Here is a 121,229-nt window from a genome sequence, read left to right on the forward strand (position 1 = left end):
GCAGGCTTCTCCTCCGCCCTCCTCCTGCAGCCTGCTTCTCCGCCCAACACCTGCAGGCTTCTCAAGCGCCCTACTCCGACAGCCAGCTCCAACCTGCTCCTCCACCCTCCTCTTGCAGGCTTCTCCTCCACCCTCCTCCTGCAGGCTTCTCGAAGGCCCTCCTCCGACAGTCTGCTACAACCTTCTCCTCCGCCCTACTCACGCAGCTTGCTCCTCTTGCACAACTTTTCCTCCGCTCTTCTCCTGCAGGCTTCTCGAACGCCCTCCTCCGACAGCCTGCTCCAACCTGCTCCTCCGCACTCCACCTGCAGGTTTCACCTCCACCTTCCTCCTGCAGCTTGCTCCTCCTGCAGCCTGCTTCTCCACCCAGCTCCTGCAGGCTTCTCCTCCACCCTCCTCCTGAAGCTTGCTCCTCCTGCAGCCTGCTTCTCCGCCCACCTCCTGCAGGCTTCTCCTGCGCCCTCCTACTGCAGGCTTTTCGAACGCCCTCCTCCGACAGCCAGCTCCAACCTGCTCCTCCGCCCTCCTCCGACAGCCAGCTCCAACCTGCTCCTCCGCCCTCCTCCTGCGGGCTACTCCTGCTGGCTTTTCGAACGCCCTCCTCCAACAGCCAGCTCCAACCTACTCCTCCGCCCTTCTCCTGCAGGCTTCTTGAATGCCCTCCTCCGACAGCCAGCTCCAACCTGCTCCTCCGCCCTCCTCCTGCGGGCTTCTCCTCCGCCCTTCTCCTGCAGGCTTTTCGAACGCCCTCCTCCGACAGCCAGCTCCAACCTGCTCCTCCACCCTCCTCTTGCAGGCTTCTCCTCCACCCTCCTCCTGCAGGCTTCTCGAAGGCCCTCCTCCGACAGTCTGCTACAACCTTCTCCTCAGCCCTACTCACGCAGCTTGCTCCTCTTGCACAACTTCTCCTCCGCTCTTCTCCTGCAGGCTTCTCGAACGCCCTCCTCCTACAACCAGCTCCAACCTGCTCCTCCGCACTCCACCTGCAGGTTTCACCTCCACCTTCCTCCTGCAGCTTGCTCCTCCTGCAGCCTGCTTCTCCACCCAGCTCCTGCAGGCTTCTCCTCCACCCTCCTCCTGAAGCTTGCTCCTCCTGCAGCCTGCTTCTCCGCCCACCTCCTGCAGGCTTCTCCTGCGCCCTCCTACTGCAGGCTTTTCGAACGCCCTCCTCCGACAGCCAGCTCCAACCTGCTCCTCCGCCCTCCTCCTGCGGGCTACTCCTGCTGGCTTTTCGAACACCCTCCTCCAACAGCCAGCTCCAACCTACTCCTCCGCCCTTCTCCTGCAGGCTTCTTGAACGCCCTCCTCCGACAGCCAGCTCCAACCTGCTCCTCCGCCCTCCTCCTGCGGGCTTCTCCTCCGCCCTTCTCCTGCAGGCTTTTCGAACGCCCTCCTCCGACAGCCAGCTCCAACCTGCTCCTCCGCCCTCCTCCTGCGGGCTTCTCCTCCGCCCTTCTCCTGCAGGCTTCTTGAACGCCCTCCTCCGACAGCCAGCTCCAACCTGCTCCTCCGCTCTCCTCCTGCGGGCTTCTCCTCCGCCCTTCTCCTGCAGGCTTCTTGAACGCCCTCCTCCGACAGCCAGCTCCAACCTACTCCTCCACCCTCCTCCTCCTGCAGCCTGCTCCTACGCCCTCTTCCTGCAAGCTTCTCAGCCATCCTCCTCCAACTGCCGTCTACTACGCCCTCCTCCAGCAGGCTTTTCCTCCGCCCCCCTCCTGCAGCCTGCACCACCTGTAGACTTCTCAAACTCCCTTTACCTGTAGCCTGCTCCTCCACCCTTTTCCTGGAGGTTTCTCCTCAGCCCTCCTCATCCTCCAGTTTCCTGAAATTAGAGTGAGATTTCTGCTTAGTTCACATCGAACCTTAACTCAGGTACATGGAAACATTAATAAAAACACCACATTAACTTATTCATTCAGCAAGTTCACAAACACATGATTGAATTTCCAAAATATCCACATGGCAATGTGTCAATTCACACCAGTTTGCTGAGATACAATTCCTTTATTGTCACTATGTAAAAACTAATTCTGAAGGTAAAACTTGTGATGGATCAGTCTGAATGTGAAATGGATCGACATTGTTCTGCCAAAACAATGAAAATGCAAAGGAACAAAAATGCATTTTATCAAGCATCGGTTTAAAAATGCAACGCACCAAAGGGTGATGCAATAATCTAAAACTGAACAGCATGGATGCAAATAGAACAAAATGTGCAATGATATGGTGAGAACCTTTCAAGTACTGTGACGCGATGGTCTAAAAATTCAATTTGATTACCAAAACATGAAATCAGAGGCCAGAAGAGACTGCTACGCATTTGTCTTAAAATGTGACGCATGAAGGAGTCATTGAATGCATCAGTCCGGTGTCCTAATGCAATGGATGGAATTTAAAGTGCAATGATCTAAAAGTTCATAAATGAATGAATCTGCTTACAGCGGCAACAAGGAGCAGGGGGGAGGACAGACAGGGAGGACAAAGAGTCAGACAGCTTCTGCTGACAGCCTCTAACAACTTGTAGTGATCATCCGTGTCTGCGTTTGATGAACATCTGAGCACCACTTGTGAAAGCGTGTGTGTGTGTGTGTGTGTTGTGTGCGTGTGTGGGTGGGGGGGGGGTGCTTGGTGTGAGGAGGGGGAGCCATGCAGCGGGGCCGGGGGGAGGCAGGGCAGGGGGACGGGACGGGCGAGGGGGGTTGAGCTGGTGTCAACATCAGGACTGATGGAGTATTGAAAAAAATAAACAAATCAGAAACAATTAAGTGTGAACTGTGCTGGAATATTCATGTGTGAGCAGCCATCAGACCTCCTCCACACACACACACACACACACACACACACACACACACACACACACACACACACACACACACACACGTACAGTAGCACACGCGCACACACCAGCCTGCCACTTTAATCACATTAGTCATTAGCAAATTGAATCAACAATTAGAGCAAAAGAGCTCCGTGACATTAGCATTAGCGTCAGCTCCGGACCTATCAGAGGCCGGCTGCCCGCGCTGCGTTCAAAGTCAGGGCTCAGGGCGGGAAACGCCCGCGTCTCTTTTCTGCCGGGGTCAGCAAGCATGAAGAGCGCAGCGTGGACGAGGGGCCGCCGGACGCTCCTCACTCCTCTCCGGTTGGGAGGCTGTCACGCACGTCGCTGGCGGAAATGAAAGTATCCTCATTATGCAAATGCCGGTGCCACTGGTGGCGTGCGCCGTTCCACAAATTGCATCTCCTCCTTGTCAGGAGTCAAATTGTGTTTGAGGAACTTCACAGAAATTGTCACTAAGATTTCAATTTGCTTTTCCTGCCGTGCCACCATCAATTTAGTCAGCGTGGACACACAGACATATGTTTACTCCTCCAACTGCAGCCTGATGGAGACCATGATTATATAAGACAAAGCTCAGATCCTCACACACACTTTATCAGCCCTGAAAACAGCAACACACACACACACAGGAACCACCAGAACAAAGAACCACCAGAACAAAGAACCACTTAGTAACTCAATAATTGTAACGCTGAAACTTTCTTTCAGTGTTACTTTAAATATAAAATTTTATATTTTTACTTTCTTCAAAAAGAATTCAGAAACTCGCATTATAACTCCTGGCAGTTTCGCTAACATGGTTTCAAATATTACATTTCATTACATTTCAACTTTATTTTGTTCTCTTCTCTTCCAGTTGAAAACAGAATTGCAAAGCCGACTGATTGACTCAGGGGGGTTTTAGAGGAAATGAACTTCTGTAGTATAACAGTGCTAATGCTGATGGCAACATCCTTGATATGATTTTAAATATTACATTTCAGATTCCTCCAGTTGTTTTTCCTTTGTCAGAAGTGATATCTGGGGGGGGTTCAGAGGAAATGAACTTACCCACCTTGGCTATGGGGCTCTGCTAATGCTGATGCTGCACTTTCAAACTTGGAAACCAAATATTGAGTCAAAGGCCGCCAGCGCGGATCGATAGAAATCAGTTTCACTGGATGTGATTTCAAAATTGTGTAACAAGTTTCCTCTGTAAAAATGTTTCTCCGCTCACAGCATCCGGACCCTAAGGACCCCCACTGCCCCACGCCGTGGCTGCTAACGCCACAGCAGAGTGAGAGTGGAATTACCAGGCCACACTGCTCATATTGACGACCCACAATATAAAAAAAATTAAATAAAATAGAGGAGAAAGTGAGAAAAAGCGTCAGGGTCGATTTTAATATTCATGAATTTTGTAGCAGCTCAGTTCAGCAGTTTCGATTAAGCATTAATTAGGAGCCAGAGGGGAGAGCAAACAAAAATAAGGAGCTGAATGACTAATGAAGGTGGCGACGAGGCGCTGCTCTGCCCATGCCACGGAGCGAAACCCGGCAACCACCCGAGCAACGCAACCACACGTCCAGCAACCCAGCAACACACCACTGCAACACACAATCACACCCCGGCAACACACCTCGGCAACCAACACCAACACACCCCGGCAACGCAACCTCATTTCAACAACGTCCTCCTGCAGCCTGTGCGCATGTGTGCCTTTGAAATTGTAAGTCAAAGTAAATGTGCAGCCTGCATGAAATGAACTTGCGCATATTTATTACATATATTTTAAATATTCCAAACTGTTTATAACTGTCAGATTATAAAGAAACAAACACTTAAAATGTTTCTGCAGCTCAAAAATAAAGGCGATCTTTAGTTTGGGATTTATAGTATCTGTTGATAGCTATAGGGTTTCACTTTGAACGTTTTATTTTAACCTAAAGTTTGAACTGAATGATATAAAGGAAATTGGAATGAAAGTTACTTTATTATATTATTATTATATTTTTTTCCCTTCCATTTTTTTTGTTCTGCAGGAAGACGCAGCAGCGACGCTCGCTCTACACTTTATGTGCAGTTCATTCTTTAACATTATCAGCAAAACCTGGAAATATTTGAAAAAGCTCACAGTGCTCGACTCCATCCATGCAGAAAAAAAATCTTAATTGCATGAACAAAAACAAATGATAACATTTTAATTAGTGTAAGGTTTGAATAAAAACACCTGTCAATATTTAAGAAAATTGTCATAGCAATAGCAATTTTCACCTAGAATTGTCAAAAAGCGGAGAAACAATTAAAAACAACCTTTAAACAATGTTTTTCCTAATGTAACTGAAATTGTTTGTTTGCCGTTTTCAGCTGTGTTCAGTGTTTGTAGCTCATTTTTAAATCTGCTTTATGATTTATGATTAATCAGAAATTATTGCATAATTAAATATAAATTCGATTGGGGTGATTTACAGTGAAATATCAAAGTTTAAGCTCAAATATTCACTAATATTTCTCAAGTTGAAATATTTTAAAAGTGATTGTTTCAGAAGTGAATGTGTGTCTTCATGTTAGTGATCTTTAGCCCTTTAAACAGTGTTGAATAAAACATGTTTCTCCCTGTGGCTGCTTCATAGGTTACATCCCAATAAAACATCAAATCTCAAATTATCATCCGATTATAAGTGTATTTATTATTATTTATACACACAGGGAAACAGCCCATGGCTTGTACTCACTAATGTGATGGTTAATTATCAGTGTACTTCATGCATTTACAAGAATGTATATGTATGACTGTGCAGGAGTGGAATATATTTGTCAAATATGAATAAACAGCATCACATTTTCACTTATTATTGTCTCCAAAATGTCAAGCAGGGCACCATTTACATCCTATAAATATGTGCACCTCCATTATTGCTAATATGTGCTGTAAAATGAGGCGTTAAAGGGAAACAAAGCTGTGTTTTGAGTTTTATTGGAGGAGAATAATAAAAATAAATGCTCAGAGGAACAAAGGCTGTTTGATGTGTTTGAGTTGGAGCTTTGCAGCTTCTCCCTGTACAACCAGGATAAAGGGAACGGGCCAGAAATAAATGATATTGTTACTGAGGTATTATCCTTAAGCCTGCACATGATATTTGATATGTATTGGTGAATTGTAATCAGGTATTTTAGCTTAGTGTCTGGTATTGGACAGGCGGAGGAGGAGGAGCTGTGATCCTCCGTCTTTACTTCCACAATCTCTAAATCTACACATTGTCATGTAGGTCCACAGTCAGAGAGCAGCAAGCAAACAGAGGCGGTGAGACCGCAGATCCCCTGCAATCAGCTTCGAATCAACACTGTACACCTTCCCAGTGTCCAGAAACCCCTTCCAACGCTCCTCTTGCTCGCATTTTAACAGCGCCGGAGCCACAGTTATCAGTTTGACCACAGTTATTTTTAAAATTCACAATTTCTGTTTGTTTTTTTAAAGCCAACCTGTGGACTATTTTGAGACTGTTCACCTACAGGAATTTTGGAAGGTTTTACTGTTGATTTATCCCCAAACACGTCTTTAAAGGGGCTTTATCCACATTGTACAGGGGCTATTTAAGTTTTTCTCAGTAAAAAGTAAAATTCAGTGTATCTGAGCACAGTAAAAGACATTGCGCCACCTGCACATTTCTGCATTTTTTTCGGAGAATTAATTTCCTAATGGGATAAAAATTTGTTTTCTGTACAGGTAGAACATGTAAACTCAATCGAACCGGGTGCAGGGCGGGGGCGCTTTGGAGGGGCGGCGGGGGGAAGAACTCCCCTACTGCACCTCATGTGAACATCTTCTGTGGTCAGCGAGGGTCAAACACAAACAAAAACACTGATTATCGGGGGCAGGGAGGGGCACGGGGGTATTAACAATGAGAGGGGGGAGGTGATGAGGGGGTGTCGGGGTAAGGGGGGGGGAGTCTGAAGTTCTCTCTTCTCTTTCTGCCTCGCCACCTATCACAATTCATTACCACAAATTAGGGTTCAATAAAATTGCTATTCAGAGATAATTAGGAGTCGGGGTGGGGTGGCGGGGTGAGGGGGTGGTGGGGTGAGGGGGGCACTTTTCTTTCCTCATGTCATCATGAGCAAAAACCAACAAAGTGAGGGTCTGCAGCTGGGGCAAGTGAAGTGAGAGTCTGACCACACGCACACGCACACGCACACGCACGCACGCACACACACACACACACACACACACGCACGCACGCACGCACGCACGCACACACGCACACACACACACACACAGTCTCACCTGCTGAGTTGGGACCTGCTCCAAATTAAACAAATTATTTCAGACCTTTTATTCTGTTTCTCCTTCAAAAGAAAAAAAAAAAAAACTGTGTGTGTGTGTATGTGTGTGTGTGTCTGTGTGGGATTAATTAACACGTTGCTGTAGCACACGCTCCCGTTCTCGACGTGGGAGGATGAGGAGTGAAATCTTTGTCAGGTTGAGGAAATGATGCCTGAGAGCAGATCGATTTAATGAAGACGCTCACGTTTCTCCTCCTTTAATTATTCATCACTCCGGTGCCTCTCAAACGGGGATGAGCCGCCGCCACTGCTCTTTTGTCCGCTGCTTTTTAGACACGCAGGCCTCCAGTAGCATCTGTGCTAACTGCTTTAGCATGTTAACGTCTCACACTTTTCAGTTTCTCGAAATTCTAAAAAAGTTTCACAGATTTGCAAAATTGTGAATTTTCACAGAAATGTTTTCTAATTTTGTGCTAATTCCAGCAATTTTTTAAAAATGTTTTTCTTCATTTCTATAATGTTTACATATTTATATATTTTTTTTACTTTACTGGATTCTGGAATTTCCAGATTCAAAGTGTTAAAATATTTTCATAATTTTTGCAGATTTGAAATTATGATCAGTTAAATAATTTCAAAATGTCCCATGATTATAAATTATAATTTTTGAAAAGCCATTTTCACAATAAATATTTCTCCAACTTACTGAATGCACACAATTTATAATTATTGAATTTATATAAATTGTGGAGTTTTCTAATTCTGTTGTTTATATTTTTCACTATGAAAATGCACAGAAATTCACAAATTAAAAAAATAATTGAAGATTTTCTAGAATAATTTTATAGATTCGAAACAATTCATTGAATGTAAAATTCAATAATTCTACAGATTAGAAATTTTAAAGATGAAATATTTTCCATGTTTCATAAATCTTGAATGTTAATACATTTTAAAAATGTCAGTATTTAAATACATTTAAAAAATATTCCATACATAATTTATAGAATTTAATTATTCTTCAAACGGATTTTTTTAGACTGTAATTTTACAGACTTGCATATTCTTGAGCTTTAAACTGTTTAGACTTCCTGCTGGTTGAAAATTGGAGGAAATCTACAGCGTGCTGCTTTCAGGGGAGGTGGGACTTTCCAGCGCCTAATCGGTAGGATCTTTCTGGAGCTCACATGGTGACCTGAAAACTTTCAGCCTGTTGGTTACTGTGATAATAATTATTTCGGCTCTCATATGTCTGGTTTAAGGGGCAGAGCTGATGTTAAACGTCAGAAAACAAAGAAATCCTCGTTTCTGTTTTGTTGAAATGTGACTTTTAGACTAAATTTGTTTTTACGCTCCTGAATCAACCCATGTCAATTTCTGCCATACAAAGTGATTTCCTAACAGATCTCAGGAACGGGAGAGGAATCTGAGCTGCGTTGTGTCGTCGCACACCTGGTTGGTGAGGAACGTGATAACAGTGAGAACTTCGGTCGGCTCTCAGAGTTTCTGGTGACATTGAGGGTCAAACATCCTTGACGGGACTCATTGGAAGCATCAGATATGACAAGTTGAACAAGTTTGCTCTGCTGGCTCTGAACCTGTCAGCTCCCCTCTCTGTTGGCTGTTTGTGCCCTGCGCCTCCTCTTCCTCCTCCTCCTCCTCGCGTCTCCTCCAGCTGTCTGCTGGCTGTGGCCCCGGTGCCACTGCAGGGGCCGTGTGAACCGCCCGGTCCGGTCACCTCGCATCAGTGTCGGGCTGGAATGCAGCCGTGGCCCTGCCCCGGCCGGGGACACCACTCAGGGGGCTGGAGGGGGGGGGTGATGGGGGGGGAGGACGAGGGATGTCAGGCTGAGCAGGTGCTCTGGAGGAGGGCTGAAATAATGTGGATGTCACGTCCTGGACACACTGTGGTTGTGGGGGACGTGGACTCGGCAGCACACTGAGGGCCTGTGGCTCCTCTGCAGAGGTCAGTGGGGGGGGGGGGTCATCTCTGCTCCTGCACAGACCACCGCACACAGACCACCCCACCAACACCAAGGAGCAGCACTCCTTCCCTCTGCTCCGCTCCTCCCGGTTGAAAGAAGTCCTTTACACACCAAACAGTGTCGCCGACTCTCTGATCAGCAATTATGCACTTTAGAGGTATTAAATACTGCTGAGAGGGGAAAAGGGGGCCTCCAGGGACCACCAGCCGCTCCGTAAATACACTTCTCTCTGCCAAATGAAAGGAGCAGACCTGCCATTTGCAGACATTATTCATGCTTTAAAGGTAAAACAATTACGTGGCGTCGATTTCAGCTTTATTTACCGGCCGCGTCTCGCTGCCGTCTATATTTATCACGCTGGCAGGTTAAAGGTCGCACATTTCCAAGTGGTGAACTGGCACCAAAGATGATCAGGCATTAATATGCCATCACGCCGGCCTTCTCTTCCCTCTCTGCTGCCTGCGTTTGTCTTTTAAAGTGAGGCGCTAATGTATGCTAATGTGAGTGAAAACAGTGGGAGCGTCTCTGAGGAATAACTCGTCCGTCCTGCTCCGGGCTGCTCGCAAAACTTCACAACTTTGCGTGGACTCTTCTTCCTGCATGAGGGGCCATTACTCCGACGGGGGGTCCTGACACTGCGCTGCATTAACTCCTGCCCTGTTTTGGAACTCGGCACACTGAAACTCACATTCCTCTTGTTTTTAATCTGTTTCCTCATATTCTAGACGTTTCACCAATTCCCCTTATTGTGTTTTTCTGTGGTCATAATGCCACAAACACTATTAAAATTAATTTTAATGCTGCTTTTTTGAAATGAGCAATAAATAATAAATCAATAAATTGATGTGTGATTTAAGCAACAGCATTACTAAAAAAAAAATAAAAAAAAGTTAAAATAATGTAAATTAAATAAAAAAAGAATATTGATAAATTATACAAAAATGTTTTAGTTTTTTTTGAAAATGCGGCCAGTAAACTGAGATTATTCCATAAAAGTATGGACGTGGTGTTTGCGGACGTTGGTCTTTTTTTAATATTCAGACAGTTTTTTTGCCACCTGTTTGTTTCTCTCAACATTTTGCAGCAAACACTCTTTTAAAGAAGAAAAACAGTCAGGAAATGAGTGAAAATGCAGCTTTAAAATGTGTACCCAGGTGTAACCTGGAGCTTTTTATTATCACACACCTGGTCTCTGTGTTAATATGTTTTTGTGTGACCTCATCTGGCAGATTCTGTGCACTCGTAGGATCTTTTTGGTGTTTACCAGCCAACTTTTGCAGGTGGATTGTTTATATCAAACCAAATGTTTTACATACTGATTTGCAGATTCTCTGTATTAAAACCTATTTTTTGTGTTTAGGAGAAACGTGTGTCTGATTTCGTGCATCACAAACAATTTCTTTGTATTAGACAGCCACACATGCAATCTAGAAACACATTTTTTGTGGGGAGGATTGGCTTGTGACTGGCATATTTTTTGTGCTTTAAAATGGATTACACTTTTTCAGGTTGATCTGGTTAAATTTGTATATCAGAAAACGTTATCTGGTGTATCGAAGCACGTTGGCAGCAGAATTGGGAAAAATTGCATAATTTAAAAGTAACTGTACAGCCTAATCTGTCAAATTTTGTAGATTACAAAGCATTTTTTAATGCTAAAATACAACTTGTGCAACCCAATTGCTCAGATTTGTGGATTTCAGCGTTGAAGAGTTTGGCTTGCCGGCCTCTCCTCAGAGTTTGTCGAGGTCTCGGCCCTCCACCTGCTGCAAAGTGACTTGGTGGAGCAGACGGGTGCTGCAGGGACGAGTCGCTGAGCGACCACACAGCTGCTGCAGCTCCTGAGCCAGAGCGTGTTCGGAGGACGGAGGGAGGAGAGGGGAAGTGACAGCACCGTGTCGGCCCGGCACTGTCACACCTGGCAGCTGTCAATCACCGCCGCTCCCCGACACCTCGCGCCCCGATATCACCGGAGCCGCTGCCAAACACGCCGCGAGTGGTGTCATCCATCCACACATGAGCTCCGACCGAGTGTGCCTGCACTCATCCTGTCAGCGCGAGTCAGGCAGAGCACAGAGGAGGGAAGCATCCGTCTATTTACATATGGAAAGGTCACAAATAGCCTGAAGGCACTGTGCTAATTAGAGAATGTGGTAAAAAAGTCCAAAGATAAATTGAAAGACAAACAGAGAGTTATCAGAGTGATGAAGGAGGGACTGAGGTGAATGAAAGGAGACAGGAAGTGAGTGACGCTCGCCGGCAGCGCCGCTCCGCGTCTCCTCTTAAACTCTTCAGACTGAGATCAGCTTCATACCAAGCCGGACCAAAGAGCCGGTTGGTAGTTAGCGGTTAGCGGGGCCTGCGCCGCCAGACGTTGACCATATGATGGTGTTCAGATGACCTCCCTCCGCCGGATAAGCGAATCAACCTTTATAATTGGTAGTGACAAGCTGACAGAGAAAATGAGTGTAAGATTTTATACTTACATGAATTTTTGTGTCACATCAGCGTCTGTGCACTTGTTTGTGAGCGTGCTCATAGCCGCGGGCGCCGCGGCGGCCCTCGCACTGCTGAATTTGCTGATTAATTTTGGATGCTGCCCTTAATTAACACCCCAAAGGAGAGTGTGGGTTTCCAAACAGGAGCGGAGTGAGCGGAGGGATGACCTGAGGGAGCCATGCAGGCCCGGACCTGGACCCGGACCCGGGCCATGCCTCGGGACCTGCCGGGCCCTTTAATCCCGCTCCCATTAGTCTCATCTCATTTGCTTTAGCGCGGCCTTGCATGATGCCACCCGACGCTGTGCCAGCGCGGGCGTTGCCTCCGGCCCGCCGCCATTAATTGGTGCCACTCTCTTGCTTCCAGTGAAATTGGCAGATGAGGGACGAGCGGCCGATAAAAAACCTGCTGCGGTTCCCTTCGACATCACAGCCACTTCCACTAATTGGGTTGAATGGAGCTCATCTCGTCTTCTGACAGCCAAGCTGAAGCTGCAGGAGCTGCAGGAGCTGCAGGCAGCTTGGAGAGCTCCCACCACACCAACGCCACACACACTTCCTCCAGGAGCCTCAAAAATGCACACTTCTCCCAGAGCTTCAATAAACACACACTTCTCCCTGAGCTTCAATGAGCACACGACTCCAAGAGCATCAATAATCACATACTCCTCCCAGAGCTTCAATAAACACACGACTCCAAGAGCATCCATAAACACACACTTTTCCTAGAGCTTCAACACACAATTCTCACAAATCCTCAACCAATCAGACCAAATCTATTTGGTGGTGTGTCGTGTACCTGAAACGCTACATTTTTGTGTACCACAAGCCCAATTTTGAATTAAATAGCCACTCAGCACCTTTAACTTGCCATATTTTTCAGATTATAATCCTCGTCTCAGTGGGAAAGATCAACTTTTACAATCTAACAAACAGTGAGCGTCACAAAACATCAACTTGTGGAGCTCAGAGAGATTGTGTTAATCTACATCCAAAAATGTGTCCATCTAGACTCAATGTTTGTTCATTGCAAATTAAATTTTGTTTTCCTTAAAAAGCTGCGCAACATCTTGATCTGGCATATTTGTGCATCAAAATGCAGATGCTGTGAATCAGAGATTATTTATGCGTCCTAAACTACCTGATTTTGTGCATCATAGCACATCTGTTGTGTTAGTTGAGCATATCTACGAGCCATAAATGGACTATTTCTCCATCAGAAAGCATTTTTTGGGATTAAAGTTCAACATGTGTTTCCTTAACAAGACAAAGGTAAGTGCAAGAATCCCCATTTCATTATGAAAACTATTAATGGATTGTTGACAAAACAATATTGGTTCAAAAAGCCATTTGCCAACTATATCAGGTTGATTTCATGCATTAAATACCACATTTTTAGATTGAAGATCAACTTGTTCGTCAACATATCATTCTTGTGTGAAGACCAGATCAGAGCTGTGCCCCTTTCCCAGTGAAAAATGAGAGTTTGGGGACTGCCTCCCCTTTGTGCTGCTGTGTTTGTGCTCTGTGAACCGGAGCAAAGATGTCCGAGGAGGCGTGCTCACGGTGTGAAATGTGAGTGAGAGCAGAGCCGAAGCTGCAGAGGGCAGACGGACACTTTACAGACGACCACGCTGTCCAATTAGCAGCATTAACAGCACATCCGATCCGCCCGCTGCAGGCCAACACACATGCACCTTCCAGCAGGTCGTCTCTGCTCCCAAATCACAATCCTGTACTTTGTATGAGCCAAGTAGAGGAGGAGGAGGAGGAGGAGGGGAAGGACGAGGAGGGGGAGGTGGAATTCCTGCTACTGAAGGACAAGAAGTGCAGGTGTAATTGGGATATTTGGGAGCATCTGGTTTCAGAGTCCATCAGAGCTACAGTCAAATGAAGCTCGTCAGAGCAGAGCAGCCCTCCTCCTCCTCCTCCTCCTCTTAACTTTTACTGTACTGACCTCCTCTTGAAGGAGCTGACTCTTCATCCCCGGCTCTGTGGGTGTGCTGCCCCTCTGACCTGGTCCCTGGTGGTCCTGAACTCTGCAATACATTACAACACAGATTTACTATTACAAACATGCACAATAAACATGTCTGACTTCATTTTAAATGCTTGCTAGTTGACAACCCATTAGCTACTAGCATGATAAAATTGACTTTAATATCTTCTAAGCAAAGCTGTCCAAACCTAACCTCTTGTTAGCATTTAATCATAAACCCTAAATCCTGACAATCATAAGTCAGCCGCAGTGACTTAAAGCACTCATTCATTGTTAGTCGGGGCACAATCATGTATTTCTGATTATAGTAAACATGTGGCAAAGAGGCCACCCTTTTGTCTCATATTCCTCAGATACGATATCAGCATACTAAGTATTTGACACCAAATTGTACAAATAGGAATTTTTTTTTGTGTTTCAACAACAATACAGAACCGTATTCTACGATGACCTGGGTGTACGATGGGGGACAATATTGCTCGCGTGCAGAAACAAAAAAGTGGAGAAACATTAGCATGTATCGACCTGATATCTACATGAGGATTGTGCACATTGCGCCCCCTGGTGACCACATACAATATCACCCTGAAACCAACACAAAGGGAAGCAGACCATGAAATGATTTGAAAATACTTTTTAAAATTGTATTTAAAAGCCTTACGTTCACTTGTTAATTCAGATACCTTTTATAATTCATATGAATATATTTTTTTTAAACCTTCTTTCTTTCCTCTCTTTCTTATTCTTCTTCCTTCACCCGTCTGTGTCCAGATAAGACATGACACCAGCAGCTGCCCCCCCACCCTGCCTCCCTGCCAATGATAGCAGCGTGATCGGGCAGGTATAGGTAACAAATGAGATCAATTAACGTGTCCGAGAGGGGCACCGAGCCGGGGGTCCGGTTGCACTAAACGATCTCCTCCTCTTTTGTTTCCTCTGCAGGATTTCCATTTGCAGCCTCATCACTTTCCCGGCACAACAACGAAGCCGATTGTTCCGGCCGGCGCGCTAATGGAGAGGGCCCGAGAACCGGCCCCCGCCGTATCTCCTCAATCGGGACCGGCTCGGGACGGCGGGGCTGAAACCGAAGCTGGTTGCCCTGACCCTCCCTCCGCCCCGCCCTCCTCTCCTCACCGCCTCCATTTGTACCAAATTTGTTTCTCCAGCTCACTTTAATTGAACGACTTTGGCACTAACAAGGAGCTGATTGAGCTCCATAATGGTGCTGTTCAGAACCGATCTACACCCCCCCCCCCCCCCCCCCCCCCCCCCACACACACACACACACACACACACACACACACACCAACCACCACCTTCTTCCCTCCCACCTACCCCCCCCCACGGCACACACACGTCACAGGAAAATGGCAACACATGCAGAAATGCTGCATCTGCAACATTGCCCTAAAGGTTAGTTATCTGTTACAGTAACTAGTTACTTCATGAAGCAACAGAATAATGGAGATAAAGTACCAACATGCAGAGAGTTGTGATGCTGTAATGCTAACAGAAGAGAGACGGCATCTCTGAGGCTCTTTTCACCACTTATAAAAACAAATCTGCCAAAACCAAAGTAAGTGTAACTGAGTGACTAATTTCGTGATGTGGTCCCGTTTCACATGATTCCAGTTAAGAGTAGTGAAGTTACAGTTACTTTGTATGGTATTATTGTCCACAGTGGGCATTAGCGATAGCTGGGCTGTACAGACGCTTCCCATCATCGGAGAACGAACTGATTAAAGATGGCCGCCATTGATGTCTTCAGTGCTCCTGTAAGTTTGGGCCTCCTCCTGCTCCTGCTCCTTTTTAATGCAACCCCCTGGACCTTGTCCAAAATCTCCTCCTGCACCTCCTCTTGCTCCTCATTCTCCCCCTGGCCTCCTCATTCATCACCTCCTCATTCTACAACTCCTGGTCCACTACCTGCACCTCCTCATTCTACAACTCCTGGTCCACTACCTGCATCTCCTCATCCATCACCACTACGTCTGTCAGCACCTCCTCCTGATCTCCTGGACATCCCCCTGCTTCTAATGCGGCAGTGATGTGAGGTAGTTTATGATGCCCTCCTGGTGCAGACAGTCTGTAATTGTCCCGGTATTAAAGGATGCAGTGTGTGTGTGTGTGTGTGTGTGTGTGTGTGTGTGTGTGTGTGTGTGTGTGTGTGTGCCGCCTCTGTGATGGAGCCTCGTTATCTTCCTGCGTAATTTCTTTTGGAGAACTGTGATTTACATTTCAGTGGGATTACACCTTTTAATGCCGCACGCGGGCGAGAAGTGGGCAGCCGCTGTGCACTCCACAGCTCCACCGGCTCGCAGACCGGTTGGGGGGGTTCAAACACGTTTCCACGTCCTCCACTGGAGAGGATTACAATTAGCATTCAGAATCAAAAGGCCCGTGTGTCCGTCACCGAGCTGCCCGTCACCCTGCGATCTGCTGCCAAACCACACCGCTGCTGCGAGGGGGGGGTGGGGGGGGTATTATGCAATAAGTGTTATTGCAGACAGAGGATGTGGCTCGTAAATGGCATGCTAATGTGGCGGCATTGGCAAAGCTTTAAAGGAAATCCATGTATGGCCATTAAACATGGCTGCCAGGCCACGGGGCAAAGTTCAATCATGTTGTTTTGCGATTCAGACACCGAGGAGGACAACAGGTTCAACAGCGGCATACAGACACACAGAAAAATCACACAGGTCACAAAACACACAAAGTGACACAGGAAGTCACAGACGCACACAAACAAACAGGAAGTCACAGACACACACACAGGAAGTGACAGCTGCATGCCACATCTTAAATCGCTCACCAGGAAAATCGGCCAAAAACACGATTTCCCCATCAGAGCCTTGATATTCATATACATTTAAACATGAACATATTTAATGACGTGCATGTCACTTCCTGCTTTTTTCAAATGCCACTTACTTTTAAAATTTCAATGCTCAACCGAATATTTACCATATTTGGAAATATAAAAGTTGTACAGCACACAATCTGAGTTCCACCAGTTTTTGCTCAATGCTGCAAATTTAAATGGCAAATAACATTTTAGAGCATTTTCACATTGAAGTATTTTCACAGAAAAGGAACCATATTTGATGCCAAAAAGGTGATAAAGAAATTGTAAATATGCACCCCTTCCCATATTTAATTCTACGTCAGCACCATTTATATTTGTAGTAAATACATTTCATATTAAAGCCGGTTGAAATTGAACCAAAATGTCATATAGGATAAATCTGTCATTTTGTCCACATTTAGATTAATTATTCTACAAAAAACGTTTGGAATATGTGAGAGTTTCATCAGTTTGAACACATTTTTTTGTAACATAAATAAAAAACAAACAAGTCTGAATATTGTATGACAATTTTTGGAGGCGAAACAAATACAAAAGAAATTATTAAAATTCACATTTCAGACATAAATTGGTGAGATATGAGTTATTCGGGGATAATAATGTTTTTCTTCAAATGATTTTGGAAAAGTGTAATTTCTAGGGGTAAATAAAAACGATCAAACATTGCCAGCATTCTAATGTGTATGCAGCTGGTTTTTTTAGTCAAATGCTGCAGAATCGTGTGCAAATAAAGACTGTGAACAACACTTTAAGTGTGAGTGAACATTTATTTAAATTTAAAGCTGCATTAAAGTGCCGCTCAGACCTGCAGGTAAAAATAGACTTTTTAGCTAAAAATAAAGAGTTTCTAACAGGAGACGTTGTTGCTGCTGGCCTCTCTCTGCACAGCGCCTCCTCCCCCACCTCCTCCTCATGAATCCTAATCATGTGCATTGTTTCAGTGATTCAGATCACAACATTTTACATAATTCTTTGTTTATTCATTTTCACAGACAGTCAGTGAAATTATGTAAAACACACTCTTTGTGTGTGTGTGTTTGTGTGTGTGTGTGTGTGTGTGTGTCCTATTTCAACAAGAATGACACCTAAATGTCAGCGGGCTTCATCTGAATGTGCAACCGGAGCGTTTGTGCGAGTAAATTTGGGGAATACAGGACAGGCTGACTGCTTAATGCTCATTTCAAGTGGAAACACATTATTAGGGTTCTCCTCACCATTAGCCTTCGGAGGACGACGTGTGCAAACTGCATGAAGCGGAGCTCGTCATGTCAAACAATACTCCAGGAGGAAATCCTGCACACACACACACACACACACACACACACATACGTGAGTATTGCTTCCATATGGGACAGTCATATAATAGCAGTAGTGTGCATTAGATCCCTGCATACAGATGTTCCTTCTGTCTCTACTGCTGTCAGTCCATCTGTGTTTACAGTGAGCGTGTGTGCACTCGTGCACACGCGTTTCACAAAGGTTAGCCTGCACGCATCATGTAGGATGGACATCTGCACATACAAAAAAACTTTGCACACATGAGCTCACAAACAACACACTGTTTACTCTGCTGCACGGTCACTCATTCTTTGACACACACGCTGCAGCTTAGGGGTTTTATCACGTCTTACAGTGACATCTAGCGGCCGCTTTGGGCACTGCACCACAAAATCAACATAAAAAGTGAATATTTATTCAGAATTTTAACTCAATAAATTTAGTTATGGTAATCAGCTCCTTCGAGTCAAATTTTTTTTGTTATTCTAATATTTTTACATGCCGTATTTTTGAATATCCTGTGAGGAATATGTGTCATTTTAAACTGTAAATTATGTGTAACTGATCAATTCAACACTGGTAGATATTTTTCTCAGTAAATGAGAAATAATGTGAACATTTTAACTGAACCTTAAGCATTTAAATGACCTCCAATGACATTCACAAGCACATTTTTGCTTGGAAGTCTCAATATAATCTCTTTAAACCCACTGAATCTTGTCTGTGACTTTTTTTTTGTGAATACAACATTATGAAAGAAGAGAAATAATTCACATTTAGATTCTTTTTTTCAAGGTAGAAATGGCAATTTATGGGTCATTTTGGTAAATCAAATGCTTTACAATGTTGGTATCTCATTACAAGCACATAAAAGCAAACATTTATGTAAAGTTGAAAACCTCAAGGTCACATTTCTTTAAATGCCACAATGACAATCATAATGCTGAATGCAAAAGGGTTCCATACTCTATAACACATCTGTTTTTTAAAAAGGAACAAACATAGTTTATTTTTACTATGAAAAAAGTTTAAAATAATGAAAATATTTCCCAGAAAGGATAAAAACAGAAAGACAAGTGTAAGAAATCTGTTATTTCTACCTCAGATTGTGGGAAATATTCATCAGATATATAGTGAAAAAGCTGTAACTTATCTTTATTAGCGAGAGTTGTTGGTGAATGTACAGTAGCAACTTCCTGGAGGTCAGTTGGTTCATTCTGACCCACTTCAACTGATCCAGATTAATTCAGTCAGTTCTACAAGTATGAGCTCAAGTTCTTCCAGTTTTTGTAATTAAAAGCTTAAATGTCTGCAGTTTCCTTGAATGGATTCTTAACAGCGACACAAGGGCCGACACCTCAAAAACATAGTCTACAGTAGATACTGGGGAATGAATTATTCCTTCTCTGGTGTTATTTCACATCAGTTTAAAGTCGACACGCCAGTCACACGTCTGTTCTTTCACCTCACGTTCGTCACACCTCAACTCGCTCCACGAAAACAGAAAATTCTTCCGAAAAGAGCGCCAAAACAACTGAGAACAGCAGCTTCCTGATAACAGCTCCTTCAAATGTGCTACACCAAAAAGATGGGAAGACGGGCAGGGGAGTGAGGGGGGGGGGGGGGGGGGGTCCCTATGAAGATTCCTAATCCAGATGGATCAAAGGCGAGTGACGGTCCAGCAGCAACGCTTGAGCGAAGATCGCCATCTTTGATGTGCTGCTGGTGCTGCACACGGCGCTTTGAAGCCAGAGGTCAGCGGGGACGGTGGGACAGTGGAGGGCTCAGCGGGCACAGTTCAGATTACTGCAGGGATCAAACACTAGGACACACATACAGCTCAGGACAACACAGGTGAGATCCCCCCCGAGGGTCAGAATTCTAAGTGTTCAATGAAAAGGAGGAACATCTGTCGTAAGAGATGTTCTGCTCATGGCTGGAATCACAAGCTTTTTTTGAATCGACATCGAAGTCCGTCTTGCACCGAGAAGTGTTTTCAGACCGAAGCCGTCACAAAACCTCCAATCCCTTAAAGATCAGAACTCCAAGTCATTCTCGGAGATGAAAAGTTTCACTTCTCACATTTCCACCCGCTGAAAGTAGGAATTCTGAGGAGTTTTATATATCAAGATATAAAGTTCCAAGTCAATAACAGACGTTTTCAAAGCTCCACAATCTCAAGGTCAGAATCCTGAGTCAAAAAGCAAAAGTTATAAAAGCTAAGTCTTTGAGGTTGGAAGTCCCATAAGTATACAAAAGAAGTAAAGCTCGCCTCCTTCATGCAGGAATTCCAAGTTGTTAAATAAATCAAGGAGTGACCGTTCTAAAAGCTCCGTCCCCTTGAAGTTGACATAATGGTTGGAATTGGTAAAAGTCAAATAAAGATCTGATTTCTGAGTCATTTCCAAAAGTTCTAAAAGCATTTCTCATTGTTCTTCAGAGTTTAGAAATGAACACTGTAAAGAAGCAGAAGTTGTAAAAACTCCGCTCATTTACATTTGGAGTATTAAAGTTGTACATTAAAATTATTTTTAAAACTCAGAATTCATAAACCCTTTGTGTAAATATTACCACTTTGAGGTGGGAAATGTTCCGCTTTCCTATAAGCGCAGCATAGTTTGATGAAACCCAGTTTCATCACAAAGTAAAAGGTTCCATACAAAGCAATGATAAGCTTCACTTCAGGGTTGTACAGCGTTACCAAGCTAACTTCAGTCTGTCACGTGGGAGGCTGTCTTGAGGCATTCACAGGTGATTCATATCCACCAGAAAAAATTGGTGAAAATAGGAGATAAAGCCAGCTGGAACAAATGTTCATGCTTTTACAATTCCTCCTGCTCAGCCTCCATAAATACATCTTGTGCAAGTCTTTGTGCTTCTGAAGAAGTGACACCTGCTCTTTGCTTGTGTAGCGCGGTGCTAACAGCCCTTAACTCACTCTCTTCAACACAGCCGGCTCCTTTGTTCTCGCACATAAAACCAGAGGAACTTTGAATGGGAAGCGGATCGATGAAGGCCATCCGGCACGGAGATAATGTCGCAAATTTACCGGCCAGGACGTTGAAGTGTCATCAATAGTGGTGGCGGTGAGAAAGGGTTTGAGCAGTAGGTCATCGTCTGCCAACGTTCTGAGCTCCAAACGCTCCTTTGATGGAGGGCGAACATCAGGGAGGGACGAGTGTCCCCACCAGACGACGCACGGTGGGAGAAGCCAACAGTCCAGCCTTGTAAGTTAGCGCTGAGATAAATATCAGAAGGGCTGGACAGAGTTGGGAATAAAAGAAGTTGCATGTACCATTTGTTATGCAAATGTAAAAGTGTGTATAAGCAATGCATCTGTGGCATTTCATCCTCACTGCAGTCAAGAAGAGAAAGGCTGGCACTCAAAGTCTGCTCACATTCACTAAGTCTCTACTTAAGACTGAGACACTGCCAGATTGCTACCAACGTTTTGCCAATTTGAGAGTGTCACTTGTAATGAGACAAATGTCTTTGTGTGAGTGACTTTGTGACGGTTCACAGATTGGACCCGAACACACAGACTCGCTCTGAGAATTTGCTGCCGAGTTTGTGTGAAAGGAGCGGGGTGAAGTTGGTCCACAGAGGAGCTGCTCAGGAAGCCACTCTTTACTGCGCGAGCATCAGAAACACTCAAGTTAGCATCATTAGTATCTCAGGCAAACTGAGTGTGACGCCAGTAAGGAACCACAAAAGCAAAAAGATTTCCATGAAACAAGAAGTGGCGAGTGCAAAGTGTACGGATTAATAAAAAAAGTAAATCATTCACCTTCGACGGCAGCTCTGAATCTGTCCACTTGGGGTGGCACTGTTGCAGTAAGGGTGTATCAGGTGGGTCAGACAATCCGGTTCTTAGATGGTGCAGTAAAAATAAAAAGAGAGACTTTAGTCGTCGAGCAGCTGTTCCTGACTTATCCACACGGGTCGTGTTGTTTCAGCATTAACAAAGACTTCTTGTTGTTTTTCCCATTATAAAGTTATCACCAGTACCCCAGTACCCTCCAAGTCTTTTTCTGTTGGCGGTACGTGTCATGTCTGGCACACTTTTGTTTTCACAAAACAGCTCATTTTACCTGGATTTCATCTGAAAAGTGACAAGCGATAAATAATTAGGCGCGTGGGAGACTTTGAAAAATTGCCATAAGCATCAGCAGCCGGTTGAGCTTCTCCACCAGACGAGCGAGGGTAACACTAACCACCTCAGTAACGCTGTCATGTCCGATGAGGTGTCACTGAAGGGCGGAGGGGAGCGGCGTTATCGCCCTGATGAGAGCTGTTGTTGCTGATCCCCTCTGACTGCAGCCCCGTGTAATCACACACCTCAATTAAGCGACCCGTCTAGCGGCTTCCTGCTAACGTGCACGCCGCCCGTCTCCTCGCCACGCCGCGTAATTAGCATTCATCTGAGAGTGAAAAGAAAGGAGCAGCCACTCTCTCCTCACTTCATAATGGCCTGCAATTTCAATCAGATGGATTTTTTTTTTTTATCGCTGACATGGAGAAAAATTGCCTGTCCTCCCCCTCCTCACCCCCACCTCATTTGATCACTGGTGAGACGCCATTGAGGAGTCTCCATTGTGACTGGGAGGTCTCAGATTGATGTTTACAAAGTGTTTCATTTTGTGTGTGTGTGTGTATACATGGAGGCATCAGGACTCTAACAAGCTGTAGTGAAAATTAATTTCCACACACATGATGGACAGACAGAACCAAAGGAACCCAAATAAGCCTTACTCCATCTCCTCCTCACCTTCTTCATTGTTTTAAGTAACTTTTGTGTCGTTTAGTCTGTTTTATTTGTGTGTTGCCTGTTACTCTTTGTGTTGTTATTGTGTTTTTCCGTTAGGGTTTGTGTCTAATTTTTAATCATTTGTCTTCCTTTTATTGATTTTTTTGTATGGCGTCTTTTTTATGTTGGTGTTTTGGTATTGATTTTATGTGTTTTGTAGTATTGTCTGGAATTAAAACTTAACTAATAACAATGCAAATATTAAAACTAATATTTAATCAGAGAGACAGCTGCTAATGTTAATGGTACCGCTAACAGCTTTTTAATAAAGCAAAGGTTAACAGGGGATTCAGCAACTAGAGAGACGACAGTAATGAAACATCACTAACTCATCCATCAGTTTAACTGGGGTTTTTTTAACACTTTAAAAACAAAGAAGGAAATATTTTTCCAAAGACATCCTTTCTCCTTGAAAGTATGAGTTGCCTGAAATTAATTTGCATGTGTTAGCTGGAATAAAAACTTTTGTCTTTAGCGCTCTTGTTAGCAACCGGTTTCCCTGCAGCATTGCGACGATGTGAAGAGGAAGTTGTCACCAGCGTGAACGCTGCGCTAACGCGTCTCCGTTCCGAACCACTGAACCTTCGTTCCGTCACAAAAGTGATCCTGCCGACACTAACGCCAACGCTCTGACACTAACACCTCGTCGTGTGTCTCAGCCTCAGCCATCAGCACCTGGAACAAACTGGAGACCTTTTGGAGGTACGACACGTTTGTCCCTGCTCCTCCTCCCCCCTTCCATCTCTCCCTCTCAACCTGTTTGTTCTCTTATCTCTGCACCGCCCAAACCAATCGATGCTACGCTCGTTAGCCCAAGGGTGTTCATCGGCGAGTGCTCACTCCAAGAAGAGATTGGCCTATAACAAGAGGGGGGGTAATAAAAGAAGAGGGTGGAGGGGACAAATAGAGCTTCACTGAGCGTTCAGAGAAGCACTTGAATGCACCGAAAGAGGAGGATCTCAAAACTCAGAAGTTTTTCTAATGTACCCAGCCTGAAGAGTTTGAACCTGATTAATATGAACGTAAACAACATTTTCACTCTCTCCTGCAACCAAACCACCAACTGTTACCAGTTACAATCCAAAATGGTTGGGACGCTGTGGAAAACAGTGATAAAAACAGGATGCAGAGGCTAAACCCACATCTACAACCATTGAAACATAATCTGGAACAAGTCGGACACCTGCCAAGAAGTATTTCTCTCACAGTAGTCTAAATTAGCCTAAAATTCTGATCTGATTCATCTCCAAAGTGGACGAAGATTAAACTCAAACTCACCTAAAAGCAATCAAGTATAATCAGAAACCAGTACACAACCTGGCAAGAAACTTGCCAGGTTGTGTACTAGAAATAATTAACATAAAGAAAGTCATTTAATCGCAAACGAGGACCACACCCACTTCAAATTTAGTCTAAAACTAACCATAAACTATCCAAACATAATCAGAAATCAATCCAGAACATGCCAGTTTATCAAAGGTGGCGTCACATCAAGAGCAGATCCAGATCAGAAATGATCTAAAACCATCCAAACTGGTTCTGAAAACAACATAAAACATCTAAAACCTTTCAAGAATCATTAATTTAAAAGTAAAGCAAGTAAAACTCTAAACCAAAATAAGGTCAAATAGTCTAAAATCCAAACCAGCCTAAAACATGCAAGTATTAATTTGTTCTCCATCTACTGACGTTTCACTGAATAGAGACCTCCTGGTCCAAACATGGTCTAAAACCAGCACTTTGTTTCCAGTTCATCTTCAAATGGACCAAATCAAGGTCAAAGCTGTGTCAGAGCAGATTAAATCTGCTACAAAGCAGATAGTGACCTTGTTTTTTTGTTAATTATCCTGAAGCTAATGGTCAGTGGACGTGTTAAAACGTGGACTTGACGGAGGTTTCCTGATTGTTGTTGGCCTCACGGCTGTGTTACTTCTACTGTGTTCTACAGACCACTTCACTCCTGTTCTGAAACAGTGAAGTCCTCAATATAATGCTTTCTATACAACTCAACTGTCATTAAACTCAGTTTTTTTTTTTTACAATCAAACTTCTTCCCTTCACTTCTCGTTTCAGTGGAGACGGCGTGAAGTCCAAACACGAATATGCATCTTAAGTTTTCTTCGTCATTAGTTATCTGAGCTTCATTTCCGATGGATGCTGCCTCCGTTTGTGTGGACGCAGACGTGCACAGAGTCAGACGTCCCGCAACACTCAGCTGCACGCGGCTCGGTGTCATTACTTTGCTTAACTGGAGGAAAAACAAAGTAGGGAGATGCATCTCTGACACGCTCACTCAGCTCCAGTAGATTGTGTTTGGAAAGCTTCCATTTTTCATCAGAGCTTTTGTCCGATCCATCATGGAAAGAGAAAAGAGTTTGCGGGGAGACGAACGCGTTAGTAAGTGTGGGAGTTCTTCTATCGACACATCAGAGGAGGTGGACCCCCGTATGAAGGAAGGCTTCTCCTGATCTACTAATCCCGTCCAAATGTGACAACTCGGGGCCTTCAGAGGCCAGCTGCTGTCCTCCTGCTCTCCTGACACGTCACGCTTCACACGGAGGGAATGGGATTAGGAGGAGATTCAGCATCAGTTCCTCCCACTGAGGATCAGTCGAGACAACAGGCAACACAAACCTACCACCGATTTATCACCTCATATCAGATTATCGGCGCAGTTAAGAGCTTCTGCTTCCACATCTGACAGCAAACCGCTAAAATCACAACCTCCTCCTGTCATGACGTCGGTGCTTTGCATCATTTTCTTTCTTATCTGTCGGAAATTACGGTTACAAGTACAAAGAACTATCACAGGAACTCTCCCATCTACCAAGAAGCATCAAACTATCACAGGAACTTTGTGTTTCGACTGCTCTAAAAGTCGTTATATGTAAAAAAAATTATAAATATAAAAATGTACATGGAACTTGGAATCAGCGGTGCACAGGAGAGATCACTGGCGTACACACGTACACACACACACACATACAGACACAGGGATTATGCCTAATTTCCACTGCCAGGTTGAGCTCCCAGAATGCACTGGGGGGGGATTGTCTGCTGTTCTTTTGAGTTTTATCTCTGTGCTGCTGGAACACAGACGTCCATGTTTCTGCTCTTTGATGATGTTTTACAGAGTCACCCTGAGCTTCTCATGTGCCTGAAAACAGGATTATGGTGTTGAGCTGTGGTACAACAGGTTCACTCTCTTTTATTCTTCTTCTCACCTGAGAAGCACATGCACAATTAGCGTGAAGTTTTATTCCTTCACCTCGCTCATGATCCCAAGTAGAAAAAAAAGATTGGACTTTTCTTGCTGCTGCATAACTTTTCAGCTCACTTAGCTTCAGATAGTAATATATTAACTGAATATATGGTGCGAAACAGTATGTTTAAAATACACATGGGCTAATAATTATCACGCAAATACATTCAAGTAAACAGTTGAGAAAAACTATTTATATTTGTGGATCGAGCATCAAAATAAAATATGTACAACTATGTTATGTATTAACACATATATATATATATATTTAAAACTATGAATAAAATGTAAATATAAAATGTATCCTTGAGATGATATATAAAAGAAGTAGAGTTAAATGAATATGCTACAATTGACGGAGGTGGTCTTGCGCTTCTCTGGCAAATGATCATGCTTGATCAGTTGTAGACGGAGATAATACAGAGATAAACCCAACAAAAACACATGAGCAAGCATAAATGACGGTGGAGGGGAAAAACTCCCTCTAACAAGGTGGCTCTCGTCAGTGGATCAGTCGGGGTTCAGGTTCTGGGACAGTCAGGCTTTCGGTTGCTGGAGGATGAGCCTCTGAAGCACCTCATGACCACGTGGGGCCGGCTCCCAGTTTCAGGTAGAGAGGCAAATACACACTCTACCTTTTAGGTTAGACTTGCAACCTTTCTATTTAATAAAGCGTTAAAGAGTTCTCGCTGCCCCTTCCTGCAGGATCTGACAGTGGAACTGGGAGTTCGTGATCTGAGCCGCCAACGTGTCTGCAGTGAGTTGCGCGCCGTCTTGTTTTGCTGATGTTTCACAGGGAAAACACTGTTGCTCTCATGCGTGAACCTCACTCATCATGTCCGACCGAACAAAATCAACCGTCACATGTCCTTCCAACCCCAAACCATGATGGGAAATTGCATTACTGCTCGAGACGGCGGTGGAATTTTCATCCATCTCCCTTCGGCGAGGCCCCGCGGCCGCTCGGGCTGAGGCGCTAACAGCTAATCCCGGGAATGAAAAATACAATCTGGGCCGTCAGGTTTGCATCTCTCGGCTGTGTTTACTCAGCACATCAACGCAGTCTCTCACCTCTGGATGATTCTCACACCTGCTGATGGATTCCTCCTCAATCACATAAGCCACTAAATAAACACAGGGTGGCTTTTCATGCTCGCTCAGCAACTCTTCAGTAGCATGAAAATGAAAGCCGAGCTCACCTACAGCCGTTAGCTGTGGCTAACCGCTCGGAGCTACATGTACCGGCCAATAAGAGCGACAAACATGCATCATAAAGAAACATGTACACAGTGTTGTTACAATATATTTCCTTCCTGTCCAGTACAGGAAAGATACACGAGTCAAAACGGCTCAAACAACCATCAAACAAGAAGACAAAGTTAGCAACAAGTTAACAAACAACTAACAAATGTCGTGTTCTGCTTGGCAAATTCTTCCCATGAGAGTCAAAAATCTGAAAACATTCAACTTATTTTCATTCATTTCTGATTGTTCAATCTTGCTTGAGGCACAAACAAAACCAAGGTTAGACTTTTGTGAGCACACAAGCTCGGTAAGTAACCAAAATCGCAAACAATATTTGAGTGAGCTTGGGAAAATGAGCAGAAGCGCTCAGTAGCTTTAACTATTCTACAGATAGAAAATAAAAATCAACGGTTGCATCACATTTGTGTTGCTTTACTGCACCAAGTGGCAAGAAAGAGAAATACTTCAACTTAAAGAAGCCAGTTAAAATGATCTGAACTCAATAAATAACCATTGAAACATTCACATAAACTGCTATAGCGTATGTATACAAATTTTACAACATTTTTGATCAAGCAAACACTGAGTGACGCCCCCTCCTCCCCTCTTCTCCCCCCTCTTTGTAAACCGGAGTACGTGTCGGTAAACCGCCGTTATCCCGCCTCTCCGCGGCTGCTGAGCTGTTTGTTTAGGAATGTGGGCCTGAAAATTGTATTCCATCGACCATGCTCGCTATCAACACACAATTATCTGGGTTAATCATGTGGAACTGTGGAGAATTCACCGGGGGCTCAGGAACTAATGACATTCGCGTCTGGCCCTGCTTTAGTGAAATGGCACCGCCACCTGCAGCAGGAACACCGAGATTGCCAAAGAAAATTTGGTCTCATTTCGTCGTCCCCCCCCCCCCCCTGCAGCCCCCTCCAACCCGCAACCCCCTCGTCTCCAATCTCTGTCTAGTTCTCCCCATTTTCATCCCAAGTCGACCTGAAATTTCCTTTTTCCTTTATTCTTTAGCTGTTTTTTATCCCACAACCAGAACAATAACGCAACATTACTGTTGTACCTTCAATTTGAGAGGCCGTCAGCTGAATATCTGACATTATCCATCTTTCATGCAGCAAAATGTTGACGATCTAATCTCTTTCTTGAAGTCTTATGGCTGCTGTACATGTTAATTCCTTCTTTAACTGTGTCTCGTGGCGTTACCTCGGTTTGCACATTCAAACAATTAAATTAGCATCCAGAGATGTCTTCGTATTTCTGTTGGTTATTCATTAAAATTAGCTAACAAGTGCCAGATTAATCCCATGCAGGTTGAACTCAGTATATTTTTTTATTTATATTTTTAAGCTTAAAAGCATTTTTGTATTGTTCACAGTATTGTTGATTTCTGAAACTAACATTTCCACATTCACAACATTACTCTGATATATTAGTGCAGATTCCACCTCCCCAGGTGGAAAAAAAAATGATCTTGTTGATTTGTCTCGGAAAATCAACTTGTTTTGAGGAAAAAATGTCAGACTGAGCTAAATACTCAAAGACACCAACCCCAAAGCATCATGGGAAGAGTTCCTCGAACATGCTAGTTTAGATACAGTTTGGAGATAAACTTTTAGCCAATCACGTGCATCAGTTTTCACGCCTCTTGCTACATTTTCCATACCTGAGTAACACCTGAACTGTAGACGGAGGAGGAGGAGGAACGAGAGAGGGAGGAATGGGAAGAGGAGGAGGAGGAGGTGACACAGAAGATGATAAGTTGAATTTGTGACTGTGCTTCCGGACAGGCGTGTTCACGCTGTATAATTAAGAGAGTGATTGAGTGCAGTCAGCAGGGTGTTGATGCTCTTTCTCCATCACACTCTGCCTCCCTTTGCTCTCTTTGTCTTTGCATCACACACACACAGTCATTTCCACCAACTTAGAGGAAGTGGAGGAACTCAGTGCTGGTAATTATACATCAATACAAACATATGTTTCCAATCACAGATGCCATCCATGTGTGAAATGGGTGTCACACTGTTGGAGGTCTCATTATTTGCGGAGTGTGTGTCAACACTGAGGCGACCGCCCACACCGGTCACAGCCACATCTCGCCGCGTGCTCCCAGATCTGCATCTGGGAGGGTCCGAGGTGTGAAGTGAAGCCCCTCCCCCACGGCGGTCAGCGGAGACACGGACTCGCCGGGATGGTTCGCGCCTCGGTGCGCTTTTCGCTCGAGCGGCGGGGGTGTCATCACAGAGTTTGCTGCAGCCCCGTTAAGAGGACCGACTTCGTCTTTCCGGCTCTCAGAGGTTCATTCTGCTGCTCATGATCAAATTCTGTTTTATTTTTTAATTCTGTGGTGAAAATGTGGACCTTATCTTCCAATAACTGAAGGTTATAGGGAGATACATGGATTCATCTCATCAGGTCTTTTTTATGTTACTTCCAGTATGGGGCCTGTTGCAAATAGTCTACTTTTAGTCGACAGAGAGTGTATCTTTTTCATAAGTTTTCCATCACTTTTAGTCAACAAAAAAGTTTTAATTCAGTTTTAGGCCATGGAAGTTTGACATTTTAATATTTTTCTAAAGTAATTTATATTGACCATGTTAATTTTTCACGCATTTTCTCTTATCTTGTTGATAAAAAATCATGTTGAAGGACTGGTGTCTGCATAAATTCCTCATTTGAATGATAGTAACAATTTAAAGCAATATGTGGAACATGTTCTTATGCATTTGTGTGTTTATTTTTGACGAATCTCACCAGCTTATCCACAGATGTTTGGCTTCCTCTTTGTCTTGGTGGTCCTGGGGTCACTTTGTACATCAGGTCTCTGTGCCTCCATGGAGGGTCTGTTCGTGGCCGGAGGTCCATATCTGGAACAAGAAAAATATCGTCAGGACTGATGCACAAATCAGAAAATCCAACTTTTTAACAATAGACAAAGAATATACCATGGCGTAACATTCTATCTATATACATTTCATGTAGTGTTATTAATTAAGGCTCTTTTTTAGCTTTTGATTTACAGGTATTGATTAAAATACATCACAATTTATGTAAATCAAAGCTAATTTCAGTTTCATGTAACATGAAAAACAAATGAATGGAAAATGTTCAGTCACTATATTTAAATAAATTAGCACATTGGGGTGTAAACACAGACAACAAAGGTTGACAGCATGGTAGGAACAAACCTCTTACAAAGGGTTCACTGCTGTTTAAACTGTAATATATGATGAAAACAGTTACTGTCATGAGAACAGGGCATAATTACATCCCAAAAGCTAAAGTTAATGTTATTACATTTAATAAAGGTAAACATTCTGTTGCACTTTTATGAAACGACCCTAACATTATAGTGCGGACAATTGAAATGTTGCACCATTATAACTTAAATTTCACCTGTAGCCACATTCTAAGACATGTTAACACATGCTAGGCTAACGTAGCAGCAGCATCAACAGCAGACACACAGATGTTGTAATTTTGTATTATGCTAATGAGCTTGAAAAAGAACCACAAAACATTTTGTCCAACGTGAATTTATACACTTCTATATGGGTTTGTTACATTTTTTCCGGCCTTTTCCATTCATTGTACGTCAACTTAAAACAAAAAATACACTCAAAATTGGTATTTCTCTTGCACTCGATGTTTTTCCGTCCGTCTTTGATGATACCGCATTAGCATTAGCCCCAGTTAGCAAGCTTACCGTGTAAAACGTCAATTAAATTCAAACTTCCTGGTCCTCTTCCCTCGTCTCTAGTTTCTGACTGTACGCCTTCGGTAGACTGTCTGAACTTTAGAAGAAAATACTTGTTTTGAGTTATTGAAATTATGTAAAATTATTAATTAAATCTTTTCGCGGGGCGGATACCGGTCGGTCTTCCGCTGTCAAACCAGGTCCGGTGGGGCGGGGCTTAATCAGGGACCGCTTTCTGATAGGCTAATTCACCGTGAAGGTCCGAGATGATGTGTAATATTATATTAATATAATAATTACAGAGATAAGGTCCTACTTAATGTCTGGATTCTTTTTTTTTTATCGCTTTAACTCTGTCGTCACTGGCTTACGAAAATGTATTTTTTTTTTTTTTTTAAACTTGTTCAAACACATTCAACCAATCTTCTTTTTAGGAATTGGGCTGCCACTGTACAGTCCCTGGAAGCTGCTGGGGGTCAAGGGTCATGCTCAGAGAGTCACGGTGACGTCTTAGCAGATGGTGTCAGACTAATTTGAAGTCCTGGTCGTGTTCCTGCTCTATAAACGTTCCAGACTCAACAGATAAACTGGACCTATTATTTGAAGTTGGAAGGTTTTGACAGTGTGAGCATCGGGTCACCGTGAAATGCTCACACATGTGATTTTCAAGGTGGAAATCATCCACAGTGATGAGGTGACGGAGGTCTCAGCCTTTCTCTGCTCACTGCTTGATTCACTTGCACATCCCTGCACACACAAACACACACCAGGCTGGCGCTAATTGAAAAAATTGCTCACCAAAGTAATCAAATTTAAAGCTTAAAACTGTGCACGAGCCCACACAAACACGAGGAGTCGCTCCGGAGTCCGTGACATGCTCTAACAGTCTCACAGGATCCATAAAAACGCCCCCGAAGGCTCCTCATAATCTCTCCTTTCTCCTGCTTTAATGGGAGATAATAGCAGCACGCAGCCGATGAATCAATATGCAACAGCAGCTTCACTCTGATAATTAATAGAAGCCTCGGAAATAGATTTGTGATGTGGTGGAGACTGGGGTCTCCTCTCTCAGCCAAAGTCCTCGTTCCACTCTGCATCCACATCCCATTCAACTAATCTCATTCACTGTTTCACCCCCTCCTCCTCCTCCTCCTCCTCCTCCTCCAGTAGTGCTAATTCCTCCACTAAAGCCTGTTATCTCATTAAAAGGCCCCGCGATGGGACTGGATCCCATCCTGACATCTGTATTCATTCCCTTGGAAATGAGCTCTGACGTGAAGTTAATGAAAAACACTGGAGATTAGACAGTCGCAGCAAATTTACTTGGTTTTGGTTTCATTTTTGGAAAGATGGATTAGTGCTGTTTCCTCCTCGCACCGAAGGAAGCTCGTCTGCCCGCCTGTTTTCTCTGCACTCGCTCTCTAAGTCGGATTGAGACGTTTGTGAGCACATGACTTTGAGAACGATGTTTTAAAGGCGCTAATTCGAAATCAAACGCTCTTTTAAAGGTAAGAAACGTTAAAGAGAGACAAAGAGCCTCTTTCTGGCCCTCAGGAGATAAAAGTCAGGATCCGGAGACACTGAGGGCTCATGGGAACTGTATTCCCCCTCCGATGGTCCCGCCCCATCAACGCGATAATTCCCTCTGTTAGCCAAAGAAGAAACACATGAAAGCATTCATGGATAAAAGAAAGTTGGATTTAATCTTTCCCTGCCTCTTCAATGTTCACCGCTCTCTCTGAGAAAAGATGGCGAGGAATGTTGGCAGACGCCACGAGAGAGGAAGGAGGGCGGGAAAGCCTTGGTTTGATCTTATTCTGGAGGAATAAAATCTGAAACAAGGAGTTTCAGTCGCTAAATGAAGAACTGAAGCCAAGAAAGAAGAAATCTACAAGTGAGAAACTTCTTTTAATTTAAATGTTTCCTCAATTTGGATACTTTAACTTTGACCACTGTTTGTGTTGTCTCTGCTACCCCAAGTGGCCAAAACTACAGACAGCGTAAATCGTAAATATTGTTGAGCTGAGGTTCTGATTGTCGTTCTTAAAGGTACAGTTGGTAGCATTTCCGTGATATCAATGTTGTGCACCAGGTGGCAGCAGTGGGTCACTGACTAATTCTGTCTGATTAGCTTTGTTGCTTGTTTGTTGTTTGTTTTGGAGAAACGATGTGACGCTCTCTTGCTTTAAGGCCACAGCCCACGACAAGTCTCAGCTCGGCTGGATGGCTGCACATCATTGTAGCTGGAGGACAGCAGCATCCTCCCAGGTGTGTGTGTGTGTGTGTGTGTGTGTGTGTGTGTGTGTGTGTGTGTGTGTGAGTGTGTGTGAGTGTGTGTGTGTTCGGGAGAGGGGGTGGGGGGGCGTCATATAACCTGCAGCATTGTGGCTGAGGAGGGACCAAGTGGAGTCTATTTGGCAGCCGAGCATGGCTCTGGCCGGCTCATATGTATGGAAAACACAAAGTCTGTAGAGAGGAGGGGGGTGGTATTCAGAGGGGTGGGGTGGGTGGGTGGGTGGAGGAGGGGGTCAAAGTAGTCAGAGAGGACGCCCCGGGTCTTGGTGCAGGTTAGAAGGTCTTGGTTCAGGAGAAGAAGCTAATTTCTTCTACTTGGTTGAGCAAAGGCCTGAATAATTACGCCCCCTGGGTGGTCCTCAGGGTAATGTGGAGGTACAGCGTAGCCTACCAATGCGTGTGTGCGTGTGTGGGGGGGGTTCCACATGCAGTGATATAACATCCGTACTTAAACCTGCTTCCATGTTCACCACAGTCACACCAAGAAGTTCTGTTTATTTGTGTACACAAAACACAGTAAATAAACTGTATTAAAAGAAATCTGGAATATTTGTTATGAACCTGAATTCTTTGACTGTGGAGAGATTGTGCCTTCTGCCTCTCTGTGTTGCCCCCCGGGGGTAATTGCTGCAGACAGGTCTGTCTCGTGAGGGCAAATAGGCCTGTGTGGTCACCACACGAGAGGGAGGGGCGGGTGAGGGGTGATGTGCTCAGGTGTAATCATGCTCACTTCGTTCACAGTGGAGATGATGATGAAGAAACTCTTCATCACTGAATCATCTCAAGGTCTCACTTCTGTTTGCCTTTTTTTCCAATTATAAAGGTGTCACTGCTCCTCCTGCTCCTCCTCCTTCTTGAACCTCCTGCTCTTCTCCTCCTCCACTCCCACATTTTTATCTTTCTCTTCATCCTCCTCCTCCTCTAGTGTCTCTTCCTCTTTTAATCCTTGTCTACCTTCACCTCTTCAAGAGGAGCAGGAGTCTACTCCTCCTCCTCCTCCTCCGACTCTTCCTCCTTTCCAATCCCTCTCCGCCACCTTCACCTCTCCATCTCACCTTCTGCTGCTCCACCACACCTCCTCCTCCAGGTCCTCTTCCTCTTCATCAAAATGAACTGAACTTGAGAAACATTTTTTTCCATCTCAGACGTTTGAGGCTCATGTGCTGCAGAAAACGATCCTACACTGCTCTCTGCAGGCAGCCAGCGGCCCTGCGCGTACACACACACACACAACAAAATACAATTATAGATACATATCCATTTTGTAATGTAAAAAACCTTACAAAAACACAATTTACCAATTCCAACTAACCCCCACCCAACAAAACAAACAGGAGACCATTGACTCATTCTGTTTGGCTTTGCTATTTAAAAACAATAAAAAAATATAAATAGATTTAAAAAGTCAATCAATAATAATGAGAAACATAAAAACAAATGCATATATATCTTTTTGCTGTATACCCATTGGGGCCTTTATCATTTGGTAAACCTTTAATAAGCCACACACTTTCCTCCTGGGTTATTGGTGAATCAGGATATGTCCTTTGGGCTTCTGATCATATTGGTAGGTCCAGTTTTTCAAAACATTCTTTTCAAATTTCTCCTCATCATCACTGCTGTTTGACGTGTACAACTCCCCATGGAAAATCTTTTAAATCATTATTAATATCAATGGATTTACTCACGTTTCCCCCTGGAGCTTTTTATGCTTCAAATAAATGTATTTCCATCATTTAACAGCGTCTTGGCATTTCACGTCCTGCACCTGTAACTGAAAAAGTGTTTCAAAGTGTGAGTCGCACCTCCACTGGGGGATGCCAGAGAGCTTCAGGGGACAATGAGAAGGAATCCTGATGGAAGGTGAAAGCATGAATCATTTTATTAAAGCATTCACGTCAGTGAATTATTCTAGACGGTAGAGCAAACGTTCAGAGAGGTGATCATTGTCAAACTTTCCTCTCGTAGGTCCCACACAGTGCTGGTAGTTCAGATAACCTACACTATGGCTATAATGTATATAATAATATAGATGATAATATCACTACAGTTCATTTTGAAGGAGTGGCTGGAATCACAGCTCAGTTGATGAAGCTTCAGAGTTCTTCCTCCGTCTTCGCGCCACCTGCTGCGCCTGCACACTTCGACCCATTAGGATGGAGAGGAGGCCGGCCAGCAGGCTGAAGAAGACGGCCACGGGGGCCAGCAGGAAGGACGGTCCGTGCTGCACGCTGAGGTGGAAGGAGGGGCAACTGGAGACTCTCTGATGGAGGGCAAACTGCTCCAGAGTGTCCAAGACGTGGATCCACAGCAGGTACATGAGCAGCACAGCGAGCAGACACAGGCCTGAGGAAGGAGGGAGGAAGGAGACAGGAGGAAGGAGACATCACACACACACACACACTGCTAGATGCTGCCATCAGGCTCAAATTCTTATTCTTTAATGATATTTAAGTTTTCTTGTAAATTCCAGAGAATGTATTTATGAACTCCATAATATTTTTGAAAAATTCTCAAGTTTTCATGACAATTATTCCTCTCATAAATTCTTAGTTTTTTTATGGTTCAGCTTTGTGCCAATGCTAATAAACGAGCATTAAGTTAGTAATGTGTTTAGGGTGGTATCTGACCCAGTGTCGGTCTGCAGGCCGTTTGTTTAACCGCGACGTGTTAAACAGGTTGTTTTCTACTCCAAACTGTTGTTGATTGACACGCCGGCGCACGGTACCTGTCATTAAGAGGCTTTCATTGGGCCCCATGTTGAGTCTTTTGTCCTGGCTCAGCGGGACGGCTCGCTCAGCGGGCCTCCGCCACCCGCCAAAAATAAAAGAGAACAAACTGCGGAGTGTAATTAGTGGCAGAGATGCACTCGTGTTGACAATTTTTCAAGCTGTTCGTCACTCGGAGGCGGCGGCTCCATCTTATACGTGATGTTTGTGTAAAGCACAGGAGTCGGCCAACAGAGGGGGAACTTCCTCTAAGCTAGATATAAATATACATTATAATATGGGGCTCTTTTTGCTCGCCTTCTCTTCGTTTCTGTATTTCCAGTTGAAGTACTCTCTAAGCAGGCTGGTGGGCGGCAGGTCAGGGAAGGAGGGCCGAGGAACAGTTGTCTGGAGGCGTCTCGAGCGGTTAATCCAGCCCTGACCTTCAGAACGGACCAACATCACAAACCTCTCCTAAACAGCCGACCTCACGAGACGATGTGAGGCACTTTGAGGAAGTTTCTGCACTTTCTCAAATAATTTGGAGGATAAAGTGTGGAACAGCTGGAAGATGCGATGGTTTTATTCGACCGAGTGAAGCCGGCACAGCAGCATTGGCGCGAAGCGTCGGACTAAAACCAGTAAAAGCAAAACTCTTATACCACTAAAAAGTTTACGTGTCTCCCAGTGGGTCAACCTTTGTGTTTGCCTGCAGTCTTTTTCTGTAATGTGAAACTCCAGGTGAGAATCACCTCACACCTCCAGATGTGTGCATGCATCCTCACCACCGCACAGCTGCAGAGCTCCGCCCACTTTATACAGAACGTGATTGGTCAGCGGTCCGGCACAGACGACCACGAACGCCCCGCCCACAGTGGCCACCACGCCCGTCACCAGGAAGATGCTCCAAAAGGTCCTGAAGACTGAGGGATGCAGGAGAGAAGCGGTGAGGAGAAACGTCCAAGCTGCAGAGTAATGGTGGTGAAATGAGACTGACCGATGGCGGACGGCTGCTCGTAGGGCATTGTGGGTAAACGGCGTGACTCTGTCCACAGTTGATCGGAGGGGAAGGGGAAGAGGAAAGCTGCCTGGCACAGCTTCGATGGCGGCTGGTTCGCTGACCAGGAAACAAACAAACAGAGGAGTGAACAATTATCAATCATAGATTTACACTTATAAAGGCAGTAATGAGTTTGCCTGATTAAAAACAGGAAGAGGATCTCTTTTGTAATCAATGAGTTTGACTTGATTCAGTTTGAAATGTTTACAGACAGATGCTTGAACAGTTTCAGACTCCGCCTCCCTGACCTGCTCTTTTTATACATGAAACGAGTCCATCAAACATTCAGATCCTGTTTTTGCTTTCAGCGCCTGCAAACGTTTTTGTGTGACGCGGTGACTCACTGATCCACAGGTCCCACACCGAGTACCGACCGGAGGCAGACATGAAGGAGCATCTCCAGAAAAGACCCTCATGGAAGACCCTCGACGTCTGATCAGACCATAAGTCCTGCTGGGGAATAAAACTCGACGTGAGTGCATATCTTGCATACCGTGCATCACAAGTAGAGGTATTCAGTCTTTAACCTGAAGCTACAAGGAGTCCACAGTACTCCATGGAGCTGCTTGTATCCATGCACTATAGAACTATAAACATCAATATGCAAATATATTCCACATCTATATATAAGCATTAGCATACATAAAGGACTAGTTAAGATCTTATAGATGGAGAGGGTGTGTACCTCGCTGTGGGGGTCCTGTGGGGGTCTGCAGGACTCTGCAGCCAGCAGCCAGTACTCGGAGCCGCAGCACACCAGCATGAACAGAAGCCCGGTGGCCCCCGAGAACAAACCCAGAAAGAGCAGCAGCTGCTGCCGCTCTGTGGACCCCATTCCCCCGTCAGACCTCCGACCAGCACGAGCTCTGTGTGTGCGTGTGTGTGAGGGGGGATTGTGTTACAGCGGGGGGCTTCCACCGGCTCATAAATAGCCGAGTCAGACAGAAAGGAGGCGTGTGCAAACTTCTCCTGGTGCTTTATTGGAGCAGTGAAATCCAGATTTGGTACAGTACAAGGCTGGCCAGGATGACTGAGGTCGAGGCAACAGTGAGGGTCCCACAAACTGCACGTTCATATATTAACACCACTTCTATTTACCCCCAAAACCACATGATTAATGCATTAAAAAAACAGGAGGAAAATCAGGTTATTTAAAAACAAACAAAAAAAATAATCAGGAATTAGAATGATTGTTTCATACAACAAAAACTTGGCTGCTGGAAAAGTCCCCCAGTTTTATTTTCTTCAAGAGAATACAACACGCAGAACCCCAAACCCCCCACCACACAGAGAAGTGCATTTATCCTGATGACTGGTGACGTAGTCCGACCCTGTGAGGACGAACACAACCGAGGCACACAGAAATGAAAGAGCGATCATGAACCTACAGGTGGTCGTAAACATTTCAGGGGGCTCAGTCTCTCTCTCTCTCTCTTTTTTAAATTCCTCCTTTAACTTTTTATTCCTTTGAGGACACAGACTTCTGTTTTGGTCCACTGTCGCTCCATCAGAATCAACAGCATCCGTGCAAAGGCTCATGGGACATCCACAGCGCGTGAGGTCGTGCAGCTCCTCCTCCTCTTCCCCCCCCTCCTCCTCCTCCTCCCTACGACATGACCCCGAACACGGGATTGTGGCGGCAGATGCTGGGTCCGATCTCCTCGTAGTCCTTCTTGGTGTGGCAGACCTGGTAAAACTCGGGCTGTGGAGGCACAAACAATCCTCTCACTTCATCTTTAAAGGCGCTTCGGCACACCCGGGGGCAGCACTGGCTCCTCCACACACAAGGTCCAGGCCACGGACCGAAGGGTCGATCCTTCATCTGCTCAGAACTGCTAGACTTCACTATCAGAACCTCAAACTGCCTCTGACGGCGGATGCTATCTGGTTAGCAAGCTAGCTGCGACACAGACGGCTCCTAATGAGTTTCCTTTAATGATCCTGTTTCTGGAGTTTTCCATGAGGAGACGTGCACGGCTGCAGGGGGGCTGATGATGTGGAGCAGGAGAATACTCACAGTGGAAGCCAGCATCGATCCTCCGAACCAGACGGCGTACCTCTGCATGTGGTGGGTGATGACTTGCACATCAATGGGCTTGGGCTGCAAACACAAGACGAAGTCATTAAAAAGAAAAAAGAAAGAAAAAAAGTGCTGATTTCAACAAAGAGACTTTGCAGCATGCACGTCGTCATGGAAACCACCTTCAACTTTCCGCCACTCAGCTCCTCGCTGATCTTCAGTCGGGCGTCCACGCTTCTCTTCAGGTCCCTCTGGAGGCGCCGGCCAAAGTCCCTGAACATGGTGGAGCCTCCGGACAGCACGATGTTCTACACACACACACACACACACACACACACACACACACACACACACACACACACACACACACACACACACACACACACACACACACACACACACACACACACACACACACACACACACACACACACACACACACACACACACACACACACAAAGCACCCTCATAATGTGCACAGAGATTCTGGATTTGTTGAATTTCCAGAGTCATGTGGAAGCTGTGAAGTGAGTCAATATGTTTGGTTGAGAGTTTCATGACGTAGATGTAAGTGGGTGTTTGTGTGAACCTTGTAGAGAGGACGCCTGACGTCGATGGGGCAGTTCTGGATCACCTCGTCCACCACCTCTGAGATGGGCTGTGTGAAGTCCGGGTTGGCGAACTGGACCAGAACAGAGAGAAGAGAAACTGAAGTGACTGTAATCTGCCACCAGATGGCAGCATTTCACTACAGTGAAGACAAAACTTGATTTTGTGGCTTTTTTAGGCCCAATTCAGACGCATCTTAAGAAGTTACATCTCCAGGTAAGAAGCTGTTTCTCACTGACGTTCAAACTGAAGTTCCCTTCACCTGCACTAATGAACTGGATTCTAAGTGGTTTTTAATTGATTTTAAACTCTTTGTTTGACTGGTTTCTTCTTTCCAGGTTGGGTTTGGACAGTTCCTTCTCTAATCTGCAGAATGTTTTCTATCCTGTGGTGGTGGTGGTACCTCGGGGTGGAAGAAGATCTCGGGGCCGAGGAAGCGCTCGTAGCCTACGTCGATGGTGAACTCCTTCTTGGAGATGGCGTTGACGCCGGTGTGCTGTTTGATCCACTTGGATCCGTCTGTGTCGTACTTGTTGAACTCTTTGACGAGGTCTGGACAGACGTAGCTGAACCGCTCCTGAAAACGGCACAGCAGCCGGTGAGTTCCGGCTTTTAATCCGGCTGAAACGTCACGTTTAGAACGTCGTACGAACCTTGACGGCCTTGGCGGTCTCCAGAGACTGCTCCGGGGGGATCCCCACCTCTCGCTCCCTCAGCAGCTGCTGGATGAAGTAGGTGATGTCTCGGCCTGCGATGGGGATGTGCTTGATGCAGCTGCCGATGACGTAGCCTTCAGCCTGGAACCCAAACACAGTTTTAGATAGCAGCGATAGAAACATGTCACTAGTACATACTGTATCGTCACTATTTAGGGAAAATGTCAACAAAAATAACTCCCAACATCTATAAAAACTTTACACTTTACATCCACTACAAATTCATTGTAATAATAATTTTTAGTTAAGCAGCAAAAGCAAATGGAACGGCATTAAAATGAAATTTGCAAAAAAATGTATATTTTTTAAAGTGTATATTTCTTAAAATACAAATGAATACTTTCCATACAGTTTTATACGATTTATTTTCTGTACATACACAAAATTGTACATTATGTTTAAAACTTTTTATGGATTTTTAAATATTTCTTATTTTATATCGAATTTCTTTGAAATAATTATTTTCAAAATATATTTCTATACTTTTTTAAATATATATTTTACGTATGTGCATAGAAAATATTTTTAAATTAATTAACAAAATTTAAATCAGTGAAAATGATAAACTATAGTAACATTTCTAATCAAATATCTGTGAATCAAATATCTTCCTGAGATGGCCTGAAGATGTTGGGTGCTGAACTAGAAGGAGTCGTACCACGGGGATGACGTGGGTCACTCCGTCTCCACTGTCGATCACTGTGCCCGTCAGCGTCCGCTCGCCCACCTGCCGGGAAGTCCAGGAGGCGGCTAACGCCAGCACGGCCTGACACGAAACACAGAGAAGTGAACAATCGGACAAATCCTCCATGATGCCTTCAGGGGCGACTGGGACTTTAGGAAAAGTACCTGAACAGCGATGTAGAGCCCCGGTACGTTGAAGGACTCAAACATGATCTCTGCTGTGTACTCTCGGTTCTCCGGTGTGTTGAGGGGAGGTTCTGTCTGCACACACACACACAAACAAACGTGAGGATATACACCTCAACTGTGCCACAGTTCCCTCGGCTCCCACCAACAGGAAGTGGTGGTCTTACCAACAGGAAGTAGTGGTCTTCAGGTTCTGCCCGCAGGTACTTGAAGATGATCTGCTCCATGAAGCGCTCCATCAGGTCCCAGTCCTCCACGATCCCGTGACGGATCGGCCACTGTCAATGGCAGAAAGGGGGCGGGGCTTACAACTGATGCCACTCGTTGGCTGGGGAATCAGGCAACTCCCCTTACTTTTAAAAACAAACAGTTATTGTATGAAAATCGATAAAAATTTGTATTTGAATGAAAATCAGGTTCAATATCAGTTGGTTTTGCTTAAAACTTAGTAAAGTTTTGTTTTTGTATAAAAACAAAGTACATTTTTATGTTCATGGTGAAAAATAGGTAAAGTTATAAAACCAAATTAAAACTTTTTTTCGTTGTAACAAGCAGTTATAGATTTCTGTTTTCAAAATCAAACCCTTTATGCATCATGGTGAGAACTGTGAGAAATGGATTTGTATTTTGGTGAAAATCCTTTCAATTTGATGTTTTTGGTTTAAACTAAATAAAACTTTAAGGAAAAACCGTAGATAGAACTTGTTTTCAGAGACAAATATTTTAACCTTTTGGATGATGCAGATAATTTTTTTTAGATGAACTTGTTTCATTTTAATGAAACCAGATAAAATTATACTGACAAGACTCGGACAAAGTCAGGACAAATAATAATAAAAAAACAACACAGGGAGTTTCAAAAGAAGGGAAAGGGAACAACTTCAGTGTGAAAATGATCAGAATGAATTAAAAGTGTTTTCTGCCACACATTAGGAAAGAAATATAACATAATGCAGTTTTCTTGGTGCGTTACCTTTGTTGCATAAGAGGGTTTGTCGATGGCTTCGTCCCCAATGAAGAAGTCCAGGTCGTCCACGCCCCTCATCATGCGGCGCTGCGCCTGGTCGCCCACCTTCGCCGACTCTTTGATGGCGATACCTGGAGACATCCAGAGGAAACTCACAGAAAACTTCCTGGAAAGCATTAATACTGACACAAAGTGTGTGTTTCACTCACATGAGGGAATGATAAACTGTGGTTCTGTGTTTCCTGCATAGCCGAGCTTTGTGTACCTGAAACAAAACAAAAATACAGACTCAAATTCACAAACACATTGGGCTGTAAGGATATATAGGATCATATTTTTCATATCGTTAGTTTCTTCTTTAATACAAACAAGCCAAATAAAACCAAACCAAAAATACCAGATGTAATTTTGCTTTTTTTTTTTAAAGATATAAACATTTTCCCCAATTTTTTTTTGTTACAATCAGCTTTTTGTCATGTACAAATCGCAATATGTATTCCGCTATTTGAATTTTGAGTGAGTAAATATGTAAAGTTTTTCCAATGCATTCGACTTTTACAGCGTTCTGAAAAATACATGCATCTACTGCGAATATAACATAATATTATAGTAGTATAGGACACATTTAATCAAACTACTTAATTATTATTTAAGGGCATTTATTTAGAAATACCTTCCTGGAGCATAACATTGGAATTTCGTACAGACTGAATATCAAAACAAGAAATCTATAAATATTTAATAAAGTAAACAAGTGAAGGGATTCAACTGAACCTCGAGAATCCAGCTGCATTTTTAGACAAATTTAGAGTCATTAAATAATGAGTGTAAAGTATACTGAGTGAGTTCATCAGTTGGTTTTTCAGATAATTAGTCATTGAGCTTCTCGTTGCCAATTCAGGAAGTAACATGAGCTTCTGTGGCTAACAGCGGATACTTCCACTGGACCAGTAGCGAAGGGAGTATCAACACAGCCCAGTTAAATGGGTCCAGCACTGTTTTCTGTTGAAATGTGTCCGGTTTGAAAGCCAGAGGATAGTTTATTCTGAGAAACATTGCAGCTGTGAATAACCACAGGCAGCAGGGCGTTAGCCGCGACGCTGACGGAGGCTAAAGCTAACAGCTAACGGCGCCCTTCTCTCACCCCGTGCCGCAGTCCACAACACAAGCCGGGAGCCGACCAGCCATGATCACTGTCCCTCCGTGTATCGACCCGCAGAGAAGCGCTTCAGGAGTCCGGTTCAAGGTCCGGTTCGGGCGGTGCTGTCGGTTGTGGAGCCGCTACGGCTGCAATGGACGGAGGGGCGCTTCCTGGTTCTGTTCCGCTTCTTCGAGTGCAGAGTCAGCAGTTCTGAGGTGACATCATCGCCCCCAGGCGGCATGAACGTGTTACTGCATGTCTACGTTCATAATCCGAATCATGAAGCAGCACGGCGCCCCCGGTGGGAGGAGAATATTACTGCAGGTGTAAATTACAACCTGGATCATGAAGCAGCACAGCGCCCCACGCGGCTGGAGAATACTACTGCAGGTTAAAACGACACTGTAACTCAAATAAAAACAATTATATTTCACGTCTGTAAAAACCGTTTAGAAAATTCGAATTATAAAACAGAAGATACTTGAATACGATAGTAAAGAACCCATTTTTTATTTTTTTAAATTTAAAGAACAAAGACTGTGCATCAAATGATGGGTACTCACCACCTGTAATCACAAGAGGGCGCTACAGCTCTAAATTCTGCAGAAACTATTTCTAGGCATGTTTTTTCCCCCCCAAATGTTTGTGTTTAGTGTATCCACAGTCCAGCGTGTGTGAGGCTCAGGCTGGTGGTAAATTAACTCTCTTGGGGCCACACACACACACGCACATTCTCTCTCTCTCTCTCTCTCTCTCTCTCACACACACACACACACACACACACACACACACACACACACACACACACACACACACACACACACACACACACACACACACACACACACAAAGTCACATTGTGACTGAGATGTCAGCTGATGAGGGACAACCACTCCTCTTTTTAGTGTGTGTGTGTGTGTGTGTGTCATTAGAGGATACTGGAGGACTCTTATTATTTTTAATAATCTGCAGTTTTCTGCTGCTCCTCAACCTCGAGAGAGCTGCAGTCTGCGTCATTTCACCACAGTCAGCATCACTACTCTTCCTCTTACTCATTTCTTCATCCCTCTTGCTTTTCTCCTCCTCCTCCTCCTCCTCCTCCACTTGTCGTTGTCTTTTTAATGTCATTGTGATCTTGTGGTCTCACCTTATTTGGCCTCGGTCTTCTGTTGAACCTTTACTCATCTTGATTAATTCCTTTGATTTTGGTCTAAATAGAAAAAGAAATGGGAATGAAAGTGGAGATTTGACCGTTTCTGTGACAAGAAGGAGTCAAGTGATTAATAATGGAGCTGTAAATTCACAGGAAGCAGCTCATTTATTGCTAATTAGTGCATAGGGGGAAACTGTTAACTGTGGTCAAAGGGATGCTCCCCATTAATTAACACCAATTAAATGTTAGCAGGACCTGGAGAGCCTTTCAGTCGGAGCCCAGGGCAGCAGAACACATGTGCACAGCAAAATAAGCTTTTGTAATAATGGCTGAAGAATTAATGGGGGTTTAATGTGTGGTCCCTGTGTTCACAGCTTCAAACAACATGTGACGGCAGCTTGTGTGTCTCACGTTTATTCACAGCACATATCAGTGGAACACAGAGTTTGTTTTCACACAAACAGGAAGGAGTTGCCCATCTTTGTCTCAACGCGTCAGTCACCCTTCTCTTTTTACGATTCAGACGACTGATGTTCCCCACAACACAGAAAGACAATATAATACAGGATATGAAGCAAACCGAAGCCCAGTTTACACAAAGCAAAGTTTCCAAGTGAAAATGTTAAACTTCTGTCGCGTTTAAAGTGCCTGTTTACACGACAACGCTGCCCGGGGCCACTGGAAACACAACGTTTTGAAAATGCTCCGACACCGTCTTCGTGTAAACGGGAGAAAAACGCAATTCGTATTTACGCTCTTCTTCTGCACATGCTCAGTAGACGGACAATCAGAACAATGTTTGCACATAGAGTGTCACGACTCCAAGTCCACATTCTCCTGGACTTGGCACTTTTATTTTGACAGTCACCATAATAACAATCCAACTTGGTCGTGAATGTCGGTGTTCTCCCGTTGTAGGAGTTCAGAGCATATTTTTTTCTGCTTGTGGCACACCATTCTAAGCACGGTGTTTTCAATGTTTCTGCTGTTTCCGTGGAAACGGACATCGTCTCTAAAGTGTTGTCGTGTCGGTTAAAGGGAGGCATAGAAAGGGAAAAATGGGGGGAAAGAGAGAATAAATAAATAAATAAAGAATGAAATAAAGCAATAAAGAAATACATAACCAGAATCAAATCCGATCAAAAAGATCCATGACGTACTTGCGATGCTCTCCAAGAGGATTTTCTTCTGCATGATCTAAACACTAAAAAGCTCTTCTCTGTCCTGTTAAATAAGCACAACGTCAGTGTATAATGTCACTGTTTCTCAGTCTGTTACTCGTTACCTACACTGAAGGTGAAGCAAGTTGCAGTCGGCAAAAGCTGCGCCTCTTTAAACAGGGACTATGATGAAGTTATGAGTAAGTAGATTATAGGGAAAATTAACACAGTTCAAAGCTTTTCCAAACTGTTCCAGCTTCCTTCACACGTCAGTGTTTTCAAATTTACATGTTGGCGACAGAATCATGTGCTGCAGTGCCGGGGGGTCCCACAGGCCGGGGGTCCCACAGGCCGGGGGTCCCACAGGCCGGAGGTCCCACAGGCCGGGGGTCCCATAGACCGGGGGTCCCCCACAGCAGAAGGAGCTTCATGGTTACAGCTGCCCGTCACACAACCCGCAGCACAGAACATTGGCTAACGTTTCAGACAGCCTGTTGAGGTTCTACCATCTGAACGTTGTGGAGCTGCTCTGCCGGGAAGAGACGAGTACCGGCGGTGCAGGGGGGGGGCGCAGCGGGAGCGTCTATGTCAGGGGGAGGAGCGTCAGAAGGGGCGGCAGCAGGAGAAACGACCACCTCCCCCGCAGACAGGAAGTGGCGGCGGACGAAGCCGGGCGCTTCCTCTTGGGGCCGTTGCAGAGCGGCGTGTTGCAGCAGGAGATGCAGACGGAGTTCAGCCTGCCGGTGCAGAACTGCTGGTAGCCTGAGGAGGCGATGAGGCACGCCCCCGAGGAGGCGCACGACTTCCTGTAGTGGATCCCTGCAGGAGTGGGAAGACAGTGGCAGGAAGATCCTCTATAATCTAGATGTTAGAGGAGGAAGATGCTCTATAATCTGATGATAGAGGAGTGCGATGCTCTTTAATCTGGATGTTAGAGGAGGAAGATGCTCTATAGTCTGGATGAGAGAGGAGGACGATGCTCTTTAATCTGGATGTTAGAGGAGGAAGATGCTCTATAGTCTGGATGATAGAGGAGGACGATGCTCTTTAATCTGGATGTTAGAGGAGGAAGATACTCTATAGTCTGGATGATAGAGGAGGACGATGCTCTTTAATCTGGATGTTAGGGGAGGAAGATGCTCTATAATCTAGATGTTAGAGGAGGAATGAGCTCATGTTCAACAACTCTATCGCCTGACATCACTTAGATTTTGTTTATAGCAGAAAACATCTGCTCAGGTTGTTGCAATATAAAGAAAATGTGGAGTTGATATTTGCCTTTGTTTTGGAGGCTGCAGGAAGAAACGAGTCCTCGGCACACAGACCGGGAACATTAGAGTTTGTGTTGGGCTGCAGGAGAGTAATCTGATGTGTGGCTGCAGGATGAATGAACGTGTCTCACGTTGATGAATGAAGCTGCTCACTGAGACTCTGTTCAGCGGCACCACAGCAGGAGCGAGAAAACACGAGTTCACCCAGAAAACCATGTGTGCAACACGGCCAGATTCCACGTTCAATTCAATGCCTTTTTTTTCAATGCCAGGACGGCAGCCATTAGACAGTGTTTATCACACTGGCTCCAGACATACATGCTATTCGCTTTTATTCACATACATTTGACACATTATAGATTATAACCTCAGATCTGAAGGAATCGAGAACTAAAACAATATATTCTGTGAACACGTTGTGATTAGATGACATACATGGACGTGTAAAGGTTGTAGTGTGTGTGTGTGTGTGTGTGTGTGTGTGTGTGCGTCTCACCGTCAGGTTTGACCAGCACCTCCTTCTGACACATGTCCTGCACGTTGACCGTACAGTTGACGATGTAGTCGGGCGTCGAACAGTCGTTGTGCTTCATCTCCTCACACTGGAAACACTGGATCTGAAGGCCAGCTCCTACACACACACACACGCACACACACACACACACACACACACACACACACACACACACACACACACACACTTTATCTATATTTTTTACATATATTCTGCAGATTCTTTACTTGATGATCAATGTGCACAACACAGATCAACAGATTTGTGCATTAACTTCTAGATTTTCGAGCCTCTGGTCATCACATTTCTCCAGGTCTGAGCTTTTCAACATGAATAGGAGATAAAAATCCATCCTCAGCTCCTAAACACCTCATTTAGATTCATGCGTGACGGAGCAGACACGAGCTGCCACAGTTTGGTGCAGAAAGTTTCCCATTCAGCAGATTAGATGCTGAATGTGCAATGTGCCACCATGAGTCCGTTTAACTTACATTTCACGTCGCAATCTGACTTCGTAATTCTAATTTCCAAATACATTAATTTGACCAAATCCGAAGCTTCCAGATAGATAAAATTAAGTTGCATTATCGTCTGAATTCACTTCATCAAGAGTTATTTCTTGAACTCAACCTCATTTAGGATACTTTTTTGATAACTCTGCAGATTATTATAATTTCATTGAACGCATTCAAAACTCAATCAGCTCACGAAACATGATTTTTTTCTTTTTGCCTCCCAAATAAATTACAGTGATGGTTGTTGGTGCTGCCGCTTCATTTCTCCATCACGCAGCTCCTCCATCTACGTTCATCATCCCTGCTGGAAATACCAAACCTCCAACAGTCACTCGTTCACCACAAAAAGGTCGTTTATGAACATTATTCGTTCATTCAGGGCTCCGTCCAGCGCGCGCACGGAGACGCGTTAACGGGCGCAAACTGAGATTTCAGCCAGATGAGGACTTTTTTTTTTTAAACAAACCGGATGGTTATTTAAACACCGGGAAACACAGACTGATGAAAAAGTGCAATAAATCCTCATCTTCAGCAAGTGTCCTGATTAACTGGTGTATCGTCATCAAACATGTCCAAAAGGAAGAGTAAAATAGTAGTAAAGAAGGAGCAACCGCTCAAAATACAATCAAAAATTGAGAAATTGTCGGTTTAGAGAGAAACTAAGCTGATTTAAAAGACGTTATCTGAAAGCGGAGCTCCGTGCTTCTGTGCGTAAAAGTCCACGGATTCTGCGTTTTGACGCGCGGCCACATTGCGCCTGGTTCCGAACACTTTCCACCCACCTGCGTCGAGAAGGACCCCAAACAAAGTCGCAACGGCGAGCAGACGCATCGTCTCCGGGAGGGAGCTGCGGGGGGAACCATGAGCCCGGAACAGCGCGTCTCAGCCCGGCGGAGGAAGAGCCGCCGACGAGCCGCTCATCGTCGTCACCCGCTCCGGCCGCGCGCAGGCGACTGAAGCATCCGCGGAAACAAGCGACTCCAGAAAACACCACGTGACGGAGGGTCCGCGGCTCCGCCGCCTCCGGTAAAGTCTGTCACCACGGGACGAGAGCTCCCTGCTCCCGGTGCGTCTTTCTGGCGTTTACGCACTGAAACGCTCCACCTGAGCGCGAGGAGGAGGAGGAGGAGGAGGAGGAGGAGGAGGAGGAGGAGGAGGAGGAGGAGGAGGATGCGGAGGATGCTTGGTTTAACTCCCACTCTCCACTGACCTCGGTGACCTTTCTGTCATGAGACTGACCTCCCTGTAAGAACAGGTTAACCAAACACAAAACCAGTTTAAAATAAAAGGATATGGAAAATAATCCAATAATCGACACAAACTAATCTCAGGTGAAGTTCAAGACAAAGCTAAAGTCAAGTCAAAGACTTGGAGAAAACATTTATTGAAAACAATTGTAATAATAGTCTAAAAGTCATTTAAAATGAGTGTGAAATCAACTCTAACTCACTTGAAATGTAGATGAAAATCTTTCTTAAATTAACACTGAAATTATGCTCAAAACTCGTCGATAGTTTTGGTCTGAAAGAAAGTAGATCAAGTGAGAAAGTAGCTGAAAACAAGGATGAGAAATGATCTAAAACTAAACCAAACCAGGCATGAAGCTCATTTAGAACAATTCAGTTTGAAACTCGTTTAAATCAAATAATATCAATCTGAATAAAACGACATCTGAAATCCATTTTAAAACTGGTTCAAGTCTGGACTGAAAAAAAATGACACACACACACACACACACACACACACACACACACACACACACACACACACACACACACACACACACACACACACACACACACACACACACACACACACACACGGTTTAAAGTAGGAAATAGTTTCTCATATTTATTTAGGAAATAGTTACATAAAATATAGCATTAAAGTCTAGTGTAACAGACAAAATTGCACACAGTCATGACATCATCAATAATAATTAATAATAATAATAATAATAATAATAATTAATGACAAAGTAACACTGCTGGTAACCGCGTCTCTTTACAGAGGAACATTTGAGGACAGAGGTGAAGTGTGAACGTACAAAATGTGGGTATAAATACTGGACATCTAGAAAAATACACAGACTCTCTTCATACAATATTATTAACAAGTCTTTCCATAGAAAACTCTCACACACACTCTTTCTCACACACACTCTCACTCGGCTCTGTTGATTAGCACCAGCTGGTCAAATTCCAGAGAAATTTGGCTTCACGCCGCCTAAAATTCAAATATGTGTCGTAAATAAAGTGATAAAATAGTTTATTAGCTCTCATCCAGCAAAATAAAGATTTTTTTTTTTAAACAAACAGCAGAGTTAAAACCTCGGTTGGATGATTGGCAAACAACTTACATCTTTTTTTTTCTTTTCTCTCCTTTGAATTTGAACTCATTTGCATATATCAATCACCAATGCCCATTCTGATATTAACTTATTCTCTACACGACGTGAAACACAGACACTGTACGAGGGTTCAGGTTGGCTACATGTAGAGACACTGAGGCCGCTGGGGGATGTGGAGGAAGTTCTCTTCTTCGTTCTGAGTCCAGTTTGTTCCCTGAGCTACTGCAGCGACCCCCCCCCCCCGGAACCAGAGGCCATCCGGGCGTGTTGCTTCACGGCGGCGACGCCCCGGGTGGGAACCAGGGCAGCTTGTGGGAATCGAACGTAGCAGCAACACATCAATGACATCGTAAATCCACAGAAGTCAATGTAACTTTTTTTTTTTTTTTTTACAGTATTTGTTACAGTGCAATGATAGGGAGGAGCCCAGCATGGAGGGGGGGTTCAAACTGCAGTGATGCGACGGCGTGTTGCTGTCGGTCTCGGTTTGGGGTTTAGCGCCGCGGCTACGCCAAGTGCTTCATGTTGTGGGGGAGGTCAGAGGTCAGACACGGGCTGGAAGAACATCTCAGATGCTCCCTGGAGGCGCCGCTCAGCGGGGAAGCAGAGCACAGTGATCCTGGTGTGAAGGTGCTGCGACGTGACGCTCGGTACCTGGGAATCCACCGCCGCCTCACACCTCGCCGGAGCCCTGGCTGGTGCAGGAGGAGAAGCTGTCGTACAGCGAGTCGCTGAGCGAGCCGGAGGCGTCTGCCGCGCCCGGCCGGCCGGCGGCGTGCGAGGAGGAGCAGGGGGAGGGGGAGGGCTCGTCCGCCTTGCAGCAGCTCTCGCCGCTCACGGCGGCGTCGGGGAACAGCGCCGAGCTCCGGTGATTCAGCTTGTTGAGAGACACCAGAGAGAGACGGAGGGCGGGAGGCGGGCCGGCGGTGGCGGGGGGCTTCTCCTCCTGCAGGGACAACACACACACTCTCATCAGCTCGGGTCTGGACACACACTCTCATCAGCCTGGACTGCTCCTGATCCATACTCTGATGTTATCACTCCCTCACCCCGACACATCGCTGCTTCCCGGCGTTATGGATTAGCACAGGAAGTCGTTCCTCTAATTAGCATGGCGGGGGGTGGGTGGTGGTCGCCGCCGGACCTCCAGGCAGAGCAACTTATTAAACCCTGGAGGGAGGCGGGTGCTGTGACGGCGGTCTCTCTAGACACTTTAACAAGCTGCACTGAAACCCTCCTCGGAGGCTGTAAACAAAACTCTCCACGAAGCGGCCTGTGGGAACGCTGCCGCGCCTATCTGACCCCCCCCCCCCCCCGCCCACAAACAAACCTTGAGCATTTAGTGTTTCGCCGCGAGGCAGGAACACATAAACACGGCTCGGTTCAGGGAGCAGAGAAACTGATGGAAACTTCCACTGCAGGCGTGGTTGAATCTGGGGGGAGTCGCCACGCTCACGGTGGAAATGCAAATGAAGTGCAGGACGAGGACGACGCTCCGACGCCGCAGCGGCAGGTCCACCGTCCTGCACCGTCCTCCTTCCTGCTCTGGTCCAAAAAAACCCAGTGTGACTCTGGTGTTCCAGCCTCGGTTTATCCTCACAAACACTCAGGCTCTTCTCAGGTTTCACCGTCCATCTCTGGACTTCTTCAGAGGCAAACTTCATTCTCACACCGGCTTTTCTCCAGGTTTCAGGACCACTTTATACCTGGTTGTCGATCTGAGGTCTGACCACTTTTATCTGGTTTTCAGGTTGGTTTTAACAACTAGATATTGACTTCCTGGCTTGTGGTCTGGTTCAATTTGCTTTAGGCTGATTTTTTTTTTATGTGATTTTTCTCATTTGATTATAAGTGATTTTTTCCCCACTGGTTTAATCAGTTTTTTTTAATGGTTCAATCTGATTTATCCCGGATTTTTCAACAGGTTTTGTTCAACCTCAGGCTTGTTTATTGACTGGCTTGTACTTAGACCTGGTGTATACCAGTTTCCTGGCAACTTACAGCTTTTCTTAGAATGACGTAAGAGAACTAGACTTATATATATATATATAAATGTATATGTGGTTTTTGGTTGGTTTATACATCGCTTTTGGATTGGGTCTGTATTTTTTTCCTAAGCTGTTTTATACCTCGATGCAGCAGTTCAGGCAATGTAGAAGCAATATTTGATATTTCACTCGGTGCATTCTGTGCTTAAACAACATATTTAGTATTTCACACACACACACACACACACACACACACACACACACACACACACACACACACACACACACACACACACACACACACACACACACACACACACACACACACACACACACACACACACACACACACACACACACACACACGATCTCCCGCTTTGCCACGTTTGTCTTAATTTGCAGGAATTATCCTCACTCTCTCAGTTGTCATCACATTTATCTCACTTCTGAGCAGCGGGGAACAAAGTCCTAACTGCAGACGACACCTCTTTAGTTTTATTTAGATGTAACTGTGGCGACGCAGGCGTCCCGCTCACAACCACCACCAGTGATGGTTCTCCTCCTCGTCCTGCCGCTTGTAGCGGCGGGGAAGAGAATAACTGCAAGCCGCCATGCGAGACTGTCCGGGGCTCAAACCGTGTTTCCTCTCAGGCCTGAAGCCTTGTTAGGCTCCTCTGCTGGCAGTAATCAGCTTCACCTGCCAGCTCAGGTGGGAGCCATGTTGTGAAGACCCCGGCGGCATTACGAGCCCACCGGGGATCAGGCTGCAATAACAGAGCTGCAGCACACAAATCACATTACTGACACACAAATAACAACACACACACACACACACTGGCTGCTTCATGTCTCTTCAGCTTGTGGCTCAGTGACAGAAGCTTCTGTTTATACGAGATTTAATTTCTCACTATTTAACAGAGCGATACATCTCGGGAACGTGGATATTTCACATGTTTTGACTCCATATTTTGTGAGTTATTTTTCTTACATATAAAGAGAAAACTTGGCTTATGTTTCGAGCCGCAGCGTGAAAAAGTTTGATAAAACTGGTTGAATCTTGTGCTGCACTTTTGTTTTTCTCGATGAAACCTGGAATAAGATCAGGCCTGCAGCCGCTGGGATGATTTACACCGAATATATGAGGGAACAAACATGTTTACTGTCTGCTGTGTGCAGGCGGGATAATGTGACGGCATCGCAGCAGCCTGGCTTTCTATCCAGGGGTCTCGTCCTCCGACAGCAGCAGCGGGGTGTGTGTGTGCGTGTGTGTGTGTGTGTGTGTGTGTGTGTGTGTGTGTGTGTGTGTGTGTGTGTGTGTGTGTGTGTGAGAGATGTCATGTGTCTTTGCTTTGTACTCTGGTACAGTTTTTTTTTCCTCATTGCATGTCAATGCAATTCTTCCCTCAACAGGTAATCATGTCTGACCTGAAAAACCGAAACCATTTCATATTCATGACTGTGTGTGTGTGTGTGTGTGTGTTGCCATACATTTATACTTGTGTGACATAATTTGTTTGCAAAAAAGTGAGTGTATGAATATCTGTATGTACAGATTTGTCACACACACACACACACACACACACACACACACACACACACACACACACACACACACACACACACACACACACAGCTCTATCAGCCTCATAAAACCTGTTCGGGGCAGAAATGAACTGAGAAGGAGACAAAGAAGGACGGAGGGATGGAGGGATGAAAGATGGAGGACGGAGGAAGTGGAGGATGCGGGTGAGGGGTGGGGGGGGGGGGGGGGGGGTGTCGCCGTTAGCAGGGCTGTCAGGTGCTGTCAGGATGATGAATGGGGGGCCAGCGCGGGCTGTGAGGGCCCTGATGGGAGCCGCTGAGCTTCACATCACTCTCCTGAGTGTTTGTGAAAGGTTATTAAAGGCGCTTAAATCACGGCGTGGCGACACGGGACCGCGAGCCGCCACCAAACTTGCCCAAACTCCCACCACAGGGGGGGAGGGAGGGGGACGGGCGCACAGGTGGGCACGTGCACGGCAGAGGTGAGGAGGTGATGACACTCTGATAGATTGTCCTTCTCAGCAGCATAATGCAGGGTAAATGGGTTCAACAGCATCCATCCATCATCGCGGCTCCTTCAGAGCGCCTCAATACGCTTCCTGTCAAAACCTCTATCAGCTCGGACTCGGCGCACAAGATTTACAACTGAATTAACAGCAGAAAACACCACGTTTTCTCTCTGTACCGTTCAATTATCCGCCGCGTCTCACTCCTCAAGTCCTCAAACATCTGCAGGAAGCAGATTTACGCCTCAAATATAAATGAGTGGCTCCGGGATGAAATGAGGTTTTGTTAATTGAAACCCCCCCCACAAAAAATGAAATTCCCCAGAAATGGTGATAAAAAAAAAAAAAAAAAAAGCTGCCGGCTGACAAACCAATAAATGCAGTGTTACTGTTTCAAAAGTAAGAAAAACACAGTTAAAGTGCTAAAATGTAGCTGAACAACAAAAAAAGCAAAATGAAAAAAAAAACTAAAAACTTTAATATTGTAAAAAAAGCTAATATTTTCAGTGTTTTTGGCAAATATTTTATTATTTTGTGCTTTTATAATATGATAATTTTATTGATTTCTAAATTATTTCTGCTAAATTTGTGTATTTTTTTCATACTTTCTTTTTCTAGTTACAATATAAATTAATAGTTTAACATTTTTAGAACACTTTATTTTTAATATTGTTATGATTACAGTTGGCCTGTGTTAAATGTTTATGACTTTTTATTATCGTTGTTAATAATATTTTCACTTTTTTTTTAATAAAATAATAATTGCAACCTCTTGACTCCTGCATATTTTGGATGACTTGTCCTAATATCAGACATATAGTTCATTAATCACTGGTACTGATAAGAGGTAATATTGTGTGGACTTTCTTCAGACTCCTCCCCCAGTCTGTCAGATTACCCAGCATGCCGCTGTGTTGCGCTCAGAGTCCTCAGATGTCGCCTGGTGCAGCAGAGCGACCTTGGAGCGAGCGAGGACGCTGTGTGAGGACGGCCACGTCACTGTAATGAAGCTCCACAAAGACCAACTGCTTCCTCATAGTCTCATCTGTAATCATCCCCACTAACTTCAGCCCACATCCGTCTGGGACACAGGAACTTTTGTAATTAGTTACTTTTTTGGTAACTATTTCAAAGATGTACCTGTAATCAAGCACTACATTCCATTAACTTGTAAATCAGCGGTCAGGAATCAGCTCAGAAAATCCACTTTGTAAGGACTTTTTTTTTTTTTCTTCTTCTTCTGGATATGGATTAATGTGTCACGGTGGAGCAGTGGAAAGCCGGGCAGGCCGGAGGCCATTTCACGCTCTCTGATCCTCATTTGTCATTCAGCGGCGTTAAATACTTGTAGGTAAATCGCGCCGCTTGCTGAGGGCGATCGAAAGCAATCAGCCGCTGCGAGTGCGAATGTGCATCGTCAGAGTCTCCGAGTGTTGACGCCCCGGGACATCTGCAGCTCCACCGTCCTCACGCTAACGATTCAATTCCTCCCCTGCTGGTGGCCGGCTGCCAGGCGAGCAGACTGATGCCGCCTCCACCTGGGAGCTCGTGATTCGCTCCCCGGGAGGCCCCGCAGGGGGCAGCACCTCCGTCACGCGCCTAATGAGCTCCAATGGAAAGCAGGCTGCTCCTCTGGAAGTGAACCGGCCGGCCCGGTGTGAAAGCCTTCTAACGAGTACTCACGCTGAGCGGAGGCTCTTGGAGGAGCAGCTGGTACTGAGAGATCCTCCTGCTGTCCTTCTCCAGCTGTGAGAGCACGTCCTGGTGGTACAGGTCCATGATGGACAGGCTCCTCTTCAGGGTCTCATCCTGCTCCCCTGTGGAGACACAAAGCCCGTTCACTCGGAGACAGAACTGATTCTCTGGGCCCGCTGTACCACGGGGGGCCATGTGAGGGCGCCCCGGCCAGCGGAGCAGCTCGCCCGACCCGTCGGATCAGACGAGCGAACAGTCAGAGAGCGTGCGCACCCGAGTCGCCGGTTGTGGCGCGGTGGAGCAGCGTCCGCTGTGGTGAGCACGCGACACTTCCCGTCCCCTCGGGTTCCGTCTCGGTGTCGCTGCCGCTGCTGCCCGGGTACGTGCACACTCGCAGGGCTCGCTCCTGCTCAGGGGCACACAGGCAGGGAGGGGCTTTAACATGCAACCTTTACTGCTCTCTTTACTTATTCACTGAGGAATTACAGTGGGAACATGCTCTTTCAACTGCTCTTTTTCATATGAAACACAATATTATTGGTCAGCCAAGCTCAATGCTGCCACCTAATGCAGGGAGATGGAATTACCTCAGTCTTACATGCATGATCTAAATCTGTTGTCAGACTTACTCCCGACCTCTCCTGATTGCTGCTCGCCTTCCTGCTGTGTGTTTCTGCGTCTTTGTCGTCAGTGAAGCTGCTGCGCGGCGCTCCGGCGCTCAACCTCTTTGTCCTGATCACGTCTAACGGGAAAGACGGACGCAGACGTGAGGACAGACACGCCTCCGGCTTGTTCACATGCTCACAATATTTCTTCGTAATAAATGTAATGCAGGTATAAAGTCTTCTCATGTAACTTCCTCCAGATTATAGAGCATCTTCCTCCATCACATGCAAACTGAGATACAGAGGTACCCACGAATCAGCTTCATACGTTTTCTTCAGATGTTTCTAATCGACACGTTTCTCAGGAAAGACTCACTCTCCTGCTACTCAGTGCTACACCGTGAACGTCGGCGTCTTTAATCATCCATCTGATTGGATCCCGGTCGCTCGGCTCTCGCGGTGCGTCGCAGGCAGAGGCTGCTCTGTGATCTATGGCTGTTTTGACATGCTTATCTAATTGCATTTGTTCGTTTTGCTCAAGGCGGGCGAGCCTGCGTCTCAGCGGAGTATCAGATGTCATTGTTGATGCATTAGCTCCCAAATTAGCTTCCTCTTTTAATCACAGCTGAATAAACTGAACCGCTTACTCTTGCCGGCTCGTCTGGAGGCACTGACGTGTTAACATAAAGTAAAGAGACAGCCCATATTTCACTAACCAACACAAAGGTAAACAACTCGTCTGTCTGAGGCTTTTAGATTCTTCGCTTCGCTCACTGTTTCACTGACCGACATCTTATTCACTTGCTAATTCGCCGCTGTGTTCCTTGATGCTCTATAATCTGGACGTTGCTGGATTGTGCTGACCCACCGGAGGAGGAGAGCTTGGGCAGGCGGCTCTGGGCGTCCTGGGCGCCGTTGCAGGTCACGGTGGGGTCAGACAGGGAGTGACCCATGCCGGTGGGGACATGCGGGGGGCTTTTTGAAGGGGAAGGCACTTTCACATGGGGCAGTGGGGGGCCGGGGGGAGAGGAGGGGGGGGGGCCGCTGGAGCTCAGAGGGGCCGGCGGTCACCCCCTCTGGGCTGGACTCAGATCTGGGGAGGTGGCGACCGCCGGCCCGGCTGACCGAGTCGTGGAGGGGGAAGGTGCCGATGCCGCTGTCCAGGGTCCTCATCTGACAGCCGGAGCCTACGGAGAGAGGGAGAGGAAGGAGGGGAGGTGAGGACTGGGGGGAGAGGGGGGGGGGGGGCTTCGGACGTTTTACATGCAGCGGAAAGGGTGAGCGAACAGGGAGTCTGAGGCAGGTTCGGCCAGGAGGACGAGAGAGAGAGAGAGCAGAACTTTAACTGGACGCTCAAATTCAAGACGGCTTCACAAAACCACAGAGGCACATCTTCTACCAGTTCTACCAGGAGGGTCTTCATTTCTATCTATATTAGCAATGTGGATGAAGCAGGAGAGAAGATGTCATGAATCTTCCCGTTAGTGTTTGTACTTGCCTGCGCTGGGCTGCACAGCTCAGGTCTACGTGAACGCTAATGAACAACTGTTATTTGAAACCTCGGGCTGAGCTGGGATTTAAGGAAAGTCCCTGAAAGCACGGCCCATCCTGGGACTTGATCCCATTAAATGTTGGAGCTTGTTTTCCTGCCGCCGGCCTCAGAGACGACGCAGCCCTGCAGCCAGCCGCTCTCCAAACACTGTAAAGACTCTCTGGTGGATCCTGAGTCTCTGAAGTGTGCAGCTTCGCCTCTGTGGGATTCTGATGGAACTTTTCTCTTCGTTTGGAGGATATTCTTAGAAAAACTCTCAGAAGAACATCTGAGCCCGTTGACTTGTTCCCTACCTGGACGGATCGGCGGCAAACAACCAGCCTCCTCGCTAAAGACACGTTTTCCAAGAGGCCCGACATGTTTTTGGCATTTAAATGTGAAACACTGAAAATTGTATTGAGTTAACTGCAAAATTAAATAAAGTAGAATTTAAAAATAAAAATGTAACAGAATACATTTTCATTCATAATTAATGTTTGTGTTATTCCAGACTGTCAGTGAATGCACCGCTCGAGGAGAAGCCGTTAAAAACAAGGAGAAGAACTCACCGATGACGTGATCCTGACAGGCCGAGTCCTCGTTTTCAGCCCGGGCCAGTTTCTGACTCATCAGGAGGCTCTGAAACACACAAAAACACCTCAAATTATATTTATCATCATGATAAATGGAACAAGCCAGACAAAGACAACAGAAAACTGACGTTTAAAATGACTTTAATGCACAAATATTACAACAAAAAACATTGTTGATAAGGTAAAATGTATGATAAAAAAATATTAAGAGAATAAAATTTGATAAAAAGTAAAAAAAAACAACTATGTGCATCTTGTTTGAATTGAATAAGATATTTAAATGTTTCACTACATGAAGTGATCATGTGATGAAATCAAAGGCATCGCAAAAGATTTAAACAATAAAAAAGTTTAATTCACACAGTGATGCTCAACTATTTTAGATTAACCACACATGAAACACAGTTTTAATGTATTTTGTATTTTCCAATTAAAATATTCAATTGCTTTGATATCTTAGATCATCATTAAAACAATGAAACTTTAAGAAATGCTTGATAGGTATTTAAACATTTTTTATTATTATTTGACCTCATTAATTAACTTGATTCACCTTTTTGTGTAATTTTGTTATTATTTTCTTTAAATTCATTGTCGCCTTGTTTGACTTTTTCACATTTAGTTTATTTGTTATTCATTTTCTTTCACTTTCCTGTAACATTTCTCATTTCTGCATTGGTTTTACTTTAACCATCCTGCCCAACGCAAGTGAACACACACACACACACACACACACACACACACACACACACACACACACACACACACACACACACACACACACACACACACACACACACACACACACACACACACACACACACACACACACACACACACACGGATAATTATGTGGTGAATTATGTCCAAAGTTTGGGGTGATTGTCGTACTTTTGCTTTAATTGTATGGCTTTAAAAGAGTGTGTGCGTGCGTGTGTCTGTGTGTGTGTGTGTGTGTAAGAGGAGCTGCCGGGTCTCGGGGAGCGGCTCTATTGTGTGTTTCTGTGGGGAGCAGATAGCGCGCTGCGCGGACGTATTAAATGGCTCTTTTGTGGAGTGAGTGGCTGATAACAGCCTCCTGTCCTGCGAGCCGTCCAGCGTGCAGTGGATTAAGTTTCCTGCTCCACGTCGCCACGCCGTCCGCCCCTCCTTGCACTTTCTTTCATTACACCCATCACCTCATCATCGGACTGACAGTCCAAGGGGAAAACTCCCACAAGGTCACAGAGAGCAGGAGGGGGAATCGAACCGCTCACTTACATTGGTGTCGGCACACGTCTCCACGTCCGCCTTCAGGCCGCCGTCTCTCAGGTTGGAGCAGATCTGAGACGGCTGCGTCTTCACCGCCGTCCTGCCGGGACACAAGTCGGTGTTTTCACTCGTTCTAGAATCCAGATGATTCCCAGACACAACATCCAACAGATTCCAGACTTATTTGTTTTTTACCACATCTGATCATTTTACAATATCTGAAAGTCATTTTCACACCTTTTAGATCTTTGAGTATTTTTGGGGAAAGATTTCAGATTCTTAAAATTTCATTGAGAACTTTTGCTGGTTCTAAATAATATGTCGTTCTTTAAAATGTGTAAAATTCTTCCAAATTCCTCAAGCCTGACTGCTTCCAGGCGAAGTTATAACAATTTGTGATACTCGTATTTTTCAACACGACCAGATTAGAAGATTTCCACTTGATTTTTTTCTCTTTTTTTTTTAAACTGTGGTAATTTTCCAGATTTGAGTGGCTCTTGAAGGGTTAAAGCAAAGTGTGGTTGGTCTCACCTGCCCAGCAGCTCCTTCATGAAGTGCTCCGTGCCGATGAGCGCGGTGGTGCAGTGGATCTGCGCGCTGATCTGCCCCATCTGGTTGTTGCAGTGGTCCATGATGGAGCTCAGCTTGTTGTTCACCTGCGTCAGGTTCTCCAGCTCCGGCTCGTCTTTCTGCTGGTTCTCGTTCTTCTTCTTGTCCTTCTTCTGCTTGCCTCCGAGCACCGAGCCTGCCTTCTGCTCCTTCTTCTCCTCCCTTCCTTTGGGGGTCTCGCTCTTCTTGCCGCTCAGAGCTGGCAGTTTGCTCCTGCGGAGTCCGAACCAGTTGGCAAGGGAGGGTCCGCTCTTCTGTTTGACCTCGCTGACCTTCTCCTGCTCCTGACACTTCTGCACGTTCTGCTCGATTCCCATCATGACTTTCTCCTCGATGGTGCAGGAGGAGGGGCTTTTCTTCTCCTCGGCGTCGGTGGGTTTGCTGGGCGAGCCGGCCGGGGTCTGCACCTCCCTGCTGAAGTCCTCCGGGGGTCCGGCTGAGCCCTCCAGCTCCAGGTCTTCCACGGGGTGGACGCAGGAGGACGGAGGCTGAACCTGCAGCTGAGCGCCACCTTTACGGCCGATGTTGGAAGCCGTCCTGTCGGCGGCGGGTAAGCTGCAGACCTCCCTCCGTGAGGGGGACCCTTCACCTCTGGGGGCCGCTTTGGTCCTCTCCAGGGGGGCACTCTGCGGGTTGAACCAAGTCATGCCTCCATAGTGGCTCAGCCTGGTGCGGGGGGAGTGCAGGGGGCTTTCGGCTGCACCGCCCGGCACCTCGGAGGAGCTCTGCCTGGACAGCGAGCTGCCCCTCTCCCCTGAGTTGGTGATGATGTGGGTCCTGGTCTTCCCTGGACCCTCCATAGAGCCCCCGCCGGGCTTCTCCGTGTAGGTGGTGCTGAAGCTCTGGCTGCGGGCTTTGGCCCCGGTCATCCCCAGGGCGGGCTTCAGGTGGGGTTTGGTGGTGACAGATATGGATCTACCAAACAGCTGACTGCTCCGTTTCCCCCTGTCACACGGCGCCCCCTCCACCGGCAGCAGCCCCCCCTCCACCGCTGCCTGACACTGGACGTCACCTTTCCCCTCGGCAGCAGACGTGCAGGCGGGGGGATCGATACCGCACGGTGGGGAGCTGTCAACCTGCGGAGAGGTGCTGGAAGTCACGGTCTCCTTGGAGACGGAGTTGATATGATCTTTCTCCTGCTTGCCCGGAATCGAGGGGCTGTTTTTATGACCGGGCGGAGATTTTAAAAAGGCTTTAAAGCCCATTGGGATGCGAGTCTTCGAGGCTTTTTCTGCTGGGTTGGGGGACGTTAGCACCGAGCTGGGGGGGCTGATCACAGTCTGAGAGGTATCCTGAAGAGACATGGGTAAACTAACAGAAGTCTTCTGCACTGACTGGTGGGTATTTTCATGAGCTGACCCTCTTTTGTTTACAAACGAGGTCTGAAGTGAGGGCCCTCGGAGGGCGCTGTAAGGAGGGGGGACATTCTTTGAGTTTTTAGGTGCGTTTTGGGGCTCTGGAGCCCCCCCTGAGTTAGCTGAAGGGAGGTAGTCTTTCGTGGTGGTTCGCTTGGAGCCTTTTGTGGGTGTGTGAGTGGTTGCGGGGGGCTTCTGAGGGGGTTGACCGGGTTTGTCCAGCGGTTTGTGTGGTGCGGTCCCGTAGCCTGCGTCCAGGTCTGCACACTCCTTGTCCCTGATGGGGAGCGTGCTTTGCATATTTGGTAGCAGTGAGGTGTGGTAGCTCGGGGGGGGACCCCTCACAGTGGCTGGGGTGGCCGGCTGAGCCGCCGCTGCTTTATGATGGGTCTGTGGCGAGCCCTCGTAGTTTGGTCTGATCAGGAGGGAGGTGGTGCGGCCGGGGGGAAGCGGGGGCGACGGGGACCTGAGTTTGTTTTTGCCGGTTTCACAGTGTTTGTCTCGGGTGGGCTGTTCACCCTCGCCGTACTCCAGGTGCCTGCGTGAGAGAAGTGGGGAACAGGAGGAGGAGGTCTTGCCCCACTCCGCCCGGCCGGGGGGTTTGCTGTGCCCCGCCTTCGGACTCTGAGAGCAGGATCCCTGAGTCTTGAGGAATCTGGACATCCTGCCTGCAGAGGAAGGAGACTTCTCCAGGCCGCAAGGAGCCGAGTTCCCACTGGGACTGGGTTCAGTGGAGGAGGCCTTGGAGGACTTGATGGGAGGTCCTGAGGGTGTGGGCTTGTTGCGGCCTGGTATTTTGGACCCACCGGACTTGAAAGCATCGTTGACGGGGGGGATGGACAGGCCTTTATTAGCCCGGCTGCTTGGCGGTTTGATGAGTCTCCTCTGAGGCGTCAGCGGCATGGACAGCCTCTCTGCACTTCCCTCCCTGCTGCCGCTGGACTTCCTGGTGCGGAGCTGATACTCAGAGGGCTTCTCTGGAGACTCCACCACACTGTAGGTTCTCACGCTGGCCAGTTTCTGTCTTGTCGGCTTCTCCTGCGGAGCAAGTTCTGTATAACTTGTGGCTCCTTTTGCACTCTGACTGTTGTTTGCAGCCAGGTGGATGGGCTCTCCTTCTGCATCGAATATGGCGAGGATGCTCTCCTCGGACTGGGAGCACTGGGAGGGACTGGGCTCCTTGATGAGGCTGAAGGGACGGGGCCTGCCCTCTGCAGACTGTGTGCGGCCCTGCTCCCGTCGCAGGTACTGCTGTGACAGCAGCTTGGCCACGTCTCTGGAAAGCCTCCTGGTGTCCCTCTCTACTTCCTCCGGCGGCGGTCTGTCGCTGGGCTCAGACTTGAGCACCCCCGTGTCGTCAGATATACGACCGGGATCCGGGGGGTCACACTGGTTGCGGAGCAGCTTCGAAGGTCTACTGAACGCCGACGGCCGCCCTCCTTCAGGGAGGAAGCTGTTGATGAAGCTCAGGAGCTTCTCGGGACGCTCCCGTGAGTCATAGCCTGGGGGCTGCTTTGCAGCGGCAGGAGGTGGGGGGCCGTCCCCGCTGCTGTCCTGCGGCCCCCCCCAACTGCACAAGCTGTCGGAGATGCTGTGCGACAGACGCTGACATTGGAACCAGCCGTCCTTGGTGGGGATGTTGTCTCTGATGCTGGACTGCGCCAGTTCATCGTCTGCGTCGTCGGAGTCGTAGGAGAAGCGCTTCCCCCGCATCCTGATGACTTGGGGGGGCTTGGAGACCCCCTTGCCGCTGCTCTTGATGCCCAGAGAGTAGATACCCTCGTTGGAGTTCATGCAGTCTTTGTAGCCTGACTTGGAAACCTTGGAGGAAGAGGACGAGGAGCTCCTGTGCTTCCTCCTCTGGAGCTTCCTCAGCCCCTCCAGGATGTGGCTCTCTTTGCGCCTGGTGGGCGGCGGCTCGTCCGTCGTGGCGCAGATGTTGCTCGGGACCGACGAGCCCAAACTAAGCCGCTTCTCCCAAGTCAGAGAGGACTGCAGACAACAAAAGGTCATCGCATCAGTCAGCTAATGACAACCGAGAGAAACGAGCTTCGGTTGTAAAGCTAACTCTTCAACAGTTTTCACCTGAAACTACAGTAATTACAAATAAGTTAATAATAAGCTCCAGTGACGAGTTTCTATCAGCTGTAGTTGTGTCAGCATTAAACATGAACTCAGATGCTAAATGGAGCCTTTCGCTTCCCTTTAAAGATATGATCAGCAAACTAAGAGCAGGATGAGGGAACAATTAAGAGTCCCAACAGAAAGACGATAAAACCTGAAGACTTCTCCAAGAACCTCTGACAGGACACTTAATGAGCCTCTATTAGTCTGTTTTGTGGAGTCAGGCTTTATAAACTGCAGCAGCCGTGTGTGTGTGTGTGTGTGTTTGTGTGTGTGTGCGTGTGTGTGTATTACCATTTTCCCACAGGAGCGCCCGTCGTTCCAGGTATACGATCCGCTGGAGAAGTCGCTGCAGGCGCTGGACAGCGACAGCTCGCTGCTGCTGCAGCTGCTGCGCGGGTACGAGGGCGGCGGCACCGTCAGGCTCAGCTGGCTCAGACACTTCACCACCGGGAAGCCCAGCTTTCCATTCAGCTGCACCTCCTGCTGGGTGGGAAACATCCATGAAGCTGTGCTGAACGACTTATCAGAGGACCCACTGACCCCTGTGACCCTCCAAAGTTAACGACGGAGGAATAAAACTCTCCAGTTAGCATTAGCAGAACCGATCTGGAGCATTCCCGTATTAATAAGTGGACTGAATCCATAAATAAATCTTTTTTTTCTTCAATGTTCATCAGTTTTTCTCTGAAGCTGCTGGTTAGCGTAGCATGGCTAATTGCTACCTCGCTGGTAATTCCGTGATGAAACGTGTTCAACAACCTTTTGACAGACCAATCAAACATCGTGGAGTGAAAACTTTGCAAACTTAAAAAGCACGAGTGAGGTTTTTCATGTGCAGCCGCCAGATGTTGGTACAATTAGCAGAGAAAAGATTCTGATTTCAGTCCTTACTGGAGGACGCGTGTGCTTTCTAACACGCTCTCCGTCCTGCAGCCCAGTTTATCAAGGGTAAAAAAAGGTAAAAGAATGGAGCTAACTCATCTGCTAATGCATAATACATAAGATGAGTAATGTCGCATTGGGTCCTGTGGAGTCGTTTTTACTGAGGAGCCGTTTCAATCGATGCTTTTCTGGTAATATGACAGGGATTTATTCCTCTCAGGGCAGACTGATACAGGAGGGGTCACAGCTGGGGATATTTTCATATCTGGAAGCAATGATTTCCTGGGGGGGGGGCAGGAAGGGGTAAAGTTGTTTTAGAGAAATGCTTCTTACGGTGGAGGGCGAATCGCTGTTCCTGGAAAGGAGGAACGCTTTGCTCCTCTCGGGCTCCAGCAGCAGGTCGGCTGCAGAGAGATCCATAATCCTCGAGTGCAGCTTCTGATGGGCAGAGGGAGGCAGAAACTTTACCAAAACCTGGGAAATGAGCTTCAAAACACCTGGAAGGACACTCTAAAACAAGGTACGGCCGCAGCATGAAACACAGCACTCAATGAAATGAACCAGAATACATTCAAAGTGAAGAAAATCACTGGGCCAGCTCATAAAAGATAAGAAAAATATCTTGAATAAATATGTACAAAAATAATAAACATATCAAAAATAAAACATGAATGAAACAACATCATGATAAATTGAAAATTAGAATGAAAGAAAATCATAAGATAGTGAAAATAAAGAAGCTATTCAGAGGGATCACACATCAAAATACCTTGAATACAAGAACAGAATAATTTCAATCAGAATCAATAAATTAAATAAAACATGATTTAGTGGTAATAAATAAATCTAATAAAATATCATCGGGATAATTTCTAAATAAGTTTTACACATAATCTGAAGTGAAATTAGTGAATTAAAAAATAGATAAAACACAATTCTACAGAATTATGGACAATTAATATTGTTTGTATAGTGTGTTTGCAAGAAAGACTTACTTTTTTTGTGTGTATTTTTAAAGCATTTTCAATTAAATTAAATTGAAATAAACAATGAAATGGCCTGAAAAGAAGGTTATAAAGTATTTCAGGGAAAAAAAATGAAAATAAAGTAAAACGGGAAAGTGGTTGCAGTGGAGACTGAGCTGGTTTCCATGGTAACGCCATGAAGCCAGGAGACCCTGAATGACTTTTTCCATGGTGTCTTTCTGAAAATTGGACTTGTTTCCCCTGAAAGTGATCAGATTTCATCCTCCTCCTTCAAACTCATTAATGTCATCAGGAAGGAGGAAATAATTGCATGAGGGAGAGTGGGAATGCTTCACATTTCTTCATCTCAACATTCATCCTCCGCTCAGCTCCTCTGTCGCTAATCCCACCGCCTCGTCGCACGCGCACGCACACGCACACACACACACACACACGCACAGACAAAGAGTAAAGTGGCTGTTCGTAAAGTCAAAGTCACCTTCAGTGAGGCTGGGAAATTCCAGCACTCTGATTTTCCTCCATAAACAAAACACTCTGCAGTTATTTGTGTCCATAAAACATTCTCGACTGACGTTTATCTGCATGCACGCACGCACGCACGCGCACGCGCACACACACACACACACACACACACACACACACACACACACACACACACACACACACACACACACACACGTGCAGGCATTGACAAGCGCACACCTGCTGTGTTCAAGTATTTTGAAGATTTCCGACACAAGCACGGTTTTAATTCTCTTTTTAATTCTTTCACTGATTCAAACTGAGCTTGAATTTTAGAGTTGAAAGTGTAAAATAAATCATCATATCATTTAAGTTCTGAAAATATGACAATTCTATTGACTTCTGGAGGAAATAAAAAATAGCCCATAGTTTCATAGTCAATATTTATTTATATTCAATTAAATTAAATGTGGAGGTTAATTCTATAAACAATTGCTATTTATCTTATTCATAAAACATCAATCATTTTAAATGACAATTTGTTATGATCAACTTCATTTACTCAAATATTAAATGATGAATATTTTAAAATGCATTGAATCAATAATGATCAACATACCGATTTAATCCTCAGTAATGCATTGTTATTGTATTCAATCAGCTTAAATGATCTTAGTTCAATCCATAATTATACATTTTTATTTATTTATTCAATCTTAATTCAAATTTTGTATATCATTATGTGTCTACCTATGCATTTGTCTATTCATTCACTTAACAATCATTCAATTCTTAAACAATTCATGAATTATTTTTCTCTTCTTTTCTATTTTATTTTATGATTCTCCTCTTATTTATTTTTAAGATGGAAATTTGGTTTTTAGGACTACATAGATTCAATAAATCTTCTGTCTTTATTCATGATTTAATCTTTTTGTCAATTTATGTAGTATTTCCTTTGTTTCTTTGTTTCTTTACTCCTTCAGACTGCGAAAAACTCAAACAAGAGATTTTCTTTTTACTTTTGCTACTTGAGATTTATTCAAAGAGCAGCTGTCAGAGAGAGAAGCAGTGCTAATAAATCAGGAGGCACTCGGTTTTTGATCTAAAATGTGACTTTAGGGGGTTTGTGCAGGGTGGGAGCGCTCCGGGAGGCTCTGATCTTATCTCGGGTGCAGGATTTCACCTCCTCAGCAGCCTCATCACGCATTCAGTCGATGGAGTCAGCGGGTCAGACGAGCTGAAGGAAACTGTGACAGGAGCCACAAAACCTCACCTTCCACCCTCACATGGTGCCCAACACATGGCCTGCGGACCAAAACTGGTTGGAGAGATCCACTGCTGGGATTTGCACCACTAATGGATGCTTTTATTACAACTTGCCTGTCCCACCAGCTTAAGAAGAGATGAATGAATGTGAATCTCTGCAGAAGGGGCAGTTACTGCGTTATCGCAGGAAGTGGAGAAGCCCACCGGGAGCCCGCCCAACCTTTAATTACTGATAAGCAACGATGTGCAGACACTCAAGACGGGTGATTAAGTCTGGCTGCGCCCGAGGATCCACCCCAGGAGAGAGCTCAAACTGGTTCACGTCTCCATTATGATTCAGGCATTAAACAAAAAAAAACTGTTTTGTGGGACGAAAAAAAGTCAAGCCTCCGCTAACTGAAGCTAATTTCAGAAATCCTGCAGAGACAAACCACGATTCATCCAAATTATATATATATATATATATATATATATATATATATATATATATATATATATATATATATATATATATAAACAGGCCTTAAATGCTACAAAGTCTGGCCTCCAGGTGGCACCATTAAAGCACATTATGAGGTGTTTCCAGCTAAAACGCCACAGAAAACAGTCCACAATTTTACGCAGTGAAAAACTAGTATGAAACCCGTTTAAATCAAATTGACTTTTGTCTTTAAGTTAAGAAAAAATAGATGCACTTCTACCGTTCCATCTTATTCAGGCCCAATGGAGAGAAAGCAGCTTGGAAAGCAGCTCTTTTTTAAATAAATGTGTGATTTTTATTCCAGGAAAGCGCAACGTTTTGCCACAAAATGAAGCGAGCGTCTCCAGAGGGAGCTCTGGCACGTTGGGTGTGTCTCAGTCACCTGCAGCAGGAGGTCCGAGGCCGGTTTGATCTTCTGCTGGAACAAGATGCTCAGCGCTCTGTTCTGCTGCTCCAGGTCGAACACACGAGTCCGCAGCTTCAGACACTCCTCCCGCAGATCCTGGTGACACACACACACACACACACACACACACACACACACACACACACACACACACACACACACACACACACACACACACACACACACACACACACACACACACACACACACACACACACACACACACACACACACACACACACACACACACACACACACACGGCTCATCAGCCTGTGGTTGTTAAGGCTGAATGAAGCGTTTCCATGGCAATGATGAAGAACAAACCTTCTGCGTTAGCAGCGCCTGCACCACCTGATTGGCCACCTGAAAGGACGAGATGGAGACGTGGTGAGGAGTCCGTCTGCAGTAACACAGCTGTGTGACCGTATTCAACATTTCATTTCACAACTTTCAGCAGCTTGTTCATGATGAGTATCATCAGAGGAATAAAGACGGATTAAATTAAAAAAAGTTGAGTTTCATTCTCGAATACTGTAAAGTGAGCTGCCGCAGTGGTTTAAATAACTGAACGGAGGCACTGCGGGATGTTGAGGGAGTCACGACAGTGAGGAGACGGAGGGATGGAGGAGGCAGTTGCTGCTGCGGGAACAAGTTTCCTAATTTGTCCTGGAAGTCAGGGGCTCGGCAGAGAGGAGAACGATGCCTGAGGGTGGGGAGAGCCGCCCGCCTGGGTGGATTTCTGCCCTCTGTAAGTGGCCTCAGCGCGCCTCTGCGGGCTCGTAATGCAGCTTTGATGATGGAGGCGGCGTGCAGCACCGCCGGTCACTCCAGCTGCCCGTCCACATTTACTCATGTCATCACTTGCGTCCGCGGCCCGGCTCAAGTTCTCCGCCGGGGGCGGTGAGTGTGGGTTTGTTGTTCGATCCCCGCAGGGCTCATCGCCGCGGTGCGAGCGGAGCAATCAGAGGAGCCGCCGTCCCTTCAGGACGGATTAATGAGCGATCAATGGGAAGTAATCGGAGCTGGGTTTGTACCGGCACTGCGGTCTCACTCACAACTCTTAACGATACCACAAGAGTAATCAGTTACTGCAAAAGTATTCCTTCTGAATCGACCCGTGGTCACTGAATACAGCTGAAAATGAGTACTTAATTACAGTTACCGACTCGTACATCAATACCCCACAAGGTTGCTAACAGGCTGCTAATGCTGCTGTGAGGATTAGTTAGTTTGGGAATAAGCTCCTGCTCAAAAAGCAGTGCTATTGCAAATGCTAAAGGTAAAAATGAGTGTGGATAGAGGTACACAGCAGAAATGGTGGCTGCTCATGCTGAAGCCCAAAGAGCAGGAGAGGGAGACCGTTTATTTCAAAGCTCATGCACATCAGGTGCCGAGTGGAACTTCTCGCTTTTTCTTTTTGGATGAAATGTTGACAGACTCACCTCGTCCAGACATCGCTCGTACTGCCCCCGCTGGCTCTCGTTCTCCAAGGCCAAGGCCGAGTTCTGCTCCTGCAAACAACAGCGGCAGCGTCTTCAGCACTCAGGAGGAGGCCTCACATAAAGGTCAGGTGTCACTTCCGAGCCAATCAGGAGCACCGCTCCCTCCAACAACACGGAAAGGTCAGAACTTGCAGATCGGCCCTAATCACAGTGTCTCCTGGCTCGCCCAGCGAGGAGGCGGCGCCCTATTGATCTCTGGGAGTTTCCCATTTGTCAGAGGCAGGCGGCGGGTTCGGAGCTGTCAGGCTGCTCGCTCTCCTCGCCCTCTGACCTTTAGCGCCACAATACCACATAATAACACCGCATAGGAGAAACGGATGCTAATTAAAGCCGGACTCGTGGTCCCGGCGGAAAATCTAACGAATCAGCCCTGTAATTAAAGAGAGCGTGACACCTTCAGGTGAAGGGAGTCCCCCCGACGCCCCCCCGCACCAGCATCACACTTTAAAACAACAACTCATCCTATTCTTATAAAACACCTCTAATATGTGTTTATTCATTGTTTGTTCTCCATTGAAACTGATTCATAAGCCCAGGTAGTCACCTTTAGCAGAAATTTCTCCATTAAAGCGACCCTGCTGCAGCTTGTTTACATCTTTTAGAGTTTTCTCCTCGGTCAGAAGCTAAATAACCAGCGGGTGCTTTTATTTAGAAGCCCCGGCTGCACTGCCAAGTTAATGATTAGCATGAGTGGAGCTGGAGGAATAAGAGCGCGGGCAGTTGCTTGTTTAGCGTCAGCAGCAGCGAGGCCGTGATGTATCGCCTCGCTGCTGCTGCATCCATCACCCACACGGCCCGGCGGGGATACAAAGAGGCAGATAGCTCTTGATAAAGCCATTTAAAGTCTAATGTTTAACTAACGTGCTTCATCATGCGGATGGAGACGGAGGGAGTGCAGTTCCACCGGCCACGAGGATAACGGCCAATTATCTGCCACTTTGCTGTAATTACAGTCTGTTTTCTATCAGGGACGCCTTCAGGTGAGGCTGATAAAAATAACCTGATGTTTCTTTGCTGTAACAGACGTGACAAAGTGAAAAATTTCTCTCCTTCTCTTGGAGAAAACTTGAAGTTCCTCAGGGCCCCATTCTGGGACCGCTCCTATTTTTCATATATATGCTCCCATCTGGGCACAGTATTTGTAGAATATTTCATATGATGTATCAGAGCATTGTCGCACAAAATGTGGAGTTCCTCAGGGATCTGTCGCGGGGCCACCCCTGTTTCCTGAGAGTAAGCCTATTCGTGCCCACGTTACTTTTTATAATGTTGATCTAATGGAAACGTTGCTCAGCTTGTTCTTGTATACAATGCAGAGTATCTCTGGGATCTTTACTGGAACCACTTTTATTTTCTATTAATACGCTCCAATACTGCCACATGACTGATATTATACAGCATATTATTTTAACATGGGAGAAACTGAAGTACCCCCCCCCCCCCCCCCACCTGCTTTGGTACAGAGTGTAGAGGTCATCAGGGATCTATCCTGGGACTCTTGTTTTTGTTAAATAGGCTCCCACTTGACCCTATAATTTAATATACTACATATACGACATAGAGGTTTAGGTGGCTTTCCTTCCTCTGTGTCTCCTGGAGGTGATGATGAGGATGTTGGAAGTCCATCATCATCATTGTCATCAACAACAAGAAGAGTCAGAGGAGTGAGAGAGGAGGGAGTCGGTTGGCCTGCAGCCTAGTTTCATTAGGAGGGTAATTGTTGAGGAGATGTGAGAGGATGTGTGTCCGCTGGCTGCAGTAAAAAGGCTCCATTCCCCCCCGAGAGCAGAGCACAACAAACCCGTGAACAGACCGGGGGGCTCTGCAGGGCCTGACGAGCCGCCACGCTGTCAGACACAGCAGAGGATGGCCGAGGGGGGCAGAGAGGGACAGAAGTACCTCCAGGGCCTTCAGGCGCTCCACCAGCAGCCTGGCTTTATCTTCTGCTTGGCTGGCATCGAGCTCGGGGTCCGGCGGCTGGAGCGAGGGGCTGTCCTGCTGCTTCTGCACTTCCTCCGAGAGTTTGTCCTGGGAGAGACGAGGAGAGACGAGGAAATCAGAGAGGGAGAAACCAGCACACCAGAACAGAAAGACATGGAATAAGAGACTGAGACTTTTAACAATTGTTATCAAAGTCGTTATGTGTCGAACACAATAATACATTAAAACAGATTTAACTGGTCTTTAGTTCAGTAGTTTTTGACGGTCTTCTTTACTGAACAGAAATACTGTCTTTTCAACACACACAAATTTTAATATTAACAATGCAGAATTCAGAGTGAAGTGATCAGAGGGAACATCATCTTCACTCCCGAACATCCTATAATCCCTCATTGTGTAGTTCATTAAGCGGCAGCAGTGACCTTGAGGGTCTCCTCAGACCCCTTTCTTTTATTGTCTCATCTGTGATAATAAACTGTTGGTAATAATTCGGCGTTAATGAGGCCAAACACTCTGAGCTGACTGTCACACTGCAGCACAAACGTGCAATAAATTGTCATTTCCAGACGAGAAATGAGACATTTTTAGGTGTTTTAATCCCAAACAATTGCTCCTTTGGCTACTCTGGTGGTTGGATCTTTTTGATGTCTTCAGTTTTTTCGAGAGCCATTTGAGGTCTTTATTACGTTCCATGTCGTGAAGACTTCAGCTCATCCTCTCGCTTCAGTTCAGCAGTAAAGAGAAAATAGCCTCACGGTGACTTCCTGTGATGAACTGAAAACCATCAGAGCTTTGTCATTTAAAGGATTGAAAACCACCAGCGGGTGTCACTGAAGGGTATCGCAACACTTTCTTTACCTCAGAGGCTTTTCAAAGCAACAATAATAAAACCAATATTTACATTCTTCTACAATAAAAGCTACTGGGAGCTGTGAAAGTGTCCAAAATCACACATATGTCCTTATTTATGGCTTTAAATTGGGAAATACTTCTCACTGTACAGTCCAGGTCAGGATGGTCAGTGATCTTATCTGTGTGTGTGTATTCTCAGGTTGAAAGCTTCACTCAGCCAAAACTTTCACTGACTCTCAGGTTACTAGCAAGTCTTGATTCTCCCCAGATTATACACAGTTTTCATAATTAAAATGTCCATCAACAGTAGAATTTAGCAATTCTGGTGTTTGCACATTTCAGGATTTCTCACCATCTAAGATTTGGATTACTAAATGCTAATCGCAGCTAACATGGCTGCAGGCTAATGCTTTTACTGACAGTAGGAAGCCTGTGCATATATGTTAATGCTACTGTTAGCAGCCATGAGGAGGCTGTGTTGAAGGCGGCCATGTTGCTTTTTCATCATCGTCATGTGAACGTTGTGAATTGGGAAATGGGACCTTCCCACCTGGTAACATTCCCAGTTCATGACGCCAGCACGAGTTCAAACATTAAATGATGAATGAAGCGACCTTCGTTTAACAAGCCTTTTGTTTTTGAGTTAAATCTTCACGGCGTGGAGATTCTTTTGGAAATCAAAGGTGATTAAGCGTGTTTGTCCTGCATGAGCTGCACAGGCTTTAACGTGCGATCAATCTTCCACCCGGGCTGAGTTCTGACACACTGTCACACCTGGCGATACCTCTGCTTAATGTGCTGGACCGAATGGAGGTTAGCATTAGCACTGATGGATGGCTGCGGCCTGGCTTTTCTGCTCGCAGCTGACGGGACTCGGAGACAATGTCCTTCAGAGCACTTTGTTTTCAGGCCGATCCAATCTGCTCTCCCCACATATTAGGTTTTCAATCTTGTTTGATTCCATCAGACAATGGAGGCGATGTTTTATCGTCGGACTGCGGAGCTGGCCTGTGTTTGCCTGTGAGGTTTGTGGTTTGCTCATCAGACGGCGGTAAAGGGCTGAGTAATAATCTCCACAGAGGCAGAGGAGGGAGGGGAGGGGGCTCGTCCGTCGCGCTGCCCTTTCAAGTTATTGAGTTTGTCTGCTGAACACACAGAAAACAGCAGCAGAGAGCGGAGCCACACACCGACTGGGAATAATATAATAACCCTGGAAGTTTACTCTGTGAGACTGTGTCCATTCACCTGCAGACCACAACAGGAAGCCAACCACACACACACACACACACACACACACACACACACACACACACACACACACACACACACACACACACACACACACACACACACTGTTCTCTGGACATCGTCTAAATACACCAAAGGGGTTAAAGACACCTGAACTGTGAAGCATTGAACAGTAGAAATAATCATTCTGAAGAACAAAGATATGCTCAAAATTCATGATTTTCAGTAACGGAGCTTCGGTAACGGATAACATCGCTAAAGTGGTGAACTCACTGCTACTATAACAACGTGTTTCTGAAAACACAGGTTGAAATAATTGATCACATGAACCAGTTTTCTGTTTTTTTACGATCAATCTCATCTGGACTGAACCTCTGCCACACACACACACACACACACACACACACACACACACACACACACACACACACACACACACACACACACACACACACACACACACACACACACACACACACACACACACACACACACACACACACACACACACACACACACACACACACACACACAGTTATTTCCATAGAAACAACTGAACTTGTTTGATAGAGGCTAAAGTTTCAAAGTAATCCTGAGTCCGCTGCCGCTTGATGACATTTAATCTCATTTTCATTCCCCCCGCATCCTTTCCTTTCTTTCATTGACTCGTACAGTCATTTATAAAAATACCCTTTTTATTGCATTCTTCATGAACTAATAAAGCCCTTTTCTCTCGGGTCCCTGAAGGCATCGCGCTCTCGTGTCACCCGCAGGATGTAAGAGAATACTTACACTTTATGGACTCTGCAGCCACTATGTGCTCTTATAAAGGCACTACACCACAGCAGAGCCTTAATAAATAGTTAGAGAGTGTACGAATGAAAACATCCCGTAGAGATGCTGGGATTGATGATGGACAGACTGAAGCAGCAGCAGCATGTTAGCAAGCGCCGCTCCAAACAGTGAAGCGTGACCCTGGAGGTGACCCGGCGCTTCACACAATATATGGTTTTACTGCTTCTTCCTGCTCCTCCGCTCAATCCCAGCAGCTATCTCTGCTCTTACGTAAGGAGGTCGGCTCAGATTCACTTTATTCCGCCGTGAGCCGAGAATCAGGAGGAGGCAGCCGTAAACACAGAAGCTCTGCCTGCACCGAATCATCACCGTGTCAACAAGTGAACGCAGACTGCTAGATTCCCTTCATTCCTGCAGCAATACAATACATATGTATATACAGAGAGAGCGAGTGAGAGAGAGAGAGCTGCTCTATTGTGCAGATATATATCACAACCATCCCAAAACTATTTCCAAACCAGACCATAATGAGTCCAAAATCAGTTCATAACCCAGTTTGAAATATACCCTAAATGTGTGTCATATATGCCAAAAAAGTCTCTACAATGAAAACTAGTCCACAACTAGTTCCCCCCCAAAAATCTACAACGAGATTAAAATGAGCTCAGTCCTAAACCAGGTCATAATTAGTCCAGAACTGCAGTGAAAAATATCAAAACAACCCCGTAACTTCTATAATCTATAAATTGGATTAGAAAACAAATTAGCTTCATCACAATTCCAAAACTAGTTCATAACTCGTGTACAATGTGTAACACGTTACAACAGAATTACATTAAAATACACTGCACAACTAGTCACAGACGAGTCTTTAAGGTGTGTGTGTGTGTGTGTGTGTGTGTGTGTGTGTGTGTGTGTGTGTGTGTGTGTGTGTGTGTGTGTGTGTGTGTGTGTGTGTGTGTGTGTGTGTGTGTGTGTGTGTGTGTGTGGTGTTTACCTTGCAGGACTTCATGAGGTCCACTGTGTCAACAGCCGACTGCTCCAGGACACCCTGATTCTGCAGCAGCGACCGCACCGTCTCTTCCATCCTACACACACACAAACACGCACATGCACACGCACACGCACGCACACACACACACACACACACACACACACACACAAACAGAAAGGTTAAATAAATGCTGCAGTGCACTTTAAAATGTCCTTAAACATCTTTTCAAATTCACCTAAATCAGAAATGACCAACACTCTCAAGTGTCCTTGAAAGCCTCAATGTAAACGTGAAGCTTTCATTCAAGCGACCGCCCTCTACACGGCCCTTGAACGTAACATAAGCCATTAAACCCAGGCACTACCAACACTTGAAACTTTTCAAGCACCTCTCAAAAAAGTCCTCCAACGTCAGGAATGACTGACATTCTCCCCAAATCCAGATCTAACAAAATGCAATAAAAAAAAAAAAATAAGACACCATCAACTGTCCTCGAGGACATCCTGAGACGTTGCAGGAATCAAACGCCTCACAAACTGTTATCATTAGTATTTTAGTAGAAGAAGGTAATTTTGTGCTTTTTAATGAACCGGCGTGTCCTCAAACTGTGTTTGGAGCTGTGTTCAGTCCCTTTGCTCTGAGATTTGAAGGTTTCGGGGACTGCGGCGTCCCGAGGATTATTTTCTTGATAAAAATAAAATAATAATAACAAAAAGAATCATCTGAAAAGACTTGCAGAGTCTGAACGTGCCTTCAAAACATCTGACAGGGATCTGTTACAGAGCTGGAGAAGATGCTTGAAATGCTTCGATTCATCCTCAAATGAAACTGCACACGCACATGCGCGCACACACGCACACACACACACACACACACACACACACACACACACACACACACACACACACACACACACACACAGTGTAAATGAAAGCAGAAGGCGACTGAATCTGAGCCAGAGATGTAAGATGGATGAGTGTGGTGATATTTTTGGGCTGAATCCCACCATCTGCTGGCTTCAACACGCTGGGAACTCTTTGTCCAGACTGGGTATCAAACATGGGAACGAACACACACACACACACACACACACACACACACACACACACACACACACACACACACACACACACACACACACACACACACACACACACACACACACACACACACACAGAGCCGATTGTTTACACGACATGTGATCACCTTCTTGCATGTTTCACTCAGGTATTCCTTGTTTGCAGCAGCATGTACACAAACACACACACACACTGTTCTTCTCTCTCCCTCTCTCTCTCTCTCTGCAGTTCATCTCACCTGCTGCACACCGTTTGTATTAACAAGGACGATCACCTCCTCCTCTCTGCACGCACACGCACACACACACACACACACACACACACACACACACACACACACACACACACACACACACACACACACACACACACACAGTCATGACTCATGTGGCTGTCAGTGTGACAGAAGGCCTTGTACCAGTTGTCAAGTCCATGCAAAACCGCATGAATCATGTACAAAGTTTCACAGAGTCAAGTCCAAGTAACTTCTGCACACTAAAGACCTGCAGGACCACCGAGGAGGAGGAGGAGGAGGAGGAGGAGGAGGAGGAGGAGGAGGAGGAGGAGGAGGAGGAGGAGGAGGAGGAGGAGGAGGTGTGTTTGTGTGGAGGACATTTAGTCTAGGATTCAACAAACAGGAGTTTCGTCAAACTGTAAGTGAGCTGCAGTTTAGTGGTGAAGAAGCATCGTCAATATGTGTTCATGCCAGACATGGAGACCGCTGCTCCTCACCTCTGACAGAGTTAACCAGTCAGAACCTAGAGAGCATCTCATAATACAGCAACTTTACCAAGTACTGAGTTACTTTGTAGCTGCAGTAACTAAGAGAGTAGAATAGCTGCTTGTGTCTGTGCTGCTGTGTTCAGCTCAGTCTGCCTCCAGTCCTTATCTTCTCTTTGTCACAGCATGAAACAGCAAGAAAATCTGGAGGTAAATATGCAAACCAACGTTTCCACAGCAGTGAACACACACACACACACACACACACACACACACACACACACACACACACACACACACACACACACACACACACACACACACACACACACACACACACACACACACACACACACACACACACACACACACACACACACACACACACACACACACACTCATCTGTCTTCACTGTACAGTCAGCCAGCTGAAGCCTCTTTACATGACGGCAGCGTCGGCTAAATACTGAAGATGGATGGAAAAGAACTGTGAGATGACGGAGCACTACTTTATACACACACTTTACCTATAGCTGCATTCCAACTTTCTTGGTTACATTTAGAACACGTCACATTAGCAGCAGCGGCTGCAATCAACCAACCAATCAATCAATAAAATTTTAACGGTTATAATTTGTCACTTCTTCAACTATTCCATCTCATTTAAATGGTCGTATTGATTTGTTTCGGTGTTCTTGACTCTGTTATCAGTTCACCATGTTTTTCTAATTTATATTTTAAAACTGAAATTACATTTTTAACATTTAAATGATATTTCATGTATTTTTTGGGATTAAAAGATTTGGGTTAAATTAAATTTGTAAAATGTCCAAGATGAATGTATATACATTTTAACATTCTGATCATTTATCATATTGAGCTCTTTTCTAGTTCTATTACTTTATTTCTCTGAACATTATATTGAACCTTGAAAAGTTACAACACACTCTTACAGTCTTACTTAAACTATTGTGTTCCATATTTTAGCAACTATTCGATGCACTTTTAAACAATATGTTAACATTTTAACATTAGAATGACATATTATCAATTATATGACACAGGAAATGTTTTCACAGCTGTAGGAACTCTGAGATGACACTTTCCGAACAATCACACACGTCACAGGTTGGACTCACACACACTCACACACGCTCACACACACTCACCCCATCCGGAGCTTGTCACCATGTTTCCTCCTGCAAAGGGCCAGAAACAGTGTGCAGACGTCCCTGAGCTCCATGAGCTGAACTGCGCACTGCACAAATGTGGGTCTGAGGGTAAAATAGGCCACACGCTCATCATATAAGCCTGAGTGCTTTTCACTGGGTGGACAGGCAGCGCAGCTCCTGCTCCCATTTCCTCTGGGTCATTATCCCAAATGCTCTCTGATCATCCCCATATGGCCCCATGTTCGAGCCCCACGCAGAGCGGGAGACACCCTGCTGTGAGTCGCAGCGCAAGAGACAGGGATCCCCTCTTCTGTGCGTGTGTGTGTGTGTGTGTGTGTGTGTGTGTGTGTGTGCGCTGATTAAGAGGCTTTGACTAAAATCAACACTTTCCGTCCAGGAAAAGCTGTGATGAAAGCTCTGCAGGAAGCTTCACGTGATGCGGCCCTGAAAAGGTTTTCAGTAAAACACCAACATGAGCATGTGCTGCACGCTTCAATGCATGTTTCACACATTGCGTTCGACGTTCGGAGCTGCCGCTTTGTGCTGCGTGTTTCACACACAGTTTGAACGCCCACCGGTTGATTGGCGAGCTTAGCCCGACATTAAGCCCCCCCTCCTCATCAAAGCCTCATCCCCTTAGGCCTGTTTCTGCAGAGACCCTGCCAGGAGACCCTGTGACCCACATGAAGGAGGGCTGCATGTTACTGCTGGGTGGTGTGACAGGGGTCTGCGCCTCTGACCTCTGACCTCCACGCCCACACACGGGAGGAGGAGAGAGATCAAGAGGTCGGAGCAGTTTGTCTTCATGCTTACATTCTACTCTTTTTTTCAGAGAACTTTACTTTTTCAAAAGTAAAAGTTTTAATCTTCTGTCCTCTGTGGCAAATTAATCTTAATCTCTTAATTGATCAAACAAATATCATGACGATACTTCGATTTGCGGGGAATTTTACATTTATTTGAAATTTGAAGTGCACATGTGGAGGATGGAGATAAATGTAACACTTCCTGTTTGTTCAGATCGACCGAGGGCACTCAGTCGGCTCAGTGCCCGCAGCACTTCCACCGTGTTTGGGAGAGTGTCCATGATGACCACCACATGTTCTCCTCACAGGAAGACATCACTCCTCCACGACTTGGGTGACTTTCACACACATGTGCTCCACATGTGAGGATTCACGCCGTCGCTCTCTGGGAGACGAAAGCATCAGCGGAGCGAGTCATTCTCACAGAGTAGTTTTTGTGGAATCATTTCAGTGTTTCTGTTGATAATCTGGCGCTGATCCTCAGGTTTGCTGTTGATCTCAGACAATCGTCCAGCTGTGGACAGACGTCACACAACACGAGGTCAGCGTGCGTTACTCTGTTTGGCTTCGGGCGGACTGTCCTACTTCTGCAGCAGCAGCCTGTAATCTGACCTCCTTCTGGAGCACATGAGCATCATAACCAGCACGGTCATCCCTGGCCGGCCTGACGAGACCGACGTCCTCTGACACAATTACAAGCAGAGCGACACGTCGGAAACCAGCCGGACTCGTCCACAATCTCCGGACCAATAAACCCTGCAACTGCCTTTAATCTGTCCAACATCCGCCAAGGCGACGCCGCAGGGGGCAGGAAGTAACTTCAACCCACTTCCTGTTAATGATCCCACATGTGTCGTAGTGAGTGGATTGATGCCCCGTGGGGCTGGAGGGGCAGTTAACGTCCCCCCAATCGAAGCAGGAGTTTAGCCTTAATAAGGGAGAAGCGAGCAGCAGCGACTCCATCGTCCACATGGCTGCACAGGAGGCGTTCAGGCGCAGCAATGACGAGACGTTCCAAGTATGCGTGGAAGACTGAAAATGCAGAAAATGTTCACACGTTCTGCAGTTCCATGGACCAGATGAAGCTCCAATCTGAATTATGTAAACACTTCGATCTGATTCGACCCATTCAGGACAAAAATGGCGTCACAAAGCGCAACAGGAAATAACACTGCTCTGAAACAGGAGTCTGGAGCGCACACGTCTGGGGACAAGACTCACAAATGACCAACGTCACAGTGCAAAGCATTATGGGAAACTCCAACGCAATGAGATGGCGTTGGGATACAAGAGTGTGAGAAGTAATTCAGAAAATCTCTAGAGCTAAGTACTCAATCCTTACATACATTCAAACTTGAGTTAAAGAACGAGGTTAAAGCAGGCTGAGAGCAGCTGAGACCGCCTGCTGTGTGTGCATGTGCGTGTGCGTGTGCGTGTGTGTGTGTGTGTGTGTGGGGGGGGTGGGGGGTCTCACAAGAACACAACAGCTCATCTTCATCAACACTATCAAACTACTCGTTACCTGAGGCAGCCTCCCTCATGTTCAGGCCAAACTTCAGCGCCAAGCCCCCGTCGGACCCCCCGGACTCCATCCGCTCATCCTGTCTGAGAGCACCGGGTCCAAAGACGACCCCCCCCCCTTCATTCAGTCCCTAACTTTCCTCTGAAGGACAAGACGAGATGCCTCACACTGCTTTGTGCTGTGGGATAATCTGGGAGTTTAACGACAGCAGACCTCACTGCTACTGGTGGGGGGGCCGGCATGTGACCCTCAGCAGGATAACAGCCCCTCTGGCTGGGGGAGTGGTGTGTGTGTGTGTGTGTGTGTGTGTGTGTGTGTGGTTTTTATCTCTCAGATTAGCTCGTTGGTTAGCAGCTCCCATTCAAAGCACACCTCCATTAATTAGCAACACGCTAATCAATTCCAGCCCGGGATCAAACCCACAGCCTCCATTTCACCGACCGGACGTCCACCCGCCGCGACCCGCCGCCGTTATCTACAGGGACACATTGATGAAGTGAGCTTTCTCGTCCCATAATGCACCTCACGAGGCCGCGCTCGCGCACGTGAAAAGGAGCTCCGTCCGTAAGCTGATCAGTGAAACGGCAGAGCAAGCAGACACAAGTGGGGCAAAGGTGCAACACACAACAAAACACACCATTTTTTTTTTTTTTTTTACAGAGAACATCTCACATATAGTGAAGATGATGAAGCTTGTGTCAAATTACAAGCGCTGCACGCTCACCATCACCGATGCTTCTGTCAAGGAATTGGAACTCGTCAGAAGCCGGCACTCTTAGTTTTTACTCTCCACTAATAATCTCGAATATGTCTCCCACATAGTTGGTGTCAAATTACAAGAACAAGTCACGTGAGTGTATTTGTGCAGGTCCGTTTTAAATGAAATGCTTGTTTCCTTATTAAACGCAGCATGTTGTGGTGACCTGCTGACAGACTATTGTTTTCTTAACCCCCCCGACGTCCTCCTGCCCCCAGCAGCAGATTACGGGCGGTGAAAATCTAGTTACCGCCCCGAGAAAACAATGCTGATCACCTTCCTTCACATCAACACGTGAAGCTAAACATCCTGCAGGAGGCGCTACACTCATTTATTCACTTCACACAATCATATTTTTTCCCTTGTGATCCATTCTAATTCGCGAGTCTGTCCTTTTCTTTTCTTTACTATCTATTTGACTAATGTTATCTAAGCTTAGTGTTGCATTTTACTTTGGGAGCCAATTGTCGATTACTTATTATATTGTTATATTCTACATTTAATTATCTTGTTTTTACTTCAAGAAAAGTTCTTAAACTGTTGAGTTTAAAATGTGTAACTGTACTTCAATATTTTCTTTTAGAATTTATCCTATAATACCATTTCTACAAAGTCTTGTAAATTTGTCATCATTGTTTAATACCACATTCTATTTTATCTCCCAATACTTTTCAAATATAATATGATTTCTTTACTGTTCCATTTAACTTAAATACATTTTCATCATGTTAAAAGCACCTACACTTTTATTTTTATTTCTATAATGTGTTTTTTTTTTTGTTCGTTTTTTTTTTAAATCAATGCATTTCCTAAAGAGGTGACAGGTCTCGTTCCAGGTTGAGGAGGAGCTGAGGCGTACCTGTGCCAGTGTGGCCTCACCTGGAGAACTGCTGCTGCAGGGAGAGCATCTGCGCCCGGCCCAGCTCCGACTCCTCGCTCACCTCCCGGAGACGCTTCTCGCTCTCCAGTCGCAGGCGTCGCTCTTCCTCCAGCTCGTGGATCAGCTTCTCTCGCTGTGGACAAACACAGGACGTAAAGCCCGTTAAATCACCGCAGCTCAGGAGATCATCCAGGCACTCATATTTAGCGCCTGACCTCTGACCTTTGACCCCGCACTGTTCTGACGGTCCCAACTCAAACGTGTGGCTTGAGCATGATAGCGCTTCACAGAAACGTGAAGCTGGTTTGAGCTCAGCGCCTGTTTATCCGCTTTCTCTGGGAGCAGGTGCTGACCCGGGAGCAGCTCCTGGATCGGAGGCAGAGGTGCAGCGGTTCGATTCCCTCAGTTTCTCCGTCCTCACATCACACAGGGTTTAATCTGCTGGGTTCCCACCAGAGACGACCCGGCTCACACTGCTTTTCTCTCTCTTTAATGGGATTCTTCATTTTCTGACGGCCTCGGCCACCGAGTCCCAGCAGACCCAAACGTCCCTTCGCTTCAAGACTCACTTCAAAGCCCCTCCTGCTCCTCTGCCCCGCCTGCAGGGATGCTTCCTCTGCCAGCCTCGCTTTTCTTTTCCTTCTCCAGTTTTCTGGAGCAGTGTGGAGCACCTGCAGTCAGCGAGGACGACGAACAGACGGTCCGAGAGAAATGCTCATTTCACAGCCAGAGACTGAGGATCTCAGCAGTTCAGTTCTATTGTTCCGGAATAAACTCTGGTTTTAAATCAAAGTGTTTAAACTCAGTATGATATTGCTACAATTATGAGCTAATTAATACAAAAAAACCCAAGGTCAGACACTGTATTTGAAACGATCTGCCCAGAAAGTAGTGAAATTATGTTTGTAACACATCTCATTCAGGTCGTACTCAAGTGTGATGCCACATCAGGTATTTCTGAGAGGAGTTTGCATGTTCTCACCATGATGTGGTGACCACAGTGATGGAGCAGGAGGAGGGAATCAAACCCAGGTCTTCCTGCTGTGACGTGACAGTGCTAACCACAACGTGCTTTCATTCTAGAATTATTGAAGAAAATTAGAAGAACAACAACCCTATTATTATTTACTTTTAAATGCTACAAAAAGTTTCAGTTTGCAACCACTGCTCACTGTGCCGACCGTATGATTTATGATTTATTATATTTTGAGGAAAAATAATAGATGGAAACGAGCCTCTCTGAGCTCTGAAGATGCTCGCGTTCCATTTTAAGTGGAGTAAAGTCAAATTAAATAACTTTTTCTCAGAATTTACAGAATATATGGTAAACAAATGCAAAAAACAAGAAGCAGAAGCAGACTGATGCAAACGGATGAATTTCTTCCCTGATGGTCCTTTTCAGATGCTGCCATCTACTGGTGAGAAACGGCGACCGCAGGACAAATCTGCTCATGTTTCTGAGGATTTTTCATTGTCAGTCCATCATTAAATTGCAGAATCACCTGAAACAGACCCACACAGGTCAGATCAATCTGCATCCTGCAGGAGGACGGAAGTGAGGCTGAAGCTTGGTTCTGCAGGCTCCCGGGGGCCAAAAAGGGTTAGGGAACCCTGACAGACTGCTCACAGCAGCCGCACAGCTTCTGTTTCAAAATCTGCTTCATTTCAATGATCTCACAAGGACTGGAGCTATTCAACACTGCCACTTCTATATGAGAGAATAAAATCGACTGTTGTTTCATCGGAGCCGCACCACCGCCTGTATGCTGCAGGAGGCGCTCCGGCTCCTGCAGCAGCAGAGGAGTCTGCAGCGTGAACAAAGCATCTCTGTTCCACCAGCACAAAGGTGAGAGAGAGCAAAGTCAGAGGGAGTCCCATCGTGAAACAAGTGCAGAGTGAGGTGTTACGGGCTGAAAGGTGACCTGGCTGATTTCACTCCTCAATCCTTCCCGATAGTCATCAGATTAAAAGATCAAACAGCTTCCTGCTCATTCATGAGCATCACACAGTCTGTGACTGTATCAGCAGCAAACACTGAACTGCAGTAATTGGACATCACATGCTAATGTTATTCATCTCATGTGCATTAGCAGAAGACAGGAGCAACCAACCCCCCCGAAACACAACCCCCCCCCCCCCCCCCCCAAACATCCACCAAGGACTCCAAATTAATTAGAGAGCTGCAGTTCGTCTTGTTGTGCCTGAAACAAGCTGCAGTGATCAGGTTAAGTGTGTGTGTGTGTGTGTGTGTGTGTGTGTGTGTGTGTGTGTGTGTGTGTGTGTGTGTGTGTGTGTGTGTGTGTGTGTGTGTGTGTGTGTGTGTGTGTGCACAGCAGCTCAATAATCTCTTCATTACCCAGCACCCCCCCTCCTCACAGTTGGAGCTGTTTGGCTAATAAAAGGGAGCATCGATGCTAAAGCAAACACGAGGGACACAATGCACCGAGCAGCTTCTTCATTCATAAATAAAACATGCTGCCAGGCTATATGTGTGTGTGTGTGTGTGTGTGTGTGTGTGTGTGTGTGTGTGTGTGTGTGTGTGTGTGTGTGTGTGTGTGTGTGTGTGTGTGTGTGTGTGTGTGTGTGTGTGTGTGTGTGTGTGTTCATAAGACAGTGTAACATGAGCAGGATTTAGCCTCCAGGCTGGCACACATCAATAAAATGCCAGGTCAGATACTTAGAATTAGCATAAGAACCGAGCTGTGCAAAATAATGGCTTAAAATATGAATAAAGTGCAGTTCAATCATGCAGGTAACTTCATTACAGTTACTTACTGAATTGGATATTGGACAACCTGGATGTTATCTGAAATCACATCAGTCAGTGGGAGGAAGATTCTCTATGATCTAGATGTTGGAGTGTTTTGGTTTCCAGGTGTTGTTGTGGATTGAGACGAGGGCAGTTAATGAGTTGGGGGTAATTAAAAGGAGCGATGGGGGTGATTTATTGATGCTTGACCCTGCAGAAGGAGCCTTTCTGTGGGGTTTTTGTGCACTGTAGGCAGATAAAGGCAGATTCGAGGGGGCTGAGGGACCCTCGCAGCGTTCCTGACAGCTGTGTGGAGGACATGTGACAGCGTGGAGGTTTGGGGGGGGAGCCCAGGAGAGAGAGGGGGGGGGGGGGGGCTCAGGTGCTGTCTCTGCAGATTGGCCTTATCAGTCGCGGACAGGGTCCGGGGCCAAGGCCCGGGGCCAGGGGTCCCCCCTCAGCGCCGGGCACATTCAGCGGGTGACGGGCGCTGACAGGGAAGGCTCAAATCGCATCTCCACACCGGGTGGATGTGTGTGTGTTGGCAGTGATGAATGGCCCACTGGTACGGTTTAGCATATTCCTGGGGTGTGTGTGTATTCTGTGCTGCGCTCGCCATAATAATCGCTTTGATGGAGCTCTGCAGGACGCAGGGCCTCATGTTTCTGCTTCCTGTTCAACGCTCATTAACGTCGCGCTAACACGCTGCTAACTGTCAGAGTTCCCCAACCTGATCACTTTTGCACTTTATGACTTTAGAACTTCAGTGTTCGCTGGCACTGGTGTCTAAAGTGTCAATAAACTCCTGTTTACTGAAGGAGGAGTCTCATCATTCCAGAATTAGCATTCGCCTGTATCCACAGCAGCTGTGATTAGCATTAGCCTGCACAATGTGCTATAACGGCGCCACCTGCAGGTCACACATGTATTGTAACATTATTGGACAGTGAGACTGAGATCCATCAGGGTGAAGAACTCGGAAACATCAGGAAGTGATGTTGGAGGACAAATAAGGGTTTTAAACCAAGATGAGGAAAAGTGTTGTGAGCTGCCAACAGCCCCAGCCGAGCATGCTGGGAAATCACCACACGTGTGAAGCTGAATAATGTTTTCACATGTTGTTTAGACAGCCGCTTCCAGTGGTCATCAGCTCACCTCACACACACACAGTGCTGCCTTTACAAGACCACATAGGGACCAATGTCCCCCCCCCCCGACAGGAAACCCAGCATCCTGCCCCTGATGGACTCAGATTTTACCCTCAGAGGGGCATCAAAAGAGCGGCCCTGCCCTGCACCACCCCCCCCCCCCCCCGGGGTGAAGGAACGCAGTGAGAGCACACAGGGCAGCTTGTTGTGGGGGGACTTCATGCTCTGTTTTTCTTGTGGGAGGCAACATGTCCAGCCCAAATACACACACACACACGCACACACACACACGCACGCACGCACACACACAGGATATACCCTAAGATATAGATACAATCTTAAGGGTGCAAGGGCAGTTATTTTTATATATACACCTATGAATACACACAAATTGAACACAAATGCACTAACATTGAGTATTTTGTAACACACAAATAAATATTAGAGAGAGAGAGAGAGAGAGAGAGAGAGACTGTACATTTAGTGTACAGAGGATACAGTAGGACACTTATCTTGTGGAAGCAGCACAAGATAAGTGTCCTACTGTATCCTCCTCTATGTGTGTGTGTGTGTGTTTGGGGGGGGGGGGGGTTCAGTCTGAGCTGTGCAGCCTCACTGGAGTGCAGAAGGAGTCCCAGCACATAATCCCAATTTATAATGGAGCTTAGTGATACACCCCCTCGTCTGGCACAGATAACTCATCCTATACACACACACACACACACACACACACACACACACACACACACACACACACACACACACACACACACACACACACACACACACACACACACACACACACACACACACACACACACTTATAATTAGCATGTCATCCTCTGCTGTGAGAGCAGTTTCAGTGTGGACACAAAGAGCCGTTTTCTTTCTATGAGGATGATCAGAGGACACACACTTTCAATCACATGTGTGGATTGAAAGTGTGAAGATTGAAAATGTGTGTGTGTATGTGTGTGTGTGTGTGTGTGTGTCTACGTGTGCAGGTGAGCAGGTCACACCGAGTCATGCATGTTTGCTCCTACAGCTTCATGGTTGTTGTCCGATATGTCCCCCACATGACTACACGGTCAGTTTGTCCCCTCTCACAAGTGTTTGTTTGTGAGGAAGAGGAGGAGGAGGAGCAGGAGTCACACAGAGGTCAGAGCAGGAGGCTCCATGATAACAAACCTGCAGGTGACTCGTCTCTCAGGTCCAAACACAGCCTCTCACATGTGAGCCTCAGCAGCTGAAGCACCTGCACTCTGCCCACAAAACAAGCGCTCCTCCTTCCCCGATCGATAAAATGTTAGCGTACAGAAGCCTCAGTGTGCTGCCGGTCGAGGCCTGCAGGCCTGCGGGGAATCGAACACCTGCTCCTCCTGTGATTTCTGCTGCGAGGCTCCAGTCAGCTGAGCTTCATCACATGCTTCAACTTTTCCCTGCTGACCTCGCACTGACACACACACACACACACACAAATAGAGCCGCGCACCCACGTGTATATGCTTTTGTTTGCGTGTTTATGTGTGTTTATGTGAGCGCGTTACCATTGTTCCTTCGCTCTTGCTCCGTGCGACTTCCCTCTGCAGGCGAGCCACAGCCAGCTTTTCCCTGAACAGAAGAGGGGGAGGAGGGAGGGTGACGTTAATTTTAGGATTTTTAGCTTTTGCACAAAACCAACAAGTTGTCAGGAATTTTATTCATGTATCCACACAATAAAACAAGCTTTGTCCTCCATCTCTTCCACACACAATCACACACACACTCTATAGCTTGGAGCCAGCAGAGCGGCATCCTCCTCACAGACACACAACAAACTCCTACATGCAGACAAAGAAGGCGAGTGTGTGTGCCGAGTCCCACGTGAGGCTCTCCACACTGTAATGGGATAAATGTTGGCACACTAGCACAGATAATAAAGAAGCCTGTTTTATAGCTCCTCCCGAGGCATCGCTGCAACCACGGCGCAGCAGGAGCGGCTCTGTACACATTTCTGAGAAACAACAGCACAAACAGCCAGTTTTATGTCAGAATCGGCTTATATACAGCACGCTACAGCCAAGAGCAGCACTCAGCGCCATAACATTTACAACCTGGTGTGCAGAGATATAAAATACACATTAATTCACGTGAGTTTCGGTGAATTAATGTGTATTTTATATATACAATTACACAAACATTAAAAGTAATGTCCCAAAAATAAGTGAAAACAGAAGAAAAACAAGTAAAAGCCAAGAAAAGAACAGTTTTTTACTTCCTATTATGTACGTTGAGTGTGTAAATAGAAAAACCAACAATCTATTTACAGACAATGAATAATCGCATTGTCTTAATATGCTGACATGTCGGAGACAGAGTTTTAGAGTAGACAGAAAAATGTGGAGACGCACGCGCACACACACACACACACACACACACACACACACACACACACACACACACACACACACACACACACACACACACACACACACACACACACACACACACACACACACACACACACACACACACACACACACACACACACACACACACACAGACGTGATGAAGGCCAGCAGACAGAGACCAGTAACCACAACCACCTGCACATTTTTCGCATTTCACAGACGCTAAACATCCTCTCAGGCCTCAAAATAGCTCCTGACTCACAGCTCGCTGCCCCCCCCCCCACAGACGCTTACCTGTGGGGAAAATCCCCCTGTGATTAACAGACAGCTGCTAATGCTGAGGGAAACACTGGAAACCTCTTAGCCCTGCTGCGGACGCCGAGCGTGACGGCAGGAAGTGGATCAGAGGGCGCAGACCAGGGTGTGTTTGTTCATTAAAACTGAGGTGTTGTTGTGAAACCATTCATAAAACATGTCTGCGAAGGTGTGTGCTTGTGTGTGTGTGCATGTGCGTGTGCGTGTGTGTGTGTGAGTCACACACTGTGTCTGGTCCCATTAGCTCAGCATGACGTTAGCGTTGGTACTGTGGAAGTTCTTCTCGGTGCACGTGTTGTTTGGTTAAACAGGAGCGAGCTGGAATTCCTCCAGTCTGTGTTATGGCTGAGAGTCAGACCTGCAGGGGTTACGTTTCAACACACTTACACACAGGCATGTTCAGTGTGTGTGTGTGTGTGTGTGTGTTTATGCACCGACATGTTTACTGAGCAATGAAGAAAATTGTTTTTCCATTTTCAGTCATTTTACTTAATTACAATAATTAACACAAACCGAAGTTGAAGAAACATTCTGATGCAAACGAGCGACATTAGCTTGGAGCCATACGGCACATGATTAGTGTTGGTGTATACGTCAAAGCACCCTGTAATCACCCCGTGTGATGTACCCTGAGATGCCCCCTCTGTCGGTTTTTTGCCCGTGGTGTGAACCAGCCAGAAACCTGCAGCATCCACATATTTGGGGGAGCTCAGGTCATGTTCCCGCTCACTCATCCTGAGCTCTATACCCTCCATGCAGCAGGGTCAGAGGACACGCAAACAGTCCCTGAATGTCTCATTTAAGCCTGATCCCAGTTTATTCTGACTCAGGTCCTATTTCTGTAGTTGTGGTCGTTGTTTCAAAAGCTTATAATAGCAATGAAAGTTTTACAGGGTAAGAAACCTGAACAGCCAGCAACATGATGATTACCAGAAGATCGAAACCAGGCTTCGCTCGCGCAGTCCTATATACCCTCTAAATGTTTTACACATAAAAAATATATAAAAATAAGTCAGATTCAGGCCGTAATCACAGCTGCAGGACACAATTATCTTAATTGGTGAGTTATTTGGCTAAAGACATTCCCTTTTTTGGAAATATTTTCCAATCGCTTACATGATTAGGTATGCATCAAGTACAATTACTATTAAATACAAATGATTTATTATTAGGTGTTCCACATGGATCTGTTCTGAGGCCCCCCCACAGTTCCATGATTCATGCAACCATTATTAGTTCAATTTAAATTGTTAACCAGTGACATAAAAACCCATATTTTTTTTTAAAAGAAGTCATATTAAACAGAATTTATTTATTATTTTAGGACTTTTTGTTCCACAGGGATCCATACTTCGACATGTACTTTGATTATTTGCATAAATTATTCACATCCAGGCTGCAATTAATGCCAATTATTAATGAGTATTTTCTGTAAGAATTACATTTTACTTTCTGTATGAATGGGTTTGAAGATATGACTTCAAATTTATTATAAACTAAACTAGGAATCTGTCTGAAAACTTGTGCAATACTGAGAAACAGTAAAGTGGGAAAGGTGAGTGGAAACTGAGAACTTCATACTGGAAAAGTGGTAAAGTTGAAGACCGTAGAGACTCAGTCGTTCCCAACGTCCCAAGTTCCCATCTGCATGAAGACATTTTGTGTCAGTCGTTGAAATCATGAATTCATGAGAGAATGGAAAGTGGGAACTGAATGACTTTCAACGCCAAAGAGATGCAAGAATTACATGGGAATTTCTCAATTTAGCAGGAACGCACCATATTTCTATCAGGAAGATTTTGCATGAATTGGCAACTTAAGTACACCTAAACACCGTGAAACTGGGAATTTCCTACAAGGAAAATGGGGAATTTCAGAAAGCTCAGTGAAAACAATGATTTGCTCTCAGTTTTAACACTGAGGAATCACTCCTGCTCCTCCTCCTCGTCCTCTTCCAGACAGCACGCCGACTGTTTTGCGTCGCCCTGGCGGCGGCGTGCAAAGACACGACCTGTCGGGGCTGAGCGAGGATCAATCACGACATGATCGGACACGTCGGGGCTTTGAAATGCATTGTGGGCGGAGTCACCCAGGAGCTTCAATCACCCAAAAACTGTCGGCTGTTCAAAGGCACGGTGAAGGAGAAGGAAAAGTGCTGAGTCGTGCTCTCCCTCCCTCACAGGGGGGGGGGGGGGGGGGGGGGGGGCAGACAGACGGCCACACTGGGTCCAGCACGTCTGCAGAGCTGCTGGGTCCAAAGATGCTCCACAGATCAGCTCCGGGCTGTTTTTGGCTGCTCCTTCCTCTCCGTAATCCCGCCGCAGCCGCGTTATGTAACCTGCAGCCCCGGTCCAAAGTTTGAGCCCGGCTCTCAGCACCGGACAATGAGCCCAGCGAGGCGTCGAATTATGGGGTTATGACATCCCGCTGAGACTGAGGCCTGGTCCCAGCGCCGAGCAGCGACAGGAGGCCGGTCTGTCCACCTGCTCTTTAACTGAGAGAGGATGGGTCTATGCAACAACCACACAACTGCTAATGCAGGACGGTTGTGCCAAACATCCCGCTGAACCACTGTGCCACCTCCCCACCCAGGCAGGCAGGAGGAGGCTCCGCTCACAGACCATCAATAATTAAGGAGGTGAAATGTGACGAGTTTATGCTGCAGCACACAAAGAGACACACAGACAGCTCTCAACGTCTGAAGTGCACAAGAAGAGCAACTGCTGTCTGTGGCAAAGAAGATGGGACGACCACAGCAGAATGACTTTTTTTTAACCATCTCAACACTGAAAGATGAGACGTTTCAAGATCTCATAGAACCTTGCACTAACTCTATAATGGAAAGAGGAAAATGGTGCATTCAAGAGCTACTGATACGGCTCCCAATCATTTACCACAACATTTACCTGAACGCTTTGAAACTGGGAACTTTATACTGGGAAAGTGGGAAGGTTCCCAACATGAAGGGAATTACATTTTACACTCAGAATTTCCCACCTGCAGGAAAGAACTGTCAAGAAAACTGTATTTATGAGCAAATAGGAAATGGAAGAAAAAAAAACAGTCCAGAAAGTGACGTTCATGTTCCTGAAGTTGCTCCCGACTCAAGTGGGAGTTTTCCAACTTTAAAAGTTCCAACTTTTAGGGACAGCCGACAGAGGAGGGAAAGCCTGAACTCCGGAGTGGGAAAAAGATGAACTGGAGTTGCTTCTCAGCCACAGTTTCATGTGAGCGGGTTGTTTGCACACGTGTGCAGCTCCCCGAGATGAGATGACGGTGATTAGCAGAGTTTCTCTAAAGTCAACAACATGTGGAACGCTCCGAATTGTTTTCCCTCCGCGATAACATCTCTCCTTCACTGGATCGCCTCATTACGCCCGCACGATGAAACAAAAAAAGACTGTGACTTCATCGTCATCATCATCATCATCATCATTGGAGCGTCGCGCTCAATCGCAGTCGGGATAAACAACCTGAGGAAGGTGGACCGAACGTCTTCAGACAGACGATCAGGAGACTCTTCAGAGACGCGTCCTGAGCGGGAAGGAATGTGTGGATTACCTCGCCGTGACTGTCTGACTCCACTCATGTTTTCTTACACACACACACACGCACACGCACGCGCACACGCACACACACACACACACACACACACACACACCAGAGCCAGACGTAATCACTTGATGGTTGGGGGGCACTCTTCAACACATGGATGAGCACACATGTACAAACACACAGACAAAAATATGCACACAGACACACACACACTGAATCTTTTATGTCTGTATCATGAAAGAAAGATGACTCCAAGCTAAAATGTTGCTGCTGGGTCTCAACAACCAAACGGACACACAGACACACAGACACACAGACACACACACACACAGACACACAGACACACAGACACACACACACACACACACACACACACACACACACACACACACACACACACACACACACACACACACACACACACACACTGAGGAAACCATTATCCAGAGCCGGGTTCTTCTATTAGCGCGATCATTTCTGCTCTTCATACCCGTAGAACAGCTGTGAACAGAATCTCGTCTTTGGGTTGGACCAGAAAGCACAGGGAAACACGGGAAATGTGCGTGAAGTGAACGTTTGCATCAGGTTTACATTCGAGCATGCACAGACACATTAAATTAGCATGCTCCTTTCGCAGTTTCCACATGTTGCACGGGTCAAAAAGGCTCTGTTACTGTATGCGAGTCACACGTTGCAGCTATTGTTCCTCCCTCCACAGCCCGCCTGGTCTGCACTGAGGTAATTGTGGAGCAGGGACTCCTGTTTACTACTGTACCGTAACTCTGGAAGGTTCTGCTGAGTCATGCAGAGCGCAGCGGCTGCAGGGTGTTTTACTGCCGCTGTCAACACATCGTTTTCACAGAAACGGGCAAACAGTGGCTCTTTACAGGCGCAGACAAATGGCCGCTTCGCATACAATACACACAAAGGTGCAGTAAACACTCCAGCTCGGAGTCGGCCATCATTGCTGCTGCAGCTGCTCGCCGGGCACATGCACGTGTGTCTGTGTACGTCCCATAATTCATCTGTTCTGCATTTGTGCTGCTTCTATCCTTGAAGCATCCTGTCGCCTCACTGAGAAGTCCACACGCAACACGGCGATATACAGATTATTCATGCTGCAGAAACGGCCGGGTGACTTCTGGTGGCCAACAGGCCAATAAAAAGGTGGTGCTCTGCAGCAGTGAGGCCTGAGGGTAAATACAGAGTGTTTGGAGGAGGAGGGGGCTTTTTTTTTAAGTATTTGTGGTGATCAAACCTAACTGAGCATCCCCATTTTTATGGATAAACCTAACCAGCAACAGTCAGTGTCGACACGTAACCAAGTACTGCCCCTGACATCTGAATGAGAGTAAGGAACCCATTTTGATTGCCTCACACTTACAAAGAAATGCAATAAGTGCATACCCTGGGTATTGAGTAATCCTAACTGGTGTAAATCCCACCAAGTAGCCTTTTAGCTGATTGTTGCTATATCTAACTAACGACCAACTAACCACAACTGGGTTTTCACAAATACAACTTCTGCTGACCAGATGGAGTCGGTCATGAAGATAACCATGTTGTCGTAAGTTTACGACATATTCCAGACAGTTCAAGCGTCACTGAAGTTTCATGAAACCAGTCACGTGGTTGTTTGAAGGTCAACCAGTCTTTTCCATCACAGTTTACTTGGTGACCAAAGATAACTGGTGGTGAAGCTGTGTTAGTCCCACATCATGAAAAGTGATCAGCAGGAATGCTTCCTGGCGATTGGTTGGAACATAATCGCTGTTTCCCGTGTGTGTGTGTGTTGGTGGGTAAGTGTGAGTGTGCCACAGTGCCGTCTCCCAGGCTCTTCGTCATGCCTGTAAGCAGCAGTCAGTCTCGGTGTTGCTCACCCAGAGCGCAGAATGTCAGCAGATGTTTGGAGAAGAGTTTTACAGCTCAGAGGTGAGCTTCTCCTGCAGCCACTCTGCGCTTCCCGTCCAGCTGACACAACATCTTCCTCACGTTATCACCCCGTGATTTACAGCCCAGAGAGGGCACCACTGTGGATGCTCCTGCCCCGCATAACCCTACAAGCTCCCCTCTGACCTCCTTCCTCACCTTTGGAGGAGAAAGGCACAAACTATGATGTGAAAAGTGTGTCACCATGGAGTCTCAATGCAAACAACCAGCCAGCCACAAAACATGGAGGTAAAAATAAATCGCTTCAACACATGTAACTTTACATTGATTACACAATCTACTTAAGTTACAAATGTAGCACATAGAGATAAACCTCATGAAAGCTTCTGAATTGAGTTCATTTAAGTAGGAAGTCTTCTCCTCACGTTTCCCATCAGGAAGGTACTGTGTTAGTTACTTTGCTAGTTACTGTCATCAAACAGTAACTACATATTGCATCCGTGCACAACGTTGCTTTAGCATTAGCGGTTAACATCAGCATTCATCACAAACAAGTGAAAAACAAAGATTGGTGAGCTGATGTGTCATCCTAATATCACAGACAGCACAGGGGAAGGCCTGCATTGTTTCTGACAGCCGTGAACAGAAACGTGGACGTCTGTACACAAACAAGCGAAGAGATGGAGGACATGTGCAGTCAGCGGAGAGAAAAGAGTCTTCACACCTCTGTGCACTCACACAGAGCGACTTCATCCCTGCAGAAACCACAGGAACGTTCTGATGACTTCACTCCACAGGCAGCGCTGATAGCCTCAAATAAAAAGCTTTTATTGGTTATAAATGGCGCCGGGCCATTAAACTTTATATTTTCCTGAGTGACATCTGATCGTCTCGTCTTCCCGCGTGTTAATATGCAGCGAAGGAGTGATGTTAGCATGGAGCTCTGGTGCCGACAGGACTGTTTTTACAGTTCCCACATGCTGCTGCTGCTGCTGGGTGGGGGGGGGGGGGGGGGGGGGGGTGACGGGGTGGGGGGCATAAATGTGGAGCAGGCTAAGGGGAGGAATGCATTCAGAACAGCTTTAATTGAGCTGGATGGCCCACAGTCACACCGGCTGAGATGTTCCTCACACGTACACATCGTTAAAGAGGCTCCACACACACACACACACACACACACACACACACACACACACACACACACACACACACACACACACACACACACACACACACACACACACACACACACACACACACACACACACACACTGCTCCCATGCTGAGGCTCACTGAGTCGGTCATTGAACGCAGGAACATTCCTCAGTAATTCAGTTTGACCCGAACGCAACACGCTGGCAAAGGTCACCACGTACAGCCGGGGGGAGGGGAGGAGGGGTGCAGGAGTTAGAGGGCAAGTTAGTGGAGAAAATGTCCTTGATTACACTTCTCCCAAAAGTAGTGACTTCACAAGGTTGAGCAGATACAAAGTCACTTGGTCAAGTTCCTGTGTTCATCGTTCACGCTGCTGTCAGGGGAGTTCAGCAGCTTCTTCAAGGCTGCGAATGCTCATGATGGTCATGATGCTCATGCAGAACCGGAATCGATGCAAGAAAGCTGTTCTTCACTGGAAACATCCGCTCTGGACTATACGAATGCTAACAGTCAGGGGAAACATGCATCAAAACATGTGCATGTGCAGCATGCAGCACAGTGACGGAGCGCGCTGGGCTAACGAGCCAACGGCATCATGGGAGAAATGAATTACTGTTTCACGGCCCAGGACTCAGAGAATTACAGTTATAATTCTATAAAATCAAATCTCTGCACTTGGAAATCCTCTTATCTGCTAATCCTCAGGTAGGTTTCAGAGGGCAGCGGGCTCAAACTGCCCCGTGCAGCCACATATCTGCCCCCGCTGGTGAGATGATTTCACCAGCTGCTGCTCCGCTCCCATGAAAGCCTCACATGATTATTGTTCTGAACGGGCAGCGAAAAACATGGAAATTAAAATACTTTGGCTCAGTTCAGTGTTCAAAATCAGGGTCAACACAATGGAAACGCTGCGACACGAGAACGAAACAACCTCCCTGGATCTTCTTCATTCATGCAGCTTCAGCATTCATACTGCAGTCTCAGAATTCTTTCTGCAGCCTTAGCATTCATGCTGCAGCTTTAACATTCATGCTGCAGCTTTAACATTCATGTTGCCGCTTTTGCATTCATGTTGCAGCTTTAATGTTCATGTTGCTGCTTTAGCATTTTTATTTACAACTTTAAGACATATGTTGGGCGGTAGTTTGTCAGTTTAAGGCTGGAGTATTTCAGTATTTGTGTTCCAGATGTAACATTTGAACATATATGTTGTAGCTATAAAGTTTACAGTGTAGCTTTTGCATTCATATAGAAGGTTTAGTATCTGTAATGTAGATTTGGCATTTGAGTTCCAGCTCTAGCATTTTCGTGTTTGTGTTTCAGCTGTTTTGCATTTCTGTTGTAGTTTTAGTAAGTGTTGGGGCTTTGTGGTCCTGTTGTCATACATTTGTTTTGGAGCCTCAGTATTGGTTTTGTGACATTAGCCTTCATGTTGTGGATGGAGTATTCGTGTCGCGTGAGCTTCAGCATTGTGCTGATCATGAGTCAATTACTTTGATGGTCACGTTGGCGGACATGCAGACTCAAGAGTTAAAAGTCCAGAAACTTCCTGCGTGTTTGTTTTGAAGAGACGTTCTGGCTGCTCTCAGTTTATTTACATCCACTCTCAAACATTCACACACTATTTTCTGCCTCTGTGATGGGAAGCAGCCGTTCCCAGGGCCAAAAAAAAAAAACCTCCTCCAGACAGAGAGGGGCATTTCTCTGTGGCAACACACACACACACACACACACACACACACACACACACACACACACACACACACACACACACACACACACACACACACACACACACACACACACACACACACACACACACACACACACACACACACACACACACACACACACACACACACACACACACACACACACACACACACACACTCACCCTGCAGGAGATGCAGCATCCTGGTGCATTCAGAGGACGTTCATGATAGTCCGACAGCTCGCTCTCCTCAAAGTTTACATCCACGCTGCAGCACCGCTGCCTCCCTGCGCTGCTCTCACAGACTGATGCGCCTCCTCGTCTCCTCCTCCTCCTCCTCCTCTCCTCCTCCTCGTCTGCTCCTCGTCTCCCTCAGTGTGCCGACATGCGCTGCCTCTCTGGCTGCTCTCCGCTGCCTTCACGCTTCCTCTGCCTCTCACTCACAGAGACGCTGCTCTTCACACAGCTCAGCACCTCCCCCTGCTCCCCCCTCCCTCCTCCCCCCGGCTCTCTCTGAAGCAGGGAGGCTGGGCCATAGAGGGGGTGTGCACAGAGGGAGGAGGAACTGCTTTTTAGAGGTGACAACAATGCAAAAATGGGGGGTGATGAAGAGGAGGGGGTGATGAGGAGGACAAGGAGAGGAGAAGCTGATGAAGAAATGGCGATGAAGAGGAAGTGATGGGGTAGTGATGATGAGGAGCTGATCAGGAGGAGGCAATGGATAGGAGGAGGTGATGAAGAGGAGGTGATGGAGGAGGCAATGAGGAGGAGGAGATCAACAGATCAAAGAAAGTCACACATCTCCAGAAAGTTGTAAACTAAGGAGTAACTGTAATCCACTACTTTAGTAACCGCCAGTGTAGTAATAGATTATTGTGATGTAATGAGTACGAATGGAGGAGGTAAGGGGGTGTAGAAGAGGAGGTGGGAGGGCTCGGGGGGTGTGGAGGAGGAGGTAGGAAGCAGGAGCAGAGGTGTTGGGGGTCTGAGTGACTTCGACCCATCTGCTGCAATCAGAATCAGTCTCAGCTGAACGGCTGTGACAAACTGCAGCCTGGACCAGGCGGTGGGGTGCAGGAGGTGGGGGGGGGGGGGTCTATTGTCTGCTCCCCAATAGCACCAGCGGAGGGGGGGTGCAGGGGTATTAAAAGGATCCCGGTGACAGGAGCACTCAGTTAAAGAGGCATCACTTCAACCAGCACCCTGAACCTCATGCTAATGCTAATGCTAATTGTGCTGATTAGCTTTAATGAGCAGGTGGTGGGCAGGTGATTAAAGGAGGGGGATGAACGAGGAGCTGAGTCAGCACACGCACGCACACACACACACACCTGAGTGTGTCTGTTAGCTTCATGCTAACACCTCGGGCTGTGTGTGCATCAACACACATGGGATCCTGCAGGGAGGAGGACCAGAGCAGCACCTGGAGTCATGGGCGGACCCCCCCCAGAAGCCCCCCCACCAGGTTTCATAATGCGGTGTAATCATATTTACTCTGTTCACACACTGTCATTAGCACAGATATCCATTATTCACACTCGCTTTCATTTCCATTGCGAGTATAATTTACTCACTTTAGCGCTGACATTATGTTCCTGAGTGGAACCCAGGGGCTTATAGTAGCTTGTGACCTAACAGCCAATATTCTTACGAATGCCAAACTGGTTTTACTTTTCCATTCTTCCTCCAGTTCACTGTAGAAATAACAACATATTTTGGGGATTTGTGCAGACAGAAAAAAAAAAAAAAAGCTGACAAATGTTTTCACTTTGGTTTGTTTCAGACGTCACATGAGCACAATTCGTTTGAGGTTTTCTCTGAAGATCCTCCACTGGTGGCAGTGTGTGTGTGTATGTGTGTGTGTGCGCTGAGTGATCTGCTGAGCTCATTAAGGCTCGGCTGCTTATTGCTGTGCCGGGGTGTCAGTGACAGATTCCACTGTTTGGAAACACTCGGCCGCCCACACAGCCAGGCTGGCTCCACCACACACACACACACACACACACACACACACACACACACACACACACACACACACACACACACACACACACACACACACACACACACACACACACACACACACACACACACACACACACACACACACACACACACACACACACACACACACACACACACACACACACACACACACACACATTCCTCAGGGGGGATGGTGGGCCAGCGGGTCGATATGGATTGGTAGCTGGTGCAGGGTGGTCTGAGGTAACAGTACGTGGCGTGGTGGTGCAGTGTGTGATGCTGGCGGTTGTGGGAGAGTGTGAGCAGTGGTTCGAGGAGGAGGGTGCAGCAGGAAATGTTAAACTGCAGACAGACAGTGTGTTTGTTTAGCCAACAGACCTGAGCAGCCACCACACAGATGCAGGTCACATGACGGCTGCAGGAGGTGTGTGTCTGTGTGCATGTGTGTGTTGCAAGATGGTGGTCCAGTGAGACTTCATCAGCAGGATTAACACTGATGCAGCTAATCTTTAATTAAAGTGAAGTAAATCTGCAAAAACTCACATTCCTGCTGTGATTACAGAGAAAACACGCACACACGCACACACACACACACACACACACACACACACACACACACACACACACACACCGTTTACCGATGCAACTCCTTTAAAAATGTCTAATCTGTTTCTTCCTGACGTCAGATCTCAGCTGTTCTTCACGTTGCTAACACCACGTTACTGTAACTTTGATGTAATGACCTACTCAGTTACAGAGAGTCTCAGTGGGTTCGCAGTCCACAGCTTCAATCCCCTCCTTTGTTCGCTTTGCATCAACTAAAACTGTTTTCTCCAGCGCTCTGGTTCTATTTTGCTGAACTCCTGTTTACTCCTGAAGTGGCTCCACGTAGCATGAGCATTAGCATCAGGAGCCTTCAACGGGTTGTGCTGATCTTTAGGTAAGCCGTTGTACTCCACTGTTAGCGTAAGCATTAGCAGAAGCTGTCCTCTATCGTCTTCACAAAGCCTACTGTTTGCTTGAGCATTAGCACTCGCCAAAGCTTCTGGCTTTCAAACTGACTTCACTTGAATAAATACAGACTTCACGAGTCATTGGAGATGTTGTGATGTTCACAAGTTTCTATGAAAGGAGTCAGCAGGATGTTTTGTGAGCAGTGACAGCAACAATGGAGACCACCGGGGATCTGAGGTGGGCTTATCTCCACCCGAGGATGAGTTCAGGAGCCTGGCTGCTTGGCTGATAGTCAAAATAAACTCTGTGATTCTGATGAGACGCTAACAGACGCTACCAGAGCCCTCTCTCTGCCACAGGAGCCTTCACCTGAAAACAACCGCTGCAATTAGAAGTTATACAAGAGCTGCTGGAAAACACTTGCCTCTTAAACTGCTAATTGCTCCGAGGAATGTAGCTAGTTCCCGATTCTGTCCGACGCCAAGTAAACGTGTCTCAAGTCCAGTAAATCTCCGAAATCTCCATGTTGTGAAACCACAACTTCCCCTGAGAGCTACAACAAAAACCTCTTTATGGAAACTCTGCAGAGCACGGATTTCTACAGCTTTACTTTCTACACTGAATGCATCATGCAGTGGGACATGAAGGCAGGGGGAATGTGAGGCTGGGGGGTTGTGGAGGTGTGCTTTAGCATTAACTGGAAGCTGTTCTTCCTTGCGGTCCGTCTCCGTTAGCCCCATATTTGTTGGATATCGGAGCATTAGTTTGTGGTTGTAAATGGCTAATGGACCCCCCACTCCCACCTCCACACTCACTAAATTGCAGCTCATTAGCATTTTACAAACCACTCTCTGATTTAAGAGAACAAACATTAACATTCCCATGGAGCCAGAACGGCGCACAGAATGATTCATGTCCTCGCTCACTGCCCCTTGCAGATATCAGGGCGTCCCGGACCTTAAAGTGCCCCCTAAAGGCTGGATTAGCCTCAGTCATTCACTTCAGAGGGCAAACCAATAAACTGTGAGAGTGCATTAGAGCTCTGTGGAGCTTAGCATTATCAAATTATTACACCGGCCAACTTATCCAATTAAAGATGGCGAGACATGGCGGTTCTCCTTCAAACGTGACGGCAGATCCTCGGGGCGATGTTTGGAGGGTACCTCCGCCCTACATACACCCCACACCACCCATGAAGAAACAACCGGCATTCGCATTAGCATGCATCCACAGTAGCTGTGATTAGCATTCGCAGCCAAAAAGTATTGCGGGATCAGGAGAGGACAAACACCACACAAATGGTCCATGTTCAAGTCCCCCTCCCATGGACAAATTCGCTTCCACAAAGCGGCTCCCATTACCCATAATCCCCCGGGCTCAGAGAGCATCAGATCTGACCGCCGTCAACGTGACAAATAGCTTATTGATCAGCAGATGTCGTTGCTAATGTGCCCCTGGCTCTGGCTGCAGCTGCAGGAGCCGTCCTGAGCCCCCCCCCCCCCCACCACCTCTCGCCTGAAACTGGCGGTGGGCTTCAGGACCTGAACCGAGAAAACAAGGCCAGAGAGGATCGTGGCGAAGATGAAAAGAGAGCAGGGAGAACATGTGAGCCATATTGTTTTAATCCAGCAGTAAGATTAGAGAGTAACCAAGAAAGAGGTCACACGGTTTGATCTCCACTCAGCCGACATATGACCGTACAGACCCTACACACCACGCTGACGCTCGTGCTGAACACAACCACCGTGGATACAGGTCGGTGCTTCTCACTGCGGAACGAGTTACTTCAAGTTAATGAGACACCTTCTCCAGTAACTAGGAGTTTAGTGACACTAACACAGATGTGATAATGCTAACGCTTAAGTCAGAGATGCCTGTAGCTTTCCATGTTGAATTAAATAACACCATGTAAACTTAAATCACTGCAATCACTAATTTCAAAGTAGTAACTAGTTACTTTTCTCGCTACTATGTAGAGTAGTGGAGTTACTGTAATGTAACTACAAGATGTTTTCATCCTATTTCTATTACATTTCTTGTCATTTTCATATGTAATTGTTGTTATATTTTCTTAATGCAATTTCATTCATCACATATTTAATAACCTTTTGACCATTCTGTATATTTATTCTTCATATTTCTTGATTTTTCTCCCCCAAAAAGTATAAACTTTTCATTTTAAATTGATATTTTTAAAATGTATTGTGAGCTTTTTGTATAGCTGATTCAATTTGTGCATTTTTTTAAATTCGTGCATAATAAAAAAAAAAATCTTGCTTTAGATCCTTTATTATAACACTATCTTTAAACAATAAATACATCATTTTAACATTAAATTCATTTGATGTCTGCTTTGATTTGATTGTATTTGATTAAATGCATCTAAAACTTATTTATCTCATTGTATTTAATTTAATTCATTGAAACCTATTTTAATTGTATTTCCCTGTGTTTATTGTTGACCTCTGAGCCGCGGCTCTGCGTCTGGATGTGTGGGAGGTAAAAACACCTCATAAATGTTGGTCTGGGCTGTGAAACGGTCTGATGATGAGTGGCTTGAAAGCAGGAGGAGGAGGAAGGATGCAGGAATGTGAGGCGTCCTTTCTCCTGCTGATGGATTGATGACGAGGAAGAGGAGGAGGAGGAGGAGGAGGAGAAAAAGGAGGCGTTGTTTCCCTGTTGATGAATCTGGACAAGGAGAGACCAGGACCAGATCTGCTACAGTCCCTCCCCCCCCCCTCCTCTGCACACACATCTTTGAATTGAATATACAATTTGTGCCCTCTTCTATGTTTTCGTGACTCCTCTCACAGCTGCCCGGCTCCTCAGGAGTCACCACAAGTTCACGGTCCGACTCCCCTCAGAGGTCACTGTGGGGGTCCCTGAAGACGTCTTATAAAGAGGGGTGGGGGTCATTCCTTTACACATCGCGTCCTTTATGAAGGGCCTGGTAAAAGTGGGGTCAGTGGTCATTTATCCCCTCGGTGCGGCCCCTCAGTCCCCCGCTGCTCACTCGGCCGGAAAATGACTCGGAGCCACATTCACATGCAGAGCGAGACGCACAAAGAGGGGCCACGGGTAAAAAATGATGTCTGGGAGGGCTCTGCAGGGGGCGGAGCCCCAGTGCAGGTACTCACCTCCGCACGCTGCGACGCTCCTCCTCCAGCTGCTGCAGGAGCTCCTCCACACACCTGTTCGTGTCCATGTCGTCCTGAGAGGAGGAGAGGGGAGGAGCACAGGTCAGCAAAATCGGTCGGTGGGAGGAAGACGTCTGTCTTCAATGTGAAGTCAGCGGAAGACGTTTCGGGTTCAAACGCGTGTTTCTCAGACCCCTGCATGACGTCACACTGTGGCCCAGCATTATCTCAGCGGAGCAGATCCCTCCATCGATCCCCACACGGCGGGGTAATTAATTCATGTCGGATCTCACACAGAAAGGCCAAAAGCTGATTAAGATGATGATATCACATCAGTATTACATTCAAAGTAAATTTCTCACAATTGGATTAGCAGGGTTGGTTGCAAAAAGCTCCAAAGGTCAGAGGTCAGTATGCGTAACTGTTAGCCTTGTTGCTAACCGTGCCGTTAGCAATAGTGTAATCTGGCTGGAAACAACAAAATAAAAAGTAACCTGCAGATTCAGCGGTACAGAAGTGGTATAGTTTGTGGTCGACGCTGCTGTGTCAGGGTGTTTCCTTCACACGGTGAACAGGTCGTCCACTGTTTCCAGCAGGTATGAATGAGCGGCTCTGTCAGAGCCCAGGAGGAGGAGGAGGAGGAAGAGGAGGACGTATCTTCATGTCTGAAAGATAATCTACTGGGACTGTGGAGAGGTGCTGATGTTCGGCCAGGTTGAAGGACGAACGTCAGATAAGCCGAAAGTGACCTGAGAGGACCGACCGGCTCTGCTCACCTCAGGTGTGCTGGAGTCAATAAGTCAGCGCTCCTGAACGGTGGAGCCGTATGATGCTCTGCTCAGTGAGTCAGTGATGGGAAAAGTCCAGATTCATGTGGAAAGCACCTGTTATTGCCTGTAATTTGACACCAGCCTTGCTCATACGCCTACTCTGCACGAGCAATCTGAAATCCTATAAATACTTGATGGAAAACTGATATTTCAACAAAGGAAATAACAAAATGAGAGTTTTCTTTCCGTATGCGGACATTTTTTTGACAAACTGTGTCGACGTGTGGAAGGTTCAATAGCGAACTCAACCAGCTTCAATTCATTATTCAATCTGAAAATGATCCCAGAGTGAAGCTAAAGAATGGGGGTTGTCTTCTCGTGGGAGTTATTACCTGCCAAGTGATGCTAATCCGAGTAAAATGGAGCTGACGACCCAATAACATGAAACCTGCGGTGCCAGGTGTATGCAGGGTTTGATTCCCTGCTCGCTGCCACGACAGCCCCTCGGTGACCACCAACACTACATACAATTACAAAACAATCAAGCGTGAAATCAAGTCAACAGCTCACAAAAATATAACGTGAACTGGCATTAAAATATTCTAAAGTTGTGCCAAAAAATAAAAAACATCCCAAATAGGTGAGCCACACGTTCCTCACTATACCAGAAGAACTGCCAATCGTCCTCCATCCACCTCAGCCTGCCTCCAACCGTCCTGGAAGTCAAAGCAGCTCTGACGAACATCAACTCTCCGGATATCAGGATTTCTGTTCAACCAATGAAACTGACTGACTGGCTAAACAAGAACCAAAAAACTCTGATTTATGGTGCCAAAGTCAGTGGATGATGAAATTAAAGGAAACATCAGAGGAAAAACACTCTTCACATTAAAAAACGTGTGACTTCATGTTGAGTCTCCACAGATCCAACATGTGTTCAGAAGGTTTTAGTCTCTGCAGAGTCCTGGAAGATCAGACATATAAGAATGTTTCTGCCCACAGAGATCTGAAGAATGATGTTTTGGAACCTCAACCACAGAGCAGCACCATGGACGGAATATTGACAGCAACATTTTTTTTTTTTGACCTTTTGCTTCGAACTTTTGACTATTAAACCAGTTGAAGATGGATTCATGATATGAAAAGGCATATAGAGTAAAACTAGACGTAAAAACACAATCATGCATCGCTGCTCATCCTGCTGTCACAATCCAACCCCTGTTAATGTGAGGAGGAGGAGGATCATGCACATATTTGTTTCATCCAAAAATCCAAATTATTCGAATTGAAATACACAAGATTCTGCAAACCTTTTAAACTGAACACATTATATTTTTATATTTTCAGTTAATTCGGTTGGCTGAAGTATCATAATCTAAAAGGAAGCTCATTTCTGCACCAATTGCACCTGAATGCACCATAAACTGCTAAACACGCCATCAGATGACACAAATTCTGCCTAAAACATGAACTCTGACTCAGACTTCATGAGTTTCACCTCCTCCTCCTGCTCTCCTCTCTTCATTCTCCTGTTTGATGATCATACATGCAATCTGCAGCCACGCATTAAATCTGACCTCTTTACTACACCTTCCTGCTGGATTTCAATTTCAATTCACATTTGACTTCAATTTTACTATAAAGTGTATATGTCATTTCTGACAATTGTGCAACCAAAAAATTTAAATATGCAGATTAAAAGTGCGACGAGCTGCAAATATTCATGCAAAAGTACCAAAATAACTGAATTCTGAACCAGATGCTCAAGAAACCATGAAAACTGTCCACATGCCATCATATCACACAGATGCTGCACGCACGCATTCAAACTGACCTATTTAGTACACTTTCCCTGAAGGATTTTAGGTCCAATGCGATTTTAAAGCTGCTATTTTTCATATGAACAAATTTGCAAACTGTTTTTTGGCCAGAAATGCAAAAAAGACTCTAAATCATTCACTTTAGAAGCTGGACAAGCTGCAAATATTCATGCATGAGTGGAAAAACACCTCAGCTGTGAAAAAAAAAAAGAAAAAAAAAAGCTGCAAAAAAGAACTGGTTTATGTATCACAAGCATCAAAAACCATGAAATCCTTTGCACACAGGCACCAAATCTGACCTCTGACTTCCCTCCAGATGGACTTTACCCCCTGCTGTGTCCCTCCTGGTGCCATTCCTGCCCGCCGTCTGAGGTATGCAGCATGGAGGTGATGGTGGACGTTTCATTAATGATCACACCTGCTTCCACACTGAACGGACCCTCTACAGAACCACCCACCCGGCCGCACTCACCGCCAACAGCTCCAGCAACGGCTGGCTCAGGATCCTCCCGCAGAGCGACGCCACGCCGCGCTGCACCCAGCCGCTCATCTTCCTCAGTGTGCTGCTTCTGAGGCTGCTGCCCCAGCCAGCAGACCAGCGTGTGCGTGTGTGGAAGTGGAAGTGTGCGTGCGGCAGCGTGCGAGTGAGATGATGCATATGATGATGCAGCAACATCTGAGGCCGTATCACCTCGAGTGCGTTGTCAGACATGTCTGAATTCTTAAATGTGTCATAAATGTATTTAAAACCTTCCACTCTTGAGTTAAAACAACTATAATGTAATTCGTCCACCATATGCATCTAAACGTCACCTCCACAATCTGCACAGTCTGAAAATAGTGGAAAACAACATCAGAGTACGTTAAATATTTAAGTTTGCAACAGTGTAGCTAGTTTATAATAAAGTTCATGCATAAAACATAAAACAAGCTACAAATGAATCCAAAACAAGTCAACAACTATGAAACTCATCTTAAAATAGCAGTAGAAAACAAGCCAAGAAGCTCATATCAAACCAGCATAAAACTGACCTTAAAAATAAAAAATAATAATATAAACCCCGATGTAAAACTAGTCTACAAGTTTGGATGAAAATAATATTGGATCTGATACAAAATTAATCAAGAAACGAGTCTAACAGTAGTGTATCAAGTAATCCAGAAACTATAAAACTAGGCTAGGAACTAAACTAGACGAGAAACTCGTATGAAAATAATGTAGGAACGAGTGTCAAATGAGTCTGGAAACTACAATAAACGTAGTCTAGAAAGTAGTTAAAAAAAAACCAGGCCAGGATATAAAAACAGTCTAGAAAATGATATAAGACTTAATATTAAACTCATCTCGAATTTTGCATGAAACTAACATTAGAGCTGATATAAAACTAGTCTAGAAACTAGTCTAAAAGTAGTCCAGAAACTATAAATCGAGGCTAAAAATCAGTCTAGAAAGTTTAAAAGTAGTGTATACACTAGTTTAGAAATGAGTTTAAAAGTAGCAGAGTATAAACGAGGTGAGAAACAAATATAAATCTAGACAAGAAACTAATATAAAACTAGCATACAAGTAGTCTAGAGACTAATATAAAACCAGTGTCAAACTGATAACGGTAAATCTGGCCTTAAAGCTAATATAACAGCTCCACAGGCTGTATTTTTCCCTGAGCAGGAGTAAAAGTCTCCACCCAACTCAAGTACATTCCTACAAGTGCCCCCCCCGCCCTCGGTACATACTTCAGAGAAAACCGCTGTGTTGTGTTTCCAGCGCGGACTGACAGGTGGAGACGGCAGCAGGTGGAGATGGTGACGGAGCAGAGAGGAAGAATAATCAGAGGTTAATAAAGGACGCTTCATTAGTCACAGGAAATCCTCGCTGACACTAATGTCCTGAAAATTGAATCTGGAGAGCGGAGACGGAGCGTTTCAGTGATAAATCTTCAGTAAATGAGACAGTTCATTCCTCAGTCAGACGGATGTGATGTGATTTCAGACATTAAAGGTGATTACTGCGCTCGACTGCACAATATCCACACTGAACTGGTGTGAGTGTGTGAGAAGATCCGAGCCAGGAAACTTCACCTGAGTGAGACACAAAATCTGCTGCCTCATCTATTCAGAAACAAACTCACGGCAAAAATGCAACAAATGTTTGACGGCTTAAAATATAAACCAGATTTTGATCAGATTTGATCAAATAACTAAAGTAAAGAAACGTCACATGTGGAACACAAACATGAACTGTAACATTCAGATGAGAGGGTTTTTCAGTGGATAAAATGGAATATTATGACATTATCTTTGAAGTCGGTCAGTGCATCTAAACAGCCTGTTTTGTCGCCGAGTTAAGAGGCTAATTTGGCTCAATTTTGGAAAGTTTATGAGATTAAATAAACTTTTCAGGCCGCCGTGGGTGAAGTCAGAACGTTACTCAATCCGCTTCATATTTCACCCGACAAACATAATTTGAAGTTTCAGGTTTTGACTTTGGACTCCAGAGTTTCCAACATACTTCACACTGAAAGTGTGCATGAAATACTGTGGCAACAGATTACCCGCTTCACATGAAAGAGTGAGAAGAATCAAGCATTCAGACCTCGAGAGTCTTGAAACACATCTGATCTTCCACAGGTTGTTTGTGGGGATAAAAATATAACCTGTGGTCACAAGAAGAGGGAAGATTTGAACATCTGATTCTGAAAGTGCGTGAATCCTAAAAGAGGGCATAATCAAAGCTTTATCCTCATGTTTTTTCCCACTGATGGCGGAAACAAGTGAGGAAGCTCTTCAGATGAGTTCTGGGGACGTGAAGGCCTGCGGGGAAATCACCGGCTGACTGCTAAGCGCTAACATTCGCCCAACCATGCATGTGAGTGCGGCCGCACGCGGCCCCTGACATCAACTTTGATCTCTGTCCTGATTGGAAGAAGAAAGGCTGTAATTGGCCCGTGAACTCAAAGCGAGACAAAGGACGCTCTCATTGGACGAGGGGGAACGGACCTCCAATTACGGGAGCTGGCAGCGGACCCCGAGAGAGACCGATAGAGACACGGAGCCGTGGAGCCGACCCAAAGTCTCCCCTTTTATTCTCACACTGATCACCACGAGCCGCCTCAGCGATTATCTTCAACCTGCAAACACGCAAGTCGAGCACGCAGGTTCAGAGGCACCAGAACGGAGGTCCAGAGGGGCTGACGTCGTGCAAACACTGCAACACAGGGACAGAAAACGTGCAGGATGCAAAAGCAGCCAGAGGAGTGAAGACTTCTGTCTTCATGCTGAATCTGCAGCATGAATTTGCAAAACAACAATAAAAGTGAAAAGAGGTCATGACAGGCGTGCAAACTGCTGCACGTCTCACGTTCACGTCCTGCTTTTTGCATGGCAGCGACCTTGTGGGCCCAAGTGACTGAACCTGGAGCTCACATCATGAACTCATTAACAATTACCCCCAAAAACTCCAGAGCAACGAGTTCGTAACTCAGAGCCTGGAAAACACAAGTGATTAGACTGGTGCTGCAAGTGAGGGAGGGGGGAGGGGGGAGAACAGAGAGGCCTCATGTCACAGGAGCACGTTCCCAGAGCCGATGGCCCCGTGGCTCCTCCGGTATGCGTGGTATGTCACCTGCAGGCTGAGGGGCCCGTCAGGGGCCCCACTGGGTGATGGTGCACCCCTGCCGAGAGACTTCATTTGGGAGCAGGCTGCTCTGAGAAATTATATTTTATGTAACCAGATCTGACCTCAAACGTGAGCTCGCAGCAGTTACCCAGGAAGCAGCAAGCATGGCGTCCTGTCACACGCTTGGCGTGGGAAGGGGGGGCCCCGTGGTGGGGCCCGGCGACGGGGATGCCGGGTGGATTTCCACTCTGTAATTACACTCAATTAGTTTGAGCTGCTCGCTAACATATCAAAGCTCCACATCAGAGGAGCCAATCACAGTACAGCCAGTCACTCTTCCCATCAGGTTCACGGCCAACGCTGCATTCGGGGGAACATCTTCCATGTTGCCGTCAGGAGGCTGGAGTTCCGTCAGGAACAATGAGGCACAACTCTTGCAGAAAACAGGAGTTTCGTGAAATAGTAACAGCGCTCGTGCTCAATGCGCTTGATTAGGAGGATCAGGACAGAACATCCTACAGCAGTGATAGTGCAAAACACAACAGTGAGTTTGGAGTCCAGCATCTCAATGGTGAGAAGCGCAGTACGGAGGCTTCTGCCAATCAGGACGTTTACAAGGGGAGAGTCAAGTCAACATGAACACTTTGCAGATAAAAAGAAAACAGAGCCTTTAATCAGAGGAGCTGCTGATTATTAAGCCTCTTGCTGAGAGGATCACTATCAGGGATCAGGAGAAGAAAGACCGCATCCTGGAGGTGTGTGTGTGTGTGTGTGTGTGTGTGTGTGCAACATAAAAAATCCTGTTTGCGTTCACGTCGCAACGTCTGCATTGCGAGTGCGGCCGTTCCATCTTTTACATTCATATTGGTGTTTCTACCTTTTCATTGTGACTTATGCGTTCATGTGCAGCGCAGAGGAGTGAGCGTGTTTCCTGCTGAGCGGCGCCGAGTCTCCCCTCTGACAGAGCGTCTGCTCTGACCTACTTAAAAGCTGGCTGGCAGCAGATAGCAACAGCTCGCAGAGCGTCCGCGGCCGTCGGGCTGCGGCCTCATCCGCAGGCAGGCGAGCATCAAACGATAAAAATAAAGAGAATCACCCAGCAACACGGCGGCGGTGACGGCGGTTATGTAACGCCGTAATCGTGAGTTGGCCCAGTTTACAGACGAGCAAGCGACTCCCAGCTGATCCACATCTCACACACACACTCATTCACCAAAACATCACGATTGTGGGACGACTCGTCCACAGGCGGCACCCTCAGCGGACGACTCGTCCACGGATGACATTTCAGAATGTTTGGGAGTAAATACATCCTGTACGATGTACTTTCACATATTATTTCAAATTGATATTTTAGATATGTTTCATATATATAGTATATGTCTATATACATTTAGTATGGTATGGTATCATCTTCTTTATGCACGAGGCAGGCTTCCGACACGTTAACGAGCACCTGAACGCATCACTCCAAGCAGTCATCTCTGGCTCGTTTTAACTTTACGGCTTATTTGTTTTCACAATACATTTCTGCAAACCGTACTCACTGAGCCGGTGAGTTTGCGCTCTGAGCGGCTGCTAATGTTTGTTTTTGTGTCAAATATACTATGAAATCCAATCCTTCAGATCAATAATGCTGAAAGAAATAGTCCTGGATGAGTTGTCCGTTCACCAAAACGTCAATGTTTTAATTTTTCTGGAACCACTCCTTTTTAGAAGGTGGAGACGTCTGTGAACATCTTGACTGCTCAGAAAAAAATCCAAACTCTTTCAAAGATAATTACACTTTTCTTGAAATTTTCAAATGGTTGTCAAATGTTTGAACCTTTCTGCTCATTTTCCAAAATGTTCAGGGTTTGTCTCGAGTGAAGAATGTTTAGATTTTCATCTCAACATTTTGTTTTTTTGGAGAATGTGCAGAACTTTTCTGGAATATTCAGCCTTTGCTCGAACGTTTCATGTTTTTTCTGGAATTCCTAGGATTTTCTAGAATGTTCATAAAACCTTTAGGTTATATTTCTGAGAATAGTTTCGACTTTGTGTTAAATGTTACAAATGCTTTCTCACTTTTTATGAATTAACATGCCTGCTCACTTGTCATCCTGACTGTTAGCATTAGCCAAGATGCAATATTGGCAGTTACTGTTACATTAAGCTCTTGTTCACCAAAGGAGCCTCATTAAACCTGAACTAACCAAGCATGCACCATGAACAATCGTCTTGAAAGAGCATCTTCCTCCTGACCAACCGATGTAACTACAGCCAACTTCCAGATCATTGAGCATCTTGGAACTTTACCAAGTAATCAGTTACTTTCCATTTGCTGTAATCAGTAAAGTACTTTTTTAAAGAAGTATCTTCCAGTTCCTGATCTGCAGTGTCTCTCACAGCACTGCTGAAAACCTGGTGACAGAGCCTGAAAGCGTGCATTGTGTTGTCTCAAATGCCTGAATAAATAAAAGTACGGGAGGCTCATATCCTTGCAGGAAAAGGTCTGTTTACATGACTCTGTGGGTTTATCTGCACCAGAGCCACAGACATCATGTCCTCCATCAGCACTGCAAGGATAAAGACTGGAGCTTAAACCCAGTGGCCTTGAACTGAGTGACTTGTGCACCAACAAAGACTCACTTGAGTCGCGGAGCACGGTAGGAGTGATAAAGAGCAGAGACCAGCCACACTTCCTCTGCAGCAGCTTTTCATGGAGCCCGACCTGCATCCTGCCACCAGACCAGGGCTGGACCTCCACCAACACGCTGCAGGCCGCTTCTCGTCCCACAAAGAGTCGGCAAACCTTCTGCCACTGCCCCGAGTGAGAGCCCACCTCCAAAGACGGAGGAGGAGGAGGAAGGAGGCACAGACGAGTGGAGCCAGAGCCAGCAGGAGGAGGAGGAGCAGAGAGTGGAGGGAAGCGCATGCATGGGTAGATTAATGTGGAATCATAAAGCGGCATCACAAATATGACCCACTTTCATTTTCACGGTAAATCAGGTCGCTGTGTTTCCAATCAGAGCAATTAAAGCTGCAGTGATTCTCGTATCAACTCCAATCTGCTGCAGCCAGCCACCGACAGACGCCACACACTCACTACGATTACACATGCATGAAGATAAAACACAGGCGGCAGATCAAACCGAATTTCTACGTATGTTCAGTTCATGTCTGAGCTGTTGACAGCTGTCTGACAGATAGCAGAGGAGCGCGTTTATGAGCAGCTCATTGATCATTTTCATTTTGACCATTTTGGAGAGGCGTTCAGGGACAGTTCATGATGTTGATCATCTGGGTTAAGCAGGAGTTAATGAGGAGTCCAAAGACAAAGAAAGTGTTGGCGATGTTTGTTTTTAGCAAATTTGGCTGAGGCGTTCATGGATTGTTCAGCGTTTGTCATTCCTGTTACTCATCATTTCTGGTGAGGCATTCAAGGGCGGCCAAATGAGGAAATGAAGAGGATCTCATGTCCTGTTCAGTGTTTCCTGAGCCTTTGTGGGGTCATCCTGGGCTGGAAGTGGAGGTTAAAGTGGGTCGGCTGAACGCAGTGAAGTCAGGTCAATTCAATAAAGCCTGACGTCATGCTTCGGCTTCATGAGAGTCACATTATGGAAGAAGCTGCACTGAATCAGCTGAGGCTTCGCAGACACACAGAGACACACTGCAACAAGCTATATCAGCTACGGGAACAAGGGAACAGGAAAATAAAAATCTTGTGAAATTCAGCAAGTTCAGATTTTAAAGCTCACACCTGTGATTTCACTTATTTAGTCTTTCAGCTCCACTTTGATGTAAATCCTCTGCCCTCAGCGTGTTCTCTGCTTCAGTGACTGAGCTAACAGCGCTAACAGAGCAAACAGAGCTAAACCATTAACTCACCGAAGGGCTGATGTCCTCTGTCGGTGCTCCCTTCTCTACAGGTGTGTGCTCATGGTTCCTCTGCCCTGCAGCAATGTGCACACCTGGGGGGGGCGTGCTGGGGAGGGGAGGAGGGGGAGGAGAAAGTCAACACTTGACATCCGGTCACACGTGTTTCTGCTGTCACCTTTTACAGATCAGAGTCTGCCTGAGGAGCCGCAGGGTTTTAATCTTTATCTGTTTCCTGTTTCTGCCCTCAGCTTGGTCCTCGCTCCTGACGGGGATCCCACCATTTACACCCCCCCCCCCATTAGCCACACCCCCCTGTCACACCCTGTGTTTTTGTAAGCCTCTGCAAACAGAGTCGGGACCGGTTGGACCTGGTCCGACTGTTCCCGCTGCAGAAGATAAACACTTCACTTCACGCATACTACTCCTTTACAAAGCCGCCGTGCTTTCACACTGAGACCACTTCCTCGTCCCAGGCCAGGACGGGGTCAAAGGTCGGCTGCTGTCTGCGAAACACAACAAGAGCATGAGTATGGAAGAATGACTTGGTGAAAACAGGAAATGATTACATTTACTCGCTGTTTCTTTAAAAAAGTACTAGTTACTGCATGAATAACTATGATCTCAATGAAGACAGCAGCACTGTGAGAATGGTGGAGGTGTGTATCGATCAACAAAAAACTAGGTTCAATCTGGGCTCACTGTTGTTGACCTCATAAACCTACGTATGCCCCCCCCCCCCGCCGCCCCGACCCCCAGCTCCCACCCTCTCCAGGCGTCTGCAGTGGGCAGTATCGGTTACAGCCCGTCTGAAGCTTCAGCAGCATGACTGCACGCGTCAAACAACATCGCGCATCACTCTGACACGTCCACGCCCGACCTGCTCAGTCTGAACGCACCGAGCATCTCCACCCGACATGGCCTCCTGCCCCCGTCCACCCCGAACAGACCGAGGCCCGAGGGTATCCCGTGTGGGAGGCAACTAGATCATAAGCAGGAAGTGAATTGGTGTGGAAAACATGAGGCCATTTCCGATAAACCCACCAAATGCTGTTGTTTCATTCACACTTCTATACAGAAGAGACGCTGAAACTGACCATACTACGAGCCATGAGGCTGGAGTCAAATAACAAGCACAGAGCTTTATATGCATGTCAAAAGGCCTCCTGAAGAGAGAAAAAGTTTTGATGATCCGGTTTCAAAAGGATGCCTCTTTATTTTCCAAAAGAAGATTTTTTTTGTCTTTATCCGACAGCCTGTAACCGGCACCGATTGTAGTTTGACCCCAGCTTCATCATGTTATCACCTTCATCCATGGTGTCAGCTGGTCCAAACTGAAGCCTGAACGTTCTTTAGAAAGAAGATAATAAAGACATTTCTGGACATTCCCCCCCCCCCAAGTGCTTGTAATTTGACACCAGCCTCGTCATCTTGACCGCATCAGTGATACATCCTGTTACATAAATAAATCAGTGTTAATGGCCATCCCACATCCCGTCTGAGCCCGAGTCCCTCTGATTTACACCAAAGCTAATTACTGATAAGTTACAGCGGTTTGCGGCGGACCTCCGCAGTGCGACACGCGCCGACGCCCAGCGTCCCCCCCCCCCCCCCCCCCCCCCCCCCAGCAGACCGCCCGCCAGCCAGCGGGGTGGAAAGGATGCAATCAAAGGAGGCCAGGAGGACGCTGACATCTGGGAGTCTTTGTGCCGAAGCCTAATTAGATACCAGGGTGGAGGGGGGCTGTGGGGGGGCGGGGGGGGTGTCTCTGCTTTAACATCTGCTCCAGGAACAAGGAGGAGCCAGCTGAGGTCACAGAGACTCTCCTGGGGGTGCACACAGCTGAGCGATCACCATGGAAGAAGGCCGCCAGCCCGGGTCAACAGCCACAATCAGCACAGATTGTCCATGAATATGCATCGTCATGATTCGATACTGTTCCTTTGTATGGAGGCAAGAATCAGGCAGCTGTACATTCAGGGGCAGGGTCACCCCACTCATACAGTAACGAGCCCCCGCCACCACGCACACGCACCCCGACAACCCTCCACATTTTGTTTCCGAGCACCACGAAGCTGTCTTTAGAACTTCACTACAAATCAATTTCTTAATTGACAACGTCAATGGAGGAGCTCCACGTAATCTGGTGTGAATCTGAAACAGGGCTTAAATGTTTTCAGCTACAAGAAATCACAGGCCAACAGAGCACAGAGAACAAACGTTGCAGTGATATGGAGGTTCAAAGATGGCGCAGAGTGAATCTGAGGTGCATTCTGCATGAGCCAGAGCTCTGTGATCAAACCCCCTCATAAAAAGAGCAGCATGCCAGGAAGTGCCAGGGCCTGAAAATAGATGATGGGGTGAGGGGGGGGGTTCTTTTGCCAGGAACCAATTCATTTTGTCACGGTGCCCTGAGCCAGTGCTTTGAAACGGGGTCAGACGTGGTCCTGATCCTCGCCGAGTGTGCTCCTCCTCAATGATTCATCCAGATCGGCGTGTCCGGGCAGAAGAATGAACGGCCAAGAAGATTATACGTTTCTTTTAATTCGCCTGCTCCTCGGTGGGGGAAGTGGGAGGGGATCATGTGGGGGGGTGGGGGGGGGGGGGGTGGCTATTACTTTCCATTCATTGAGGAGAAAATTGAAGCATGCGAGTGTCTGATGTGGGCTTTTATGTGTGCAGAGGGAGCTCCATCTGCAAGCTGGCCGCACTGCTGCTGCTCGGAGGTTTGGGGCCCCCTGCTGGTCCTGCAGCCAGACACCACACACTGTCCGCATGGTCCACCTGAACCGTGCATCACATTCACACAGAGCGGTCAACTCTCAGTATTTGATATTGAAGCTTGTAATTTCGCACCAGCCTCACATTTTCAAGAATAAATGAGATTCACTACAGAGCTTTACATTATAAGGCTGCTGGGTTTTTTTTTTTTATCCTAATGTTTTTCTACACTGAGCACTTCAGCAGGAATGAACTTGCAGGCACTTAAGGGTCGGTAATTTGACATTAGCCTCATCATCACATAGATAAAGTATGAATCTGAGACAAAATCAAGTTTCGTCGTCAAAACTGAAACTTTCTTTGCAAAGAAGCAACACAAGGTTCACGACTTTTTAGAAAACTTTCTCTTGGATAATTGCCCCCAAAAATCATTTCTTGCAATTCTTGTAATTTGACACCAGCTTCACCATCTTGACCACATAAAAAAACTGAACTCGGGGGGGGGGGGGGGATTCCGTCAAACAAGTTGCTGAAACATAATTAATTGACATCTAACATCTAAACATGCACTTCAACCACTAATTTGGAGTTTTATATTTTTTTATTGTCAGTCATATCTTTTTTTTTTTCCCTGCAATCTTTAAGTTCTTAATATTTTTTCATTATTTATATATCTCACATATATTTTTTCCTTTTATTGTCATGGGTTGGATCTATAGATTTACTTTTAAATTTTTTTAATTGTTTCATCAATAATCAGATCATTTGGTGTGTGACTTTTAATCTAAATAGTCTTGCTCCCGTTCAGTTTACATGGCTTAGTGATGATTTACAATCCTAAATTTTAAATGTATTTAGTTTGAGGTGTTGCAGTTTTGATGTCTGTGTATCCTGTTCCTTGTAGAACAGCTGTGAACACTGGAATTACAGGTCAAATCAGCTAAGTGGGACTATTTGTTTTATCTCCAAACGTTGTACAAACTGAAATATGTCAGCTGTATTTTCTAAACATTAATCAAGTACATTTTTTAACTTCAGACAAGACGTTAAATGTTGGTATTCCAGCGAACTCAGGAGCCGACATGAGTTTATTTCCCCTTTTGAGCATTTCCTTTCATTTGCATGTCAGACATTCTTCTGTTGACAGAAGACTTGTAACCAGTAAGACTGCCTGACTTTGAAGTTAAACATTTTTTGAATAAGTAACTGTTTTCTGTGTCTGCGCCAACATGTGCTGAGTTTCCCACAACGTCAGGAGGTGAACTCACTGTGAGGAAGCCGGGTCGGGTCCAGCGGTCAGGTCTGCTGCTCCCTCCGAGGATCCTGCAGAAGAACACAAGGATGGTGAAGAAGTGGACGCTCCTCCGAAGGTTGCTGGAAACACGCCGTTGAAAATTCCCCACAAAATATCTTTGCTGGCAGAGCTGCAAGTCTGCAGCAACACCCAGTCAGACTTGTAAATACGAGAGAGGAGGAGGAGGCGGAGGAGGAGGAGGAGGAGGCGTGGTGGGGCGGGAGGATCGGGAGAAGTTCCACATTACATCACCAGCAGCTGCTGACAGGGCTGTGTTTATTAACTCACTGTCTTTCACACATATTTCCTAAATCTCTACACCGTGAACCTGAGTGTAAAGGTCTCCTTAAACCTGGTGCGTGTGCAGAACATGAAGAACCTGTGCAGACCCATGCAGACCTGTGCAGACCCCGGCAGGGTGTGTAAACCATGTCCTGAACCTGTGCAGATCCCCGCAGACCGTTTGCAGACCCGTGCAGACTCTCGCTGCCGGAGCGAACTAAGATGTTGGACTCTTGAGTCACAGCGAGCCGCATTCCTGCAGTGTCTGCAGCCTCCCCTCATTTAAAAGGAGGCACATGACTCTGGGCTCGGCTGCCAAGTGGGCTTCTTTCCGCCACCGGCACTCTGCTTTTCATTGGCCTCTCTGCGGGGCTCTCCTCACAGCGCTGCATTCCTCCCTGCCACCCATCCACAGCTCAGCTGCAAGAAATATGTAGGTCATTGACTGTTTCTGCTGAATGCATGAAAATACAACTTGTGTTTGTTTCACTGTTTCGGCATGAAGCTGAAGTCGGATGGCAGACTGTTGCCGAAGGCAAGGAGGACGGGTGATAATTAAACTAATGAACATTTAAATCTAAAGCATCTGTAGCAACTCAAAACCAAGTCTGAAACCGAGGATAAAACTAACTTAAAAGTAGCCTACAATCAGTCTGAAACCAAGCTTAAAACGGATCTACAGCAAGTCCAAAAATAACTCTACAACAAGACAAGCCTAAAATTATCTTTTAACTAGGCTACAATTAGTCTCAAACCAAGTCTAAAATTAACTTAGAACTAGTCTATATTAAGTCTGAAACCAAATGTAAAACTAGCCTCTAACTAGTCTCCAGATGATGGAGCATCTTCCTCCCACGAACTGATGTAACTTCGTTAGACCTCCGTTAATGCTGACACCACATTAATACGAAGTGCACAGTATTAACACAGGATCGTTAGCATGTAACTATTTTGCATCAACAGCAACTACTATTGAAAGAAGTAACTCTGGATATGAGTGAGGTAAACACTCGGTGAGCAGCCTCTCCTTGTTTCAGACAGTGAGTGAGATAATGCTGATGATAAAGTGGCGCTGATGGGGGCGCAGACTTGTTGCAGACATGCTTGGCTGCTTCCTCACTCAGCCTCGGAGCTTCCCTCAGGATCAGCCCAGTGCAGAGCAACCATAAAGCCGACCACAGCGAGCAGCATGGAAACAGCTCTGCAGCTTCCCGCCGAGGCAGACTTCATTCAGACCCGGCAGTCATGTGAGCTCATCCTCTGCCTCGGACTCGTCCGCATCCCCAGAAACACTGGGAAGCGTCTCCGCTGTGACTCTACGTCCGACGCCAACGTTGCAGGAATGCTCGCTGGATGTTATTTGCGGCTGCACCGGGAGCCCGGCCGTCGCACCAGCGGCTCCAGGAAGCTTGTTTATGTGCATGTGAGCGTGGAGCCCCGGTGCACACGGTGAAGACCTCGGTCTCCACAAATCAGAGCGAAGCGTTTGTGCCGATGTCAGCAGCGGGGAGTCCGCAGGAGACAGGCTGAGGGGATAAATCCTGCTTCCTCACAGACTTCCAGACTGATCACTTTCAGACAATCGATGACACTCCCCAGGGAGCTTGGCGCGACTCTGCCTGATGAAGGAGGCGAAGGAATAGCTTTCATCCACAAATGAGGGTTTTCTTTTTTTTTTTATTAACAGTAACACAGTGATTTATGGCTTCTATAGTAGCGACATTGCAAAAGGTTTAGAATGCCAACACTCTGAATAATGTAGTTCTACTCCTATAGGGTCAGATTTTTATCGTCTGTGTCAGCCTACTTGATTTACTCACAATCTAAATCTCTTCTGGCATTACTTTCAACCTTAACATACTTTATTTGCTGTTATTAAAGAGTTTCATTGCCAACAACTTGTATAGTTTCAACAGTTAGACTGCTGTAGGTATAGATAACCATACCTATAAATGATGAATATTCATTATCCTACAATTGGTTTATGAAACTATTATCCATATCCTTATACAGTTATAATTCCAGGTTGGTCATAAAATCATTCAAACTAGTTATTCAATTACACTACTTTAAGTTTAGATTGTCAATGCCTAAAATAATAACTTAAATAATCACCATAGATTAAATACCTGTTACTAAAAATCCATTCTTATTTCTGCTGCTATACATTTAAATTGTTATCAACTCATTTAAATATGAATACTTGTTCAGAAACGTTGCTTTCGATGTAGACTTAGCTTTTTTGACATGCTGCCAAATCTCCAAAGTGTGGTCAGAGGAGGTGAGAGTCAAGCAAACACACAAACACAGCCTGTGTTTTCAGCCAGTGTTTGTATGCAGCGCCACACTGCAGTCTCCTTCCTGCTCCTCCTTCGTCACATAAAGACAGAGGCAGAGGCTGGTGCACGTACCCGTGGACGTGCCCAGATTAAACCCGGGCCGCGATGAAGACAGAGGTGAAGGGGGAGGAGGCTCTGAGGGATGGTTGTTATTTCACGGACAGGACCCGGTGGCCTTTTGAGTCTTCGCCAGCTGGGATGAGGAGCGGCGTCCTCAGCTTTCTCTCCTGGTCTGAATGAGGCCATTGTAGGAAGTGGAGGAAGGATACCAGCTCTCATTTGGCCGTCATTGACATGTAAACAGAGTGTGGTGGTGACAGCTGACGAGATCAGAGGCCTGTAATTAGCTGAGGAGGTATGATGGACACCCACACGCCTGAAAAGAGGGATGGATAGGATTGCATGACACAATGAGTAATCTATTACCCTGTGTGTGAGCTGGGTGAGCCATGTGAGCCATGTTATTTTTAAAAATGCAGCACTTGGGGAAAGCTCGTGACAAACACTCAGGTGTGACAATCCAGCTGTGAATAACACCTTCAGAAGTTACAGCTGGAACCTGTTATTTTTAGGGAGGACTTCATCCAGAAAACATTTCAGACACTTTGTCAGAACGGTCTCAACATGTGCAGGTCATGGGAGTTTAAAACGCTTAAAGCTGAAGACTTAACTTGCCCACAATGAACAATTCCGGAGTTATGCTGCTTTATATTAAAACTGCTCTCACTCTCAGTTATCAAAGTTGTGCTTCTGTGCATTTGAATTTCCGTCTCCTTAAAAACTTTGATATTTACATTCCTGTAACATTTCACTGCTATCACAGAGTCTTCTTTATGAGTTATGCTGGTTTGCGTTTTCCTTACCTGGAACAAAGTCTGGAAAGTCACA

At 46.0% G+C, this 121,229-nt stretch overlaps 4 protein-coding genes across 5 annotated transcripts; all 4 read right to left on the reverse strand.

Annotated features, from left to right (window-relative positions):
• Positions 1–34,970: 34,970 nt before the first annotated feature.
• LOC308147650 (transmembrane protein 182-like) lies at positions 34,971–37,766 on the reverse strand. 2 transcript variants are annotated; one of them, XM_080519933.1, is made up of 5 exons: positions 37,494–37,766; positions 37,153–37,258; positions 36,746–36,865; positions 36,534–36,671; positions 34,971–35,386 (listed from the first exon to the last, which is right to left on the reverse strand). In XM_080519933.1, the coding sequence occupies exons 1-5, from the start codon at positions 37,641–37,643 to the stop codon at positions 35,115–35,117; spliced, it is 786 nt and encodes a 261-aa protein (XP_080376059.1). In that variant the 5' UTR covers positions 37,644–37,766; the 3' UTR covers positions 34,971–35,114. The 2 variants fall into 2 exon arrangements, with proteins under 2 accessions (XP_080376059.1, XP_080376058.1); XM_080519932.1 differs by having other exon boundaries at positions 37,153–37,261.
• Position 37,767: 1 nt separating this feature from the next.
• On the reverse strand, positions 37,768–43,312 carry LOC308147649 (actin-related protein 3-like). Its single transcript, XM_080519931.1, has 12 exons — positions 43,136–43,312; positions 42,201–42,256; positions 41,998–42,122; positions 41,192–41,302; positions 41,004–41,099; positions 40,813–40,920; positions 40,092–40,235; positions 39,842–40,015; positions 39,419–39,511; positions 39,011–39,136; positions 38,826–38,909; positions 37,768–38,510 (listed from the first exon to the last, which is right to left on the reverse strand). Exons 1-12 carry the CDS (start codon positions 43,177–43,179, stop codon positions 38,415–38,417), a joined length of 1,257 nt encoding a protein of 418 aa, XP_080376057.1. The 5' UTR covers positions 43,180–43,312; the 3' UTR covers positions 37,768–38,414.
• Positions 43,313–45,748: 2,436 nt separating this feature from the next.
• On the reverse strand, positions 45,749–48,576 carry LOC308147827 (ly6/PLAUR domain-containing protein 1-like; the record flags this gene model as incomplete). Its single annotated transcript, XM_080520160.1, has 4 exons — positions 45,749–45,884; positions 46,081–46,264; positions 47,213–47,347; positions 48,528–48,576. 4 exons carry the CDS (start codon positions 48,574–48,576, stop codon positions 45,749–45,751), a joined length of 504 nt encoding a protein of 167 aa, XP_080376286.1.
• Positions 48,577–49,584: 1,008 nt separating this feature from the next.
• LOC308147425 (nck-associated protein 5-like) lies at positions 49,585–97,847 on the reverse strand. The gene is given in 19 exon segments (XM_080519557.1): positions 49,585–51,041; positions 55,815–55,948; positions 56,100–56,232; positions 56,456–56,568; positions 57,300–57,477; positions 57,479–57,618; positions 58,532–58,601; positions 59,816–59,906; positions 60,338–63,762; positions 64,189–64,377; positions 65,113–65,217; positions 68,360–68,479; positions 68,709–68,747; positions 69,827–69,895; positions 71,786–71,914; positions 75,720–75,810; positions 82,651–82,784; positions 88,096–88,159; positions 97,748–97,847. Coding segments are annotated over 19 exon segments (5,526 nt in total). The 5' UTR covers positions 97,777–97,847; the 3' UTR covers positions 49,585–50,768.
• Between the last annotated feature and the right edge of the window lie 23,382 nt (positions 97,848–121,229).

The sequence above is a fragment of the Blennius ocellaris genome, assembly GCF_963422515.1.
Source record: "Blennius ocellaris genome assembly, chromosome: 24".
In the NCBI taxonomy this organism is placed as follows: Eukaryota; Metazoa; Chordata; class Actinopteri; order Blenniiformes; family Blenniidae; genus Blennius; species Blennius ocellaris.

Bases quoted from the DNA above. Each gene is read 5' to 3' on its own strand.
- LOC308147650 (XM_080519932.1), bottom strand. From the start codon at position 37,643: ATGGGGTCCACAGAGCGGCAGCAGCTGCTGCTCTTTCTGGGTTTGTTC. The intron at 36,866-37,152 runs GTGAGTCACCGC...TTTCCTGGTCAG, and splicing joins GGTGTGGGACCTGTGGATCA to CGAACCAGCCGCCATCGAAG. The intron at 35,387-36,533 runs GTGAGGATGCAT...CTCCTTCCTCAG, and splicing joins AGCTCTGCAGCTGTGCGGTG to GCCTGTGTCTGCTCGCTGTG.
- LOC308147649 (XM_080519931.1), bottom strand. From the start codon at position 43,179: ATGGCTGGTCGGCTCCCGGCTTGTGTTGTGGACTGCGGCACGGG. The intron at 40,236-40,812 runs GTACGACTCCTT...TTTGGGTTCCAG, and splicing joins TGACCCACGTCATCCCCGTG to GCTGAAGGCTACGTCATCGG. The intron at 38,910-39,010 runs GTGGTTTCCATG...TTGTGTTTGCAG, and splicing joins TGAGTGGCGGAAAGTTGAAG to CCCAAGCCCATTGATGTGCA.